Source organism: Sarcophilus harrisii, chromosome 1 (genome assembly GCF_902635505.1).
Source record: "Sarcophilus harrisii chromosome 1, mSarHar1.11, whole genome shotgun sequence".
NCBI classification, from domain to species: domain Eukaryota; kingdom Metazoa; phylum Chordata; class Mammalia; order Dasyuromorphia; family Dasyuridae; genus Sarcophilus; species Sarcophilus harrisii.
In genome coordinates this window covers 313,368,291-313,512,469 of record NC_045426.1, presented here as the reverse complement: position 1 = coordinate 313,512,469, position 144,179 = coordinate 313,368,291, and the positions used below count along the sequence as shown (strand labels likewise).

Genomic DNA, 144,179 nt, shown 5'->3' with positions numbered 1-144,179 from the left:
ATTGGTCAAGAGTAATGGGCACAAAATGTTTGTGGCAGCCCTGTTTGTAGTGGCTAGAAACTGGAAAGTGAATGGATGCCCATCAATTGAAGAATGGTTGGGTAAATTGTGGTATATAAATGTTATGGAATATTATTATTCTGTAAGAAATGACCAGCAGGATGAATACAGAGAGGCTTGGAGAGACTTACATGAACTAATTCTGAGTGAAATGAGCAGAACCAAGAGATCATTATATACGTCAACAACGATACTGTATGAAGATGTAATCTGATAGAAGTGGATTTCTTTGACAAAGAGACCTAATTCAGTTTCAATTGATCAATGATAGACAGAAGCAGCTACACCCAAAGAAAAAACACTGGGAAATTAATGTAAACTGTTTGCATTTTTGTTTTTCTTCCCGGGTTATTTTTACCTTCTGAATCCAACTCTCCCTGTGCAACAAGAGAACTGTTTGGTTCTGCACACATACATTGTATCTAGGATATACTGTGACATATTTAACATATATAGGACTGCTTGCCATCTAAGGGAGGGGGTAGAGGGTGGGAGGGAAAAATCGGAACAGAAGTGAGTGCAATGGATAATGTAAAAAAAATTACCCAGGCATGGGTTCTGTCAATAAAAAGGTATTAAAAAAAAGTAATGGGCACAATTATGATCCCAAGGGCATAAGTTTATAAGATCATAAATTTAGAGCTAAAGAGAAACTTAGAAGTTATCTAATCAATGAACTAGTATTTTTAAGTATCTATTTTATGCCAGGCACTGTGCTAAGTGCAGGGCATATAAAGAAAGGTGAAAAACAATCTCTGTTCTCAAGGAGCTCAGTCTAATGAGGGAAACAACTATATACAAACAAAATATTTACAGGATAAATGAAATAATTAACAGAGGGAAGGGATCATGAGGCTTCTGTAGAAGGGATTTTTGCCAGAATCTAAAGGAAGCCAGCAGGCAGATTTAAGGAGGGAGAGTGTTCCAGGCATGGGGAGGAACAGTCAATTAAAAAAAAAAAAAAAAAAAAAGACTGAGGGCATTGAATGTCAAATAGAGCAGTTTGTAAGTGCTGGAAGTAATAGGGAGCCATTGGAGTTAATTAATTGGGGTAAAGGTCAGAACATGGTCAGACATATGTTTTAGGAAGAATAATTTGACTCTTTAATATAGGATGAACTGGAGTGTGGAAAAGTTTGAAGCAGGGACTAGCAAACTATTGCATTAATCCAGAGAAACTGAGATGAGGTTAGTACCAGAGAGGTTTCAGTGCCAGAGGAAAGAGGGATCATATAAAGAATATTACAAGGATTTAAAAGACAGGATTTGACCACTGATTGAGTATGGACGTAAGAGATAGGGAAGAGTTGGGAAGGACACCTAGATTTCAAATTTGGGTGACTGGGAGGATGGGGGTCCCCTCCATAGCAAGAGAGAAGTTAGGAAGAGGGGAGATCATTCCTTTCACTTTATAGTTGAGGAAAGTAGACAACCAAAAAGGTGACTCGACTTTCCCAAAGTTAAAAACGAGGTAAGTAGCAGAACGAAGGTAGGTCCCAGTTTCTCTGATTCCAGCCAGGTTTCTATTGGTTAATGGGAGACAAGATAAGCACCAATGCACAGCAGCTTCCCTTTGGGGATGTCTATCATTTTTACCAGATCTACATAAGGAAAACATAGATAAATTTTGTCATATATTTGTGTTTGATCAAAAAATAGGTCTTTTAAGCAAAGATCTGAGGAACTAAAATTATTTAGATTGAGAGAAAGAAAGTTGAGGAGAGATATTTGTTTTCTCTCGGTATAGGAAGGTTTAAATAGTAGCACCTTCCTATAAAAGGAGAGCAGTACTATTCTTAAAAGTGCTTAGGCTGTTAACTAGTAGTATAATAGTGACCTGTGTGCTGAGATATGATCTTGCTAAGCTTTAGTAAGTATACTAAGGAGGTCATGTAATAGCACTGTCTCTGGGCCCATGGACCCAGAATGTCAGTGAATAGAGCTCTGAGCATAGAATCAGGAAGATTTAAATTCAAATCCTGCCTCAACCACTGATTAACTGTGTGACCCTTAGACACGGTCATTTAACTGCTCTCATTCTCAATTATTTCATCTGCAAAATTGGGATAATAATGTCATCTATCACACAGGTGAACATCAAGTGAGATTAACATTGTAAAACTCTTTGTAAATCTTAAAGCACTACATAAGTGCTGGCTATTATTATCATTATATTATCTACCCAGGGCCTATATCTCTGCCTGTTACAGTCATTCACAAATGGGCATCTCAATATAAGTCTGGCAAAGGCATGACCATCGTGGGCCCATGACTCCTGTCCATCTTGCAGAGGTGGGGATAATTCATCATTTTATAGGCCTCTAGACTTAAAGCTAACCAAGAGATGAATGTGTGACAAGAACAGAAGTGGGTCCCCCCAGAAAGCCCAGGAGGTGAGCTACCACTGGGAATGTTGACAATTGTTATGACCTTGAGTAAAGAGTAGGGGATAATTGCCCAAGTACTTTATCCTGTTTGCCTTACACCACATCAATGACTTTTGACAAGATTTTTTTTTCTTTAGAAACTCAGAGAAGAGTTACCCAAGCAAAGGAATTCTTGCTTGGGGAGTGAATTCTTCCTGCTGCTACCAGGCCAACTAGAATAACCAAGGAAATATAAGGAGCTGATTCTTTTTTTTAAATATATTTTTATTAATTTTTTATAAACCCCAATTTTTCCCCAACTTCCTTTCCTGCTCCTACCAAAAACCCATCTCATATAACAAATTAATTTGTTTTAAAATAAAAAAATCTGATCAATATATTGAAAAAGTCTGAAAATATGCAAATATACCGCTTTAAGGGACTTTCCACCTATGTAAAGAGGTAGGACTATCATCCACAGCTTCTCTTTGAACCCCTGATTTTTCTTTGTAATTTTGCAGTATTCACTTTTCATTGCTTTGTGATTATTCTTTCTTCTTACATCATTGCAGTCATTGTGAATATTGTTTTCTTACACTATTCACTTCGCTCTTTATTAGTTCATTAGTCTTTCCATGTATCTCTGTATTTACCATATTTGTTGATTTATACAGCTGATTAATATTCCTTCGTATTCATGTACCATATACATGAATATACATGAATACATGAATACACCACATTTTTTAGACATTTCCCAATTGGTGGGCATCTAACACAGGGATTTAAATTTATTTATTAAATACCTATTATGTGTAGAATATTATCTAGGTTCTAAGGTCAAAATGGGTTCATGACCTAGGCATAAAGAATGAAATTATTAATAAATTAGAGGAACACAGTATAGTTTACCTCTCAGACCTGTGGAAGGGGAAGGTCTTTATGACCAAAGCAGAACTAGAGATCATTACTGATCACAAAATAGAAAATTTCGATTATACCAAACTGAAAAGTTTTTGTACAAACAAAACTAATGCAGACAAGATTAGAAGGGAAGCAATAAACTGGGAAAATATTTTTACAGTCAAAGGTTCTGATAAAGGCCTCATTTCCAAAATATATAGAGAATTAACTCTAATTTATAAAAAATCAAGCCATTCTCCAATTGAAAAATGGTCAAAGGATATGAACAGACAATTCTCAGATGAAGAAATTGAAACTATTTCTAGTCATATGAAAAGATGCTCCAAGTCATTATTAATCAGAGAAATGCAAATTAAGACAGCTCTAAGATACCACTACACACCTGTCAGATTGGCTAAGATGACAGGAAAAAATAATGATGATTGTGGGAGGGGATGCGAGAAAACTGGGACATTGATGCATTGTTGGTGGAGTTGTGAACGAATCCAACCATTTTGGAGAGTAGTTTGGAACTATGCTCAAAAAGTTATCAAATTGTGCATACCCTTTGATCCAGCAGTGTTACTACTGGGCTTATATCCCAAAGAGATTATAAAGAAGGGAAAGGGACCTGTATGTGCACGAATGTTTGTGGCAGCCCTTTTTGTAGTGGCTAAAAACTGGAAACTGAATGGATGTCCATCAGTTGGAGAATGGCTGAATAAATTGTGGTATATGAATATTATGGAATATTGCTGTTCTGTGAGAAATGACCAACAGGATAATTTCAGAAAGGCCTGGAGAGACTTACACGAACTGATGCTGAGTGAAATGAGCAGGACCAGGAGATCATTATATACTTCACAACAATACTATATGATGACCAGTTCTGATGGACCAGGCCATCCTCAGCAACGAGATCAACCAAATCATTTCCAATGGAGCAGTAATGAACTGAACCAGCTATGCCCAGAAAAAGAACTCTGGGAGATGACTAAAACCATTACATTGAATTCCCAATCCCTATATTTATGCACACCTGCATTTTTATTTCCTTCACAAGCTAATTGTACAATATTTCAGAGTCTGATTCTTTTTGTACAGCAAAATAACGTTTTGGTCATTATACTTATTGTGTATCTAATTTATATTTTAATATATTTAACATCTACTGGTCATCCTGCCATCTAGGGAGGGGGGTAAGAGGTGAAAAATTGGAACAAGAGGTTTGGCAATTGTTAATGCTGTAAAGTTACCCATGCATATATCCTGTAAATAGAGGGCTATTAAATTTTTAAAAAATAATAAATAAATAAATTTAAAAAAAAAAGAATATTATCTAGGTTCTAAGGAAAATATATAATTAGATAAGACAGGAGCCTTACCCTTAAGAAACTAAAACATAAACACAAATATAATAATCTACTACTTCTTCCTAACCTGGTCAGTTAGACCTCATCAGTAATTTCAGGGCTCACAACAATTGAAATTGGGGTACTCTTGGGGTTCTTTGCCTACTTTCTTTATAAGACAGGAAGATGATACTTGGTTGAAATCAGCCAAGAGTTAACTTAGGATCCTACCCCAATGAAAGGAGCTATGTCCTGGAGACAGAGTTTTAATAACACAGGTGTTGGATAAAGTATGGTTAAAGAGGTCATTCACACAACCCAACTGGAGCTAATAGACAATCTTTATGGAATATTTCCTCAATGACTAGATGAAGTGAAAGAGCTGAAGTCAATTGGAAGAATTTTTAGGCATCAATGTTTTTCTATCACTTTTATCCAGTCATTTTTGTGACTTTTATCTCTCTCACCATCAATACCATCATTAATAACATAATCACTCATTCATTCACTTATTCAACAAGGTTTTTTAACTAAATTTACTTTTGTATTCTGTACTTTAAAGAACCAAATATAATGAACATTTCTATATACATGTTAGAACAGAAAAAAGGCTTGTACAAAAAATAGTGAATATTATATAAAGTTTGCTTTTCTTTTAAAATATATAACAAATTGAATATGTAACTTTTAAAATTGTCCTGATCATCTGTTATCCTTTTTTATCTTGTTCCTGTTCTTTAAGGTGTTTTTAAAAATTGTCTTAATGACTCTTGTTTCTTTTTTTTTAATTGAGAGTACCCTAGCCCTAGCCTTTACTTTTCTACCTGCCATCTCAAATTGAAAAGAAGGAAGAAAGGAAAGAAGGAAGGAAGGAAGGAAGGAAGGAAGGAAGGAAGGAAGGAAGGAAGGAAGGAAGGAAGGAAGGAAGGAAGGAAGGAGAGGAAGGAAGGAAGGAAGGAAGGAAGGAAGGAAGGAAGGAAGGAAGAGGAGAAAGGAAGGAAGGAAGGAAGGAAGGAAGGAAGGAAGGAAGGAAGGAAGGAAGGAAGGAAGGAAGGAAGAGGAGAAAGGAAGGAAGGAAGGAAGGAAGGAAGGAAGGAAGGAAGGAAGGAAGGATACCCAGATGTTTAATTTTCCTCTATATTGTATTAGAGTTTCATTGTTCTAATAAACAGTATCATTTGTGTAGAGAAAGTCTAATTGTATACTATAATCTCAGCTTGGTTACCCATGTCTGTGGGAAGCCTCTTGGTTCTGTTCTTAAGGTCAGAGATCAGGGGTCCATGACAAATTTCAAGGGAAGCATAAACTAGGATAGGAAAATAATTGCATCTCTTTATTTTCACTAATCTCTAAATATAATTTAGCATTTCCTTTACTTATTTTAAAAAACATTTTGAGAAGAAAATCATAAATTTTACCAGATGCCCAATGGAGTCCATGACAAAAAATTGCTAAGGAACCCTTCCACTGGCCAAGCATTGCTTTTTTTTGTAGTGGTAGCTTATCAGAAATGCAAACATTTATCTAAGAGGAAATAAACATCTTTATAAAAACTAGTGTCCAACCCCAAACATATAAAGCAACAGTAAATGCCACTCACTCACACATAATACTTAAGAATTAATCCAAAGTATAAGTACTATTATGTTTCACCAAGTGCAAAGCCAACATATCCTAGTGATTAGCACAAACTGAAAAGGAGTGATCCCTTTGGCGGGAAGAAGAGCAAAGTCCAAATCAGAATCTATAATAATGCAAACTGAAAGAGCAGGATTAAAAAAGAAACCAGTTTTAGAAGGACAGATTAGACAGGAATATCAGTCTTGGGTCAAGACAAAATATAGAGTGCATCAGACTTCTGATGTGACTACTTCTTTATCTAGTACAGTCTGACTCCTCAAAACTTTCATTCTTTATGGTGATCATCTTGCTTCCCCATCCTTATTCTCTGCCTTTTCCTGTATAAGCTGAGTAAAGTTGCGAACTCAAGCAAATAAAGAAAATAATGATATAGCCCAAGGTTTCTTAAAATTTGTCTACTTGCAACCTTTTTCACTAGAGAAATTTTTACATGACCCTAGGAATATAGATATTTAAAATAGGTATACAAACCAATCACTTACTGATGACAAATCATGAAGAAATTTATTTTAAAACAACTCTTTGGTAGCCATATAATGTTGCCATTTATAAAAGATAATATTTGCATACTAATGAAATAGAGGTTTTTATTTGTTTTTACATGTAGAATTAAATCTTAGTAGAATATTTGATACTGCAGGATGTAGAGCAATCAGAAATGTTTTACTATTGCCAAATTTTTGACAACCCCTACATTCAGTTACATGACTCTATATGGGAATCTAAACCCATAGTTTAAAAAGTTTTGATATAAAGAGTAAAGGCTACAGGAACTCAGAAAAGGAGAAAATCTGTGTAGGTTAAAAAAGCCAGGGAAAGTTTCATGGAGAAGGTGGGATTTGAATTGGTCCTGAAACTGGTAGGATTTAGACATGAGGAGAAGAAAAGTAATCCAGAAGTAATATTGTAATGACTTTGGTGGGGGGAAGACCTGTGATTTTATTGTTTTTTTAACTGGAAAGTCCCAATGTAAAAAGTCCCTCTACAGGGTCAGATAAAAAAACACTCTTCTGGAACCTTAGTCTTAGCTTTCTGTGGTACTGAGGTGATAAAGTGACAAGCTTCATGGCCACAGAACTAGCATCCCACATCTTTCTGACTCCAAGGCTGGCCTTCTTTGGACAATGCCAAATTATCTCTCATTGTCTTTTTCTGAGGACAAAGAATAATACTGACCATATTTTAAGAGGCACAAATTTCCCAGGTACCAATAAGCATTTATTGAGAATCTATCTTATGGTCAGGACTGCTGTAGGGGTTGAAGGAAAAACAAAAATAATTTAAGACACAATTCTTGCCTTTTAAGAGCATATAATCTAGTCAGGGGAATCAAGATGAACCTATAGAAATGGAAATAAAGGGGCCCTTATTTTTTTTAAAAGCTTCTAATTTTCAAAACATATGCATGGATAATTTTTCAACATTGAGCTTTGTATAGCCTTGTGTTTCAGATTTTCCCCTCCTTCCCAGCCCTTTCCCTAGATGGCAAACAATCCAATATATGTTATACATGTTAATATATATGTTAAATCCAATATGTGTAAAGAGATTTATACAATTCTCTTGTTATACAAGAAAAATCAAATCAAAAAGGAAAGAAAATGAGTAAGAAAACAAAATGCAAGTGAACAACATCAAAAAAGAGTGAGAATGTTATGTTGTGATTCACATTCAGTTCCCATAGTCCTTTCTCTGGGCGCAGATAGCTTTCTTCATCAGAAGATCCTTGCAACTGGCATCAATCATCGCATTGTTGAAAAAACTGATCATCATATAATCTTGTTGTGGCTGTATATAATGATCTCCTGGTTCTGCTCATTTCACTTTGCATCAGTTCCTGTAAGTCTCTCCAGGCTTCTCTAAAATCATCCTGCTGATCGTTTCTTATAGAACCATAATATTCTATTAGCATTCATATGCCATAACTTATTCAGCCACTCTCCAACTGATAAGCATCCACTCAGTTTCCAGTAAGCTCTTATTTTAAAATCATGTCATGTTCTTTTTCAAATATGTTTTAAGTTGTTCTGAAAAAAGAAGTCTCTTTAAAAAAAAAAAAATTGGTTATGTAAATTCTTTGACAGAGGCCAAATGTCAGATGACTGATTATATATGTGGAAGTCATTTCTATGTCAACTGTTTATAGACAGATCATCAACATATGATGAAAATAAAAAAATACCAAGTAATAAAAAAATTAAAAATATGAAGACATGACATAAAGTCAAAATAACAATAATCTGATTTATTTAAATAAACTATTAGCACAAAAAAAATTGACAAAAATAAATGACCACACAAAGCATCATGACTATAGAAAACAAGGTATCTCTTTAATTAATTGATTCACCAGGAAAGGGATCTTCTCTATATCAATTGGTAATCAACCTTTGTGGTCCAGGTTCTGAACTCTAAAATATGATATAGAATATGCTCCAAAATTACTAAAATAATCACTCATTTCTGCTCTATGATCTCTTTTCATTTACAATCCTCTATATTTATTATATTATATTATTATAATATAATATATATATAATATAAATATAATAATTTTATATTTATTATTGTTACATAGTCCATTTTATAATCCCATACCTTTTTATGATATAGGAAAGAATTAACAGAACTGTCTCTGACTATTTTCCAAAATTGCCTTTCTTGCTTTCCCCAGCTAGTGAAAGGATTAACAGAAGGAGTTACACATATCATGGCTATTTAGAGGTCAAAGCCATCAACTTGAAGCAAGGGAATATTTTTGAAGGAGACTTTATCTCACCAGATGATACAGATCTCAAAAGCTTCTGAGTCCAGGTGGCCCCAAATCCATCTCTAATCAGATATGTTTTGCCCTACTCTGATAGCGCTAATGGCTACAGTAAGCAGTTTACATCTCTGTTCTAGGTCTGGGTCACAGCTCTTATACATACTTCCTATTTCTCATCTCACCCTGATGACCAGATACTACAAATGCACAATAAACTGAATAAATAGAAAGAAAGATAATCAGGGTGTGCTCAGTGTTTTCAATAATCCCAACCTCATTTTTAACATTCCTATTCTTCTTGTAAGTTTATATGACCCAAAGATCTACATTCTCCAAAGAATACAGGATATAGACTTCCCAAAGGGCAATGGAGAGGTGCATGGTGAGTATAAATTGATTGAAGTATATTGTCAATAAAGAATTGCAAATAATGATAATAGAAAATATTTATATAGTGCTTCATGTGAGACACAGCAATCCTATGAAATAGGTGCTATAATTTACTCCCATTTTATAGGTGAGGAAATTAAAATTAAGAAATATTAGATGGGTAAGGTATTTATTAAGTGCTTAATAAGTTGTTCCAGGCAGTGGGGAAACAAATACAAGGAAATAAGACAGTCTTTACCCTCAAGGGGCTTCCATTTTAGGAAAAAATAACACAGAGAAGGGCACTGGAACATAAGGGAGAGGGGTTCATTCAAAGTCACACATCTATTAAGAGAGGCAAGAACTGAACTCAGAATTTAAGAGATATCAAGTCTATCACTTTCTCTACTATACCAGCTAACTGGTTAAAAATAAAGGATATTATGAAGATTTAAATCTTGAAAAGGAAGTCCCCTAGTCATTTAGTGAGAGGGATAGATAACTAATGGACATTCCACTTATTCCATTAGTATCTGCAAGATAGCGATCCAAAGATCAAGATAGAGAAAGACCCACAGCATGTAAATGGACTCTCTAAGGGGAGAATATGGACAAGAGTTTACACAGCAAGAAAAGAAAAGGATAGATTGCCATGTGCATCAGTGGGGGATGTATCTCCAAAAGTGAGAGCACAGTTCCATCAGAATAATATTGATTAAACATTCACTCTGTATTTTAACTCTTCATTTTACATCATCTGTTCTGCTTGGTTTTGACTTCACAAGCATTAGGCCTTGTACCTGAGGGCTTTCATTCTGTACCTTCAAGTATTCCGTTTTCCGTTTCCTTTTTGCGTATTGTTTTCCCCCACTAGATTGTAAGTTCTTTAAAGTCACAGAATGTTTTTTTTTTCCTTTTATTTGTATCCCTTGTGCTAAGCATAATTCCTGGTCCATTGTGGGTGCTTCAAAAATGGTAATTGATTGATTGACTATGCCAGTTAAAACTCAATGAATATAAGTGCTGCTGATTAAATCAAAACTCTGTGTTCATTCCCCAAATGAGACAATTACTTTAGCTCTGGTCCATAGATAGACAATCCATTAAGTCACACAATATAAACACAAGATCATAGAAGAGAATACACAATTCAGCATTACCATCCCCACTCCTGAGAAAACAATCCAGAGTCCATGAAAGTTCTGCTTAGAAGTAATCCATTATAACATTGAAGATTATAGCTAGAAGGGAGTTTAGAGATAATCTCATCCATATTCTTTGCATTATACATTCAGTAACTAATAGCCAGAGATGCCATGTGACTCCCTAAAGTCCTTCAATAGATCAATGCTATTTTTTTGGAGCTAGAACATGGGTCTCCTGATTCCACTCCAATTCTCTTTCTCCTATATAATTTCCAAAGGACAGCCCATCATCATTACACTGAACATGAAGATGAAGCACTGAACAGAACACAAATAAAATCCAGCCTCTATCTCCTTTTGCCATATTGGCAAACTCCCATATATAAATTAGACTCTAACCTGATGTCAATACCTTAAAGGTCCTTTTCAGTCTGAACCACTGGTTGTTAGGGTAAAGTTATTCCAAATCTATGTCATGTCTATTAGAAAGGAGGAAAGATCTGATAATTAAGTGGGGACCAATGAAAAAACAATCTTAAAAAGAAATCTAGTGGAGAAAGTACTGAGCTATGAGCCAGAACACTGGTGTTCTAAGCCCAGTTCTGGTAATGACTGTGTGACCTTGGACTCCTTAATCCTCACAAGCTCTATTTTATGTATGAAAGGTAGATAGAAGTCAGGAGGACCTGGGTTCATGTCCCAGATCTTTTACTTTCTGTATCATCTTGAGCAAATTACCATCTATGAGCCTCAGTTTCCTCATATGTAAAACAAAAAGATGGATTTTATCACTTCTAAGATCTTTTCTAGCTCAAAATCTATAATTCCATCAGCATTATTTCCATTTCTATCTGGGGGGAAAAAGAAAGCAGCTCAGGCCACATGGAGGGATACTTAGAAACTGGATATGGTAGTATTAACAGTTCTTTGAGCCAGATTCTTATCAATGGAACCCAGAAAATAAATGGATTTAGAGTGGGTAATATAACTAAGCTCTTCAAAGAGAGTCTTGGGACTGAGACTGAAACAAAATCTAGAAGCTTCTCAATTTTTGTTGCTCCTTTTCTTGGGAATTGCTTTTGGGTTTGTTTGTTTGTTGTTGCTATTTTTAATATTTTTCTATCCTTCAGTAACTCTATTCAGGATATTGCAAATTCAGAAAGGTCATGAGTTTTGGCAATTAGGAGAACAATTTTAGTTGGGTCATGAGTCAAGGATAACACAAAGGTCTAGACTTGGAAAACTAAAAGGATAGTAATATCCTCAAGAGAAATAGGAAATTTTAGAAGGATTTATGGGAAAAGATAATGAAATAATCATGCAGATTACAACCCATTCATGTCTGGTTATGTTGTGCAATTTACTCTGACTCATTGAAAACAGATCAGGCTCTATTTCACTAGCCATTGGTCCCAGTCACAAAGGATGGCCCACTGAAGGGCCCCTGTTGATCTGTAAGTAATCAATAAGAAAGTGTATGGGCAAATTGAATTAGAGGATATCAGGGGTTCCCCATGACACCTCTAAAGATGTTACAGGTGCCCAAGGGCTGATTTCCAGACTAGAAGAGGAAAAGTTTGGGACCTGCTTGAGGGGAAGAGTGAAACATGGTTGCACAATAATTGTGAAGGCACATTCCATAACTGTTGGAGGTGAATCACTGGGAGGGTAGGTGCACCCATTTTCATATCACAGGTCTCTAGGGGCACACAATCCAAGTTTTAGAGACCAATGTCCTAAGCAACTTTCTTAGACTAAAAGTTGCAGAGAAGATACATCTGCTTTGCTGTAGATGAAGATCTCTCTTTGGGAATTTTCTATACCAAAAAAATCACAGTTTTAAGCACATCTCCAAATGTTTAATATCAAAGATGGATAAGGAATGAATAAAAATATATAAGACTAAAAGCTTTAACAATGATTAACAACCGAATGAAATACAAAGAATTTCAAAATTCTTAGTGCCATTTTAAGCTTTAATAAAACTGTATGAAGGCCTTTGAAATACTCTACAAACTTTAAATCACTAATGAGTAATAATAAAAATACAAATTAAAACAAAATAAAAAAATACAAATTAAAAAAAGTAAAAACTAGTTTTTACTTTGCACTCAGCAAATTTGCAAAGATGACAAAAGACAGGAACAATCTATTTGGAAGGATAAAAATAGTGAATTAAGATAGAATTAGAGTTGGTCCAACTATTCTAGAAAGTAATTTGGAATTATGTGAAAAAAAAGTGACTAAAATCTCTCTATCTTTTGACACCGAGATTCTGTTGTTAGGTATATCCCCAAGGAAGTCAATGGCAAAAAAGAAAATCCCTATAAGCAAAATATTTATAGTAGCACTTTTTTTGTAGTGGAAAAAATCTAGAAATAATGTTGACATCTATCAACTGTGGAATGGCTAAAAAATGTGGTGCATGAATGAAATATCATTTCCCTATAAGAAATTATGAATTTAAAGAATATAGAGAAATATGGGAAAACACATGAATTGATGTAAAAATAAAACAATGTACATACACATCAATTATGTCAATATAAATAAAAAACAATAATTTAAAAAGTCAAAAGTAGATGCTGCATAATTATAGTGACCAAGCTTGAACCCCAAAGAAGACATATAGGAATGTGCTCCTTCCCTTTTTGTCAGGGACAGGGATCTATGCTTGTAGAAAAGTGTATCTAATGTCAAAATTGGTTGATATGATGATTGATTTTATTGACATCCCCCCCTTTTTTAATTCTTGTAAATAAATGATGGCTGTCTGGATGGGAAGAAAGAAATACATTGAAAAATAAAATGACATAAAATTCAGTTGTCTATCAACACTGGTACAAAATTTCCATTCTCTCATTGTCAATCAGTCAATAAATATTTATTATGTGTATATAAATGCAAAGAAAAGCAAAAAACAAATTTTCACATCCTTAAGGAGTTCACCTCATGGAAGAGAAGTGCAAAAACAGACAAAACAAAACAAAAAAATCCAATCCTCAATCATATGTATACACACACACACACACACACACATACACACTATATATATATATATACAGCAACACATAATCTCAGAGGGAAGTCACTAGCAAAACTCCTTAGTGTCTGGCACATAGTAAATTCTTAATAAATGTTTATTTTCTAAATGATTAACAAGAGGGGAAGGAGAACAAGAAATAGGGAAAAGCTTCTTGAAGTAGGTAGAATTTGTGCTGAATTTTAAAGATAGCCAAAGAAACTAGGAAGGATAAAAAAGAAAGAACAATCCAACTATGAGGAATACCCAGTGGGAAAAACTCATCTCTGGAGATGGATTGTAGCTAGAACAAAAAGTAGGTGGATCATGCAATTTGTAGACAGAAGTAAAGACACATGCAGATTTCTGAAGGCTGGAGCCAGAAGGCAAGAAGCAGGAGGAGACCATGGAGCAGTCAGACCAGGAAGTAGCGCTCTCAGCAATCAGTTTAAGATTATCTATCATGATTTAAAACCATCAGTAAGCATCATATGTAATGGAGACAAACTGCAACCATTCCCAATAAGATCTGGAGTGAAACAAGGTTGCCCACTATCACCGTTACTATTTAATATTGTATTAGAAATGCTAGCTATAGCAATAAGAGCTGAGAAAGAGATTAAAGGAATAAGAATAGGCAATGAGGAAGCCAAATTATCACTCTTTGCCGATGACATGATGGTATACTTAGAGAACCCCAGAGATTCTGCTAAAAAGTTATTAGAAATAATCCACAACTTTAGCAAAGTTGCTGGTTATAAAATAAACCCACATAAGTCATCAGCATTCTTATATATCACTAACAAAATCCAACAGTCAGAGTTACAAAGAGAAATTCCATTTAAAGTAACTACTGAATATAAAATATTTAGGAATCTATCTGCCAAGGGAAAATCAGAAACTTTATGAGCAAAATTACAGACCACTTTTCACACAAATTAAGTCTGATCTAACCAATTGGAAAAATATTAAATGCTCTTGGATAGGGCGAGCAAATATAATAAAGATGACAATATTACCTAAACTAATCTATTTATTTAGCGCTATACCAATCAGACTCCCAAAAAACTATTTTAATGACCTAGAAAAAATAACAACAAAGTTCATATGGAAAAACAAAAGGTCAAGAATTTCAAGGGAATTAATGAAAAAAAAATCAAATGATGGTGGCTTAGCTGTACCAGATCTAAAATTATATTATAGAGCAGCAGTTACCAAAACTATTTGGTATTGGCTAAGGAATAGATTAGTTGATCAGTGGAATAGATTAGGTTCAAGGGATAAAACAGTCAACAAATATAGCAACCTAGTCTTTGACAAACCCAAAGATCCCAGCTTTTGGGATAAGAACTTACTGTTTGATAAAAATTGCTGGGAAAATTGGAAACTAATATGGCAGAAACTAGGCATTGATCCATACTTAACGCCGTACACCAAGATAAGGTCAAAATGGGTTCATGACCTAGGCATAAAGAATGAAATTATTAATAAATTAGAGGAACATAGGATAGTTTACCTCTCAGACCTGTGGAAGGGGAAGGTCTTTATGACCAAAGCAGAACTAGAGATCATTACTGATCACAAAATAGAAAATTTCGATTATACCAAACTGAAAAGTTTTTGTACAAACAAAACTAATGCAGACAAGATTAGAAGGGAAGCAATAAACTGGGAAAATATTTTTACAGTCAAAGGTTCTGATAAAGGCCTCATTTCCAAAATATATAGAGAATTAACTCTAATTTATAAAAAATCAAGCCATTCTCCAATTGAAAAATGGTCAAAGGATATGAACAGACAATTCTCAGATGAAGAAATTGAAACTATTTCTAGTCATATGAAAAGATGCTCCAAGTCATTATTAATCAGAGAAATGCAAATTAAGACAACTCTAAGATACCACTACACACCTGTCAGATTGGCTAAGATGACAGGAAAAAATAATGATGATTGTTGGAGGGGATGCGGGAAAACTGGGACATTGATGCATTGTTGGTGGAGTTGTGAACGAATCCAACCATTTTGGAGAGTAGTTTGGAACTATGCTCAAAAAGTTATCAAACTGTGCATACCCTTTGATCCAGCAGTGTTACTACTGGGATTATATCCCAAAGAGATTATAAAGAAGGGAAAGGGACCTGTATGTGCACGAATGTTTGTGGCAGCCCTTTTTGTAGTGGCTAGAAACTGGAAACTGAATGGATGTCCATCAGTTGGAGAATGGCTGAATAAATTGTGGTATATGAAAATTATGGAATATTACTGTTCTGTAAGAAATGACCAACAGGATGATTTCAGAAAGGCCTGGAGAGACTTACACGAACTGATGCTGAGTGAAATGAGCAGGACCAGGAGATCATTATATACTTCAACAACAATACTAGATGATGACCAGTTCTGATGGATCAGGCCATCCTCAGCAACGAGATCAACCAAATCATTTCTAATGGAGCAGTAATGAACTGAACTAGCTATACCCAGAAAAAGAACTCTGGGAGATGACTAAAAACCATTACATTGAATTCCCAATCCCTATATTTATGCACACCTGCATTTTTGATTTCCTTCACAAGCTAATTGTACAATAATTCAGAGTCTGATTCTTTTTGTACAGCAAAATAATGTTTTGGTCATGTATACTTATTGTGTATCTAAGTTATATTTTAATATATTTAACATCTACTGGTCATCCTGCCATTTAGGGGAGGGGGTGGGGGTGGGGTAAGAGGTGAAAAATTGGAACAAGAGGTTTGGCAATTGTTAATGCTGTAAAGTTACCCATGTATATATCCTGTAAATAAAAGGCTATTAAATTAAAAAAAATATTATCTATCATGTTTTTTTCTATTAGAATGGGGATGAAAAATCCACATCCACATCCACATCCAGAGAGAGAGCTATGGAGACTGAATAAGGATCTATGGATCAAAGCATAATACTTTCACCTTTGTCTGTTTGCTTGTTTTCTTTCTCATGTTTTTTTTTTCTTTTTGTTCAATTTTTCTTGTACAAGCTGTCAAATATGGAAATATGTTTAAAAGAACTGCACATATTTAACCTATATCAGATTACTTGCTGCCTTGGGAAAGGGGGAGGTTAAAAAAAAGGGAGAGAGAAAAATTTAGAACACAAAAGTTTTGCAAAAATGAAGGTTGAAAACTATCATTACATATATTAGGAAAAATAAAATACTATTGAAAAAAATTTTTACAACAAGAATTGTCATGCCTCCTAAGCAGCCAAAACCCCTTAGAAGGAGAAGATTCTTCAAACTTCCATAACTCAAGTCCCTTTCCCACCAAACCCATGAATTCCTTGGGGTCAGGGACCATGTCTTCTTCTCCATTGCTGGCTCACTCAAGCATAGCCACAGGGCTGGGCACTCAATGCGTTGATTGATGAATGAACTTCTGGGTTCTCTGTCTTTCTGACCACAATCTTGGGCAGATAGCAACATGTTTGCAAGCAAACATAACAAAAGGCACGAGAAAGGCAAGTGCAAAGTTATTTGTACTATGAATCTAGAACCAAGGTTGTATAAGTGCCAACACCTGCATACTCAGTTCCTTTGGGGAACCAGCATGGATGGATCATAGGATTTAGTGGTAAAAAGGGACTTCAAAAATTTTCTTTCAGCCACATGAAGAAACTGAGTTCCAGAGAAATGAAAGGGCTGTCATCTAGGGATTTATCTAAACTTTTTTTTTAAACCTATTAAAATTTTCAATTCAATTTTCAATGATCAAATTGAGCAATTTAATACTGATAAATTCAATTTTCAATTTCAATTTCTTCTTTGGAGGAACAAGGGCATCTTTCTTACTATTCCTAATCTTTGGTTCCAGGAAGTAATTGGTGTAGGAGGAAGATAGGGGTCAGGAAGTGTATGTGGCACTAATTGAGACTTGTGACAGATAATTATGATGCTGACCTCATTAGGGCCCAATTCTTTTTGGAACTCATCATGAAAGTATCATCTAGCCAGGTTGCAGTTGCTTTGGAATAAGGGTAACCCCCTCATCAAAGTCTTCCAGGATGTATTTGAGGCCGAGTAGGGAATTATCAGTTCCCCAGATTTGAATCGGGTCCAATATTGTAAACTCAGAATTCAGAGCTTGGTGTTCTCACCATTGGGCCAGTGGGAGCCAATTCCAGACTGCTGTCTGTGGCAAGTTCTTGGAGTCAACCTCCCATGAAATTGTTCATTGGTAACTCAGTCAAATGGAGAGAAAAAAGATGGGGAACTTCAATTGAAATCCCACCTCTTCCATTCATGTCCTGCGTGACCTTAGTTCTTAATCACTTATTATTTCTGGTAGTGGGCTTGGTGACCCCTAAATTTGTTTCCAGCTCAGAATCTATAAAGATATGTACACAGATAAGTACATAGGAGATGATTTTGAGGAGGACACTAATAACAGGGGTAACTGTGAAAGACCTCTAAGAAGAGATGGGTTGAGCAAGCCTTGAAGGGAACCATGGCTTCCAAGTAGCAGGGACAGCCTTAGTCACAGGTACAGGAGACTGAGTTGCTGTTACTGTTTGTCCTTCATTTTCAAAGAGGATTAACAAGAGCATGGGATGATGTCTCTACATAATCATGGATTGGATTTAAGTGAGTCAAAGTTGCACAAAGTCACCAGCTTCACTCTGTCTTCCAGAGATATTGAATTCCAATGACAAGACAAAGGGCAGGATGACCCTCGATGGCTCTGACCAAGTCTCAGCACTCCACAGTGCCCATTTTAGTCACCTTCATAGCCATCTGAACAAACTATCTTCATCTGCCTATTCCACTTGAAGAAGTCTTTACATATTTGGGAAAGACACCTGCCTAACTCACAGATGGGTGTTAGGTCTGTAAGTTACCCTCAGCACCATTACAGTGAATTCCCAATCCCTATATTTATGCCCACCTGCATTTTTGATTTCTTTCACAAGCTAATTGTACAATATTTCAGAGTCTGATTCTTTTTGTACAGCAAAATAACGGTTTAGTCATGTATACTTATTTTGTATCTAATTTATATTTTAATATATTTAACATCTACTGGTCATCCTGCCATCTGGGGAGGGGGTGGGGGGGGGGAAGAGGTGGAAAATTTGAAAAAAGAGGTTTGGCAATTGTTAATGCTGTAAAGTTACCCATACATATAACCTGTAAATAAAAGGCTATTAAATTAAAAAAAAAAAAAAAAGAAGAAGAAAGAAAGAAACATTGGAAGTATTGGAAGTGACCCTGAATAAAGCTGATCAAAGGTCAATAAATAGGGAAATTACAACCCTGGAGAAGGCTTGTGTCCCACTTTCCATTCACATTTCATTCAGTAGCAATGTTTCTTGCCTAATTTACTTTCGACCTAATGTATATCCAGAGTGATGTGGGTGTTAGAGGAAATGTCAAACCCTCAAGAATTCCAACGTGCTAAACCTTGCTCTCTGCTATAGTAGCTTTCTCTTATAAAGTTGACTTTGAATTTATCTTTTTTGTAATGTTGCAATGGTTATGAGATCAAGCTTTCATAATCTTATGACAAAGATGGAAATTAGGAACAAATACAAAATTAATTTAGTGATATTAGTTTTTATCTCTTTGCAAAATCTCTTCTGGGAAATTTTAAAGTATTCTTGTAATCTCTGATTAAATTTGAGGACATCTATGATTAAAAAAAAAAAAGTAAGTTACCCTGAGTATAGTTTAGCCCCTTGGCTAAGATGGTAACTGGAATGTGGCCACTGTGCATGGTATAGCTTCATGGAATGATGGGTGAGAGTTGGGTGACTGGTTTGATACCAAAGATGAATAAGCAGCTCTGAAAAGGGTTTCACAAGCCTTCATACCAGACATGTGAGTCCTTTTGAACATGCCATTCACCCCCAGGAGATTGAAGATCAGGGCAAGATCCAACAAATAGGCTCATTTGATAGGAAATGTAGATATTAGAGGAATTAATATGTAATCTATCTGGAGAGCTAGGCTGGACCCAGTTTGTGAAAGATTTTAAACACTACAGATAAGTTTGTATTTTGTCATAGAAAAAATAGGGAGCCATTGAAATTTCTTGAGTGGGGCAATAATATGAATAGACTCATGCAAGAATACAATACAATATAGAAATAATAGGGAAAGCTCCAGAAATAGTTAAGATGATCTGTTCTTAAGGAGGAATCCATTTAGAAGAGCTGTTATTCCATTTGTAGCCAAGAAGGGATTCTCTATTTAACTTTAATGGATGATAAAAATGTTTTATTGTTTTTTTAATTGCCTTGAACTGCTATACTTTAATAGAAGACCCAACAAAAAAGTCCTGAGAAGATGGGAAAGAGATATTGTTGTCATCTTAAATAAGAAGTTTGGACTTGATGATCTCTAAGAGAGCTTCTACCTCCAAAATCTATGATCTTAATATTCATAAAAAATAGATCGTAAAAGGAAAAGATGGTCTTACGTGAAATGTGAAAGAAAACTTGGCATTGGATGAGGTCATTCTGTTTCCCGGTTAATGGAAGGAAATTCATTGTAGAAGATACTTTTTATCCTGAATATTAAATGAAGCATGGATTTCCCCACATGGCCAATATATATGTACATATATATTTGTTTCACGTTACTGCACTTAAATTATGAAGGAGAGTCCTATTGAAGTAATAGTGGTCTATAAAGATGTCACGATTTCTGTGAGAACAGACAATGAGGCATCATTATGCTGTAGAAAAGAAGAGTCAGCCTTCTGAGCTCTAAAGAGTGAAATTCTTTGTAGTGGCTAGAAACTGGAAACTGAATGGATGTGCATCAATTGGAGAATGGCTGAATAAATTGTGAATGTTATGGAATATTATTGTTCTGTAAGAAACGCCCAGCAGGATGATTTCAGAGAAGTCTGGAGAGATTTGTGTGAACTGATGCTGAGTGAAATGAGCAGACCCAGGAAATCATTATACACGTCAACAACAAAACTATATGATGATCAATTCTGATGGACGTGACTCTCTTCAATAATGAGATGATCCAAACCAGTTCCAGTTATTTAGTAATGAAGAGAATCAGCTACACCCAGAGAAAGAACTGTGGGAAATGAGTGTGGACCACAACATAGCATTTCCACTCTTTCTGTTATTGTTTGCTGGCATTTTTGTTTTCCTTCTCAGGTTATTTTCACCTTCTTTCTAATTTTTTCTTGTGCAGCAAGATAACTGTATAAATATGTGTATATATATATATATATATATCCCTTATATACATATATATATATATATATATTGTATTTCACATATGCTAAAGCATATAGCATAGCTAACATGTATTACACTACCTGCCATCTAGGGGACGAGGTGGGGGGAAGGAAGGGAAAAGTTGGAACAGAAGGTTTTGCAAGTGTCAGTGTTGAAAAACTACCCGTGCATATGTTTTGTAAATAAAAAGCTATAATAAATTTTTTTTAAAAGAAGAGTGAGACTGCCTTCCTGAAGCTCTGTGTTCCAAGAAGACTCCTAAAGACAAGGAAATTCACTTTAAGGTGAAAATGATGACATCTCAAGAAACCCAAGATTCATATAGTCAAACACAAGAGGCAACAAACTCACTCAGATTTATCTTAGAAAGCCAGAGAAATGGTGATAATTCTACTCCAGAAAAGTTGGGCATAAAAGAAGAAGATGGAATTGAAGTTTATCACAAACAGATAGGAGACCATTCAACAGTTTAACTTTTCTGTTTTTTTCTTTTCCATTAAGCCTTTTCTATTTTTAAACAACAGTTCTTTTGTAATGTGGTATTTGAAACTAATATTCTATCTCTGCAAGGCTCACTTTCAAAGTCTGGTATTTTGAATTCTGGTACTCATCTTAAACTATCATGTTTTCATTCTGGTGAACCCTTGTGAACCTTCAGCTCCCTTTTCTACATCCTTATCATCTTTGTTTTTAATATGCTTATGTGCCACATTCATTAGGTAGACTTGATGGTGTTAAAATCTGCTTGAGTGAGTGTTCTAAATGACTTGCATATTGACCTGGACTTTGGTTCTATCATTGATTGCTTCACTTCTGGATTATAAATTTCAGCAAGTGATGAAAGCTTTCCAGAGAACTGAACTATGGGGGGGAAAAGTACTTTTTATATAAATCTGGTAGTCTGGACCAGAAAGGAGTATCAGGCTGGAAATGACAATGATTCAAGAAGTTATTAAATGCCTACTCTGTGCCAGGCACTAAACATTAGGGATTTAAAGAAAAGCAAAAATTCCTGTCCTAAAAAGATCACAGCCTAGTATGGGAATCATTACAAAAACAACTAATTCAAACAAGATGTGCACAGGATAAATTGGAAATCATCTTCCAGAAGGAAAGCACTAAAATTAGAGAGGAAAGAGAGAGCTGGGACTTTAGCTGAGCCAGGAGATGGAGATGGGGAGGAAGGAAATTTCAGTCATGGGGAGCCAGTGAAAATGTAGAAATGCAGAGATGGAGTGTCCTATAGGAGGTATGTGGAACGGAGTAAGACATAAGAAGGCTAGACAGCTAGGAAGGGGCTGGGACATTAAAGGCTTTAAAAAACAAATAGAGGATTTTATATTTCATACTAGAATAGGAAGCCACTAGGAGGAATATGGTCAGATCTGAGCTTTAGGAAGATTCACTTTGAGATTTGAATGGTGGATGGAGCAGAGTAGTTACAGACTTGAGTCAAGAAAACCAATCATTAGGCAATTGCACTAGGACAGGGGTGAGGTGATGATCACCAGGGTGGTGGCAGTGTCCAAGGAGAGAAAAGAGCATCAAGGGATGTTTTTGAATATAGAATCCACTAGATGTGGCAACAAGTTACATATCAAGGATGAGAGAATGAGGAGTTAAGGAAGAAGTCCAGTTTGGGAGCCTGAGTGGCTGGAAGGATGATGGTACCCTGGATAGTAATAGAGAAAATAGGAAGAGGAGAGGGTTTGGGAGGAAAGATAATTCTATTTGGGACATGATGAGTTTAAGATATCTATAAAATATCTAGTTCTAGATATTCAATAGATGGAAATGTGAAACTGGAAGTCAAGGAGAATAGTTGGGCCTCGATAAATAGATCTGAGTTATTTGCACTGTGATGAAAATTGAATCCATAGGAGCTGATGAGATCAGTAAATGTGTCCAAGTGGGTAAGGTTCATATGGGAGTTGAGAAGAGGAGGTTCTATTATAGAATAGCACCATTTTGAGGGGAGCAGAGATTGGGCCATAATGGAAGCAGGTATTATGAACCCTAGACAATAATGAGTCAGGAGAATCAAGCAAGACTTGATTAAAATAGACTGAATGTTTAACTACTATACTGTGAAGGCAACTAGAATCTTTTAATGTATATTTCATCATCTTACACTAGCATATTACTTCTTTTTTTTCTTTTAAATAATATTTTATTTTTCCAATTACACATAAAACAGTTTCTAACATTCATTCTTTAAATAAAATTTAAATTCCAAATTTTCTTCTTCTTTTTCTCCTCTGCCTCTTTCCTTTTCTCCTTCCTCCCTAAGACAATAAAGCAATTTGATATAGGTTATATATGTGCAATTATGTAAAGCATATTTCCATATTAGATATACCGTGGAAGAAGAAACATAGGAAAAATAAAGAAAATGAAAATAGTATACTTCAATCCACATTCAGACTCCATCAGTTTTTTCTAGAGATATGGAAGAATTTTCCATCATGTGGAAATTTTCTTGGATCTCCAATTAGATCATCAATTGATGATTAATCATCATCAAATGTCTTTGAAGAGCTAAGACAAGAATAATTGATGATTGTCACAATCCTCCTCCTGCTGAGAGCAGGATCTCATCAGCTCCTATGGATTCAATTTTCATCGCAGTGCAGATAACTCAGATCTATTTATCGAGGCCCAACTTTTCTCCTTGACTTCCAATTTCACATTAACAATGTTGTGTTATTATGTACAATGTTCTCTTGATTCTGCTCACTTCATTCAACATCAGTTCATGTAAGGTTTTCCAGATTTTTCTAAAATTAGTGTGCTCATCATTTCTTATTACACAATAGTACTCTATTACATTCATCTTCCACAACTTTTTCAATTATTCTCTAATCAATGGGCAACACATTATTTCTGAATCAGATAATTGATTCTGGAATCAGAGGATATGGCATCAAATGTTGCCTTTGTTCTTTTTGAAAGGTCATATAGCACATTTTCCAAGGGGAGCATATGTCACTTAACCCACTTGGGCTTCAGTTTTTTCTGTGTAAAATGTGGAATTTGAATTAGATGATTTATAGCTCTAGATCTAAAATTCTATGAGCTGATAGTGGGTCTTTTTCCCCAATCTGAATAAACCCTAGAAAATATACCATTATGGTTTAGAATGGTTGGTGCCAGGAGTAAGAAAGGAAATGAGTGGATACTAGACTAAGCACCAAGGAAACAGTATCAGAAGAAGGGGGGAAAGTATCTAGAGAACTGAATGTGACATCTCCAATTCAATTGGCTCCAATTCAAAAGGCATTCATTGAGGCAGAGCTTTTACAAAGGTCTTCATAGGCAAGAGATGGAGTATCCAGCTCAAGAATCAACAAGAACACCAGTCTGGCTAAAACACAGAATTCATGAAAAAAGAAGGATATGAAATTAATTTGAGAAACTAGGCTGAAACCAGGCTGTCATTGACTTTAGTCCTCTTCTTGTATTTTATTTTAGAGGCAATAGAGAGACATTAAACTTTCTTTAAGCAGACAAAAAAAAAAACACAGGAAAAGAGAAAAATGATTAACTCTTTTTGCAGGTGATGATGATTTGCTCAGAGGACCCTAAAAAATAATCTTAAAATAGGCTCAAAACAAGTAACAATATCAGCAAAGTTGCACTATATAAAATAAATCCAATAAAATAAAATAAAATAAAAAGTGATGGAGTCTGAATGTACATCATCAGCATTTCTATATAATACTCAAAAAACTGCCTTAAGCAAAGGAGTAACTGGATCAGATTCATTCTTTATGAAGACTATTTTGGGAACTGGGTAAAGAGAAGGAAGATACTGGAAGCAAAGATACTAATCAGAAGACCTTTGCAATAGTCCCATCTTGGAATAAGAAGGGCCTGAATTAATGGTGATGTAGTGGCAGTAGAGAGAAGAAGGAAACCTATGAGACAAAAAATTTGGAGAAAGAATTGATGGCAACAAATGATTGAATATGGAGATTAAGGGAGGGGAGAAAGTTAAGGATGACTCAAAGATCGAAAATTCAATGACGTCCTCAACAGAAACAGGAATATTTTGAGAAGGACTGGATTTAGGATGAGAAGGTAATGACTTCTGCACCAAGGGAATCAGGAAAAATCCAAAGCTATAGTCATGAGACTTGCCCCATACCTGGAATTGAGAGTTCAGTGATTAATGAGATTTAGAAAGCTTCACTTGGGTCAAGGTCATGGTCCCTTATACCAGTTACAAAAAGGATTTGATGCCTCAAAAAGAAAAATCATGCTTCAGCTAAAACTGAGTCTGGATCCTTCCAGTTTGACAGTTCTGGTCTGATGTTTCTCCCATCTTATGCTGAGTCCTTTTACTGAACATGGTTAATGATGCTAATCCACTATTTCAGAGTCAACAAAATATAAAGAAAACAAAGCCTAAAGAAAACAGGTGGGTTTGGGAACACCTGGTGTTTGGGGCTAGGAGTCAGATTCAAGGTGAAGTGGTTTTGAAGACTGAGGTTTTTACTTTTTCCCACCATCAATTGTTACATGAATAGCATACTCATGGACCTATGAGCAAACTCAGAAACAGATGGCATTTTCTGAGACAAGGTTGAGGTGGAATTAAGAGAGTGGGGGAAGGGAAGGGGAAAACCACAGGTAGGCTTCTCTCTAATCCATATCCTTCAGCTGTATTTTTAGCAGGAGGCTTCTGCTTAGGCAATAAGCAATTCTAAATGGAAGGACAAGACAGGAGGATGCCATGTCAGCTTAAGGTCACTTTCAGGGTCCACTGACTCCAAATTACCTGCTAAGCTGCTTTATCCATCCTCTAGTCACCAGCAATTCAGAGAAAGGACTCTATAGAAGCCTAAAGAATTCTTATGAGAGGAATGTGGAGTTAACTGTTTCTCATAAATACTGTTCTCTTGGGTGATTACTGTTTAAAGGGAGGATCACAGAGAAATGTGCTGGTCTTTGCAGCATGTCACTAGAATATGCTTCACATTCCTAATGCTACCTACCATACCTGACCCTCAATACCAGTACAACAAAGGACTATCCTAGCCCTTCCCCCTCCCAATAGGAGTTTGCCAAGAGCCAGTCCAATATGTGTAGTGAGAGAAAAAGGAAGAGCAGAAGACTTCACTGGTCTGGGAAGGGCGATTCACAGTGACATGGGACATCAGTGAAGAAAGGGGTCCGTTCAGCTGTCCATCTCTCTTCCCATTCAAAAAGCATTTATTAAGTGTTTTATGTTAGGAATTAAAGAAAAATATGGGGAAAATGTCCTTACTTCAGGGCCCTTAAGGTGTTGTTATTATCCATCCTTTTTGAACAGAACTAGTAACATCAGAGGTGACATCTCTTCTTACAAGTGAGTTGGATTTAGGCAGAGTTGCTCAAAGTTGCCAGCCTCATTCTCTTGCACAAACAATGAAGTCCAGTGGCAGGACAAAAGTCAAATGACTGGCAATGCCCTGGGGTGCAGAGGGTGACTTCGGCATCTTTGAAAATGATCCAAGCTCTCAGAGCCTGCTTCGGCCACCTTTGTGCCATTGAAACAAATTGTTGTCACCAGCCCATTCTGCCTGGGCAAATCTCTATGTGCTTGGGGGAGACATCTGCCTAACTCACAGCTGGATTTGAGGTCAGTTGGCTACCCTCAACCAGTGTGGAGTCACTGCACATGCTACAACTTCTTGGAACCAAAGGGGAGAGCATTTGTATGTAGCCAGCCACAACCCTAGCATCTGGAAATATAAATATAAAGAATAAAAGGTTCTACTCCCTAGGTTGGGCAATAAAACACTGGGCCCAGCCTCAGATATTTCCTAGCTATGTGACCCTAGGCAGGTCACTTAATCCTGTTTGCCTTTACCACTTTCCTCATTTTCTGTCAAGAAAACCCCAAATTGGATCACAAAAAATCAGATACAGGTTTCAAGGAACGTAAGGGAGAGGCATCAAATACAAAAATAAATAAAAAGTTAATAAATATAAATGGGGGAGGCCATTAGTAACCAAGATTTTATTACATATGTATAACATATGATCACATATTATAAATACATGTACTACATATTACACATACATCTACACATATATTACATACCCATATAATACACATGCACATTACATGTACATGTATTACATGCACACATATTATATATTACATAAATGAAAATATGCAATGTATTCTAATATGTGTACATACACACATATACAAATACATATATACATACAGACATATGTTACTTGGTTCATTTCACAGGTGAGGAATTAAGGAACCTAAGATCAAAATTAGTGTGTGCCAAAGCTGGGACTCCCCAAATTCAGATGTTCTGACTCAAAGGTTAAATAGTTACTTACTGGTTCATTTATAAATTACTCCTAGGTTTACAAAGCACTTTAGAATATATTATCTCTTTTGTTCCTGGGTGAGCTGTTCAAGTGTTATTGTTATCCTAATTTTACAAAGGAGGTAACTAAGTCCCATGATGCTCAGTGACTTGATCAACATTCCACAGATAATAACTAAAGGAACCTGTATATGAACCTAGCTTCTCTGAGATTAAACCCTGCGTGACATAGGCCCTGGACGGCAGACCCCTTCCAAGGATTTTGAAAGGTGCCATTTAAGTCTCCAGAGAATAGAATTCTCAGTAATGTTTCTCCCTCCATGTCAACTGGGACTTGCTGTTAAACATGTAGTTTTGCTAGATACCTGTCAGTTTTGTTTCAAACCTGCTGAGACTTGTCTGCTAAGAAAATCACAAAGAGCTGGTTGGTTAGCACCAGAAGGAGTTTTGCCTAACAGAAGGTTATAATATTTTTTTTTCGGGGGGGGGGGGGGGGGGGGGGAGAGATCTTCCACTCTTGGAGATCAAGATTAACAAAAGATAATTATAAGTTATAACAAAGAATGCAAACAGGAAGTGTCACAAGATGCAAAGGGCTTCCTCCCACGTGGATTTAAGAGTCTGTGCTCTAAATAGAAAAAGGTGGAGAAACAATTCCATTAATAATACCACCTACAAAATGTAGTAGTAGTAGTATCAGGAAATCCCTGATTTGCTGAACAGGGGAACTTCCCATGAAACTGAATCTGTATTCTGGATCCTTGAGAGGTGTCTCAGTCTAGCCAGTCACAGGTTCCCCAAATTCATAATTTTTGATGCAGAATATTCCTTACTTCTTTCAAGAAGAGGAATAAAGGAGAAAGAGGGACTTGTTAGAGAGAATTCTAGAGGGTAAAGTTCTTAGAGGGAATGTAAGTTCTTCTTGCCAAGGAAAGATAACCCTCGAGGATGCTGAAAAGTGGATTCATACTCCAGGTATGACTTGGGATAGAATAATACTTGAAGGTCATGTTCTAGTCCTGATATTCCCCGATTTCATAAAAGTAGTTATTGTTGAGCATCCTTCATTTTTAAAGAGGATCGATGAGATATAGGGTGATGTTTTGACTTGCTTGTGAATTGGGTTTAAATTTAAACCCAATTCACAAGCAAGTCAAAAGACTCCAGAGCTAGGTCCAATAGCAGGATAAAAATCAAGATGACTAGCAATGGCCCCAGGATGCAGTGGACAGCCTTGAAATCTTTGATATCTGATACAGTGCCTGCTTCCTTCAGGAGCCTTCATCGCCCTTGGAACAAATTGTTCTCATCCTCCCATTCTGCCAGGGAAAGACTAAATAAATTAGCATTCACTCAGGGTCCCACAATGGCCTATCTCCATCTGTTCCTCAAATCTTTAGTAACCATCCACTAGAGACACAGTCGAGCCTTGGGCTCCCCTTCTTCATCAAACAATTCTCTTGATCTTTTCCAGTTCAATCTTGACCCAGGAAATCAAGGAACTGGGCTTCTGGGGCTCTAGGAAATCCCCATAGAACATTATGAAATTTTACTTTTAGAAGACTGCCGATAATTACAAAATCTCTATTGTATAGCATCTCCAAAGCATGCTCCACTCTTTTACAAATGTTCATAACCATATTCCTGTTGCATTAAAATGGCATTATTGTTATGCTAAATAACAAGGCATCCATCCAGTTGGCAAAAATGACAAATCAAGAAAGAATCATAAATAGGCACATATACACAGGGCTGGTAGAATTGCATAATGGTCAGGAGTTTGGGGGGTTTTTTGGGAGGAAGGTTAAAGAAGACCTGAGTTCAACTCTGGCCTCATATAATTACTAGTTATGTGACCTTGTACAAGTCACTTAACTAATTTTTGCTTCAATTTCCTCATGTGTAAAATGGGGCTAGAAATAGCACCTACCTCCCAAGACTGTTGTCAGAATCAAATGAGATAATAACTGTAAAGCCCATAGTACAATGCCTGGCACATAGTAGGCACCGTGTAAATATTAACTATTATTAAATGCCTCCCCCATGACCACACAGATAATAAAAACAAAACTGTGATGTAGAGCCAACTGATCTTACTCCCAATACAGACTTCTTTTCATCAAGCCACAAAAGCTCTGGGTTAACATTATAGGATTTAGACTTAATAGTAGAATAAGATCATAGGATTTAGAATTGAAAAAGAACTCAGAAATCACCTAAACCAAGGGTTCTTAACCCAGAAATTCACAAAGAGATTTCAGAGGGTCTGTGAATTTGAAGTATATTCTCCGGTTATTTAAAAGTATTATTCTTAGAAGAGAGTCATAAGTTTCACCAGTCTGTTAAAGGATCCATGACACAAAAGAAATTTTAAAACCTCTGATCTAGACCAGCTTTTTATTTTATAGATGACAAGAGTGATCTCCAGAGCATGGAAATGATTTTCCCAGGTGACAGTAGCAAAGCTGTACCAACCCTTATAATTCCGAATATAAAAAGATAAAAAATAATACAAAGCAAAGAAATAATACAAACAAGAATAACAGCAAACATACTGATTATGACTATATAAAAAGGTAAAATGCACACACAAATTTAGGAATAAATAGACAAAAAAGAATGGAAGGAGATCATATGTTCTACAGTAATTTACATATTAAATTCATTTTCAAAAAGTTGTTCAATCGTGTTCAACTTTCTGGACCCTATTTGAGGTTTTCTTGCCAGAGATCGTGTAATGATTTGCCATTTCCTTCTCCAGCTCATTTTACAGATGAGTAAACTGAGGCAAATAGGGTTCCGTGATTTCCTCACTGTTGTACTGCTAATAAGTATTTGAGAACAAATTTGAACTCAGGTCCTGGTGCTCCTAACTCTAGGTCTGGCACTCTGTCCATTGAGCTATTTAGCTGTTCTTCAAAAATATAGCTTAAAATATATGATTAACTGATTTTATGGTCATGTAAAGTTAAGTTCAGAAAAAATTAAAATTATTTTCATTCAAAGAACAAAAAAGAAGCCCAGATATCTTGAAGGCAGATTCTTCCCCACAAATCTACCCACTGCCTTGACAAGAAGGCCCACAACCACTGGCCTCTTGCAGACTTAATCATAGTTATGAGGTTTCAGGTCAGAAATCTGGCCAGATCTGGTTAGGTGAAAGATAATACAGTTCTAAAAAGAGGACTATGGGGAATGTGGATCACAACATGGTATTTTCACCTTTTTTTTTTTTTTTATTGTTGTTTGCTTGCTTTTGTTTTTCTTTCTCATTTTTCCTTTTTGATCTGATTTTTTCTTGTGCAGCATGATAAATGTGAAAATATATAGAGAAGAATTGTACATGTTTAACATATATTGGATTACTTGTTGTCTAGGGGAAGAAGAGAAGGGGGGAAGGGAGGAAGAAAAATTTGGAACACATGGTTGAATGTTTCCATGAATTTTGAAAATAAAAAGCTATTATTAAAAAGTATGAAAAAAAATTTAATTTCATTTAAAAAGAAAGATAATGCAGCTAAAAGAAAAAACTCAACTCCCCTCAGCATTCATCTATCTCAGAGAGACCTGGGCCTTGGGCCCTGGGCCCTGGGCCCTGGGTGAAAGTGAACCACACCTACATTCTTTAAGTCTCCACCACAGACAGCAAACTAAGAAGGAAACAGAAAATCACTCAGTAGAACTAGGGACCCAGATCCTGCCTCCCATTTTCACTGTAAGGAAACCTTAAGAATCACAAACCTGCCACATTCATTAATACTGCAGTAAAAAATAGCACTTCCTTTAAAGCTAGAAATGAGGATTGGAATCCTGGCTCTGTTACTTTACGTCTTCTTTAGTCATAGTTTAGTCAAACTTCTTTGTGCCTTAATTTTCTCAACTATAAAAAGGAAACATTAAATCAGTGGAGTCAAACCTTACAAAAAGATCACTGTGAGCTTTATATATTGACTTTGTTTTAAAATGTAGTATTATATATGTTTTATATACATATTTATATATACATATATTAAATATGTGTATATTAATAGTATAAATATGTATATCTTTTACTATTGTATAAATATGTATATATTATACTATACAATATATGTGTGTATATATAGTATATATTTATGCATATATAGTATATATATCTACATTTTATTGTATCTTAATTATATTATCTATTGTTTTATTTTGTTGACTTAATTAAATATGTCCCAATAATATTTTAATGTTGTTCAGTAGCATTTAGATATATTATGGGTCACCTTTCTAGCTTTAAATCTCACACTTCTCAAATTCTTCCATTTATGTAGCATTTATATAATTGCCCTAAGATTTACAGGATCTCATTTGATCCTCACAAAGACCCTGTGAGGTAAAGGTAGATGCTATTATTATCCTTATTATAGAGATGAGGAAACTGAGGCTAAAGCAGATTAAATGATTGTCCAGCGTCACAAAGCTAATAATTCATCTGAGGCTAGATTTTTAACTTGAGTCTTCCTGACCCCAAGTCCAACATTCTATCTACTGTACCACCTCAAGTCAAGAATTCAGGACAGTGGAAGTAGGATAATAGATCCAGATCTGGAAGGGACAGAGGGGGCCACCTCATCTCTCCCTCACATTTTTTCTTTAATGTCATATCTTACACATTAGCATCCTTTCATCTGTACTTTGAGGATATCTGTTGTAAACATTTTTCTTTAAAAAGTATTTTATTTCCCTAAATACATATAAAGATAGTTTTTAGCATTCATCTTTGCAAAATCTTGTTTTCCAAATTTTTCTCCCTCTCTCTCCCTTTCCTCTCCCCAAGACAGCAAGCAATCCAATATAAGTTAAACCTGTGCAATTCTTCTAAATGCATTTCCATATTTGTCATATTGCACAAGGAAATTAAGCTCAAAAGAAAAAAATTAAAATTAAAAAACACAAGAAAGGAAAAACAGGCAAACAAACAACAACCCAAAAAAGGGGAAAATACTATTCTTTGATCCCCATTCAGTCTCCATAGTTCTCTCTCTGGATACAGATGGCACTTACTATTGGAATTACTTTGAATCACCATGTTGTTGAGAAGAGCCAAGACCATCACAGTTGATCATCACATAATCTTGTTGTTATTACATATAACATTCTCTTGGTTCTGCTCACTTCACTTAGCATGAGTTTATATAAGTCTTTCCAGGCATTTCTGAAATTACTTTCATTTCTTTTCATCATTTCTTATAAAACAATGATATTCCATTACATTCATATACAACAATATTCAGTCATTCCCCAATTTATATGCATGTGCTCATTCTCCAGTTCCTTGCCACTACAAAATCTTTGCCACCTTTTACAGATGAGGTGGGAAAATGATGTCCACGATCATATAGGAAGCTTCCAAGGCCTTATTTTAACCTAAGACCTCTGACTCCAAAGTCAATGATCTTTGAAAGAAGTGGGAAAGTATAGCTGAGTTCTTGTCCTTTGAGCTAAAAGCGACAGTGGTTTGTTCTCTAGAGAGTCTGGACTCATATAGTTATCTTCCTGAGAATGAAAGTTAAATTTGGCCAGTGTTTGAGAGGAGTTTACAGTAACTCAGGCCAGACTCTCAGGGAAATAGAAAGTAGAAACCAGTTGAAAAGAGAAGAATAATGGGGAAGTAGAGAGGGAAATGTTTAATAAAGCAATTGGGTACTCCCAGAGGTTAAATAAAAACTAGAATATGAAACTTTGACCTTAATTCTAAGCTGGCAGTAGTTTCAGTAGAAGACCCATAAGGCTGAGCTGCTTGCATTAATCTCAGGGAAGACTTTGATATAGGGCAAGATGCCAGGAATTTGGTTGGGAAGACAGATGACAGTCCTTAGAACCAAGAGGAGACACTCAGACTGAGGGCTCTATGCCAGCAGTTCTGGCTATAGCTAGTACAAGGATTTACTTATTGTGTGTCCATGGGTTAGTAAATGAGGCAGAGATGATGGGGAAAAGGTAGAGGTGGAAAAGACTGTGACCAACATGATTATCTGAACCATAATCTTCCTGAAGATTTCTTTTTTTTTTTTTCTGGAAGAAGTAAATTCAGAAAGCTTCCAAAACCTACTCCAATCTTCTTTTTCTCCCCATTTGCTAATACCCGATCTAAATTCCATTGTTCCATTCACTTTGCTTACAACTCCCAACACAATTGGCTTCTTTTATGTAGCCAACAAGAAGGATGAACAACAACCTCCACCCAAAATTAGGAAATCCCAGCTAGTTTTCCATCTAGTCTGACATCTTCAGGAGGCTCACTCCCAGGGAAGGTATAGTCATATTGACTGAGCACACCACCTACTGAAAATGTGAGAACAGGAATTGCATTATGACTTAGCAACATGCAACATGACATATAGAGTATTAATCAATTGATCCCTCAATAAATAATTATGATACATGATGTGACAGATACTGTGCTAAAGTGCTAGGAATCCAAAGAAAGGCAAAATCAGTCCCCACCCTCAAAACACTTCCATTCTAATAAAGGAAATGACATAAAACTAGGTACACACAAAAATCATAGAGTACGTTCAGGGTCTATAGAGTATGTTCAGTATTTACAAAGAAGGAAGATGATCTTAAAGAGAAGGCTCTGGGAGTTGGGAACATTTGAGTTACTCTTGAAAGAAGCCAGGGATTCTAAAAGGAGAAGGAAGAAAAATATTTCAGAAGTGGAATACAGTCAATATAAAAGCATGGAAAACAACCTGTTATGAGAACAGCTAGTATATTGCATTGGGTAGAAATAATAGAATACAGGAAGACTGATAATGGTAGAATAGGGCTTGTGAAGGGCTTCAATGCCAATCAAAGTACTTAATATTTTGGGGGTAATAAGAAGCCACTGGAATTTACTTGGGTAACATGAGCAGAGTTCTGTTTCAGGAAAATCTCTTTGGAAAGTGTGTGGAGGATCATTTGGAGTTGGCAGAAAAGAAACAAGGAGACCAAACAGAAGCTATCAGGTAGTTCACAGAGGAAAAAAAGCCTTAACAAGAATGGTATCTGAATGAATGGAGAGAATCAGGATCTTAACAAAGAGATGTTTTGGAGTACAAACAAGATTTGGATGCTGATTATGTCAAGTGAATTGAAAGTGAGGAGTCAAAATTGACAACAAGGTGGCACAGAATATTACACTTAGAAATGAATGACCTTAAAAGTCTCTTAGTCCAATCCCTCAATTCACAGAGGAATACCTTCTAGAGAACGCCCTCCCATATCCTTGGATACGTCCAATGCCAGATTAAAACTTTACAAGGCATCGCCACTTTTGAACAGCTCTAAATATTAGCAGGTTCATATGTATGCACATATACATGCATACACACATGGGCATGCAACGCACACAAATACATGTGTGTACATACATGTATTCATCCACTTATATACACATCTTACACTTACATATTAGAGAGAGATACTGTTATATAAATAATACACATAGTGTATTAAAATCTGCCTCCTTGTAGCTCCATTGATGCTAGTGCCCTTTGGAATGACAGAATTCTAATCTAATTCAATTCTAATCTCTTTTCTACATGATAGCTCTTTAAATATTTGAAGTTCCCCATTACTTCTTATTTCCTCTAGGTTAAATATCTCCAGGTCCTGCATCTATTTGCTGTAATTCATAATTTTCAGATTTCTTTCCCATTCCAATCATGCTTCAATTTTTTCAAGCATGACTCTCAAAAATGAACACCATATTATAGATGAGGTCAACCCAGGGCAATAGTTCATTTTAAGATTGTTGAAAGAGAGGAAAATACCAAATGATTTTTATACTTATTTTTAAAAAACCTCACAGACATTATCATGACCACCCCCCAAAAAAAAATACAACAATTAATAGGATTGGTTAATTTCTTTTAGAAATTGGTGGTAAAGGTTGCCAAATTATTATTCCTAGAAGAAAATCCATCCACGTTACTCTCCTAGTTTAAAAAATCTTCAGTGGCAACCTATTTTCCCTAGGATAAAAAACAGAATCCTCAGATTGGCATTTTTAAAACTGTCACAGTTCTATTCCTGCCTTGCCAATATTTTATTCCTCTTCACACACTCCATTCTCATCAAACTGATTCACTATTTTCGTATATGACATCCAAATTCCTATTTCTTTGTCTTTACTGAGCTTTCCCCCATGGTTGGAATGTCCTCCCACTTCACCTCTGCTTATTAGAGTCCTTCAGGTGCCACCTATGGTCTTTGCTAATTACATCAAATGAATTGAAAGTAAGGAGTCAAGAATGACATCAAAGTGGCAGAGAATATTACAACTGGACTTAGAGATCAGTTAGTCCAATCTCTCAATTAGTAGGGGAATACTTTCCATAGAACCTACCACCACCCCAAATCTTTGACTACTTCCAATGTCAGGGAATTATTTTACAAGGCTAATTTTTTTACATTTGTTTTTAAAATTTAAGTTTCAGATTCTCTCCCTTCCTCCCCACAGGCACCCCCCCTTTAAGAAGATATATGTGAAGTTAGACAAAACCTTTCCATGAAAATCATATTGTGAAAGAAAACATAGATCTCCCCCCCCCCAAGAAAAAAATACCTCCAGAAAAAAAAAAAAAAAAAAGCATGCTTCAAACTGTATAACTGTATTCAGGCACAATTAGTTTTCTGTGGGTATGGATAACATTTTTCAACATAAGTCCTTCAGAACAGTCAGAATAACTATTGTTGAGAATAGCAAAGCCATTCACAGCTGCTCATTCTACAACATTGCTTTAACTTTGTTGTTGTTGTTAATTGCTTCACTTTGCTTGACTTCATGGAGGACTTTCCAGGTTTTTCTGAGAGCATCCTGCTCTTCATTTCCCATAGAACAAGAATATTCCATCATAATCACATACAATTTATTTATCCATTTCCCAAATGATGCATATCCCCCCAGTTTCTAATTCTTTTGCCTTTAGAAGAGAGCTACTATAGTTATTTCTCTTTTGGGATTCATGCCCAGTAGTAATTACCCCAATTGTTAATTCTTTCTCTAGGCTTCAATTTTCCTTGTATTCTATTTATTTATGTATATATTGTATCCCCTCAGTAAAATGTAAACGTGTTTGAGGACAGGAAGTGGTTTGCCTTGCCTTCGGTGCCCCATAAAATGCCTTGTGTGTAATAGTTGCCCAAAAAACGATTAATGAATTGAAAAACCCAAGTCCCATGTAGCCTGTGTTCTTTCTGGTAAAGACAGCCGCCTTTCAGTTCTTAACGATGCTTGTTCCACTCTTTCCAGATGAAAGATAAATTCTCCTTGATGAAGCCAACCAGAAATGGGTTTGTATTGCTTTTTGTCTCACTTTTTAATCCCACCTTCAAGCACCCACTCTTCCTATAGACCCAAGCTGCTAAAACAACCCCCCCAAACCTTGCCCGGGAAACAAGCACGGTAGCCCGAAGTGCTCCTTCACGGAATTGACGCACCCTGCAAAGGGACAGGTCTTCTGGGCATGGTAGAAATGGGAAAGTAGGTGAGGACAACAGCCAAGTCCAGAGAGCCCAGAAATAATGTAAAGGACACAGTACTTCGCAAGTTCTAGAGAACGGGCCAAAACAAAGTTATATAAAATGGCCAGTCCCGGGCCACTCCTCGCTCCCCACCCCAAGCTGGAACCCTGGTGTGAGCTATGGAGCCCAGGCTCCCACCCCACATCTCCTTTGGCTGAGATAGGACCATCAGAAAGTTAGGAACTCAAATTTTGCGATCAAGTTATATGCAAAACAGCCTCTGGCCATTCTAACCCGACCTGACTGGCCTACACCCCAAGTGCCGAGCCCCGGAGGTCCGATCCTGGGTTGCAAAGGCCACAGGGTGGATAGTTCTCGGGTTAGGGGAGCAGAGCCAAAACCTCAGTTTGCAGGCGGGCCGATCCCGGGCAGGGCCAGGGCGGAATGGGCTGAGCCGGGGAGGAAGAATGGCCCGCCAGCCGGGTCCAGAGCTCCCTTAGGCAATCTTCTGGGATCCCACGGCCAGATCAGGAATTCCCAGTCCCGGCCACAAGACAACACGCAGCTGACCCGCGGTGAGGTGCGTGGAGATCGCGAGCGCTAGCTACACAGCTCCCTAGCTCCCTCTCTCCCAGGATTTCCTCGCGTGGCCGCTTGCCGGGCGCACACGCGCCCACGCCCTCCTCGGGCTCCCCCGCCCCCGCGCTCCCCGCCTCCGCCTCCTTTTTGCCTTCCTCGGTCTTCCCCAGGACAGCGGTGGAGCCGGCTAAGGTTGCAGGTAGGGTGCCGAGCTAGCCCAGCCTGCCGCCTGCCGTCTGACACCCGCCCAGGCGCATCCTCTCCCGAGCTGCCGCCGCTGCCGCACAGGTAAGGTGGATCTCAGTCTGAAGGATACCCAACTAGACTCTGGCACCCTTGTAGCTTCCAGGGAACGTTGGGGACTGGGACATCTAAATCCCGACCGGGTGCGAAGAGAGGAGGTGAGGGACGAAGGGGGAACTCAAGCCTTCCCGAAGGGAATCTGTCCCTGGGAAAGCGCAGGCATCAGAGTGCAGTCAGGCGCAGGGAAGGGAGTATGGGTGCTCCGAAGGGAGAAAGTCAATGGAAAGGAAGTCAAAGCTGTGTTCCAATACCACTTCAGCCCTAATTACCTGGCTCAGCCCCTGCCCTATTCTATGCCTCAGTTTCCTTAGTTGTGAATAGCGTGTGACCACTTGCCTGACGGTTTGCCTCATTGATATCTTGTGAAGTTAACCAAACTTCATGGAGCAAAACGCAAGAGAGAAATGGGAGTGAAAAGAATTCTACCCATCCGAATAATCTGCCCTCTGGACTTCACTTAACCCAGTCAATTCAAGTGTCCACAATGACAGGGGTGGAGAGGCGGGGAAGGTGGGGAGAGTGGAAGAGTTCCATTCTGTTGAAATTCACCAATTCCTTTTTGGAAATTATAAATTCTTGCATTAAATTGTCAGTAGTAAAATTCAAAAGGTAGGAAACAGGAGACAGCTATGAACATATTTACGGAGATGCTTAGAAGAGCATACCCCACTCCACTCGAACGCGTGCGCACGCTCGCGCGCGCGCACACACACACACACACACACACACAACCTAGATTGTATGTGTGTGAGTCTGCTGTCCTAGCTTGGAAGAGGTAGAGAATTGCCTCAATATTCTGTTTGGGTTCCTGGAATTGGATATGTTTTTGTTATATAGATATTGTAGATTAAACCAAGGTCGTGGGGATAGTTTTGACCAAAAGGCATAGATAGCCTTGACTTGAAAAAATAACAGGATGTGTTGTACTTTTATAACTTCTTGGTAGTCACCTCAGAGACCACCTAGAACAGGTTTCTTATGCATTTTCTCACTCACGATTCCTTTTTGCCAAAGAAATTTTTATGTGGCCCCTAGGTATGTAAATATTTAAAATAGATATACGAATCAAACATTTATGGATAATAAATCATAATTTTTCAATCCCCACATTCAGTTACCAGACTTTTTATGGGATCAGGAATAACAACTTAAGAAGCTGGCAACTCTGATAAGTACCCCAATTCCAGTCTCTCACATTAATTCTTTTATTTGTCCACACATCATTTCTATATGGAGTATTCTCCTTTAAAAAAAAAAAAAAGATGGGGGGGGGCGTAAATTGAGACAGAAAATTTATCAAGTGAGCAGCAAAATAAGTTCTTCAGCCCAGAAATTAAAACATCAGAAATGCTATTTTGGTTCATCCATATGAGCCATCATACTGTCTAGAATTCTGCTTGACCTGAAAGTAGAACTCTCTGAGGAGAGCAGGATAGCACAGGAGAAAGCACAAGGAGTCAAAAGACTTAGGTTGTCAGCCCAGCTCTGCCTCTCATTATGTATTTTTAGGGTTTTTTTTGTTTGTTTGTTTGTTTGTTTTTTACTGATGTAATTGGGATTAAGTGACTTGCCCAAGTCACATAGCCAGGAAGTGTTAAGCATCTGAGATCAAATTTGAACTCAGGTCCTCCTGACTTCAGGGCTGATGCTCTATCTACTGCGCCACCTAGCTGCCCCCTATTTAATTTTTAAAATTAATTTTTAATTTGAATTCCAAATTCTCTCCCTTCTTTCACCCTCACCTCCAGTACTTGAGAAGCCTGACACTATGTGTAACTTTGGGCAAATAATTTCTATGGGCTTTAGTTTCTTCAACTGGAAAATGAGAGGATTAGTTTAGAATACTAGACTAATAATATAAATTTATAATAATATAAATAATATAAATTTTTGATTTATAAGGGCTCCTACGTGTCTGAAAAACTAGGATTTTGTGTGTGGTTTGTCCTTATCATTAAACTCTAATTGGAAGAATGGGGTATAGACATAGGGACCAAATCTGTTATTTCTTTAGTAAAAAGGACCCTGAAATTCAACAAGGCTTTACTAAACACTTATTGTGTATTAAGCACTGTACTAAGCCTTAAGAATACAAAGAAAACCTCCCTTCCCCTCCCCCCAAAAAAGGCCTCAAGAACTCATATTTCAATAGTGGGTAGAAAGCATAGAAAAAATTCTGTATGTGCAAGATATAGACAGTGTAAATCAGAGGTAATCTCAGTGAGAAGATGCTAGTATCAAGAAGAACTGAGGAAAGTGTCTTATTGCTGAAGGTGGGACTTCAGCTGAGATATGAAGGAAGCCAGGAGGTGGAGCTGAGGAAAGAGGATTCCACAACTGTCAGTGAAAATGTAAAATCAGGAGATAGAATACCTTGTGTAAGGAACAGCAGAGGAAGCCAGTGTCATTGTTTTGTGGAGTAAGTATGTAAAAAGGAGCAAAGTGTAAGAAGATTAGAGAAGAAAGGTAGCAAGTTATAAAAAGCTTTAAAAGCCAAACAGAGAGTTTTATCTTGGAGGTAATAGGGAACCACTGGAATTTACTGGGTAAGGAAATGACTTGTGTTTAAGGAAAAAATTACTTGTCAGCTGTGGAGAAGATGAATTGTTGGGGACGGACTTGAGGAAGAAGGCTATTACAATTGTCTAGGCAAGAAATGATTCGGCTCTGTGCCAGTATGATAGTAGTTGTCAAAGACAAGGAGACACAAGTAAAAAAAAATTCCATCCATCAATGTAGTTCAGCACCTTCTTGGGCAGCTTATAGTTAGAGTACTAATTGCCTAGAGCATTGAGAGGTTAAGTGATGATGATAGTCAGTATGTGCCAGTCTTCCTAGTTTCAAAGATTGCCTCTTTCCACTATTCTGGATCATTCATGACATTTAACTTTGCCAATTGACCCATTACAAACTTGCCATTCATTTTCAAAACTATTTCTGTTACTAGTTATCTTTCAGCCTATCAACATGTCATGGGATAACAAGTTCTACAAATTTACCATTTACTGGATGAACTAGGGCTATTTTTGGTCTTAAATTCATCTATCTCTCAAACTACTAGGGTTTCTTCCACCCTGGCTCTTCCCCTTCCCAGAGTGCTAGACAATGCATGTTCTTCATGCGTTTCTCTGCTTGTTTGTAAAATTCAAAGCAAATCCAGCTTTTCCTCTTCTTTAGACTCACACATCCTAAAAGTAAGGGAAGGTGTGGAAATTTAAGCATACCTAGAAACATAAATAATAACCAATGTTCTTTCCAAGGACCAGAACCACTGTTTCTGTTCTAAGGATTAATGTTTCCCCTGTGGGAACAAGCTTCTGAAAAAAAAAGTATCTGAGCAGGTCTTTTTGATGAAGGTTTTAGAGATATAAGAAGTTGGATTTGGGGAACTATGGAATAGAAAGTTTTAAATTCTTTTACTTTAATTGTGCAATCTGCTTTTAAAAGAAAAAAGTTTTATTTTATCATTTGTTTTTATACCATAGTCATCCCCCCACAATGTAGCAAAGAAAACCATTTAAGAAGTCTAGGAATTTGTCTTCCCCCATGTTAATTGCTAAAAACCCTTTTCTTTGCTAAAAAGCCTTTGTGGATTTAGCCCACTATTAGTAAAGTAATAAAATCTTTGCCCCTTATCTTAAGGAAAAGCATTTAAACAAAATAATCAATAAACTTTTACCAGAATGCCAAATACCATGCTAACTGCTGAAGATACAAAAAAGGAGAAAGTCAATATATGTCATATTCCACATCCAAAGTCCACTCCCTCTTTAATAAGGATAGAGAGATATTGTCTTCAATTCTCCCAACCAAGACTGATCTTGGTATAAATGCCTTTTATAATCCTTATGCATGTTATTCCCTTGATTCTGCCCAGCTCACTCTTTATCAATTTATATAAGTCTTGCTATACTCAATCTATCATTTCCTAATGATATTCTATTCATTTATCTACCACATTTGGTTTAACTGTTCTCCAATTCACTTACATTCACTTCAAGCATTTTTAAGTGTTAACTGCAGGCCAAATACTGTGCAACAAAATTGTAATAATCTCTGCTCTCAAAGATTCTTATGTTCTCTTGGACATCTGTCATCAATGGGTACCTAGTTAACAATTCTTTTTCTGCCACCATGAAAGAAAATGTGCAGCCAGACTAGCACAGTGATCTTTAGGCTCAGCCCAAGTCTAATTATCTGTGCCAGACCTTTAGAGAGTAAGTTTGTTTGCCCTCAGGTGGGATGAATGGAACAACCAAGGCTCATTTGAAAATCTTGGTCAGCTGAGAGCTGAGTTCATCTTTGTACTGGTACCATCTATAAAAAAATATTATCCTTTGGAGTGGTCCCTTTCCTGAAAACAGAAATCTTTAGACTCAAAGACTAGGGTGTTAGGTATTATCTTTAACAGAGAATGACACACCCCAGCATTTGCTAGCTGGAAAAACCTGTGCTCCTGGGTTGGAGAGAAGGGATAATACTATTTAGGGAAGAGATTCACACAAGTTGATTGTCATCTTCCCAAAATACATATACATATAGTCCTTCCCCCTTCTTTCCTTTTTCTGCACATGATGTCTTAATTTTTGTCTTGCCACTGAACTTCCATGACTGGAAGAGAGAGTGAGACTGAAAACGTTGTGCATGTCTGGGTCACTTAAACCTAGTTCACACACCCCTTTAGATATTACCCTGTGGCCTTTAAATGTCTTTGAACCACCACCTAGTGGGGACATGAGTGAATGTGTGTCTGCTTTGAAAAGAATAGGTTTTACACATCTCAAGCCTTTATTTACTTTCTGAACTCTTATAAGCATAACTCTGCTTAGTAATAGGCCTCCTCCCAAAAATATCCCCAGGCTTATTATCACTTTGACCTTATTATGCTAATAATTTACACCACAGAGATGTTCCAGTAGGGAAATATTTGGTTCTGACAAATTCCAACCTGCTGATCTTGAGAAGCTGGGGCAAAAGTTTCTCTCCTCTTCTCTTATAGTCGCTGAGATGCTCCCTTGAGTTTCTAAAGATACTTGTGGTTTCCAAATAGTTTTATTTTTTCTTTGTAGCCCCATCACTTTGTCCAATGCTTTGCATTAGGCACAGCAAGCAATCAACAAGCATTTATTTAACACTTAGCAAGTATTCAGTACTATTCTAGGCACAAAGAAAAAGAATTCTGATTAACTTTGCCTTCTCAACCTCTAAGATGCTTCATTCTCAGTGGTCCTACAATCTGATGAGTTATTTTTTTAAAGTTCCATTTTGAGTCAGCCCAGGTCAGCCTTCTGTTCACTCCTTTGCTCCTCTCCTAACATGCTCAATTCTGACTCTCCAGACTTCTCCTCCCCTTTACTGGTACACTCTGCTTTTCAGTTCCCTTTGTCTTCCCTCATTTGAGTATAAGCTTCTTGAAGGCAGGAACTTTATTTTTTGCTATCTCCAGGACTTAGCACAGTACCTGACACATAGCAAGCATTTAAAATATTGATTGATTGAAATAGTTCCTGCCTTTCAGAATCTAATATTCTCTCATACTTTAATAACCCTTAGTTCAATCTAAATAAATGGAATTATGGGTTTATTTAAATTTGTCATTTTAATGGATACAAGAGAGTCTAGAACCAGGAATGGTTTTAGTCAAAAATCTGATGATAAGCTGTATCACACAGCTTAGATGGATTTAAAACTAAGTTTCTTTTTTCCTTCACCTTCCTTCATCTTGACACTCCACACTTTCAGAGACAGCCAAACCAACAGCCCTCTGAGTAACAATTATCATTTTTAAATTTCCTATATGCAAAATTCTAGAAGGTTCACAAAGATAATTTTTTCAAAAATCCTAGCCTTCCATGAGTTTAGATTTTAATCCACTGGTATCAAACTCAATAGAAATGGAGGCCACTACATTATATACAAGGATCCCTGTGGGCCACATGATAACTTAGTTTTAAATGCAATATTATCTATGTTTATTGTATTTTTACTCATTTTGTCAATATTTCCCAATTCCATTTAATCTGGTTTGGTGGTACTCAATATAGTAGGCTGTGTGTTTCATATCTTTAGTCTATTAGCACATATAAGATACATATAAAATAGATAAAATTTCCAGTTTAGCCTCTATATAGCTTATTTGTACATAGTTATTTGAATGTTGTCTCCCCCATTAGATGGTGATATCCTCAAAAAGATTTTTACCTTTCTTTATATCTCCAGCACTTAATATAGTATCTGGTACATAGTAGATACAATATTGATTTAGTATTAAATGCATAAGAGTACAAAGTCCTGAGAGTTTCAGGAAGGAAAGCTAATTTGCAGTTATGAGGGCAGAGGAGGCTTCATAAAAGAAGTGGTAGTTTAGCTGGGATTTGAAGGATGGGTAAGATTTCAACAAATTTGGAAACATTCCAAGAGGAGTAGGAGCATGAACAAAAACATAAATGGAAATTTTAAGTCACTGATTCAGTTTAGCTAGAGCCTAGATATAAGAAGTAAGGCTAGAAAGATAAATTAGAGTCAAATTATGGAGAACCTTTAATGCTGGGCTAAGGATTTTGGACTTTACTACTTTTTTACTTTCTACTGAAGTAGACACTGGAAGCCACTAAAAGTTGGTTAGTTTTTTTCTATTTTTTAACATTTTTATTTGAAGTTTTAATTTCCAAATTCTATCTCTTCCTCTCTCCCTTTCCCCTCCCATTGTTGGTAGACAATCAAGTTATACATGTTCAATTATGTAAAATGTTTCCATATTAGTCATTTTGTACAAGAATACACACACACAAAAATGAAAAAATGAAAAATAACATGCATCAGTCTGTATGCAATCAACATCAGTTCTTTCTCTGGAGGCAGAGAGTATGATTTATCATTAGTCCTTTATGATTGTTTTGTATCATTGTATTGCTAAAAATAGCTAGGTCATTCACAATTCTTCATTAAAAATACTGTTGTTACTGCATACAATGTTTTCCTGGTTCTGTTCATCAGTTCATATAAATCTTTCAAAAATCATCCTGCTTGCCATTTCTTATAACAATAATATTCTGTTACAATCATAAACATACAACTTGTTTAGCTATTTTCCAATTGATGGGCATTCCTTCAATTTTCAGTTTTTAGCCACCACAAAAAGAGCTGCTATAAATAGTTTTGTATAAATTGGAATTTTTCCCTTTTTAGGGATGTCTTTGAGATATAGAATTAGTTCATTTTTAGCAACAGTATTTTTGTGTCCCAGTTTTCCCATATTTCCTCCAACACCCAACATTTTCCTTTTTTGTCATATTAGTCAATCTGATAGGTGTGATTTAATATCTCAGAGTTGTTTTAATTTGCATTTTTCTAATCAATAGTGATTCAAAGCATTTTTTCATGTGACTAATAGATATAGACTATAGTAGATATGTATGTATGTATATACATTAATATTTTTAATATTTTTATTTCCCCCAGTTACATATAAAACAATTTTACATTCGATTTTTAGAAGTTTGCATTCCAGATTCTCTCCCTTCCTTTCCTCTCCTACCTCCTATTAAAAAGGCACATATGAAGTTATGCAAAACATTTCTAGAAAAGTCATATTGTGAAAAAAAAAACATAAATTCCATCCCCTCAAAAAATAACCCTCCAGAAAAATAAATTAAAAAAAAATGTTTCAATCTTCATTCAGACACAATCATTTCTTTCTCTGGGTATGGATAGCATTTTTCATCAAAAGTCCTTCAGAGTAGTTTTAGATCATTGTGTTGCTGAGAATAGTAAAGTCATTTACAGCTGATCATCCCCCAACATTGCAATTACTTTGTGCACAGTACATTTTGCTTTGCTTGACTTCATGGAGGATTTTCCAGATTTTTCTGAGGGCATACCTCTCATTTTCAATTATTTGCTCTGAGAAGAGAGCTGCTATAAATATTTTTGTACATATAGGTTCTTTTCCTTTTTTTATTTCCTTTGAGATTCATGCCTAGTAGTGATAGTATTAGATCAAAGGATAGGTATTATTTTATAGTCCTTTGGGCATAGTTCATATCTTTTAATCATTTATCAATTGGGGAATGGCACATATATATATATATATATATATATATATATATATATATATGTTGAATTGTCTTCTGTTCTTCTTTTCATTCTTTTTATTTTGTTTTATTGTTTCTTGATTTCTCATAAAGTTATGAGTTTTCATTTGCTCAATTCTAATTTTCAAGGCATTATTTTCCTCAGTGAGTCTTTGTACCTCCTTTTCTACTTGGACAACTTTGCTTTTTAAGGCATTCTTCTCATTAACTTTTTATATTTCCTTTTGTGCTACTCTCAGTTCTTTTCCCAATTTTTCCTTTATCTTTCTTACTTGATTTTCAAAATCCCTTTTTAACTCTCTCATTCTTATTTTTTTTTGGGGGGGAGGGGAGCTTGTATGTAGGAACTTTGACTTTGTTATCTTCTTCTGAGTGTGTGTTTTGCTCTTCCTTGTCATCATAGTAACTTTCTATTGTCAGAGTCTTTTCCTATTTGCTCATTTTCCCTAGCCTATTACTTGGCTTGTTATATAATAGGGCTCCATTTCCGGGGCAGAGGGTGCAATGTCCCAAGCTTCAGGGGTTTGGTGCAACTGTTCTCAGAGATTCTTCTAGGGAAATGACCACAAATACTCTTTTCACCCTGGAACTGTGAGGAAGGTCCCCACTCCATTGTAACTGTAAGATGTAGTGTGCTAAAGGAACATAGTTTTTCCTCAGTGCTGGTAGAGAGACCTTCTGTGAGCTGAGGGCTCTGGAATCTGTAGTCACCACTACTGCTTGTACTCACTCCTAGTTTGTTGGTTTCCCAGTTTCCCAAGGCCCTCTCACCCTACTGACAAATACTTTCTAAGTAATCTTTTTTTTGTCTCTGAGTTAAGAGTTCTAGAAATTGCCAATAAGGCTGCTAATTCAGGAGCCCCGAGGCCCATTTTTGCTTTGCTGGTGTCCAGGTGGGGCTGGGGCTGAGCTAGCCTGCACTCAGACAACACACTAGTCTTCCACCCTAGTGCTATGCACCTTTTCTGCTGACATTCTCAGTTGTTTTCAGCTGGAAAATCATTCTACTCCATTTTTTTGTGTGTGTTCTGATGCTCTAAAAATAACTTAGAGTCATTATTTAAAAGCATTTGGAGGGGCTTGAAGAAGAGTTTGGTGAGTTCCTTTACTCCACCGTTTTGGCTCCTTGTGGAAACTACCCATTCAGATCCTTTGACCATTTATCAATTGGGAAATGATTTGTATTTTTATAAATTTGACTTAGCAGAAAACTGGAATAAAAAAAAATCTGCAACAAGTATCTCTAAAAAAGGTGTCAAACCCTCTAAATTTTTCCAGTTTTCTGCTTTCTTTATAATTTCAATTGCATTGGTTTTGTTTGTTTGAAACTTTGATTTTACATAAGCAAAATGATCAATTTTACATTTTGTGATGCTTTCTATATCTTCTTTGATCATAAATTCTTTTCTCACCCATAAATCTGACAGATAAGCTATTCCATACTCTCTTAATTGCTTATGGTATCATCTTTTAGATGTAAATTATGTACCTATTTTGATCTTATCTTGGTATGGAGTATAAGATGTTCATCCATACCTAGTTTCTGCCACAGTGAGTTTCCAATTTTCCCAGAAGTTTTTGTCAAATAATGAGTTTTTGTTCCAGAAGCTTGGATCTTTGTGTTTGTTATATACTAAATTACTATGGTTATTTACTATAAAGTAATTTGTACCTAATCTGTTCCTTTGATTCATCACTCTATTTTTTAGCCAGTTCTAGATTATTTTGATATTTATCACTTTATAATACAATTTGAGATCTGGTATGGCTAGACTACAGAGATTTAATCTCTTAATAATAATAGAGATGATAGGGGGCATCCTTGATTCACTCCTGATTTTATTGTAAAGGCTTCTAGCTTATCCTCATTACAGAGAATGATTAATGATGTTTTTAAATAAGTAGTATTTATCATTTTAAGCTAAGATCCATTTATTCCTATGTTTTCTAGCATTTTTTAATAAGAATGGATGTTATATTTTGTCAAAGACTTTTTAAAAAAAATATCCTTGAGCTTTTGTTCTTCCAGATCAATTTTGTTGTTATTTTTTCTATAAAATAATCTTTGATAGTTTGATTGGTATGGAACTGAATAAATAGATGCATTTAGGTAGAATTATCAATTTTATTGTACTGGCTTAGACTATCCATAAACAATATTTTTTCAATTGTTTATATTTGACTTTATTCATATTAAAAGTGTTTTATAGTTGTATTCATTTAGTTCCTGGGTTTGTTTTGACAGGTACACTTCCAAATACTTTACATTGTCTACCATTATTTTAAATGGACTTTATTTAACTCTTGCTGCTGGACTTTGTTGGCAATATGTAGAAATGCTGAATTATGTGAGTTTATTTTTTATCCTTCAACTTTGTTAAAGTTGTTAATAACTTCAAGTAGTTTTTTCAGTTGATTCTCTAGGATTTTCTAAGTATAACATCTATCATCTTCAAAGAGTGATAATTTTATTTCTTCATTGCTTGTTCTAGTTCTTTTAATTTCCTTTTCTTATTGCTGTAGCTAATATTTCTAGCACAATATTAAATAATACAGATGATAGTAGGCATTTTTGCTTCACTTCTGATTGAATTGTAAAGGCTTCTAGTTTATCCCCATTACAGATAATGTTTCCTGATGCTTTTAGATAAATAAAACTTACCATTTTAAAGTAAGCTCCATTTATTCCTATGTTTTCTAGCATTTTTAATAGGAATGAGTACTGCATTTTGTCAAAGACTTTTTCTGCATCTATTGATACAATCATATGAATTTTGTTGGTTTTATTATTGATATGTCCATTATATTGATGATTGTCCTAATATTGAACAAGCCCTACATTCCTGGTATGAATGCTACCTAGTCATACTATATGATCCTTGTGATATATTGTTGTGATCTCTTTGCTGGTATTTTATTTAAAATTTTTTCATCAATATGCATTAGAGAAATTGATCTATAATTTTCATTTTATATATTGACTCTTTCTGGGTTAGGTATCAGCACTATATTTGTGTTGTACAAGGAATTTTGTAAGACTCCTTTACTATTTTTCCAAATATTTTATATAGTATTGGGATTAATTGTTCTTTAAATATTTGATAGAATTTCTTTATGAAACCATCTGGTCCTGGGAATTTTTTTCTTAGAAAGTTCATTGATGACTTTCAGTTTCTTTTTTTTAAAGATTCTATTATTTAAATATTTTTGTTGATAATTTATATTTTATTTAGATTGTCAAATTTACTTCGCATATAATTGAGCAAAACACTTCCTAAGAAGTATCTTTATTTTTTCTTCATTGGTGGTGAATTCACCCTTTTCATTTTTGATGCTAGTAATTTGGTTTTCTTTTTTTCCTTTTTAATCAAATTAACCAATAATTTATATATATATTTTTTTCATAAAGCCAGTTTTTTTACTTTTATTAGTTCAATGGTTTTCTTTCAATTTTATAATCCTTTTATTTTCAGGATTTCTAATTTGGTGTTTAAATGGGTATTTTTTTCTAGGGTTTTTTTTTTTTTTTGTTACATGCCCATTTCATTGATATGCTTTTTCTCTGTTTTATTAATGAGCAATTAGAGGTATAAATTTTCCCCTAAGTACCACTTTGGTTGCACCCCATAAATTTTGATGTTTTGTCATTTTCTTTAATGAAATTATTGATTGTTTTTCCAATTTGTTCTTTGACCCACTTGGTTTTATAGGATTCGATTATTTAATTTCCACTTAATTTTAATCCCTCTTTCCATTGTCCATTTTGTGATTTTTATTGCAATAATTTTGCATTATATTCTGAAAAGACTTGGTAATATGTGTTTAATATTGATAGGATTTCATTGTCCATGGTATCTTTCAACAAGATATAGTTTCTTTATCTCTTTTTAGATCTATTTTTGCTTTGTTTTTACTGAGATCATTACTACCCTACTTTTATTGCTTTGGCAAAAGCATAATGGATTCTGTTTGAGCCCCTTACTTCTATCCTGTGTGCATCTGTTTCAAATGTGTTCCTTCTTAATAACATATTGTAGGTTTTGATTTTCAATCTATTCTGCCATCCACTTTTGTTTTATAAATGAGTTTATCCCATTCACATTTATAGTTATGACAAATTGTGTATTTCCCTCCACATTATTTTTCACTTATTTATCCCCCTCTCTTTTACTACTTCTGATTACTGCTTTCTCCAATATACCCTCCCTTTTATCAGTCCTCCCTCTCCCCCCTCTCCCCCTTCTATTATTCCTTTCCCCTTTTTAACTTCCTTATAGAGTAAGATGGGTTTTGATTTCCAACTAAATGTGTATATTATTCCTACCTATTTTGATGAGAGAAAGATTTAAATTTTGTTCACTCCTCCCCATCTTCCCTTTATTATAATAGCTCTTTCATACCAATTTTATATGGGATAATTTACTCCATCAATCTTTCTTCTCCTTTTTCTTTCTCAATCCTTATTTTGTTTTTTGGAGTATCATACTGTTGAAGTCACCTTATATCCACACCTTCTGGCTACATATACTCCTTCTAATTGCTCTTACAGTAATATAGTATAGTAATAAATATAAATATTACCATATAGAACTATAAACAGTTGAACCTAATTTAATTTCTTATCTTTTCTTTCTTGTTTCTTTTTATATTTCCCTTGAGACTTGTATTTAGAGATCAAAATTTTATCCATTATGGAATTTAATTAGAAATGCTTGAAAATCTTCTATTTTTTTAAATATCCATTTTTCCCCATGAAAGATTATATTCAGTTTTTCTTTGTAGGTGATTCTTGGTTGTAGTCCTAATTCCCTTGCCTTCCAGGATATTGCATTCCAAGCCCTCTGCTTCTTTAATGTAGAAGTTGCCAAACCTTTGTAGTCCTGCCTACTTCTACAGTTTTTGTATTGTATCTTTTTGGCTTCTTGCAATGCTTTCTCCTTGATCTGTAAACTCTGGAATTTGATTATGCTGTACCTAGGAGTTTTCATTTTAGGATCTCTTTCAAGCATTTACCAATAGATTCTTTCAATTTCTATTTTGTCCTCAGGTTCTAATATATCAGGGCAGTTTTCTTTAATAATTTCTTGAAAGATGTCCAGAATCTTTTTTTATCATGGCTTTCAATAGTCCAGTAATTTTTATATTATCTCTTTTATATTTGTTTTCTAGGTGAGTTGCTTTTTCAATGAAAAATTTTACATTTTTTCTTTTTTTTTTCTTTTGTTTTATTATATCTTGATGTCTCATAAAGTTATTAGTTGCTACTTGTTCGATTCTAATTTTTAAGGAATGATTTTCTCCAGTGAGTTTTTGTATTTTCTTTTTTCATTTGACCAATTCTATTTTTAGGAGTTATTTTCCATGATAAATTTTTATATATCTTTTCCCATGCTATTGACTTTTTGTTAATGATTCCCTTGCTTTACTCTCGTTTCTTTTCCCAGTTTTTCTTCTACTTTTCTAATTTACTTCTTAAAATTCTTTTTAAGCTCTTCCAAGAATTCTTTTTGAGCTTAAGAAAAAATTTCATATTTCTTTGAGATTTCACATGTAGCCATTTTGATATTGTTGTCCTCTTCTTAGGTTATGCCTTTATCCTCCCTATCACTTATAAGTAACTTTCTATAGAGAGGCTCTTTTTTCTTGTTGTTTTTTTATTGCTCATTTTTTTCTGTCTTTTTGCATGATTTGGTGTTTTTATGTGAGAACTGGACTCTGGTCCTGCATTGTCCCAAACTTTTTGTGCTGAGGCTCTGTATCTTACTGGAGGACTTAACTACTTGTTTTCTCTGGAGAATAGGCTTTTTCTGGCTTACAGTAGGAAGTGGGGTATCCTTATTATCCTCCCCTGGGTGTAGGATTTAGCTGCTGACTTGGTTCATGTATGGGGATTTGCTGCTAGATTGCTACAGTAAAAAAAATCTTTCCCTTGGAGGAAGGATCTTGTTGCTGGTCTTCACCAGGAGTGGGGCCCTGCTGCTGGATTGTTATAAAATAAGGTCTCTCTGCTAGAAGGTTCCAGGGATGCAGTCTTATTGGTGGCCATCCCTGAAGGTCAGCAATAGGGTCAAGCCCTCAATAGTGGGTTGTGCTGGAAGTGGAGTTGCTGGAGTACTTTGCTGTGCTTCACAGAGGTACTCACTTGTCAAGGTTTGAAGGAGGGCAGGGTTTTATTGATGGATTGTCCAAGGATTGGAGCCTTATTGCAGGCTCCTTCCCATCACAGTGCGACAGACCTCTTCTCCAGGGCTGGTAAATTATTTCCCTGTTTCTAGATTAATTCTGAGGAGGTTTTCTAGTTGTTTGGAGGGGAATTTGAGAGGATTTCAAAGGTTCCTTCCTCACTCCACCATCATGGTACTAGAACTCCCATTAAAGGTTTTTAAGTAAGGAAATGACATGATCAGACTTGGTCATTAGGAAAATTAATCTGTCAGCAATGTTTAAGATGGATTAGATGAAGGTAGTGAGACCAGTTAGCCCAGATGAATGATAATGAGGGCATGAACTAAGATGATGCCAGTGAAAATGTGAAGGAGGAAATGGATGGAATCAACAAGACTTAGGAGTCAAAAACAGCACTGGAATTGGAGTTTGGGTTCCTGGGAAGATGGTGATATCAGTAGCAGAAAGAAGGAAGTCAAGCAAGTTTCAGAGGAAAAAGGAGCACAAATTTAATAGTACATGTTGAGCTTGAGGTGCCAGTTAGACATTCAGGTGAATGCGGTGGAAGGATGGAAAGCATGATCAAGGCTGGGACTGGAGATTTTGGAGATTCATAGAGGTGAGGATTGAAGCTGTGGAAGTGATGAGATCACCAAGAGTGGGAATCTCAGACAGGAGGAAAGAACAACCTTAGGGAAAACTTGTGCTAAGGCATGGGGCACTGAACTGATGATGGGAATGGTCTAAAAGGCAAGAGAAAAACAAAAAAATTGGTATCTTGGAATCTAAAAGAAAAGGAGGTGTCAGTTGACAAAGAAATTGAGGACAATGAGGACTTTGAAAAGTCCACTAGACTTGATTGTTTAATCATTGGAATGATAGCAGCAGAAACTAGACTTATCTGGGCCAAGTGGATAGATGGTGAGGAAGTAGAGGTATAACCTACCCTTTCAAGAAACTGGCCTTGAAAGAAAGGCAGATGGAAAGAGAGCAATTTAAAGGATAAAAGGAACAAAAGATGGGGTTTTTGTTTTGTTTTGCTTTGCTTTGCTTTATTTGCTTTGTTTTAGTTTAGGAGAGATCTGAATATAGAGGTAGGAGAGAAAATACTGTACAGGGAAAAGAGGATGCAAATATAGGTGGATAATAGAATTGGGTCCCCAAGGATACAGGAGGATGGACATAGAATCTATGGCACCAGAAAAGGGGTTAACCCAAAAAAGAAGGTCACTTCTTCCTCTGAGAAAAGAGGGGGAAAGAAGCTTTGAGGAGAGGACAAGAGAAATTGAAGAAGCCATGATTTCACTAAAGTAAAAGGTAATCTTATCTATCTATTGTGAGGAATATTGGGATTGGGAGTGAAGGAAATTAAAAGCTGGGAACAGATACCATGGGAAATGTGATGAGTTCCTTACAAGAGTCAATCATTAAATAGTCATTAGAGATTTATTATGTACTTGTTATAGTCTAAGCACTATGCTGAGAGCTGGGGATGAATAAAAGGATTCCAAAACATTGGAGAAGGTTTGCTGAGAACAAACTGATCAAAGACAGTTGGGACCATTTAAAAGCACATCTGGGTCAGGATCTCTGGGCTCTACTTTGGAATTATGTATGTACTTGGCCTGTCCTAGCCCACACCTGCCCTCAAATGGAATTGTGCTAGTTTTTTAGTATGGGATGGTGGGAGAATCTTACATAGATTTCACCTTATTGTAGGACTTCTGGGGTAGAAAAAACATGAAGAGTACAGTTATCCCTTCCACATTGCAACTTTCCCCATGACAGTTTTGACATACCATAGGTCGGCATAAGAAATTAAATGGGAATTGGGGGGGCGGGAGGGAGGAAGGAGGAGTTTTGCTGAAATTACAGATTATGCATAAAGGCCAGCATACCACACAGAGCCTATGACCAAATTTTAAAATTGTAAATACCACATAAAAGAAAAAAGAAAAAATTCTTTGGTATGAAGGGAGGGCCAAAAAAAATTTATGCAGATTTTTCTTGATTGGAGGGGGTGCCATGCCCCTAACTTTTGAGATGTGGAAGGGATAATTGTCCAGTCAATCTTCAACAATTCTTTCATTTAACTTTTATGATTTTATTGTTAACCTTACTTTCACACACATTTGTGACTGTGCACAATAAAGGGGAAAATGAGAGGCAGGATACATTGGCAGTTTGTGGAAAGGTTGCTATCCTATTAGATGCTTCCCTGGTCTTCTGTAAAGAGCTCCCCTGTGAATTCATTACATATTTTTATTGCCTTAAAACCCAAATTTTGTATCATAGTGTGCAAGCAAAGCATACTACACTACATCATGCTATATTGTAGCATATATATACATACACATATGGTGCAAGTCCTTTAGGTTCTAAGTCCAAGTGTACAAAGTTACTGATGAAGCTTAGGGCGAAATAAAGGTGTTAGATAAACTTTATGCTGGAATGTCTGTTACTATTGTCAGTATTGAGTTTAGTGTTAACTAAATGACAATTTATTATATAGTACAATGTTCTGATATTACCATCTGATACAGTAGAAAGGTAAGGTTCAGAGTTAAAAATGTTTTAATTTTACATATTGTATTTGCTGTGTAGTATTTATGTTACTATAGTTTTCATGTGTTCTTGGACAGATTTCATGATAGAAGGATCTGTCAGACACAACCAAACGACTAAACAACAAAAGATTTTGTGTTATAAAAAGTGAATATTGTTTGAAATAGAGGTTTATTTTTATTGAGATGTTATTAAAATGTTACAAAAGTAACAATTCTAGGGGATTATTAATCAAAAAAATTTTCCATGTTAGCAATTTTATTTTATAAATTACATTTTATGGGTTATTTCATAGTTAACTGTTAGAATAAGTGCATATTATCAGAACTGATGTTTTATTATAAAGAACTGTATGTAGAAAAGGATATTTTCAGCAAGCTCTAGTGAAAGATGCCCAATTTTGATGGTTGCAGGAACCTAACCCACTATTTCTCATAAATTCAATGTCAACATTTGCTTTTTAAAATTTTGCGTCACTTTTTAGAAACATTACCCTCCAACCCTCAAAAATTGGGGATTGATTGTATCATCAGCAAACTTATCACCAAAATGTCAGGAGTAGGGAGAGAGAGAGAGAATCCTCCTAATGTTTTGGTGGACCTTCATAACAAATTTATAGTAGGAAGTGGATGAAAGAGAATAGGCTGGGCAGACATAAATTCCGTCCAATTCAACAAGTTCCTGCTGTTTGCCAGGTATTGTGCTAAATGTTGGGATTAAACACAAAGACAAAAAAGAAATAGGCTTTGCTCTCAAAAGAACTTGCATTCTTCTGGTGGCTGGGGAATAACAAATGCAAGGGTAAGGAAACCCAAAATATGTACAAAGTAAATACAAAGTAATTTGGTGCCTTCCCTTCCTCAATTATGAAAAGGTTTGTGTATAGGAGTCTATACACAAAGCATTAGAAGTAAATTTTAAAGGGAGCTAAAGATTCTTAAGTGAGGAGATAGAGCATTCCAGACATAGAGGACAGACTATGCAAAGAGTCAAAGAAAAAATATTAACACCATCCTCTGGGTTTCAGCCACAGATCTGCCCGAAACATTTTGAAATTAAACATTATTCTAAATGCAAGCATTTCTAGCTTGAGTTTTAGTCCCCCAAAGATCTCCACCCCAAGACAATTTGAGGTTACATAGGAATCTTGAAAGGGAAGAAACATAATATGTTAAAATACCATTGAGGGGTCAACATTTTAGATCAACAATCCCTTAATCTTCTGGTAAAACTTTTTGATTCCTTCCTTGACTACTCCCCTCAAGAACTAAAAGGGTTTCCTTCCTATGATCAAAATCCTAATCCTTTCTGAATGGAGAAGAGGGCAGTGCCCTTAGATGGATAGAAGTACTAACCCTTTTAGGGAATGAGGAAGGCCACCAGATGAACTAGATGAGCAGTACTTTTTTTTTCTCCTAAATTAGGTTATGAAGTCATTTTCACTATTAATAAATGCACAAATTAAAAATAAAGGACATATAAAGGAAGATACTATCTTTATCCAGAGAAAGAGCAGATAAATAGAAGAAAAGACACACACACATACACACGCACACACACATTTCTACATGTATCTAATGGTAGCCATCTCTAGGATGGAGAAAGGAAGGACAAAAGGGGAAAAAAAGAAATTTACATGTTAACTTTGTTATATATTTGGAGGGAATTGCAAGTTATACAGGGCAGATTTACAGTTAGACATGGACAATAATCTTTTTATTAAATTTCCTTGTGGAAATCTTGTTTTGTTCCATGAACTGAAAATAAATTAATTTTTTAAATTAGTTTTTGAAGTTAGTTTACCAACCTAAATCCATATGTGTGGTTCAAACAGCATTTAATAAAAAAAAAAAAAAGCTGGAGAGATCTCTAGAAGGACAGCAGTTTATTATACGTTCTCCAGAGAATCTGACGTCCCACACATCGAGCAGACAGGGAGGAGACACCGTAGGGGGCAGGGTCAACACTTTTTATCCCTAATGCAAATACCCCCTCCCACCACTGACCCTCATTCTTATTGGCTGAGGATCTTACATTCTAAATTCAAGAACTACCCAAGAAATTGAACTTGACCAATAAGTACATAGTTGCCCATATTTGACCTAAACAGAAAGACACTGATGTCACAGAAGGATAACAAGGGGACTTAAGTATACCCTTAGGGGATAGCAGGGAGGGGGCTTAAATATGCCCTTGACTTAATGCTTAAAATCCTTCAGGCCTACTCAAACTTTGAAATAGATGAAGCCTTACTCGATTTTCACAATTGTCTTGAAAGATCTCACTTCATCTCATTAACACATTATCTGGGACTTTTGATTTTGTTTTTGACCTCCTAAACAACCTTGACCTCCTTCCCTTTTCCTAAAGGGAAAAGTCTGAAAAAGGACTTTTATCCAGAGAAATATATATTTCTGGGACAAGTGGGTGGCATAGTAGACGGAACAACTGGCAATGGAATCAGAAGGATCTAAGTTCAAATATTCCCTCAGACTCTTGACACTTTACCAGCTGCATGATCCTGGGCAAGTCACTTAACCATAAGTGCCTTGCCAAAAAAAAAAAAAAAAATTAAATACTTAAAAAAGAAATTTATATTTCTTATCATTGATTGAACTAAAAAAGTAGTTTTTATTATGTTTCCACAAAAGGCACGGAGTCAGAAAATGGAATGTTGTATTTAATAGTTTCTAGGCCAGTTTGAATGAAGCATTTGAGCCAAACAAGTTCAGGAAGGGAAACAATGTGAAATGAATCTGGAAAGCTAGGTTTAGAGTAGGTTGTGAAGGACTTTAATAGCACACGGAAAAGTTGTGTCTTATTCTAGAACTCTTGAAATTTCATGAGCAGGCGATAGACAAAGTCAGGTCTACATTTTAAGAAAATCAATATGGCAACTTGTGGCAGGATGGCTAGGAGAAAGAAAAGATAAAAAGTAAAGAAACCAATTAAGAAGCTATTGTAATAGTCCTGTTGAGGGGTCCAGATGAAGACCTGAATTAGGGTGATCTTCTGGGAGAGTATGAAAAGGAATTAGATGTGACTGGTGAAAAGGGTTGAAGGAGAGTGTAGGATGTCTCTGATTGTTATAAATCAGGGAGCCTGGAAATAATGTGTTATCTTCAAAAGGGAGGGGGGAAAAGAAAGAAAGAAGGAAGGAAGGAAGGAAGGAAGGGAGAGAGGGAGGAAATAAGTTTTAGTTGGAAAACAGCCAATTCACTGAGAGGCTGATCTTGGCAGTTAACCTGGGGTATAGTCATTGTTGTCACAGCATCTAAGGCACAGGCCTTAGACAGTTAAGCTGTAACTGTCTAAAAGGAGTCCAGCAGTTAAAAGGGCAGAGGGAGGGTGGAGTGGTGAACAATACTAGATGAAGACAATAGTGTGGAGATAAGCTGATGATTTGGCTATCAAGGAGAAGATGGACTTCCTTCCTTCCTTCCTTCTTCACTCCCTTTTTTCCTTCTTTTCTTCCTTTCTTTTCCTTCCTTCTCTAGATCTTTGATCCTATGAATTCAGTATTAAAAAGAATTTTCTCCCTGGGCATCCTGTCTGGTCCATTGAATGTGGTTTAGATTTAACCCTGGCAGTAAGGCCTCCTTCTATTACCTAGGCTTCTTGGTGTGATCTATCCCATACCTATAATTCAAGGACTAAGCTAGAATTGTACCAGTTTTCTACTTTGGCATACTTGAGAAGTCACACATAGCATTTACCTTATATTTGGACTCCCAGGAAAGAAGAGGATTTGGGGAAGATTTGGGGGAAGCAAAGGAGTTGCCTATCTGTCATGGTCACATTCTGACCCTAGTATCTTTATGGCTCCTGCCTCTTCCTCCCATCCTCTTCACACAAAATTTCTCCTGTCTGCTAACTAAAGACCCAAGTTCCACTTCCAAACTTGCCTCTTTTACTAGGGGTGTTCTGTACATGACAGATAAGTTTGTTGATTTATTACTTTCTGGAGGCTTTGGTTCACCCTTAAAATGCAAATAACTTCCTCTACCTTCTCTACAGCTGAGACCTTGATAGAGAGTAAATGTTACTGTCCTCTCAACTTTTCTTCTGTCTTTTCCTGATTGCCTGATTTCCTGAGTTGACCTTTTGGAAAGAGATGTTGGCCAACATTTCCACAGGGGATATATCAGAACAAAAGTGTTACCTGGGCTCTGTATTGTTCTGGGCTTCTATTGTAAGTGGGTAAACACTCAACCTTACTGCTGGAGCAGATCTGAGGAAGATTAAGTTGATCTTACTCACGTCTAAAGATTTACAAGTTTCCAGTCCAAGGAATAAGGTTTATCTTCCATTGTATTTCCTTAAGTGCAATACCTTGACTCAGATGAGAAATTTTATGACTTTAGCCCTTCTTTTTTCATCCTGAATAAGATAGAACTAATAAATAGATGTGTGAAAGTAGCCCTATGGCAGAGCACTGGACCTGACGGTAGGAAAACCTGAGTTCAAATGTGACTTCAGATACTTATTAGCCATATGGCATTAATAAGTCACTTTCTGAATGCCTCACTTTCCTCAACTGTAAATTGGAGATGATAATAGGACAGAGTTGGTGTGAGGATAAAATGAGGTAATATTCATAAAATACTTTGCAAAATATTACATAAAAGCTAGTTATTACTATTATTAACCCATGAATTAGAATACAGAAAGAGAACTAGGATACATCTTAAGAGCAGTCTCTATGCTGCGTCATTCTCAAAGACTTAACAAACAACCATCAGTCCTCTCCAATGACTGGAGGAGAGAGTGAGACTGATGATTTTGCACAGCTCTGCCTCACTTAAATCCAATTCACTTGCAAGTCAAGACATCCCCCTCCTGATGTCATTGGTCTCTTCAAGAGCAAAGGACAAACAACAATAATCTGGAAATCCTAGATCCCTGGATTTCAAGGTTCTATTCTTCCTAAATTAGACTGTTTTCCCCTTTGGTTCAGTTGGTCAGGCTTATATAAACTCTTACACTGAGTTCTGACATAGTAGAATTTTTGCAGAGCTCAGAGGTTGTAGATAAGAGAGAGAATGTCTCTTGTTTGTTTGGTTTTTTTGTTTGTTTGTTTGTTTTTTTACTCATGGATCTCTGTGCCAGATACTTTTCAGGCACATCAAGAAATAGATTTTCCCTGGTGATCATCTGGGTGCCAAAGTACAAGATTGTAGGGACACAGAACTATCTCTTAACAGGAGTTATGACATAAGTATGGAACTTGAAACAGACTGTTCTGGAGAAATTTTCTTGTCCTTAGAAAAACTAAGATCAGGAATTCAACGTGGCATTCTGTTTTTGTTTTTGTTTTATTGACTACCTTCCCTTCATGAAAAGACCTTCTGATAACCACTGGAAATGTGGGTTAGTTAGGAGTAGGAGATGGGACAAAGGACAAAGTTGGAAAGACAAAACGTAAACCTTCAAGATTTTAGTTCAATTTGAAGACTTGGTGTTTGGGTGGGAGAGTTTTCTGAATGAAGGAATCCCCGAGTTAGATGAGATAAGAATTTATGTATAATGGTGCAATTCATATGTTAAGGTCCCCATACTCTGCCAATTGGCAGCCTCCCAAAAGAATGATTCAACCTGGTTTGTTTGTTTCTTGGTAAGAACTGGTGTCTCACCTCAGAGAGGGGTACCTAGATCATAACAACATAAAGTAAATGTAAGCAGGAGGTGAGCGTGGAGGGAAGAGAAAGAATACAGATACTCTCTTTAGGTTTAACAATAATTGTGATAAAAGCTAACATTTTAAAAATATCACACCTGTAAGACAGGCCATTATGATGGCCCTTTTACAGATGGGAAAATTGAGACTCAGAGAGTGAAGTGACTTAGCTGTGGTCACATAACTAGAAGTCATAAAATTTTAATAGCTCTATAGATGTAAATGACCCTAAAGGTCCTCAAGTCCAACTCCCTTGTTTTATGGATGAGAAAACTGATGCTCAGTGATATGAGGTAACATGCCTTTGGCCATACAACTAGTCATCTTTAAGTTTTGTAGCTAACCCTGGAAGGAACAGTAGATATCATCTGGTCTGAGCCCTTCCCTTTATAGGTACAAAAAAACAAGGGAATTTAAGGGACTTGCCCTTGGTGAAAAGTGGCAGGATCCAGATTTGAACCCTCCAAGTTCTATAGTCCTTCTTGTCCTATGTGTTTCTCTGTGTGTCTTTCTGTGTCTCTCTTTGTGTCTCTCTCCATGTCTCTCTCTCTCTCTGCCTCTGTCTCTGTCTGTCTCTGACTCTCTGTTCCCCTCTGTGTGTCTCTCTCTTTCAGTCTCTGTCTCTCTTTCTGCCTCTTTCCTTGTGTGTCTCTGTCTCTCTTTGTGTGTGGGACTCTCTCTGTTTCTCATCTCTCTGTCCCTCTCTTTTTATGTCTATCTCCGTCTCTGTTTTTCTGTCTGTCTTTCTCTCTGTGTGTGTCTTTCTCTGCCTCTGCCTCTGTTTCTGTGTCTGTCTCTGACTCTCTGTCCCTCTGTGTGTGTGTCTCTCTCTGTCTCTGTCTCTCTCTGTGTCTCTGTCTCTATCTCTCTCTCTGCCCTCTTTCTTTGTGTGTCTCTGTATCTTTCTGTTTCTCATCTCTGTCCCTTTTATATGTCTCTCTGTCTGTTTTTCTGTCTCTAACTCTCTGTGTCTCTGTCTCTCTCTGTCTCTCTGTCTGTCTCTCTCTCTCTCTCTCTGTCTCTCTCTCTCTCTCTCTCTCTCTCTCTCTCTCTCTCTCTCTCTCTCTCTGTGTGTGTGTGTGTGTGTGTGTCTTCATTCTTTTCTACTTTCCTCCCTTCTTTCCTTCCTCCCAGGAAATATTAGATGCAAGACTCGTCATATTTTCAAGTCTAGTGTCTATCCACTATAGCAAAGCTTTTTAAACTTTTTCCATTCAATCCTATTTCACCTGAGAAATTTTCATATGACCTCAGGTATATAGGCATATAAAATAGGTATACAAAGCAAACATTTACTGATAATCATAATTTGGCAACACCCCACATTCAGTTATGAGTTTCCATCTGGGGTCATGAACCACAGTTTAAAAAGCTGGGCACTGTACTGCATTTCCCTTTGTGGTCTCTAAAAGGAAAAATGCAAATACAATATTGATAGTCAACAGAATTTTTAAATTTGCAATCAAGAAGAATAAAGATTCAGTTTCATTTTCCTACATGTCTTCTTTTAGAAAAGCAACAAAATCAAAGAAAATTCATATTCTATTCTTATTGTTTATACATGGAAGTAAAGTAGTTCTCATTCTTAAGAATTATCTGCTTTTACAACATGTAAATGATATTAATAAACATTAAAAACAGGATATAAGTGATAAATGGTAGAGAAATTAGAACAGTATATGTATGTGTGTACAGACACACATATATTTATATATACATGTGTATGCAATTAAATATAAAAAGAATTATCTATTCAAACAGGATGTAAACAATTTTCTTTTTGTGCATTCCAGCAAATTACAAGAACCCTATTAAAACCAAGATGGAGTTACTTTGGTTCAAAATGAGTTGATTCTATTTTATTTTTAGGGTCAAAAAGAGACTCAAGGGCTTGGCACAAAGGAGAAAAGAATTAGTACCAAAAGCCTTTTGGGACAATGATAGGGAAAAACCCAATAAAAAGGCAGAATATAGGTCTATAACAGGCCTTAAACTTTTTCCACTCATAACCCCTTTTTGCCCAAGAAGTTTTTATGCAACCTTGAGGATATAGGTTTAAATAATAGGTATATAAATCAAACATTTACTTATGATAAATCATAAAGAAATTTATTTTAAAACAATTCTTTGGTGGACATATACTTTTACCATTTATTAAAGATAAAAATACATTTGCATACTAATAAGATGGATGTACTTATTTATTTTTATATATGGAATTAAATCTTGGTGAAACATTTGATATCTTTTACTATTGCCAAATTTTTCACAACCCTTACATTCACATGGGGTTACAACCCCCATTTTAAAAAGCTTTGGTCTCCAGTATGCTCCACTCTGCAGGCCCTATTGAGGACCTTCTTATGACAATTTCTGTCATAAGCCAACTAGATTTCAACCAGAAATACCTAAAGTGACCTCTGGCTTGAGGGATTCCCCTCAGGTGCTGCTCTTTGATTTTAAAAGTGCTCCTATTGAAATTACCTCTGCTCCCAGACTCAGAATTCATGCAAGCCAGGAATTCCCACCCAGGTTTGGGAAAGCTGCCAGACCCTGGGTTTTCTGAGGACTACTGCCTTCCAGATAGATTCAAGCCATTCTGAAATCCATTTCCCCAATCTGGACGGGAAAGCATGTATCAGTTTTGCATATGAACAATCAATCTTGTTTGCTCTACTAAAAAAACCAAAACGACTTGTGATATTCAGTTTCTCTTTCAACAAATGATGAGGTTATTCATTTCTAAGATCTCTGGTTTCCTATCATCCTCTCTCCACTTTTGGCAACAGAGAGGAAGAGAATGGAAAATTTTGGTCTCTGATTCTGCTTGTTTAACATTTGTTTTAGTACAACCCAGTGTGAGGCTCCTTATTTTTACTTGGTTAGTTAACCACTGTACTTTCCTTTTGTAAGAATAGATTTTAATCTCCCCAACAAAAGATGCAAAGCCAGATGACAGCTTTCCAAATACTTCAGTTATTTTGCCTTGTTCTGAACCCTGCATCCTTGTGCTATTACATACAAATTCCCATCACCAGATATTCTCTCACCAATATTTCTCTACAAGGGGAGATTTTGGACAGGGGCAGGAGGGCTAGTAGTGGGGGAAGGGGGAGAGTGACTTTCCTTCAAGAGAGTTCTCTTATAGTCCAAAATCTAAGAAAAAATTGGTAAGGGCAATTTTAGTCAAATCCAAATCCTTGCAATAGGTTTCCAAAATGCATTTCAGCTTAGCCACTTGATTCTCTCCCTAACCTTTAGCCCAGTCCAGGGAATGCAGTACCTTGAGCCAGGATCCAGGATCATATGATAGAATTGAAACACAAGGTACAAAGGAACAGAAAAGTAGGCACTTGAAGGTAAGACTTAGGAAGTAAAAAGGATTTTCATTTAAGAAAAAAATTAGAAAACTTTTACTTTTTTTCTTTTCCTCTCTTGACTTTTGCCTTTTAGTTCATCATTTGGGTATGAATGGACATGTGTGTGTATACATATACATACACATACATACTTATATGTACATATACATCTAAACATATCTACATACTCAAAATTAAATTGAGTTTTGCTGATGGTTCCTCAAAGCAAGATACATACATATACATATACAACATACATACATGTGCTCACACCTATAAACATGTTTACCTGTATATATATATTATATGTTAAAATATTAAAATTCCTATGATAGCTTTGTGTCCTTACAACCTTGTACTTTGGCATCCTGGTGGTCATTAGAGAATATTTCACTTCTTGTTGTGTCCATACAGTGTCTGGCACAGGGGTCCAGAGATGGGGAACATCACATTCTCTTTCCACAATATCTCATTTCTATGAGGTTTATTTATGTTGCAACCTGGTATAAGAATCCACCTAGCTAACAATTGGACTGAAAGGATAATTAAGGAGAATAGAGCTGGAAATTTAGGAATCCAGAGTTTTCTAATATCTCCTAGAAGCACTAATTGTGTGTATATGTGTGTATTATTAAGTATGTGTGTATATATCTTTAAGAAATCAGCAAAAAATCTCACCTAAAACTGGGGTAAACAAATTTTCCTAAAATACAAATTTAGTGCCCACCTGTATTCAGAGAAGGGAGGCTGCCCAAGGGGTTTCATCATCAGTCCCCTGTCATTCCGTACAAGTTTTACAGTTTGGGAGATGCTGCAAGGAAATAAGCTAGTCTTTCAGCTTTAATGGCCCTGCCAGTTACAAGTATATTTTACTTGTTTTTTTCAGGTAGATTAATGAAAACTCACTGGCTAGGCAGCTGAAAAACAGCAGGGACAGAGTGTTTCATTCCAAAGTGGTCAGACTAAAATAAAAGTATGTGGATTTATTATCCTTCTCGCTTTGGCTATAGCAATGAACCTGGTATAATGAGGGGAGTGTCTTCTTGGCTTTCTGGTTCCTCAAATGGGTACATTTCTAGCCCACTTCAGAGCTGCAATTTGCCAAGTGGGAGAGGGAGACCATTGGGCCTAGGATGTGCAGTAGACTAAGGGAATCACCTGAATACTAAGCTTCCAAACTAAATGATTTTTTCTCTCACTAATCCTCAATTTCTTAGTAAAAGTGAAGAGTTCGATTGGATAACTTCTAAGGTCCCTTCTAACTTGAAATTTTTGCTATGTGATGGATGAATTTTCAGAATGGGTTCTAGAATTGGCTTATCTAGAAGCAGGAAGGATCTAAGTCTGGATTTAAAGGTTGGGAAACTGTCCCTGTGTTACATCCCTCAAACCACACACACACACACACACACACACACACACACACACACACTGATCTTGATGGGAATGACTGGGAAATAAACACAAGACATACCTCTTTTGGCTATAAAATTCTGTAGCCATCCACCCTTTAACCCTCTCACAATGGCCTGGACATTCTGTATACATATCTAGAGTATAGCTAAGCTAACAGCTATGAAGAAAACCAGAGATCAAAGCTATGGTAACAAATTCAATTCTATTCTATTCTATTTAACAATAAATAGATATTATGTAGCTAGAATTGTGATAAACTGTAGGGATTTGATGATATATCCCTTGCCCCTAAGAAACTCTGAATCAAAAAAATAATTGTGATTTAGGAGAAAGTGAGATAAGTGTAAAGGAGTGGTCCAGGTAACATGCCATGAGAAATTTGAAGGAAAGACTGCTTTTACATGGACCCTAATTCCAGAAGTGCACCCCAAATTGCCATCATTAAGAATGACCTTCATACAGACAGCTCCACTCCAATGGATCTTCTTGAACTAAGCTAAAACATAGGAAGGAAGGAAGGAAGGAAGGAAGGAAGGAAGGAAGGAAGGAAGGAAGGAAGGAAGGAAGGAAGGAAAGAAGGAAGGAAGGAAGGAAGTCAGTCCATCTTCCCCATGGGAGCCAAATCATCAGCTTGCCTCCAGCATATAGCCACACTACCATCTTTATTCAGTATTGTTCACCACTCCACCTTCACTCTGCACTAAATTTTAAAGCTGGCCTCCTTCTAGACAGCTACAGCCTAAATGATGGATCATTCACATCAGTGACTACAACCCAGCTTAACTACTAAAATCAGCTCTTCGGTGTACTCTGTAATCCATTTAAAACAGGGGCTGGTAACTAATTTTTCTCTTTTTCTTCCTTTCTCTCTCCCCCACCATAGAAACAATAAGTAACACAGGATGGTTGCAGTGTGAACATTGTATATTTCATTACATTATCTTTCCCCAGAATCTGTCTTCTGAATATCCCTGCCTCTGTCAAAGGTACCACCATTCCTCCAGCTTTCCAGATTCTTAATTCTTAATGTCATCTATAAAAACTCATACCTGCACACAACTTGAAAAGGAGGATTTGCTGGCCTTTTTAATCTCCCCAACAAAAAATACAAAACCAGTTTCAGTAGGTTTTTAATCTATTGGTTAAAAATAAAAGTTCAACAGCTTTTGCTTTGTTTACAAAAACAATTGGTTGACATCAGGGAAGATTTAAGTTTATTAGCTTATTAGCTTTCAACAAAAAACCTTTGCATATTTGGTGAATGAGTCTGAAAATGAGAATCTTTATTTAATAAATACAGTCAATGATATGATCCTTCCATTTGTAGCTATGTATTTTTGCGAGATATCCTTTTCAATTAGGAATGATATTAAAACTAAGTTTGGAAATAAACTGAACTTACAAACAGACTTTCAAATGTGTTCAACATTTTCAAAAATAATGGAGCATATTCAATCACATTGTCACTAAAGATAGTGATTTTAAGTATAATAATATCAGTAATGTTAATTGTTGATGTGAATATTAATCTGTATCAAATAATATATAATTGTATAAATGTAATAAATATTATTTTTAAAATTTTTATTTATTTTGACAGACAGTTAGGGTAAGTTGACTTGCCCAGGGTCATACAGCTAGTATTTTTGAGTGTTTGAAGTTGGATTTGAACTTGGGTCCTCCTCATCCCAGGGCCGGTGCTCTACCACTATGCCATCTAGCTGCCCCAAAAAATATCATGCATTAAAAAGGGGTATTTTTGCCCCTTTACAAAATCTTTGAAATATTGTTTCATCTTTCTCTCTTCCTCTTAAATTTTTGTTTTATAATATGTATTATTATTTCAATAGAATGGATATATAGTTTATAAATATATTACATGTTTATATTTTGGGGTACATGTTCATATATTTTTTAACTAACAAAAGTTACATAATCCAAAATGTTTGTAGACTAGTGTTCTAGGCAAGAGGTAATAAGAACCTGAACTAGGTGATATTATGAGTGGAGAGAAATGATGTAAGTAAGATATGTTGTAGACTTGAAATGTCTTGGCAATTAATTGGATATGCAGAGGGAAGGGAGAAGGAATCATAACTCTGTGGTATAACCTCAGGATGACTAAAAGCATGGTGCCCTCAGTCAGATTCCACAGGGAATCCGGGAGGCAAGGTGGGCAAGAAGGGGAAGCTGGTGAGTTCTGTTTGACACAAATTATGGGGAAAACATAGGAAAGAAAGTTGCTTTTTCTTGTCTTTCTCTTTTGGAAGACTGTCTATGCTTGTGGATCAGTGCTCTCTATCCAATGTTTGTCCTCACCCCCAGCACCAAAGACTCTTGACTTCAGGCAGTTCAATCCAGATATCTCCAAGGAGGGGGAGAAATAGGAATATATGAAATTAGAGGATATCTCAGGGACCTCTAGAAGGAGTGGGAAAAGATCAAGAAAGAGGCTTATGTAGCATACTCCACTGTTAAGTCAAATGAGCCAACAGTGGAGGAGACAGATAAGGTGAGATTAGAATAAGGGCTCTAGATGGGCCAGGAGGAGGTGGGGAGTCTTATTAGCAGATAGAGAGTTAGGAGTCCTAGGGGAGGAGTCAAAGTTAGGAATGAGGAAAGAAAGAGAGAGGGCTGGTACCTGGGGAAAATTCAGGGTCAAGTGCCTCCTTGTTCCCCGCTCTTGGAGAGGGAAGGGAAAGGAAGGAGATTGTGTATGCATCAGTGGAGTGGGGCAAAGAGATGTAAATTAAAGAGGGAAAAAATATTCAAGGGGTGATATAACTATATTCAACCATATAACAGTATAGCTGTGGATCCAGCATTAAGAAGGGAAGCAGCATCTTGTATTGAAAAGCACAGAAATGATATTTTGCTGGACTAAGGTAGTCAGGGGCCACAGTAGATAGAGCACCAGGCTTAGGGTTAGGGAGACCTGAGTTCAAATCCAGCCTCAGATATTTACTAGCTGTGACCCTGGGCAAGTCACTTAACTTCTGCCTGCCTCAGTTTACCCAACTGTGAAATGGTGGTCATAATACTACCTACTTCATATGGGGGTTATAAAGATCAAATAAGATAATATCCAGAAAGTACTTAGCGTGGTGCCTGGCACTTAATAGGTCTTTAATAAATGCTTGTTTCCTTTGCCAAGAGCCAAGAGAATTAATTGAATTCTAGTCTGAATTCTGCTATTGACTAGCTAGATGGCAAAGGCAAGACCCATATCCTCCTTAAGCTTCTCTTTCATCATCTGTAAAATGAGGGCATTTGAAAACATAATTACTGGAAAAAATAACTACAACACAAACAAAATGGCAGTCATTCCAAACTTTATGGAATAAGCCAATTTCCCTCAAGCCAAGCACTCTCCCACTTGCCTCACCAGGAACACTCTCCATTTGTTTGTTAGCTTAATAGCAGAATTTTTTCATAACAAAACTCATGCTTAGAGTTCTATGATTACTTATAGTGGAGAGCGAATGGACAAGGCTAATTAAATTCAAAACCCATGTATGCACAATCCTATCTTTCCCCAACAGACATGTAGGGTCTGACTATATAAGGAATCCCTGGCAAAAGCACTATCTGAAGGAAATTTTTTGGTTTGTCCTTGTTTGAGGCACTAAGGTCCGCTGATAGCAACCAATATGTTCCAGTCATATATGAGTCATGGATGACACAAAGACAAAAGCAAACAGTTCTGACCCTCAAGTAGGTCACTTTTTACTGAAATCATGCTTATGTTCCACTTTTTTTTTTATTTTAAATTAAACTTTAAACTTTACAGTTTAAAGTTAAATGTTTAAAATTTTTTTCAATTAATAAGCACTTATTTTTCTTCTGCCTCCAAAACTGAACTTAATATCTTTTTCCCCAAAACCCCCTCTTCTTCCTACCTTCCACATGACTATGGAGGATACTTCTATCCTCCCACTCACTCAGGCTCAAAATATAGGTGTCATCTTTGACTTCCCACTGTCCTCTGCCCCCATATTCAATCTGTTGCCAAATCCTATCATCTTCACCTTGATAACACCTCTCCTATCTGCCCTCCTTTTTCCTCTGAGGTCTTTATCACCTCAAACCTGGACTACAACAGTAGCTTCTGGGTCTCACATCTGGACTGCAACAAAAGCTTCTGGGTCTCAAACCTGGACTACAACAGTAGCTTCTGGGTCTCATCCTACTCTTATTTAGTCTCTACTCAGCCATAGAAATATCTTTTTAAAGTATGTGTGACTATCAATACAACTGTGTGGTTCAGACTGAGCAGACAATCCAAGGGAGGAGACACCGTAGGGGGCAGAGTCAACACTTTTTATCCCTAACTCAAATACCCCCTCCCACCACTGACCCTCATCCTTATTGGCTGAGGATCTTACATTCTAAACTCAAGAACTACCCAAGAAATTGAACTTGACCAATAAGTACATAGTTGCCCATATTTGACCTAAACAGAAAGACACTGATGTCACAGGAGGATAACAAGGGGACTTAAGTATGCCCTCAGGAGGATAGCAGGGAGGGGGCTTAAGTATACCCTTGACTTAATATTTAAAGTCCTTCAGGCCTACTCAAACTTTGAAATAGATGAAGCCTTACTCGATTTTCACAACTGTCTTGAAAGATCTCACCTCATCTCGTTCACTTCCTTCCCCTCCTTTAGTAATCTCCAGTGGCTCCCTGTTACTTCCAATAATATACAAATTCTTCTATTCATTTAAAGCCCTTCCCAACTTGAATCCTCCCTATCTTTCCAGCCTTTTTACACTTTTAATCCTCTTTGAGTATTGTGATCTAGTGACATTTTCTAGTATTATTTCTTGTGCCTAGAACTTACTACCTCCTAGCTTTCCAGACTTCCTTCAGATCTCTGCTACATGAAGCCTTTTCTAGTTTCCCTTAATTTTAGTGCCTTCTCTCTGAGATGATTTCCAATTTATTTTTAGAGTTTGAATATATTTCTTTATATGTTGTCTCTCCCATTTGATTTCTGAGATTCTTGAGGGCTGGGGCTGATTTTGCTTTTCTTTGTATCTCCAGTGATTGATCCCATGTCTGCGATTAACTTGACTCTTACTGGAAAAAGAAAAACAAAACCTTTACATTTTACTTTAAATCCACATCACACATTTTTTCCATAGTTTTTTTTCATAGTGCTTTTACATGTATTATCACATTTGATTCTCCTCACAACTTTGTAAAAAAACCAAGGTAGTTATTATTATACCCATCTTACAGATGAGGAAGGTAAGTCTCAAGGAGTCTAAGTGACCAGCCAAGAACGCAGAGCTGAGAATCAGCTGAAATGGAACTACAGCCTTAATCTGTCTTCTGCCTTGCTCCCTGGCTCTGATTTAGGTATTCTGCCTACTAATTTTCACACTAAAAGAGTAATTTAGATTGCTTTTTTCTCTTCCTAAATAAGCTGCTACAAATAAAAGTAAGACAATTACCAAGTCAAATTTCAGGACAAATTCCTCACAGTCCTTACATACATTTTGTCTGGTTATCCTCCATGTCTGGAATGCTCTCCCTCATCTGCACCCAACCTCTGGCTTCCTTTAAGTAGCAACTAAAATCCCACCTTCTCCAATCTCTCTTAATTCCAGTGTTTTCTTTCTTTGAACCATTTTCTATTTTTCCTGTACATAACTTGTTTTGTATATATTTCTTTCCATGCTGTCTTTCTCATTAGATTGTAAATTCCTAAGTTTAGGAATTTTGCCTCTTTCTGATTTGGGTGTTTGGTTTTTTTTTTTTTTTTTTAAAGATTTGCATTTCTTTTATTAATTTTTTGGAGCACTCTCTTTTTTCAGGTTATTAATGATATGTTATATTACAAATATATATATAAAGATGATTTTCAGCATTCATTTTTGTAAGACTCGGTGTTCCAGGTTTTTCTCTCTTACATTCCCCCTCTTCAAGACAAGTAATCTGCTATCAGTTAAATATATTTTTGTCTCTTTTTGTATGCACTGAGCTTACCACTGTGCCTGGGAGTAGGAGGTGATTAAGAAAAGTTTATTGATTGATTGGATTGAATCCAGCTTTATTGGGACAAGAAAAGCAGAGTGATGCTCTTTTTACGTCTAAGGCTGAGAAAGGAGCTAAACTCTGGAGGAATTTGCTGAAGGTCACCCTCCAAGTCAGCCAAGGCCAGCTAGGACCGCTCTGCACTGGAATGATCCCTTGGTGCTCTCCCTTCGTCATTGCCCTGGTCCAAAGTGCGCTCCATAGGCTAGGCTAGACCCAGACTGGGAGGCATCAAGGACAAGACGGCTTTACCTGAGTGCTTGTTCCAAGACATTTAGTGAGAACCACAGGACCTGAGCCCGCATGTTTAACCAGGTTTCAGATTAAGCGTTATTTGATTCTCTCCTTTTTTAGGTCTAAGTATGATTTATAGCATTTGAAAGTCCAGGATTGGTCAAATCTCAGCTGCTAAGTCATTTCTGCAGAGGCAGCCTTCTCCTTTGTTCTTTGTCAGCTCATAAAATTTTTTCCAGTTTGCTTGTGGATTAAGGAAGTGGACTGAAGGGGACACTTCTGGGAAGAACAAAGGCGATTAGTCTAGTCTAATCCAGCCCAGGAAATGCATCTGCTCCCAAACAACAACAATATCTAACATTTATAGAGTGCCTTAAAGTTTGGAACATAGTTTACAAATATTATCTCACTTGTTCCTCATAATAACCCTGTGTGGCAACTACTCTATTACTCTCATTTTTACAGATGGTGAAACTGAGGCAAACGGGGTGAGTTGCTCAGGATCACTAGATTAATGTCTGAGGGAAAATTTGAATTCAGAGCTTCCTGACTTTCTTGGAGTTCCCCAGGAACAGACAGACCACCAGAATCATGATCCCAACCAAATTGTCTTATTCTTAGAATTTTACTTTAACCAAGATGAATATTTGGACATCCAGCATCTAGGGTAGTACCTGGCACTTATTAATTTGACTTGACTCGTTTTCTAGCATGTTTATCTATTTGTTTTTTTAAAAAAATCCCAAATATCAGCTTTCCCCCCTACTCACTCTGCCCTTTCCCTCACCCCCAACCCCAACAATCTGGTTGAAAGACCATAAATTGCTCAATTCAGAAAATTGAAAAAAAAAAAAAAAACTTCCAGACTTGGATCCAAGAGACTTGGGTTAAAATCTAAACTTCAAGTCTTACTAGATATGTGACCTTGGACTAAATTATTCAATGCCCGTGGGCCTCAGTTCCCTCATGAAAATGAGGCTAATATATATGCTGCTTACCTTATGGGATTGTTGTTCAAATAAGGGGAAAATTGGTGATATGGTCCATTTTCAAAGGAAACTTTATTACAGGGAGGGTGACAAATAGTTGGTCTCCAACTCTATTATAGACAAAAGGATGCAGCCTGAATTTAGCTTAGATGTAAAGAGCGATTTTCTGACAGTGATGAAAGGGCTATGTTTTCGATGGTGGCCACAGAATTTTATTCTCAGGTCAGCTCTGGAAGTAGAGTAGGTTCTTTTTTGTGGAAGTTGTCCTGTGTGAAGGGAGGTAGCCTGGTATAATGAAAGAGATTTTTCAAATCCCAATCTTTTCCACTTATTCCCCAAGTGCCAGCAATCTCTCTGCCTGGGTTTCTACATTTGTAAATTGAGGATGAATTAGAGAGTCCCTTTGGTCTCTATATCTATGATCCTAAGGAGGGAAAGATAAGGACCAGATGATCTGTGGTTGAAGTGACAATTCAGAATGTTTCTATTTGAATATATTTGGAATCCTGTACAGTGTTTTGTACCTGCTTCCCTTTTTACCTTTGTCTTCTCTTTCTGACACTCCCAATCTTATTTAATTTAGCAAATATATTAAGCTTTCTGTGTGAAAGGTACTTTGTTGCTACACAAAGGCAAAAAAAAAAAAAAAAAAAAAAAAAAAAAAAAAAAAAAAAAAAAAAAAAAAAAAACAACCTAAACAGAACCTGGCCTCAAAAACTTATATTCTAATGGCAATGTAAGCTCTCTCTTTTCCACTTGTCTCTTTCTTATCCAAAGCCCAGTGTGGCAGATGATAGAAAATAATTGGATGAGAATAGTATTGGGGGGGGGGGTTCCCTTTTTTTCTCAGTGTCTGCTCCCACCTCTGCTGTGTTCTGCTAAGACAGTTTTGCAAATACACTTATAAAATGACCAACTTGTTCATCTCTCTCTCTCTCTCTCTGTCCTTCTTTCACCCCTTCTCCCAAAAGTCAGGCTTGGATCACCTAAAGGACAACTAATATAGGTTTGAGGGGGGTCCTAGTTTCACTTTCAACAGCATCAAGTAACTATTCCAACCTCCCAATAACTTTAGCTTTATCATCCTTTTTTGAGTTTTATTTTGTCAAGAAAAGCAACATTTTTGTTTGTAAGGTATGTTGTATTATTACCCACACCTCTCCATAGTCTGGCAGAAGAGACATTTCTCAGGACCCTCTGGAAAGGAAATCGGGCCCCAGCAGGATGAGCAAAGGAAGGAAGGTATAAGCAACATTTGCTCATTTGCTGTCACTACTTTCCACCCATTCTTAACAGATGAGTAGCCACTTGAAAGGTTGTGTTAAAGCAGTATACACCAGTGTTAGGTTGATTCTAGAGTTCCAGGTTCAGCCATAAAGTTGTCTCTCCAGTGGGATGAAATGAATTGGCTTCTGTGGGAGAGATTTGTTCCTAGGTAATTGTGATTACACTGGATAAGGACTAGTATAAGCATTAAGGAGAACAAACAAGGCTTTAAAATTATGTCAACACATGGCTCTTTTCCCTCACAGAGGTGATTCAGGCCAGTTCCAATGGTCTTGTGATGGAGAAAGCCATCTGTACCCAGAGAGGGTACTGGGGGGACTGAGTGTGGATCACAACATAGCATTCTCACTTTTTTGTTGTTATTTGTTTCCATTTTGTTTTCTTTTTCATTTTTTCTTTTTGATCTGATTTTTCTTGTGCAGCATGATAATTGTGGAAATATGTACAGAAGAATTGCACATGTTTAGCATTGGATTACTTGCTGTCTTAGGGGAAGAGGTGGGTGGAAGGGAGGGAGAAAAAAGTTTGGAACACAAGGTTTTTCAGGACTGAATGTTGAAAACTATTTATGCATATGTTTTGAAAATAAAAAGCTTTAAAAAATAAAATAATATCAACAACAGGGGAAAAAGAGAAAGGAAAAAGATGGAAATCAGTTAGAGAACAATAGTAAGGATTGGTGTAGCCTCTAGTGAAATCCCGGGGCAAGTTAGGTACTTACTATAAATGATGCAAACATTCTCTCTTCAAGTCAATATCTAGAAAATATGGAAATATTTTACAGATGAGGAACCTGAGGCAGATAGAGGTTAAATGGCTTTCCCAGGACTATATGGCTAGTATCTAGAATTTGATTTGATTTGAGTTGAATTTGAATCTAAATCTTCACAATTCCAGGTCCAGCTTTTCTCCTGACTTCATTACCTTCTTTACTTTTTTGATTCTCTTTCCTCATCTATGCAATTAAGAAGTTTAGATGAGCTTGAAAGGCCTCTTATGCCTCTAAATCAATGATCAATCAACAAGTATTAATTGAGTACCTACTATCTTTTTTTTTTTAAGTGCAATTTTTCTATACATATTTCCACAATCATGGTAAATAAGAAAAAAAAGATCAAAAAGGAAACCTGCTGTGGCTGTGTACAGTATTCTTTTGGTTCTACTCCATCAGTTCATGTCTCTCCAGGCCTCTCTGAAATCATCTGCTGATCATTTCTTAGAGAAAAATAATATTCCATAACATTCATATACCTTAACTTATTCAGCCATTCCCCAACTGATAGATAGCCACTCAGTTTCAAGTTTCTTGTCACCACAAAAAGGGCTGCTACAAACATTTTTGAGTACCTACCATCTACCAGATTCTGTGTTGGGCACTGGAGACACAAAGATCAAAAAAGAAGAAGAAAAGAAGTAGTCTTATGACTCTATGATCTTGTCTGATCCTTTTATTTTGCCCCTGAGCAAACTAGAACCTCAGAAGTAAGGTCACTTGCTTATTGTCACACCATGAATACCCACTTCAGAACCCAGGACCCCTTATGGCCAGACCAGTGTTCTTTCTACTTAATATATGAAACAAGCTTGTAGCTAGCTATCTAGCCTCTTGACTTACCTTTTTTGGGACTGAGTAATAAAAAGTGAAACAAAGGGAGGGAAAGAAAATAGTGAAATGAAGAATAGGGATGATGGGAGGAACACTGCAATTGAGGACGTCATTTGGCTTCTATATTCAGGAATTCATCTGTAAAAGGGACGGATGGGGCACCAGCATGTACCTTTTTTATGTCATAGCTCTATTATGAGGATCAAATGAGATAATGGATGTGAAAGGGTTTTGTGACTATTAATCACTATATAAATATGAGCTGTTATTGTTTACATAAGGTGAGTATTGAGAACCCTAACTTGTATGGTTTCCTTCCCTTTGGTATCTCCATTTCACAAAGGAGTTTTGCAGGTTTGGTAGGTTAGTTGATTTTTTGGATGGGACCCGTGATTTCTTTGGTAGAGATAACTTCTGGGAAATGAATTCTTTCTGCCACTATAAATCTATATTTGTTTTATAAGGAACAGTCCTAGAAAGCTGCTCGGGAACAATGAGAAAATAAGGGATTTGCCCTGTGGACTCAGTCAGCATGTATCAAGGGATTTTAACCTAGCGTTTCCTAGCTCTCTTTCTCCTAAACCTCACTCCCTCTCTTTCACAAGAGTATGCAGCCCATTAAAAGCAACCCTAAAAAGGGATGAGTCCGTTTTTTCTGTTTCTTACATTTGTGGCTATCTCTGTCTTCTACCCTAGTCAGGCCCTCATCACCTTTTACCTGGACTATTGCAGTAGCTTTATAATCAGGCTCTCTGCCTCCAGTTTTCCCCCTCTCCAATCTATACTTCACATAGCTGCCAAACTGATTTTGTTAAGACAGGTCTGATTACGGCACTTTTCTGCTCAAGAAACTTCAGTGACTCCCTATCACTTTTAGGATCAAATGCCATTTCTTCCATTTGACATTTAAATCCTTTTACCCTGTTCACATGCTCTCCAGTCTAGCCAGACCATGCTGTTTGCTGCCCCAACCATGTGCTATTCCATCCACCCATAGCCATCCTTTGCATATGTCTCCTGGACATTGTCTGGAATATAATCCCTGCTCACATGAGCCTCAGAATCCCTTGTCTTTCCCAGCTCAGCTTCAGTACCATTGCTTATTTGAGAACAAGCTGTTACTGCCTTCCCTGCCCCCCACCCAAAAAATACATTGAAATTACTTTACAAATATTTGTATTCACTTTTATGCTTATATATTATTTCCTCAATATCTTTAAGTGTAGACATTCTCCCCTTTTTTCCTTAGTATCTTCAGCACTTACACAATGCCTAGTTGATACTTACATGGTTGTTCACAGAGCGGAAGAAATTTTTCACACTTAAACTGACTCAGTCATTAAGGAATAGGCCATTCAGTTTATGAAGTATGTAAAGCCTTTTGCTTTCCCATATTGCTTCTGACTTTCTGGATCAGGTGTCCCCATCAGAAAAGTGGAGATAGCAATCTTCAGGAAACATGGTTAAATAGATCATATATTAACTATAAGATATCTACAGATATCTTCCAAATTATTTCACCCCCAGGTGCCTGGGGGACATGAGATAGGGAGAGTGTCTCACAATTCAGCACTGGGCTTTGCTCACATCTGAACAGTAACTGTACTGCAAAGAAAGACAGATTTGCCTCCCCAAATGAACATTTCATGTTGATAACATAGAAGCAAACTCCTGATCCTCAAACCTTGACTCATTGTGCTGGAACACAAGTCAAATATGTAGAGAACCAGGTCATCTACTCAGTCTTGCACAATCATCTGAGGCCTCAGACCAAAGAAGACGAAGGCCAAGAGGGTCCCTGTTTGAGACAATACATACAGCTTATGAAGTTTGTGACTATACCACAACCTACAGATCTTATTTGGCCAACAGGGAAACAAGAAAGCAAAAGCAGTTTGGTACTCTGCGCCACATATCCAGGTCCAAGATTTTGGCCAAATGAATTGAGTGTGCATTTTTGGTTTTTTTCTCAATAGTCTTTTTTTCCAAATACATGTAAGGATAAGTTTTCAACATCCATTTTTGTAAGACTTTGTGTTCCAGATTTTTCTCCCTCATTTCCCTTACCTCCCATCTCCCCAAGACAGCAAACAATCTTATATAGGCTCAACACATATAATCCCTTTAAACATATTTCCATATTTGTCATGTTGTGCAAGAAAAATCAGACCAAAAGGAAAAAACCTGAGCAAGAAAAAGCAAACAAGCAAAACAAAAGGTGAAAATAATGTTTCAATCCACATTCATTCTCCATAAGTCTTTCTGGATACAGATGACATTTTTAACTTGGTGAAATTTTCCTTAGTTGGGATGGACGTAGAAGGTAGAAAAGGAGTTTTAAACCTTCTTTACTTTCAAAGCCTGCTGGCATCTAGCCATATAGAAAATCAAGCGGTAGAGTCATTAGGTATGTCCATACTATGCAAGATAGTGTGCATTTAAAGTGAGAAAAGAAGACAAGGTGTCTCTGAGTCATCAATAACAAGTTTTTTCCTGACACAAATTTTTTTTTCCTCTTTTCCTGACACAAATAAAATTAAGAGGTAAGAAGTAAACCTGTCTAAGCATTTGTGCATATCTACCAGTTCCCAGGAAGTAAGCTGACTCTATTGGTCTCTTTTTACCATTCATTCAGCATTCTTAGAAATCTTAGGTCCCCTGTAATATTCAATGATGCTACAAAATATATCCAGTGGTATTCCAGGATAGTGTTTCCTAATAGTTTCCAGTTTATGATAGATTTTTGTGAACCTTTACACAGAGAAGCCGTCTGGCATCATTAAGTTTCTGGTGATGAGATTGTATCTGCTCATGGAACCTAAGACTAATTCCGTCTTGCTTAAATGACTTAATACTAGCCTGTCACATGTCAAGAAGCCTTTCTAAGACCGGAGTCACTTACTAGTATGTTCAGCCAGTCAACAGGCATTTATTAATCACTTACTTTATGCTGGGCACTGTGCTGAAAATAGAAAAGAGAAGAACAAACTCTCCTCAAAGGTGTGCATTCCAGTGGGAATAATAGCATGCAAATCACTATGTACGTAAGATATCTGCAGATAGAAGGAACAGACTCTGAGAAGGTGAGGCACTGGGAATTGGAAAGATTAGGAAAGATTTTTTTGGAGAAAGTGGGATTTGAGTTGAATTTTGAAGGAAACAGGCAGAAATTAAAGGGTAGAGCTTTGGAAGGCAGTCAATGAAAAAGCACTGATGGAATATGAATTATAGTGTTCAATGAACTGCAAATAGACTATTGTAGTTGTATTAAGAATCATGTGAAGGGGAACAAAGTATTTACAAAATATCAAAATGAAGGGTTCATAAAAATTTATGTTTGATTTATTTGACTATGTTTTCTCTGTTTTTCTTTTAAGTTGGGAGGAAAGGAAAGTAAGTGCTTGTTAGTTGAAAAGTTTGAAATTTTGAATTTTTTAAAAGACAAGATTCATAGCATAGAAACGATGGACATCATTTAATCCAACTCCCTCACTTACAGATTGAGGAAACTGAGGTCCAGAGAGATTAAATGAGTTAGCAATTAATAGAGCCAGGGTTTTAGAAAGAGCAAATTTTCAAAACTCAATCTTTTTTCTGAACTGGTTTTATTTTCTGTGTTTGGGAAACTTAATGACCTGAGTGGTTTTTCTTCTTCTCATATCTGAAGACCATTTCTGTGATCTTCTGATAAAATCTCCATTATAGGTTTCCTTCTGGAAATCTATGGCAATAATTGTGATGTGATTGGATGACCTCTTCTGGATACAGGGGTACTCCAGATATCAAGGTACCTTCACCTCAGCCAAACACATAATGATCCCTTAATTGCAGTGATTAAGTACTCTGGGCTTTCCAAAATACACATGATTATATTGGAGTATGAAGACCTGGGTTCTAGGACTGATTGCCATAAGTGATTTTAGTTCTTTTATCTATAAAATGGCTAGATTGGGCTGGATGATTTCTGAGTCTTTTCTTGGTCATGAAATTCTATGAGTTTGTCTTTTCTTGTGAGTTTAAGAAAACAGTGCTCAGAGAGTCTCACTCTGGACTTTTGCTGTTGGTCTATGCTGTGTTCTAGGTGATATGTTCTAACATTATTAAGGAAAAAATGGATGAGAAATCAGGATATCTGAGTTCAAGTCCTAGGTTTGGTGCTTACTTAATGATCTTGTATAAGTCATATACCCTCTCTGAGTCTCGGAGTCCCATTGTAAAATGAGGGGTTTGGATGGCATGGACTTCTAAATTCACTTAGAGGAATATTGGAGTATATTGCACATATTATCAGACACAGTTGTGGTTTTGCCAGACTGCTTTTTCTTTACCTTTCTTTTTCATTCTTTGTTATAAGGGATGACTCATTGAATAGAGAAAGGAACAGAAGCATATTCAGAAATGAAGCAATGTTAAAGACTAAAGATATTAATAACAGCAAAATTTTGCAAATAAATATGAAGCCTGAGCAATGAATTTCACCATCAACATCTGTAGCTAAAGCAAAAAATCTCCCAGCCTCTCTTCAAAAGATCCTTTCTACTGTCAAATAGGAAATGGCACCCATGTTAATGGTCATGACTTCTTACACACACTGCATCTTCAAAACTGGATCAACACACAAACCCAGGTGGCTACTCAAGGGAAAGCAAACTTTATCCAGCCCTTGAGGCAAGACAGGTTCCTACTTTGTTACAATGACAGTGGATAAAGTATACATTATTGTTGACAAAACCTTCGAACTTCCACCAGGTTGGATAAATTTCAGCACCCTTGGGGAATAAGGGAACTTGCTAGAGAAGAGAGCATCCACCTTAAAATTTGATTAATCCTTTCTCCTTCAGATCACATCATTATGTTTTATCTTGTTAAATTAGTGAAGGATGCCACATGTTGTAAATAATTAGGACATTCCATATCATTATCATCAAGAATAATTGCAATATCATTGTTATCAGAGTTCCAACCTGTGGACTGGAGTCCTGTGATAGAAATGGGGAGTTTTCTGTTAAAAAGAAAAATAGCACTATTAAAAAATGCTGCTGTTCAGGCTGTGACGAACTAACTCTAAAAATTGTTACATCTAATACCTCATGAAGAAAGCCTTCCATTTAATCTGGCACCCACTATCCATGTTAGTTGAGTTGATGGAAAAGAGTCCCAAATTAGTCATCCTAAGAACTGAATTGAAATCTCAACTCTGCTAGTTATAGCTGTGTGATCTTATGCTGATCATTTTACTTCTCGTTTTCAGCTTTCTCAACTACAAAATAATGTCATAGAATCATAAAATTGAGAATTCAAATGCATCTCAGTGACTATCTAATCTAATCCCTATTCAAAAGGATTCCCCACTATCATATACCCAACAAATTATCAACTAAAGAAAATAGCTAGATGGTAGAGTAGATAGAAAGCTATACTGATAGTCAGAAAAGACTGAGTTTAAATCCTGAGTTTAAACCAACTTATTAGTTGATCCTGGGGAAAAATTGCTAGCGTTTTATTCATTAGATTCAGATTCCTCAGCTGTAAAATGAAAATAGTATTAGCACCTCCCCCAGAATGTTATTGTGAGAATCCAATGAGATAACATATGGAAGGAGTTTTTCAAACCTTAAAGAACATTGTAGTGCTGCTGTTGTTATTATTGTCCATTCCAGTTTTAAATCCTGTGTTCTTCAGATGACCATATTTTAATCATTTTATGGATCTTGTCATTCTCTGCCTTTCTTCCCTCAGCTGCCCCATGGCCCCACATGTTTCCGAAGCCATAACTTTTTCTGAATGGAAATAGAACATAACCATCACTTCTCTGTAAAATAGGCCAGATCTGAGAAAGTAGTGAATAATTCTGCCAAAGGAGGGCAGACCAGGAGGTGGCAGCATCAAGGGAATACAAATGTGTATATCTTGGCAATATGAAACAGTGGAAAGAACACTGAGTTTGTATTAAAAAGTCCTGGGCTTAAGTCCCACTTTTGTCACTTTCTTGCTGTTTGACATCAGGTAGGTTACTTAACCTATCATGATGAAGATGAGGATGAGGATGAGGATGATGGTGATTTATATTATACTCTGAGATTTGCAAAGTGCTTGGCAAATATTACCTCATTTTATCCTCACAGCAACACTGAGAGCTAGATACTATTATAATCTCTATTTATATTAAATATATACATATCTAATATAAATTATAAACTGAGGCAAAGATTAAATGACTTGTCTGGCATCACATAGCTAGAAATATCTGAGTTCAGATTTTTAATTCTGCTCTTCCTGACTCCAGGTCCAGCTCTATCTCTGCTGTTCCACCTAATTAGTTGTTTATGAACCTCAGTTACTTCTTCTATAAAATGGGGATGATTATATTTGTCATACTTATTGCACGGGATTCCAAAATGCAGGATATCCCAAAAGTCTTACTTACTTTAAACTAGGCACCATGCTAAGCACTTTACAAATATCTCATTGCAATCTGAAACACAAGGCTATGCAAGGGTCAATGTTGTCAAATTATCTGGCATATGTTTCGAAAATAAAAAGCTTTATTTAAAAAAAAAAGAATCATAGGATCAGGGCCTTAGAGATACAGGGCTTTAGAGATAATAAAGTACAAATCTTTCATTTTACAAAGGAGGAAACTGGGCTCAGAAAGATCAAATGATTTTCCCTAGGCCACAAAAATAATAGGAAATAGGACTAGGATTTGAAACTAGATTTGTGGAGTTCATTTTTTACACAATGCAATAAGTATGGTTATGGGGATTTTAGCAGTATTCATTCATTCAAGATATATCTGTATCTATATAAATATAGATATAGATATCCTTTGCTTATTTGCTTTGATGAGGAAAACTGCTAACTAGGTGCTCCTTATATTGATGAAATCAGAGGTCTAATTAAAAAAGGAAAATCAATTTAAAGTATTTCATTTCATCCTCACTATAACCCTACAGGGTAGGTAGTGTTATTATTCCCACTTTATGTATGAGGAAACTGAGGCAGTCAAGGTTAAATGATTTTCCCAATAGCATACATCTAGGCAGTGTCTGAGAAGGGATTTGAACTCAATTCTTCCTAAGTCTTTCTAACTGTACAATATTACATCCACTCTACACCTTACTGCCTGCCTTAGGAAGACTGTGCAAAAGAAACAAAACTATCCTTCTTTCCCTTTACTCCAAATTTTACAACACCCATTTTGAAGAAGTCCTAAAGCACTAATTAGTGTCTTGTCATGTAGTCTGTTCACCTAGCAGTCTTTCAACTCAAATATGATCTGGCGGGTTTTGTTGGCCAACAGGGAGTGAGGGAGTCAGTCTCTTTCCATGTTTGCCTCTGACTCATTGTGTGACTCTGGGCAAGTCACTTTAGATTCTAACTTCCCTATCTGTGAAATGGGGATAATTATACCTTTACCTACCTGCTTTAAAAGAATGTCATGAGAATGAGTGAGATCATGTCTATAAAGTGATCTCATATCTTGGAGAAAGGTTGAAACCCTGATTGATAGAAACCTTCAATTAAACAGAATTTTTCCTGAGCTCTGCTTTTAGGGGAAAGGTGTTTGGCTTATTTATTTATTTACATGGGGTGGGAGAGGATAGGACTGATGAGTGGAGAAAAGATTATTATCATCATTATTACTAATAATGATGATAACGGCCATTGATTAAAAAGGTTTATTGAGGTCAATTCCCTAATTTTTCAGATGAAAGGCCTAAGAGACATTATGGGATTTCCCCAAGGCCACCCAGGTGGGGTCAGTTTCTGACTCCATATCCCAGGTTCTTTCCCTAGTTAGTCAACAAGCTTTTTTTTAGAGCACATTTCCACATTAGTTGTGTTGTGAAAGAAAAACAAAACCTTTTGTTTTAAAAAAAAAAAAAAAAAAAAAACCCTTACCTTTTATAAACACACTCACCCTTTTGTAGAAAACACACAAAAAACCCACAAAATTGAAAATACTATACTTTGAAATCTTCATTCAGACACCATCAGTTCTTTATCTAGGTGTGGATGGCATTTTCCATCAAGAGTCTTTTGGGATCATCTTAGATTACTGTATTGCTGAGAAGAGCTAAGTCAGTAACAGGTGATCATCACACAGTGATACTATTACTGTGTACAGAGTTCTTCTGGTTCTGCTCACTTTTACTCAGCATCAGTGCATATAAATATTTCCAGGTTTTATTGAAATCTGTCTGCCCATCATTTCTTATAGCACAAGAGTACTCTATTACATTCATACACCACAACTTGACCAGCCATTCCCCAACTGATGGGCACTCCTTCAATTTTCAATTCTTTGCCTCCACAAAAAGCACTGCTATAAATATTGTTATATGTGTAGGTCCTTTTCTCTTTTTATGATTTGTTTAGGATACAGATCTAATAGTAGTAGTATTGCTGGATCAAAAGATAGCTTTATAGTCCTTTGGGTATAATTCCAACTTGCTCTCCAGAATGGTTGGATCAGTTCACAACTCCACCAACAATGCATTAGTGTCCCAATTTGTTCACATCTTCCCCAACACTTATCATTTTCCTGAGGTGTTACCCCAGTTATATCAATTTGCATCTATAGTGATTTAAAGCATTTTTCATAAGACTATAGATAGCTTTGCTTTCTTCATCTGAAAAAAAATGCATCAAAGCATTTATTTTTTTCTCAATTGTATTTTATTTTTCTGAACATTTGTAAAGATAGTTTTCAACATTCAATTTTATAATACCTTGTGTTCCAAAATTTTCTCCCTTTCTCTCTTATCTCCCTTCTATCCAAGACAGCAAACAATCCGATATAGGTTAAATATATGCAATCCTTTTAAACACTTTTCCAAATATGCTATGCAAGAAAAATTAGAGTAAAAGGAAAAAAACCATAAGAAAGATAAAACAAATGAACAAACAACAAAAAAGGTGAAAATTCTATGTTTTGATCCATATTCAGTCTCCATAGGTCTCTCACTGGATGCAGATGGCATCTTCCATCCCAAGTCTATTGGAATTGTCTTGAATCACCATATTGTTGAGAAGAACCAAGTCCATCACAATTGATTATCATACAATCCCAACAAGCATTTATTAAGCAACTACTGTGTGCTAAATGGGGATACAAGAAAGACAAAAGCATAGTTCATGCTATCCAAAGAGTTTACTGTATCACATTTCTTAAAGAAAAACTGAAATAAAAAAGATTTTCAGGTGGACCCCCAGTTAACTACAAAATTCAGTTCTCCAAAAGTCCTCTTCCCTGATAATCTTGGTTATGGTTTAATATCAACACAGCAGACTTGAATGAAAATTTACATGACCCATGTCTAGAGATAGCTATATGATTCAGTGGTTTAGAATAGTAGTCTGGAGTCAAGAAGTTGAAATTTCATCTCAGATATTTATAAGTGTATGACCATGGGCAAGTCACTTAACCTGTTTCTCCAACTCTAAAATGGGGATAATAATAATAACATCTACCTCACAGTATTGTTATAGGGATATTTGTAAAGTGCTTAGCACAATACCTGGCATGTATTTGACCATATAAATGCTTATTCCCATCCCCTTCTCTAATGTGATGCATTTTTTTTTAGAAGTCAGAGTTTATTAAAGAATTTGATAATCTTAGATGAGATTTACAGAATTTTTCTTTTGTTCTTACTGTGGCCTGGAGACTTTGAGCTTTCAAGTAACATGTAACAACGTATCCCAAAAGAAATACCAGGGTTCAAAGAAGAGTAAAGTTAGGGGCAACTGGGCAGCACAGTGGATAGAGCACCAGCCCTGAAGTCAGGAGGACCCTAGTTCAAATCTGGTCTCAGACACTTAACACTTCCTAGCTCTGTGACCCTGGGCAAGTCACTTAACCTCAATTGCCTCAGCAAACACAAACAAAAAAACTATATTGAAGGAATCTATTATCCAATGTCCTTTTCACTAAAGGACATTGTTTGTTTAGTACTAGGAAAATATCTGTCTGTCTTTGGTCAATGCTTTCTTAGATTTTAAAATGAAAACTACATTATACTATATTTTTTTCTTTTTTACCCAAGGATCTTAAAGTGAAATTCATCATTTAGTTATAATAATCTCATCTTAATAACCTAGAAGCTTCTATCCTCTTTGCTTCCTTAAGTGGTATTGATTCTGTTCATATTCCTCTTACTTTATTATATTTAATCTGTTTATATTCTCATTTTTTTATTGTCATCAGTATACATTCCTAAAAATACTTATATATATATATATATATAAATTTATATTAAAAATAAATAAATTATATATATATATAAAATTAAAATATAAAAATAAATTAACATACCAAAAAAGTGACCTGGTACCATTTTGTAACCATTGTTTAGTCATTATATATTGAATGATGCTTCAGTTTCTCAATTTGATACTCCTATAATCTAGTCCTAACCTGCCTTTCCAGCCGTATAATATCCCTTAAGATAATTGACATTCTGTACCCCTTACCATTTCCCATAATCATCCAGTCCTTTCCTACCTTCAAGTCTTTGTTCATACCTAAGAAATATCCTTTCCACTCTTCTCTTTATCTTTCTTATCTCTGCCTGTTGAAATCCTTTCTCTCCATCAAGACCCTGTTCAGAGTAACTCTGGAGTTCTCCGGCCTTCCTAGACCATTTTATTAATCTGAATGGGTTCTGGGGAGTGAATAAGCTCCCTTTCTTAAATTTCTCATAGCATCCAGTAATCTTAAATTATAATTATTTGGTTTGTCTCCCCAGTAAATTTCTTGAAAGTTAATGTTTTTTTTTTTGTTTTTTTTTTCTAGAACCTAGCACAGTGCTTGCACAGAATAGATCCTCGGTATAGGTTTATTTACCGAAATTCATCTGAATTGAATGTGTCCACTTAATAGAAAAACAAGAAATTTAATAATGATGACATATTCTCCTTTCCAATTCCTTGTGTTTCTCTCTCCATAAAGTCTAGATGTTTTGAAATATAATTTTAAAATAAAAAAATATTTTAGATATACTATGGATGGTTTTCTCCAAGTCAGGAAAAGAGCACAGTACTTCCATCACTAAGACTCCTAGACTAGACCAGTGAACTTGACTCAGACATGTTTCTGATGTTTAAAGTATGAGTCCTAAAAAAGGCAGCAGGGTAGCAAAGAACTGGACAAATTAAGTTGGTGTCCATTGATCGGGCAATGAGGAGTTGAACAAAGTGTGATATATGAATGTAAAGAAATATCATCATTCAACAATAAATTATAAATATGAATAATTTAATGAAATATGGTAAAATTCATAAAAAACCAGTGTGCCAAATAAATGAAAAGAACCTTAAAAGGAATGTAGACCTTGAATAATTGAAAAACTAACAACAATTCCAAAGGACAAACAATGAAATAGATCTGCTTCCTCTTTAAAAAGAGGTGGGAAACAACCATGGCAAAATGTTGTATATATGGTCAGATATGGTCATTATATTGGTTTTTTTTTCCCATTTATAAAATAAATAAAGCTCATGGAATAAATTCTTAGTTACAAGAGAGGATTCCATGGTTATGGTGGGAAGTATATGCAGAAATAACTGTGATGTAAAACAAAAAAGTGGTGGTGGTAGTGATAATCGTAAAATAATAGGATTTATGGAGCATTTTCCTTCCTGTGCATATGGCAATGCAAAGATTATCATCCTCATTTTACAGATAAATTAACTAAGAAAGAAAATTACTTGTTCATATTCATACAACTAGTAGTAAACATTATACCTGGGACTCAAAGTCAGCTCCCTCCTAAATACAAATCTCATACAATTCTGTCACTCTGAGTGCCTTTGTGGTCACATGAGTTAGGGATAATAGCATGCAAAGTATTCAATCAATCATCAATATTCATTAGACACCTGTTGTGTACTAGGCACTGTCAACTGAGAAACAAAAATGAAACAGTCCTTTCTCTCTGGGAGCTGACATTCTATGGGAAGAGATCACCTAAGGATACTTGAAAATACATTCAGTCTTGAAGGGCATTCATTGTCAAAGATGGTTAAAGACCAAAAAACTATTGACAGAAATGCTGAAATTAATTTTGTGCTTTTCTTTTCCTCTCTTCCCCATCCCTCAGATCCCAGGGGATTCTATGAGGAAGCATCCAACATGCATCTGAAAAAATACCTGGTGAAATGCTTGCACCGCCTTCAGAAAGGGCCAGGCTATACCTACAAGGAACTTCTGGTCTGGTACTGTGACAACACCAACACTCATGGACCCAAACGCATCATCTGTGAGGGGCCTAAGAAGCAGGTGATGTGGTTTATCCTCACCTTGCTATTTGCCTCCCTTGTCTTGTGGCAGTGGAGCATCTTCATTCAGACTTACCTCAGCTGGGAGGTCAGCGTGACCCTCGCCATTGGCTTCAAAACCATGGAATTCCCAGCAGTTACAATCTGCAATGCCAGCCCTTTCCGGTGGGTTTTATGTAGACAACCCAGCATAGAGTTTTGATGGCAAAGGGATGAAAAAGAAATCAAGGGGTGGGAGAATGTCAGGGTGGGGTACTCCAGGAATACTCAGTATTCACAATGGAACCCTAGAGGCAGATGCTGAAGTGGAAAGATGATACAGTAGACAAACAGTAGGTAATTCTGGGGATTTTCCCCAAACACATGGGAAAAAATTTTGGTTTTGCCCCAGGAAAGTGAGATTTAAAGAATCATTTCATAGCTTTAAAGGAATCTTGCCAAAATCTGGTCATCCTCCTCTTCCTGCTCAAGATGGTTGCCAAATGAATAAGGAGGATATCTCAAAAGTGCATAGTTTAATAGCTTATAAGATTTAATAAATGAAAACTACCTAAAGCTTTTGGAACATCTGGTATAAGGCTCTTTTCTGAGGGAAAGGATACTCTGAATCTCTAATATTAACCAATTTCTAAAATCAAGTTCAGTCTTATACCTAACTTAGGTTTTTCCTCCTCTTGGAACTGTTTGTCCTCAGAGGAGATAGTTACAGAAAGGTGGATGGCTTAGTAAAATTGAATTTGGAGTCTAAACCCAAGTTCAAATCTCACCTCTGGTTCTTAATCCCTGTATAGCATAGGCAAACCCAGAATTCAGGTTTTCTCATAAGTAAATCAATTACTGGACATGGTCAATAGGAGAATTTGTTTTGCTTGGCTATGCATATTTATTACAAGAGTTCTGTTTTAGTTTTCCACTATTGTGGGAAAGGAGAGATGGAGAGAGGAAAAAGAGATAAATACTTGATAAGTAAAAATGAAATAAAATCAGAATCTTGGACTAGGTGATCTCTAGGTTCCTTATAACTCTAAATTTATGTTTCTCTGATCTTTTCTATATAATCTGTATAGACTTATAGATCATATAAACAGTAATGACTTAGATTTACAAAGCACTTTGTGAACATCTCATCTGCCCCATTACATAGGATAAAACTGAGGCCTCGGGGAGTCATTCCCTTTTCCATTTGTCTTCATCTTCTCTTCATCTGTATTCACTTTTAGCAGGGTTCACATTTATGGAACAAATTATGTGTGTAATTTTAGATTTGAATTTCATAAACTTCTTAAAAACCTTGGCTGCTCACCAGGGTGCTAGTCTCATCCCCTGCAAAAAGTACCCAGAACAGAGCCATATGACCCTGTGTTGAGGAGAACACGGATCTAGTATTGGTTGTGTCCCCTCTGACAAAGTTTCCCTCCTTTCCTTTGTCTTGTCTTCATTTAAGATCTATATGGGTGGGGCTGGGGCAGGTGTAGATAACACCTGGGAGGAGTTCCTCAAATTTCTCCTCCCTCAACATGCACACCAAAGGGCGGTGTCTGGTTTGTACAAACAAAATCTTGAGCTGTAAGATTTTTATAACCTGTCTGCCAGGCTGGCTTGTTTGCCCTGATCATCACCCCAGGACCCCAGCAGTCAAACAGAACAGTCAACTGCAGATCTTTCTGGTTCCAACCTGTGATGGATGGCACAGCCACCAGTTTGTGCCTCTGTCTCCATGCCCACCTGAAGGATCAGGGAGGTGAGGAGGGAGGTTCCCTCTCTTTGGCGATTTTAATGTCAGCAATTTAAACCTCCTTAGTGCTTCCCCCTCCCCCTCCCAGCCTCTTGTGTTCTATTAAGTCATCAATCAGGACAGTAGCCCCATCACTCTGGTTTTCTTGCCATCCTCCAGGAGGTCAGGATGATGTAGCTACAAGCTATTTAATTAAGTCATCGCAGGTACACCAGGCAACTGCTCCCTTCACCCTCATGACATACCTTATTCCTTTAGGTATTCTAAGGTAAAGCATCTTCTGAAGGATCTGGATGACCTGATGGAAGCTGCTCTAAAGACTATTCTAACACTCGAGTCTGGTCCTGGCCATGCTAATTACACAGAAAATCTGAACTTGACCATCTGGAACCACACGCCCCTGGTGGTAATTGATAAACGAGACCCCGACCACCCTGTCATCTTGGACCTTTTTGCCTTTGGTCATAATAATTCTAAGGCAATCTCCCCATCTCCACATGGGAACTGTGATGCCCAGAAGTGCAGAGTCGCCATGAGGCTGGTAAGTGACCACCAGGAAGCATAGCCAAAAGCTTCCTCCAGGACGACTGCCCAGTGAATGAGAACTTAGGCTGAAGGAATTGGGGACATTTGCCCTGGACAAGAGGATAACTGGGGGAGGGATTGAACAAAATAGTCATCTTCCATATCTGAGGAGTGGTCTTGAGGAAAAAGGATCAACTTAATTCTGCTCAGACCCCAGAGGGAAGAAATGGGAGCAGTGGGTTAAAATGACAGTGGCAGATTTCAGCTCAACATAAGGAAATATTTCCTATCAGAAAGCAATTTAAAATAGTGGAGATAATAAAAAGAGCTGATACTTCAAGATAATAATTATAATAACTAATATTTGCATAGGGCCTACTTACTATGTGCTAAGCATTGTGCTAAGTGTTTTACAATTCTTATCTCATTTGATCCTCAAACAACCCAGAGAGATAGGTGCTATTATTAACCCCCATTTTATAGAAGAAGAAACTGAGGCAAATAGAGATGAAGTGACTAGCCCACGTTTTCATAACTAATGAGCAACTGAGGCTGGATTTTAACTCAGATCTTCCTGACTCAGGTCCAGCACTCTAATCATTGTGCCACCTGCCTGCCAATAGTGCATTATGTCATTCTGAAAAAAGTTTCACCAGCTGCCTCAAGAGTCAGCTTTCACTGAAGGCCGGATTTGTTTAGTCATGTTGTGGCAGGAATTCTTGGTTAGGCATGAGTTGGACTCGAGGACAAGAACATCTGAGATTATATGACTTTGTTTCTTTCAAACCCTATTCAAAGGTCCTCAAACTACAGCCTGCGGGCCAGTTGCAGCAGCTGAGGACATTTATCCCCCTCACCCAGGGCTATGAAGTTTCTTTATTTAAAGGCCCACAAAACGAAATTTTTGTTTTTACTATAATCCGGCCCTCCAACAGTCTGAGGGACAGTGAACTGGCCCCCTATTTAAAAAGTTTGATGACCTCTGCAAGTTACTGAGGGAAGAAAAGGCATATGCCAACAATCAGGTGTGACCATTTATTGAGGCACTAGTTGGCACAATGGATAGAGAGAGGCAGGCCTGGAGTTAGGAAAACCTGAATTTACATCCAGCCTCAGATTCTTATCTGCCAGGGTTGTTGTGAGGATCAGATGAGATCATATTTATTTTTAAAAGCTCTTAATACAGTACTTGGCATATAGTAAATATTAATAAATGTTAAGTTTATCTTTTTATTGTTGATATTTTAACAATATCAGTATCAAAACAAAATCCGCAAAATCAGAGTTTGATAGTCAGAAGGGACTTCAGCAGCCTCCAATGAAAGTGATTCCACCAGAATATATCCAATCTCTGTCCTATTAAGGACATTAGGCCCAATGTCACATATTGAAAGTGAATGTGCAGGATAGACCAGACCCTATTATTTGGTGGAGAGGGAGGATGGAATACCCTTTCTGGGTAAAAATCAGTCATTCTGGGAACAAAAGGCAGTAATCATTTTCCCCAGCTAACTCAGGATCCTCCACACTAGAGTTTCTGTTTGGTGAAGGACAATTTGTTCCCAGTATCATTCCACAAGCTTGTAAGCCCATGATCAACATAAAGGGAGAATGTCAAACCCAGGACTTTGGAATTCACTGAGCTCTTTGTCTCCCTTTATTTTAGGTCTGAGAAATGGGAGGGAAGATGGCCTCTAACTAACACCTTCCTATCTCAGACAAGTGAGAATTTGGCTTCTAAAGATTTTTGTTTCCTGTAGCCAATTCTCCTAATCTCTCTCCCATTCTGCTACTTGAATTATATGTACTTACTGAGCTCCTGCTACCTGCCAGGCATTGTGTGCAGAAGCCCCTGGAAATGCAAAGATACAAGTGAAAGTTCTTACATCTCAAGGAGCTTACTTTGTAACCCACATGAATTGTTGGCCCCCATTAGGCATAGCCAAGATCTTAGTGCCAGTTTTAGTCTTGATACTTTGTGTAACCTTGGAACAGTCATAAATAATAGCTAATATTTGTATAGCACTTTAAAGGGTTGCAAAATGCTTTACAAATATTAACTCATTTTATCCTCTCAACAATCCTCTGAAATTGGTGCTATTATTGTCCTCATTTTACAGATCAAGAAACTGAGGTAGGCAGAGGTAAAGTGAGTATTCTAGGGTTACACAGCTAGTAAGTATATGATGCTGGCTTTTATCCTGTCTCCAAATCCAGTACTCTGTCCAATGCACCCCATAGCTTTTCTTGGTGCCGGTTTCCTGATCTAAGAATGGAAGGGAAGACTTCTCTCCCACTCCATAACAGAGAGAATCTGATCCTATGGACTGTGATCTGCTGATCATGTTTTTCAAAGCTTAGGAGAAAGAACAGTCCGTTGCACCACTACATATCCACCGTAGGAATGGCTTCCCTGAGACCGATCCATCTGAAAATAATGTTGCAATCTTGGTCAAATGCCCAAGGGTTACAAAGGCATACGAAAATTTTTCCTGCAAATTCTGGCAAGTGGATCTAAGATTATATGGATGATAATTTACTTGCACATACTTTGCCTTTGGGGGGAGGGGAGAGGAAGTCCTGGGTTATCTCATACCTTAAGGGAATTCCCACAATTAATACAAGCAGACCCATTTTTCCCACCTCATAGAGATTGCACAAAAGTGACTAGGATCAAAGGATCATGGATTTAGACGTCAGAGAGACCTTAAAGGTTAACTAGTCCAAGCCCTTTATTTTACAGATAAGAAAATTGAGGCTCAAAAACGGTCTGTCAAGAGTCTTGCCCAAAGTTCCTAGTACTTAGATTTAAACGCTAGTCTTCTGACTGCGTTTCAATGTCCGCTATATCATTCTGGCATGAAAGGTCTGTGTGTAACACTGAGAAGCTCAGCCTTCTGCCATCAGTAGAACACACATCTCTAGCTCTGGAACAACAAGACTGTGTTGATTAAGCCCCTCAGTGGACACAGCTGTTCAGGTGCACATTGTTCAATGATTGACAATGTTATGAGTCACAACAACAAGAAGAAAAGGTGGAAAGCAAGCTGATAATTTTGGATACCCCAGGACATTCGCAAAATCCTCTAAGACCTTGAATGAGTCATTTTAAACTTAAATGCTAAAGCAGCTTTTCAAGAAAAAGGAAAGGATCTTGGTTCTTGCTGCCTACTTGGGACTGGAGCTAAGTTAGATGTCAGTCATCCTTCAGAAGATGAAATCACCCTGGCAAGTGACAAGGGTTAACCAGAGGTTGACACAGGAGCAAAAGCTCTTGGACCTGCCACAGAGTCAGCAGCAATACTCCTGATCCCTAGGGGACCACATCTCTTAGTCAGTAAACATTGACTAAGCACCTACTATGTGCCAGGCACTATGCTAAGCACTGGGGATACAAAGAAAATCAAAAGATAGCCCTCATCCCTAAGGAACTTACATTCTAATGGTTTCAAATCATGTAAAAACATCTGTAGGCTCTCATACTTCTTGGAATCTCCCACCCATCTGTCAAAAACAGACCTAATTCTGCTATAGATTAAGACTGTGATAGACCAGGAAAACTAGGAAAGGCAGGCATGGAGATGGGGAAAGTGATCTGTACATTAAAGATGAGATGAAAACAGACTTCTAACAATAGCAAGGGTCTGCTTGGTGGGGAAGTACAGTCAGAGTGCTTAACTGGAACTTGAGCAGACTGATAGTGAAAAATGCTTTCTTTAAGCATGAAGATAGAGAACTATAGGTAAAGAATGAGGTAGGTCTTTTCAGACATAGCCAATGTGTTTGTTTGTTTCTTTGATCTAATTTATTATAAGCAAGGTTCTTAGTAGCAGTAGGAATCATTGAGAAGAAATACTTTTTTAAAAAATAAGCAAAATTTTGAAAAAGAAATTAGGTAAATAGGACAAATATCAGGGAAAAGGACCATTCTTTTTTTCTGATTCATGAAGAAAAATAACAGTCCCCAGGCATGGAGGAGAAGGAAGGAAAGAAGGAAGGAAGGAAGGGAGAGAGAGAGAAGGAAGGAAGGAAGGGAGAAAGCAATGGAGAGAAGGAAAGAGAAAGGAAGAAAGTGAAGGAGGAAGTAAGGAGGGAGGGAGGGATGAAAGGAAGGAAAGGAAAGCATTTATGAAATACTCTGTGTGAAATATTATACTAAGCAAGGAAGCCCCTTCTCTCATTAACATAGATTGTATATGTTCATATATACATATAAATGTGTGTGTGTGTGTCTGTATAAGAAACAACACATACAGGAGGTTTGGCAGCCAACCAAATAGAAATGTCTTTAAAATGTAGTGGCAAGACAGAAAGTAATATATCTTCTTTCATATCATTTCCATTAATAAAACCTTATCCATTTCCAATATTGAATCATTTGTCCCAAGGGAATAGCCAAAGTTGCTGCTTGGTCCTGTGGAAGAAGGGGAGGCAGGATTAAGGTGGAGACATTAGAGACAGACAGACTAATATTGAAGTGGAGAGAGTCTTATTTTCAGGAGGCAATGCGGGGACAGAAGTATTCATACTGCCTTAGCATTTATCTTGAAGGAGTCCTAAAACAAAGTCCATAAGATGATATAGCTGGAAGAATTCTTAGAGAGTAAACCGTCTTATCCAGAAGGATGGAGATTTCATTATCTCCTAAATTAGACCATTGTCCCTAGCACTCTTACATAGTGACCTGAATGATGGGGGTTGGGAGAGGAAGATCTCAATTTGGAGGGTGACACCCTAAAATGTCAGTTCTGGCTCAGCACTGCCTGGATTTTTCCCCCATCCATAGTGCAGTCAAAATGGCACCATGTGCACCTATCGGAACTTCACCAGTGCTGCCCAGGCAATGAAAGAATGGTACGTCCTGCAGTCCACCAGCATCCTCTCTGAGGTGCCTCTGAAAGAGAGGATCCAGATGGGCTACCCAGCAAAGCAGATGATCCTGGCCTGCCTATTTGGGGCAGAACCTTGCAATCACAGGTATGAACACTTCTCTTTTTCTTCAGTCATCAACTCTTCTTTCTCTCTTTCTTCTCTTCCTTTTCCTCCTCCTCTTCTGTTTTCTCTTTCCTCTCTTCTTCTTCCTCCTCCTTTTCCTCTTCTTCCTTTCTCTTCTTCTTCTCCCTCCTCCGCCTCCTCCTCCTCCCCTCCTGTGACCCAAACAAGCTAAGTGACTTGCCCCTAATCATACTACAATAAATGTCAGAGCCAGGATTTGAACGAGGAGAGCAAAGTCTCTCCTGACCCCAGACCTAATAGGACTCTCTGCTACACAAATGCACAATGTGCAAGGCATTAATGACATGAAGATGAAATATGGCACTATCCCTGCCTTCCAGAAGTCCATATTCTACTGGGGGAGATACACATACCCAGGTATCAGGCAGACTATGAGAGGGGCAAAAGAGAGAGCTCGACAGTATGCTCAAGGACAAGTTGAACAGGTTCAGATCATCCTTTTCCTGGGACCATTGAAGAAACCTAAATATTGCCAGTTTCTTCAACTGATACCTCTTTGGCATTATTTCAAATTCCATCACCATGATACTCGACCCCACATTTTTACATATGAGAAAACTGACACCTAGAGAAACTAAATGATTTATCTAAAGTCACCCAAGTCATGGGTGGTAGAAATAGGATCTGAACCCTATTCTTCTAGTTCCAGCATTCTTTCCACTATTCCACATGACAGGACTCTGGCTAAATCCTCTAATCTACTCAGCCTAGGGTGTGCCTCAAGCCCTTATCTATTAAGTAATAGGTTGTGAGATCTATTGATGGAGGGAGTTCCTCACAGTTCCCTGTGGTTGCAGTAATAGATGATAAAATCCCAAGATCCACCTCTGTTAGGACTTATAAAGTATTTTGTATACATTTTCTTATTTGGTCCTCACTTGTAAGGTAAGTCAAATATTATTACCCTCATTTTCCAGAAGATAAAACTGAGGATCAAACAGATTAAGTGACTTGTTCATGATCATCTGGCTAGGAAATACCAGAAACAGGACTTAAGACCACTTAAGGTCTCTCCAGACTACACATCCAACACACTTTTCACTGTACTAAAATACATCCCTAAAGAAGTCTTGATACCATCTTAATGAGGTTTTCTCTAAAAGCAACTTTTGTTGCTAGATCTATCAGAAATCAAATAGACTAATCATTCTGTCATTATTAATGTCTTTTGTGAGTAATCCAGTATGTGTCAATCAGCATCCCCCAGTCAGCTGAAAGTCAAGCAGTGTATTCAAGTTATATCAATATTCCCTCTTTTTAGTGTCTTTTTGCTTTCTCCTTGATTTGGAAATGAACTCAAGAACATCAAATCTCTTTTTTCTTTTTCCTCAGTTTAATCTTATGTTGACTTACATGTTTATTTATTGTATATGCCAGTTGAATGTAAGCTCCTTGAGGGCAGAGTCATTGTCATTTCTGTGTATCCTCAGAACCTCAATGCAATGTGCATTGTGGGATTAATGAAAGTGGGATTAAATTGGATGAAGTATGTTTCAATCTTGTTAAAGGCAGAACAAGGAGAAGAATGGAGAAGAGTATGGTATAGTGTATAAAATTCTGGTCCTGAAGTCTCAAAGACCTAGATGTAAATCTACTCACTAACTATGGAACACTGAGCAAGTCACTTAGCCTATTCTTGCCTCAATTATCTCATCTGCAAAATAGGGATAATAATAACTGTCCTATCTATTAACAGGATGAAATGAAATAATATATATCAAGGTTTCACCCACACTAAAGATCTGAATTCAGATCCTGCCTAAACCACATATTAGCTGTGAGCTTGGACAAATTACTTAACTTATGTATGCCCCAGTTTATATGTATAAATGGAGATAATAATTGCATCTATCTCACTGGGTTTTATGAAGATCAAATGAGGTAATATATAAGCATGAAAACTTCACTAAGACTTTTCTTAAAACTTTCACTAAGATCCAAGCATTAATAGCTTAAAACTGCATTACATTTTGAGACCCCAAAGCTTTAATAACTTTTTAAGTTTTAATAGCTTAAAACTGCACTAAGTTTTGGGACACCTACTATGTAAAATGTTTTGTAAAATGTAAAATGCAAATCTTAATGGGCCATATAAAATGCTAGATATTTTTATTGAATGTTAGTCATTACAATTGTTTATCTAAAGAAACACCTGAAAGCTATGGAATATCCACACCTTTACCATTTGGGGGAATTCTGTTTTCCTTTTTTCAACTATTTTGCAGTTTCTTCTCAAACCTTTCCCACCTGCTAATTGTCAAGGCAATTCCAAAGGTATGATACTGTGGAATGAGGATGGGCTTTAGTCATAGGATCATACATTTATTACTGGAAGGGATAATAGACATAATCTCTTCTTACCAACGAAAAAAGGCCAGACAAGTTAAATTACTTTCTCAGGGTCACATAGCTAATAAGAACTTGAAATGAGATTTGAACCCAGGATTTCAGGCTTCCGAGTCCAGTGCCCTATTCATTGTATTACTTACTGCTTCTCAGGTCATAGACCTAGATTTAAGTTTCATACTTATTAATTGTGGGATCTTGGCCATATCACTGAACTTCTCAGTTTCCTCCTTAGGAGAGTGTTGGACTAGAGAGTCCTTCCAGCTCTGTAGTTAGAGCCTAAGTGACACCAAAAATAACAACCAGAAGACAGATCCCAGAGAGACATTTTTTTTCTTGATTCATCTTATTGTTCCCTCCCCTTTTTGTCTTTGGCACCTTGAATTGTTCCATGGGTGTCCCGGAAGCTGTCTTTGCTGTCAATAAACTGCATTATCAATGAACAAATAGTATGTATTTGACCAAAGTGGGGAGCAAAGCAGAGATTGCAGACTTAAACTGGGGTGGTGATGTAGGCCCGCCCTGCCTCTCTTTCCACAATATTGTTTCCCCAGGACTTCATTTCAGCATTGGGAACAGTGTGTCCCTGGGAAGGGAGAACACCCAGGAGGTGTGTCTTCTCCATCAAGGAAGAGCCTGGCTCCAATTCATTTTGCCAGCTCTAGTCCCTCTAGTACTTCCTCTCTGCATTGGGATCCTTGTCTGTGTTAAGATACCGAGTCAACAGCACTCTTGGTTTGCAGGTTGGAGGCCAATCCAGGGCCTATATTGAACCTGGAGATTGTCTACCCCCAAGTTAGTGACCTCTTGAGAACTCCCCAACATCCTGCCTTCTTTTCAGGTCCTACCTGAGTAGCCCCAGCAAACACCTCCTTCCTGTCATCTGGAAGTCATAAGAACCTTCATCGTCATTCACATGTCCCCAATGCTATGACAAACATAGACATAAGGAAGAGGGGAAGCTTTGTTTGACCAGGACAGATATTGTATTTCAATTTCCTCTATTTGTATTTCAATTTCCTTTATTTGCCTGGGTTCCCAAAGTCTTCTTTCCCAGCCCCTTTTTCTTAAATCTGTTCCCTTTGACAAAATGTGTTAGTGATATTTCAGCTTTTACCAAGACCACAGTCACCCGGGATTGCCACCTTCCAGAAAAGTGCCTCAAGGAAGGGAAACTAAAACTGACCATCCATGTAGCTCTCAAGGTGGTTGCTGCCTGTGATAATGAAAAGTCAATTGTTTTTAGAAATCAGTATAATGATCAAGGAATATGCTCAGCATATAGTGGTCACAGCAGAAGTCCCTGCTCTACACTGGATATTTTCCTGAGCATGTCCTCCCCTTCTACTAAACACAGATTAGGAAGGCTGAGCTTAAACTGTAGTTGGATTGGATTCAATTAGGTATTAGGAACAACTACATAACTATGCAGGTTTGAGGCCATGAAATTCTGCTTGGTAATGAGGGCAAATGAATTGGACATAGAATTGGGAGACCTGGTTTCCAATTGTAGCTCTGTTATTCAATAGATTATCTGGAGCAATCTATTGCCCCTTAATTTTCTCATTTTTCAAAGAAATTTGGAGTAGATGGTCATATGTTTCCTTCCAGTTTTATGATTGTTACCAAAAGAGATGGTAGACAATCTTCATTCCTGAGGAACAGGTAATAAAATGTGTTCTTCCTTCTCAGTAGAAGGGTTGAGACCCCCAGGATCAGAATGGTACATATTTTGTCTAATATATTATCTCTTAGTTGTCTTTGCATAAGTTTATTCTTTGTGGCAAGGGTAGGGTTCAGGCAATCTCTGTCTGATTTATGGCTGGGATGGAAGGAGGAATACCCCAAAAGGACTATGATGCATTCAAAAATCTTATTTAAAAACAAACCCAAAGGACAAGGAGGAGAGTGGAGAAGTTATATAATCTCTTCTGGAGATTTTAAAGAACTCTGTATGAGTTAGTGGGGCAACTAAGTGGAATCAGGAAGAGTCATCTTTATGAAGTCAAATCAGTTTTCAGACACTTACTAGCTGTGTTATCCCAGGCAAATCACTTAACCCGGTTTGCCTCAGTTCCTCACCTGTCAAATGAGTTAGAGAAGGAAATGGCAAACCACCCTTGTTATCTTTGCCAAGAAAACCCCAAAAAGGGTCATGAAGAGTTGGACGTGACTAAACAACATCTAAGTTAATGTAGTAATGAATACACTAAGGTCTTCTAAACCAAAGCTTCCTAAACTGTAGGTCACAACTCCATATGGAGTCATGTAACTCAATGTGGAGGTCACAAAATTGTGACTTATTATCAACAAATGTTTGATTTGTATAACTTTTATGTACTTGATTACATGGGATTGTATAGAAATTTCTTGGGCAAAAAGGAGTTGCAAGCAGAAAAAGTTTAAGAAATCCTGTTCTAATCCATCACCCTGGTCTGTGACTTTAGATTTGGCAATGAAGAAGAGGAATTAATTCTAGGTTCATTTCTATTCTATTCCAATTGAATTAGATGGGGTGGTCCAGGATTGAAGAGTAAGCAAATTTAGATGCCAGCGGTGATGCTGGAGCTGATACCAAAACCTATCCTGGGTATTTTAGTGTCTATGGTACATACCAATAAAATGTATTTTTAAAAACATTTTAAAATATATCTATCATGTAGCCATTATCACTAATAAACACTTCTTTTAGGAACTTCACTCCAGTATTTCACCCAGACTACGGCAACTGCTATGTCTTCAACTGGGGCATGAAGGAAAAAGCCCTGCTCTCCTCCAACCCTGGAACTGAGTTTGGTAAGTTATACAAAAAAGCAAATGCAGGACAGTCATGTATCAGAATCTTGGCTTTTCAAATCTGATATAATCCAACAGCCATTTGTTAAGTGCCTGATTTGTATTAGACATTCAAAAGCATTCCCAAAACAGTGCAAGGAACCACAGTACAATTATTCTTAGAGAATTCCCAGATTTTTTCATGACATAGCTTCTGGTATCACCTACATAGAGTCCTTCTCATCTCCAGTCTACCCCCATATTGTTAGCATTCTCTCAATGCTGAAATTGTATTGTATTAATTTTTTTCAATAGTATTTTATTTTTCATTTATTTACATGCAAAGGTAGTTTTCAGCATTCTTTTTGGAGACACTGGGTTGCAAATTTTTCTTCCTCCTTTCCCTTACCTCCCCCTTTCCCAAGACAAAAAGCAATCTGATATAGGTTAAATGTGTGCAATTCTTCTAAACATATTTCCATTTTTGTCACGTTGTACAAGAAAAATCAGACCAAAAGGGGAAAAATCATGAGAAACAGACAAAAAAAATGAAAATACTATGCTTCATGTATCAGTTTTTTTAAACTTCATATTTACTTGTGTAAATGTTAGATATCCTGCCATCCTGGCACAGTGTAATAGGTTTATGAGGAAGGGACCACTTAGTTTTTGTCTCAGTGTTACTAACAGTCAATCACAGTGCTTTGAACATAGTAGGTTTTTAATAAATGTTGAATTGAATTGAATCATACTTCTATCATGTAGGGCAGAAACTTCAAATACCCTTCTAAGACTTAGAAAAAAATTTTTTTAATTAAGCAGACAAAAATACAATTTCCTTTTCAAAAAAATCTGATTTTTCTTACTGTGAAAATTCCTTTTAAAATAATCTAAGTACCAGTTCCAATGATCTTGTGATGAAGAAAGCCATCTATATCCAGAGAAAGGACTATAGGAACTGAGTGTGGTTCACAACATAGCATTTTCACTCTTTTTGTTGTTATTTGTTTGCACTTTGTTTTCTTATTTTTTTTTCTGTTTAATTTTATTTTTCTTGTGCAGCAAGATAATTGTATAAATATGTATGCATATTTTGGATTTAGCATCTAGGGGAAGGATGGAGAAAGAGGGAAAATTGGAACACAAGGCTTTGCAAGGGTTAATGTTGAAGAATTATCCATGCATATGTTTTGAGAATAAAAATCTTTAATAAAAAAATTCTTTTAAATCATCTAAGTAAGGTTTGCTTTAAGGTATCAATTGGGAATCAGGAGACCTGAGTCCCTTTTTTTTTTAAAACTCTATCCCAAGAATCAGCCATTGTAGTGTGTGAAAGAAAGTTATAGGGATTGACCCCAGGGAGACAAGAGGATCAAGAGGTAGGAAAATGGAGGACGTCTGGACTGAGAGATTACCAAGGTGATTTATTGGGTGCTTCTTGTATGTCAGAGACTGTGCTAGGTACTAAAGTGGATCAAAAAATTTAAAAAGTAAAACCATTCTGGTCTTCAAATGGGAAATTTGCCCATTTCCTAAAAGAAGCACTCTAGAATACTGTAATATTACATGCAGAGTCAGGAAAGACTTGAGTTCAAATAGGCACGCAGACAATTTACTAGCTGTGTCACCTTTGGACAATTCTTGAAGCCTCATTTTACTGACCTGTAAATAATAATAATAGTAGCTGACTCAGAGTTTTTGTGAGGGACAAACAAGAAAAAGTACATAGAGTTCCTTGTAAATCTTAAAGTGCTATACAACTGGCATCTATTTATTATTATTATTATCATCATTATTCCAAGCTTAGGGATCCATCCAAATTTAGTGCCCTGGTCTCCTAGCATCTTTGAAAGGATGCCAACTTGGAGCAAAAGAAGAATCTTGTTTTTTACACAATTGGGGTCCTGGGGCTTCAGAGGGTATGGCAGAAGGGACTGTCAAAGTAGAACAAATGGATTGACATATTGAGAAATCTTTTCAGGAGCCACTTCTGAAATGAGATAAGGTTAGAGCAGAAACTCAAAGCCAGGTCCCTAGGTAGTATATTTTTCACTTAAAGGAATCTTTTGTTCCTAAAAGATTTGTGTATTAGAGTCTTGTGATATTAGTCATTTAAAACATACCTGCATATGTTTGCCATTTAATGCAACCTTCCAATATGACAAAAGGGTTATTAGACAAGGGACCTGAGTTTGAGTTTCTATTCTGTCATTGTGACATTGCAAGATTGTAGCAAGTCCTTTCACTTTTCTGGACCTTGATTTCCATTTCAGTAAAACTGAACATTGAATACAATGGTTCTTTTTTTCTAAATGTATTTTTTTTTTTAAACTTAAATGCAAAACTAAGAAAAAAACAAAATAGAAAAAGAAAGACAGAAAAAAAAAAAAAAACCATTGTCATGTGGCCAGCAGAACATCTGGGAGAATTCAAAATATGTAACAATAAATTTTCATTTCATGAAAGCATATAAAATTATAGAAAATACTGTATTTATAACTGTTCATCTTTTCTTTGCTTCCTTGTAGGTTTTCTTTTCTTCTTTCTTCTTTTTTCCCTTTCTTCTCTCTCAACTTCCCTAAGAAGAGTACAGTTAAACATGGACATAGTCATATATACATCCATACACACACATATACAATACACATATACACACATACATATATGTGCATATATATACACTAAAATAACATTAATATAGCAGACATGTAATGTGGCAATTTCTCTCTTTCTTGAATCTTTTTAAAAATTTGACTTTGCCTGAGATTAATTTTTATTACCCCTTTTTTCTAATAAATTCTACTCTTAATCAACATTATTGTGTGTGATATATATCTCTAATTTTCTATCCCTGCTAACTCTTCTACTATATTTCTATAAATATGATGATTCTTCACATTTCTTCCAGCTCTAAAATTCCAAATTTCTATAATTCCAATAATTCCATGTAAAGAAAAGCGTGACCTGCTAACTTATTTGTGTTAAATCTGTTGTTTTTTTTCCCCCAGGGGAACCTAACCTGCCTTAGCTTCTTGATTGGGCCTCTCTAGTCCATCTTTCCAGGATGGGTAAAGTAAAAGGGAAGAGAGGAAGGAGGGAAGATAAGCAGTTTTCATTCTATAGTCATCCATCCATGGACTCATGAACTGCCTCTGATGCTGAAATGTTCATCCTAGACCAGCCTCAAACCTTGACCCTCATTCTTCACAATTTACCCCTGCAGGCCTGAAATTAATCCTGGACATCGACCAACAGGATTATGTCCACTATCTCACCTCCACGGCTGGTGTCAGACTGATGCTCCATGAGCAAAAGGCCTACCCTTTTCTCAAAGATGGGGGAATCTACGCCATGCCAGGAACAGAAACCTCCATTGGTGTGCTGGTAGTACGTATGTAGATCTTTTTGCCCCATTAGCCTGGTGACAAAAGCACTGATTTCAGGTACGCAGCCACAGACTGAACCTGAAACGGATGAGCCAGGAGCCTGCTCAGAAAGCAAGAGAGCTTTGTAGAATGGGAGTGAGTAAATACGCCTTCTGATCACAGTCAGCACTGTTCTCAGAAGGGCATTGTATACATGGGGCTTTTTAAAGTCCTTTTCCCTATTCTGTCTCCCCCCAGAGCTTCACTATTTTGCTGAGTCCTAGGAGAGCTCTTACTCCATTACAGCCCCAGCCCCATCTGGTCCTTGTCTTCCTGCAGTGCTGGCCCTTCATCACCCACAAAGAGAGCAAATGTGGCTTCAGTCAATACATATATTTAGTTTGGGCTAACTTGGCTCTCCAAAGACAGAGGCTCCCCATGGCTTCTCTCCTGAGCTTTGAATCTTGGATGAACCATGTTCCCCTTCTCTGCCCCAAAACTACTCTTCAATATTAGAATGTGAGCACCCTCAGAACAGGGTGCATGTTTTTACCTTTCTTTGTATCCCTGGAGCTTACCCCAGTGCAAAATGATATTGTTTGACCTTCATTTTTGACAAGGACAAATGACATCACAAGCAATGTCTTCGCTTGTGTGTGAATTGGACTTAAGTGAGGCAATTACACAAAATCATCACAATTACTCTCTCTCTTCCTGAGTCATCAAAGTCCAGTGGAAGGACAAAAGTCAAGACAACTAGCAATGGCCTGAATGACCCTGGTGTCTTCAATACTTGACCACCTTATCTATTTCCACTAGGAACATTTCTGTGGCTCCCCAATGAACATCTTTTAAACACTTAATCCATGCCGGGGAATAAGTATATTTTTTTTAAAAATTAATTAAATTGACAATATATGAGAGATAAATTAGAGAAGAGATTGTTTCACCTTTTTTATGATTTGAGCCTTTTTGGCAGTTTAGTGAAGCCTATGAATTCAAGCTCAGAAAAAATGTTTTTAAATGTAGAAGATATAAGAATTTAAACTTATGCATCTAATTTTTTTAAAAAACTAATTTTATTGAAATGCAGTTATCAAAATATAAATTACCTTTGGTTGTATCTGTGTGTGTGTCTGTGTATGAGAGAGAGACAGAGATGAGAGATGCAGAGAAAAGAAAATGAAAAGAGAGAGGAGAGAAAAGAGACAGAGAAATAGAGGAGAGATAGAGACAAAGATAGATAGAGAAAAAGAGGGAGAAGCAGAGAAACACACACACAGACAGAGACAGAGATACTGAAGTTAGAAGATAAGTAGCTCAAATATTGACTCTTTTGTTATGACCTCAGACAAGTCACTTCCACTCTATGAACAACAAATTTTCCTTTCTGTAAAATAGGTTTTGGACTAAGTAATCTCTGAAATTCCTCCCAAATGTCTGGGATTCTGATTCTATGGACTTCTAAGACAAAAACAAATAGCCCCAGAGAGGGGGCTTCTTGGAGTTCTGGAAAATTGGGGAGCGGAGAATGGCCTAACATTTTCAACTTTCTGACTTTTATCGGTATGCTGGTGAATTTGGAGTTACTGCTTAAAAGGTTCTTAAAGTAATTTGAATAGCTAGGTACTCTCTAAAGTTGTAAGATCCTTTGATCATTCATTCATTCATTCAACATTCATTTATTAAGTGGCTATTGCCTCAGTCAAACTGAAACCTGTTAAAGACCTTAGCTTAAAAGGGCCAAGATCTCCCATTTCATCCAGGGCTATCTCCAGGCATCCTGCTCTACATCTGGCCACTGGACCTACATGGCTCTGGAAGAAAAAATGAGGCAGGTGACCTTGTGCAGCCTTCCCTCACGTAAATCCAATTCACTTAAGTGTCAGGGCATCACCTTCTTGATGTCATGGTCCTTTTCAAAGAACAACAACATTAAGCACTTACTGTACACTGGGCAGTGTGTTAGGTGCTGTATTACAAAGACAAAAAAAAAAGTCTCCATCCTCAAGGAGTTTATATTTTCCTTAAATGTTACCCTATTTGGGTTTCAGGATAAACTGGAGCGGATAGGCGAGCCCTATAGCCACTGCACCATCAATGGATCCGATGTTCAGGTCCCCAACCTCTACAATGAATTTAATACCTCCTACTCCATACAGGTAAGGAATTTTAATAATCAAGTCTGTTCATTTTGGGATCTAGTATACTGTCTTTATTGCACAGAGAACAGTTATTAGTGATAAGGTATCTAAGTAAAATGAAATGCTGATTATACTTTAATTATTAACTATTTACTGATAAGTATTTCAATCTGAAGATAGAACTTTGGGTTATAAAGAGCAATTAATGAGCTAGAAAGAGAAATGCTGCTACTGATTGTCCAATAGAGTATGGTATCACTAACACTAAAATGTTGCTTTCCAATAGACTCTCTAGATATCCTCCTTAAATCTTCAACTATCAATACCATGCTTTTAGGGGATACACGTAGAATCCCAGCAAGCTGGATGTGGAATAAATGTTGGGGAAATGGTTATAAACTGATACACCATAGATTCAGATGTAAAAAGGATTGTAGAGGCCATTCAGTTCAACCTTCTCATTTTATAGATGAGGAAACTGAGACCTAGAGAGGTGGGGTAATTTGCCTAGAGCCACAAAGACAGCAAGTGGCAGAGTCCATCTTCAAACAACTTACACTAATTCCACATTCAACACTCTCTACTAGGCCATACTTTCTCTCTATCGTAATTTCTCCTTGAAAATGAATCCCCTCTATATAATCCCCAAATAGTCATTCAACCATCACTTGAAGATCTTTTTTAGTAGCATGAAACTCACTACCCAATGAGGCAATCCCTACCATCTCCAGGTAACTTTTGTCAGGAAGATTTTTCTTTTGTTGGGCCAAATTATTCCATCCCCCACTTCTAATTTTGTCTCCCAGAATCAAGAAGAGCAAATCCAATCCCTCTTGTACAAGACAACCCTTTAGTCAACATACTGAGAGTTTGTTTTCCAGAGTTTTGTTTTTCCTTTTCTTTTTCCAATGGTGAAGGGGAGGAATGTGTAGAAGAATGAATTATTGATCTTAAATTTTTAACTTAATTTTTAAAAATTAGAAAGAAAGGGCAATGAATTTAAATAAGAAAATCTGGGTTTGAATTTTATCTCTGCTACTTACTGTGTGATCTCAGGAAAGTTTTTTTTTTCTTTTTCTTTTTTTTTAAATGGTCTGGACCTGTGATTTCATTGATGTAGGGAACTCCCTGATGAGGAAACTTCCTCTTGCCATATAGATCAGTGGTAACTCTACACCTAAGTAGATCAGGGTACTGAGAGCAAGGTGGCTTGCTCAAGATCACAAAACCAATATGGGACTTGAATTTAGGTTTTCCCAACTCCAAGGCTAGCTCCCTGTTCACTACACCAGAGCTTTTTAAACTTCACTTGCAATCCCTTTTGCCTGAAAAAAATTTATACAACTCTGGGTATATATATTTATAAAACAAATTTGATTTATACAAATCACTTATTGATAATAAATCATAATTTCATGATCCCCACTTTCACTTATGTGAATCCATATGGACTCATAAGCCACAGATTAAGAATCTTTGCACTAATTTTCTTTCGTTGTTGATGATGTTTTGCTTTAGAGTTTGTTTTGTTTTGTTGGTGATGTTGGGGATGATGGTGGTGGGGTTTTTTTGAGGTAATAAGGAGTAAGTGACTTTCTCAGAGCTATGCAGCTACATCCGAGACCAGATTTAAAATCAGGTCCTCCTGACTCCATTGTATGGGACATCCCTGAGTTTCAATTTCCTCATTTTATTAAATGAGGGAAGAAGACTGGATTATTTCTCAAATTCCTTCCAATTCTAAAACTATCTTATTGTCCTTCTCCAGGCTAATCATCTCTAGTTATTTCTACTTATCTTGGTATGATTTGCATGGTTCCCTCCCATTCTAGAAACACTCAACTTTTCAGTGTCCTTCCTAAAAGGAGGTGTCAAAAACCAAACACAGTACTCCTTGTGGTTTGCCTAGAGCTAAGGACAGTGGGACTATCACCTCCCTCATTCTGACACTGGACTTTACCCAAATGCAGCCTGAGATTGTGTTAGCTTTTCTTGATAGAGGAATATCATTTTGAAAGTAAGAACTTTCCAAGGAAATGAACTGCATTTCAGGGGAGTGAGTTCTGTCTTACCTATAGTTCTACCTACCAAGAGCCTGAATGATCTCATTTATCATGGATATAATAAACAAGATCCATGATTTGGGTATGGGTTAGACTAAGTGACTCCAGAGATTCCTCACAATTCTAAGTCTATGATTCTATCCCACCCACTCTTCTGTCATCTACAGATTTATTAAGAATGTCATCTATGTCTTCATCAAAGTCTTTAATAAAATTGTTCAATAGAAAAGAACCAAGAATAGAACCCAATGATACTCATTTTAAAAAGTCCCCCCAGGTAGATATAAATTTTATTTGTTACTACTCTCTGGGGCCTGTTATTTAACAAGTTCCAAATTACCTACTCCCCACAACTCCATTTTAATTTATATTTATTTTAATTTTCCAGTTACATATACATTTTTATATTTGTTTTTAGAACATTGAGTTCCAAATCCTCTCCTTTCTTTCCCCTCATCCCACCATGTGAAGTTATATAAAACATTTTCATAAGTCATGTTGCAAAAGAAAATATAATTTCTCCCCCCCAAAAAAAAATCTTTAAAAAATAAAGTTTAAAAAATATGCTTCATTCTGTATTCAGAAAAATCAATTCTTTCTCTGGGTATGAATTGTATTTTTCATTATAAATCCTTCAGAATAATTTCGGATTGTTGTAATACTGAGAATAGCAAAGTCATTCACAGCTGATCATTCCGCAACATTGTACATAGTACATTTCATTTTGAAGGAGCTCATGGAGGACTTTCCAGATTTTTCTGAGAACATCCTGCCCATTATTTCCCAAAGAACAATAATACTCTATTATAATAACATACCACAAATTATTCAGTCATTCCCCAATTGATGGGCATCCCCTCAACTTCCAATTCTTTGTATTGATAAAAGAACTGCTATAAATACTTTTTGTACACATAGGTCCTTTTCTTTCTAATCTTTTTGGGGATTCATGCCTAGTAGTGGTGGTGTTGTTTCAAAGGATATACATGATTTTATAACCCTTGGATATAGTTCATATCTTTTGATCACTTATCAATTGGGGAATAGTTCTTACTTTTTATAAATATGACTCAATTCCCCATACATTTGAGAAGAGACCTTCATCAGAGAAATTTGCCTCAAAATTCTTTTCACAATTACTATTGCTAACTGTATTCTCCTTCTCCTGTTCATTATGTTCTCTCTCTCTCCTTTCATCCTGACCCTCCTCAAAAGTTTTTTGTTTCTGACTACCCCCTCCTCCAGTAGGTCTTCTCTTCCCTATTCCCTTCCCTTTCTATTTTTCTGCAGTTATAGATATCATCTAATATTTGAATTAAGTCATTTATTCTTTTTGTAATGTCACTTTAGCATATTCTATATTATTTTGTTATGTTATGTGTTACCTACTGTTTTCCTAACCTATACAAATACTATACCAAGTTTTACAGATTATTTTGCATTGTGCATTTTATTGTTTTTCTAAAAACTTCCTAAATGAATTTTTAGAGAAACCAATCATTTTCCTGTTGGATTTTCCTTTGTATGATCATATCTACTAAGGCCAATATAAGCATACTCAAATACAAGATTCTTTAATAAGTCACAGCCAAATAAATTTCCTACTTAGTGAATTAGCCTGTGTGCTTTCTGTAAAGCATCCATGTATGCAGTTCCTTCAAAACTCCAGAAGTCCCCACTAATATCCCTAAACTTTTGGAAATATTGAATCTTGGGATTTTTTTTAACCAACTTCACAATCACATTAATAGATATATAAATAAAATTTACTTTGAAGACTTAAAAAAAAAAACAACCTATCTCCTGGTGAGTTGAACATTCTCTTAATTAAGGAGTTACTAAGCAGGAGTGTCCTACTTCTTATTCTTCCCTTCACTCAAGGCCAGTATTGCTATGAGAGTAGAAGATGGAAGTAATAGGGGTCTCAGCTGTAAGCTCTGAGTCCCATCCTCCTTGGTTGGTCCAAGTAACAAAATATGAATTCAAACCCTTACAACAAAATTCTTTTGTCCAAGAACCCAGACTGGTCTGAGTTCATCCTGAGGAATCCTCATTCTCCCTAAGGAACTGAAAGAGTGTTTTCTTTGAGCACATTGTTCCCTGAAAAGCAGAACCACTCGCCATCTATGAATTCAATCTGGTTTTGTCATGTGTCCCATTGTTGTTTTCATGACCTGTCCAGGATGGTAAGAATTTGGGACAGGTAGGGGTTTGCTCCCAACAGGTTTGAGAATATGGGACAGGGGGCACAATCATTAAATGGTAAAGTATTTTGTAATTAATTCCTAATTATTTGTTACAAAGGACTCCGAAATTGAAAGGCAAGTTGACTTTTTAGAATGACATTCAAGAATCCAAGACCGCCACAAACTCCTGTTTCAAAAAAATTATTCTTCTTATCTAATTTAAATCCTTCTTTCCATATTTAATTTGATTCCTCTTGTTTGCTTCTCCTAAATTAAAAGTATGCTCGATAATAAATCTATTTTGGGGAACCATTCTTATGAATGAAAAAACATTCATTAAGTAATTACTATTTTCAAGGTATTGGGATTCAAATAGAAAATCAAGAAAACCCTTGCTCTCAAAGAACACATTCTAATTGGGGAAGATAATATATAAAGAAGAATATAACCATAGGCCACATGTCAAGGACATCCTTAGGGCATGTTCAGGTGACAATGCCCATGGGTCTAAAGGGTATATCAGTAGAACAGATGGTGAGGATCAGTGGTCTTCCATCTTCCTAGAAGAACTGTTATGGCACAGCCATACTCCTGAGACTTCTTTATGGGATCCTGCCTCCAAAATGAAAAACAAGAATTGTCTCTTGACAGTCATATATGTATACAATCATACAATACCAACGTTTCACTTGGACAAGTTGAAGAGCATCTAGAAGAAGGCAATTTGAATAGCTATGGACCTTAAGATTTTGCTGTGTGATTAGTTAAAGGAATTGGGGACATTAGCCTGGAGAAGAGAAGAGTTGAGGGAATGGACATGATAACTATCTTCATGTTGAAAGAATGTTGAAGTATTAGTCCTGTTTTTCTAGATCTCAGAAAATATGAATGGAAGTTGTAGAGAGAAAGATTTAGAGTGGATTTAAAAAAACAAAATAACAACACTTCCTAACAACTGGAACCATGTGAAAATGGAATGGACTGCCTAGGAGAGTAGAATGTTCCCCCTGACTAAAAAGCTTCAAAAGAAGATTGTTTAGTAACTTCTAGGAAATGTTAGAGAGAGGTTAAATATTTTTAGTCAGATATGGGTTGGGCTGCCTAGCTGCTGAGGTTCTTTAATTGTGTGAGTTGCATCATGGTGGGAGTTTCTCCATTCTTCCTTTCTCTTATGAAACTGGAAACTGGCACCCCATCCCTTCTGAATGGAGAAACTATTGTTTTCCTTAGGCAAAACAGCATACAGGGAGGGGGTCAGCATTGGAATTCAGCACCCTTTTCTTAGTCCATAGAACTTCCTGCCTCCCCATCCCTCTCCAACAAAGTTCTTCTGAGGAGCATTTTTGGAACTCAGTGTGGATATTTCCCCTCCTTTGCCTTAGTCACAGGAAATAATCCTTTTATAATCAGCATGGGATCTTTCCTTGACACCTGCCAGACAGATTCATCAACTAAGGGAATTTCCCCACCCCTGTACATTGGCTCAGCATGTTTTTTGTTGGATTTTTGTTTTTGGTTTTTTTTGGCTCTTAATCATATTCATTCTTGGTCCTAGAGGGACTAAAGAGCTAACCAGCTTGTTAGATGTCTGTGGGCTACTGAGGCCGATCTGTTGGTCCTACCTGTCTCCCCACAGAACAACCATGTGGGGTACCAAAGATGCTTAAGAAGCAAAAGTGCCTAAGAGACATGCATTCTGGGAAATGTGGAGTGAGCTACTAAAGGACAGAATAGAAGGGGAACAAGAGTTAAACTAGTTAACTTCTCACATTCCTTCTCACTCTAAGATTCTGTGAGAAATCAGTAAGAGGAAGTCCCTGAACAATCAGATTGGACATTCAGTGGTCACATTGGTGATAGATTTTATCTAATTCTCTCAATTCTCTCTACTGACCCAGCCCTGGACCTGAGTTAGAAATTCAAGTATGAGAACTTTGTTGCAGTGTGTGGAAATACATTCAGGGCATTGAATGAAAGGCTAAGGAATCTGTACTTTATTCAATAGGAGGAAGAGCATCATTTAAGATTTTTGAATAGAATGGTTACATCATCAGTTGTATTGATTAGGATATTTCAAAGACCCATGATTTTGTTGGTATGGGAAACCAATCAGCATAGACAACATACCACCTATTGGATGATTTTCATTTATTGCTATGACCAAATAATTTGTCATACAGTGGTTATATTCCCCACAATATTGAAAATCTCTGAACTTAGGCTAATCCTCAGATAATAGAAACATGCCAGTGGAGCTCTTGCTAGGAACAGTAATCCACATTTATAAAGCACCTTACAGTCTGTAAAGCTCTTTCCTCATAAATATCTGGGAGATAAGTACAAGTATTCTTATCTTTATTTTCCAGATGAGTAAACTAAGGTTTAGATAAGTGAGATATATATGTATGTGTGTATGTTTTTGTATGTACACACATACATATTATACATACACATGTGTATACATATATATGTGTATGTACATACACATACATATATTTTATATATATATATAAACTCCTGTCAGTTTACACAACTATTAAATGATGAAGAGAGAATTCAAACCCAGGCCTTCTGGCTCCCAGTCCAATGTTCTTTCCATCATGCTATCCAAGAAAAATTATCTTGCCTTTTGTTTATATGATGGATTGGGAAGGAAATGCAATTTGAAGACTAGTTGGGAAACTATTATAATACTTCAGGTGAGCATTGTTCATTAAAGATTTATTGTTGAAGGTAAAAAAGTGAAATGCCTAGTTCAAGACAGACTCCTCTAGAATTCTTTGATGGGTTAGTTTTAAAGCATAGGCTAAGATTCAACCATTCCAGGCTACATTTTTAATTTTTAATTGCTAAGGATGTCTAGAGAATTCTTAGATTAGTCCAGTTCTTCTCTACCCTTCACTTTGTCTAGGTTGTTTGAGATTTTTTCCCTAGGATTAGCAGGCTCATTTCCAAATGTCCAAAACCCCAGGGAACCTTCCCTAGATCCAGAGTTATACAAGGCTCTGAGTTCAAAAATGGGTTTTAGTTGCTCATTAGTCACCACGTTCAGATTCTAGGGAGAAATATGGCCTCATTGGGAAAGGGGGATATGATTGACTCTCCCCTGGGCTTTGCAGTAGAAATATTCTTCAGCTCCTTACATGTTAAGTAACCTATAAAGGACATTTTGTTACATTAGAAAGAACAGTAATTCTGGAGCTAGAAAAACTGGGTTCAAATTATGTCCACTACCATTATCTCCCAGATCTGCTCATGTTCTGATAAGGGTGTTGGACAAGGAGGCAGAAGGACTGAACATTAGTTATTCTGCTGACTCAAATTGTTCCATGACCTCAGACAAGTTCCTTTATTTTTCTGTGTCATGTCTTCAACCCTTTGCCTTTCCCTTGTCCCCTCCCTCCCATCTTCTCTACTTGTCTGGTGGGCAGGGACTGTTTCGTTGTTTTTATTGTCAAGGCCACAGGTCAGATTCAGATTAGTAACTGTACTCTGTCTCTGTGAAGAAAGGTGCTGTATCCTAATGGCAATGACATTGGGATCATTTGAAGATTACTTTTGAGAAAAGAGTCATAGAAACCCAAAACAAAACCTAAAGGATAGTTCCACCTAAACAGAGCAGTTCAACCAGCTGAACAGGCCCAGCCAGAAGGCCACATACTGACCCAATGACCAAGGTTTAAAAAAAAAGCTAAGTTAGCTTCTCAACTCAATTTTACAAATATGTATTAAACACCTATTTGGTAGGCTGGCGTCAGAAACAAAGAAACCCTGGATCAGAGTCCACGTCCAACACTGTGATTCTGGGGAAATCCATTCTGGGGATTTCTAGGCAACTCTCCAAGACTATAAGTTGAAAGCAAATGTCCAATTGATAAATGGAATTCTTCAATAAAACCACCAGTCTGTTGCCCCAAAAGACATAGGGTACTGTACTATAAAAACTAGTAATACAAAAATGTCCAAAAAAAGTCAAAAGTCCTCAAAGTACTTGTGATCTGCAATCTAATTGGGAGAACTATGGAATAAAATAAATGTAGAAGTAATAAGGACATAAGAGTAACACAAAAGATTTGAAAGAGAAAAAAATCGCTTCTACCTGAGGTCATCAGAGAAGGCTTCATGAAGAAGGTGGCGCCTCAGCTGGGCTTTGAAAGAAAAAATTTCTAAAGGCAGAATTGTAGGAGATTATTCCACGCAAGAGGGACAATGTGTACAAAGGCATGGAGGTGGTGAACAAAGGCAGATTGATAAGAATGGTTTTCTCACGTGTTTTATTATTGCTTTTCTGTCTGTGTGCCTATCTTTCTGGTCCATAAGAATCTGGGTCACCTATGTACTTTTGAAACACCCAATAGGCTATCCCATTTGGTAGAATACTAAGTAACCAGAGGGATTAAGTCTAGAAACTAGAGTCATATTATAAAGGGCCAAAGAATACTAAACTGAAAGTTTTTGTTCTTTCCTAAAGAGACAAAGGCTGCTGAAGTTTTTAAAATAAGGGTTCTTAAACTTTTTGTGTGTCATAGACACCTCTGCAAGCATGGTAAAAATGAATCCATTCTCAAAATATTTTTCAATTATTTTCAATTAACTAGTATTTATTTTATTTCCCTTTAATGTTTCTTCTCACTCATTAGAGAAAAAAAAAATAAGAAAAAAAAAAACACCTTGTAAAAATATTCATAGTCGAGCAAAAACAAACAAATCCAATTGGCTATGTCCAAAAATATATGCCTTATTTTGAATCCTGAGTCTATCACCTCTCTGTTACGAGGTAAATAGTACTCTGTATCATTAGTCCTATGGAATAATGTTTGATCATTGAAAAAAAAAAACCTTGTTTGTTTTTATAGTGTTGTTACAGTTGTAGTATAAATTGTTCTCTCTATACTCTGTGTTAGTTCATATAAATCTTCTTAGGCTTCTCAGAAACCATCTTCTTCACCATTTCTTACAGAGTAAAAGTATTCCATTATATCCATCTGCCATAATTTGTTTAGCCACTGCCCAACTGATGGGCAGGAATATTTTTAAATACATAAAATAAAGCACATAGTATTACCAAGGAAATCTATTATATTGAAATTCAGTCATCAAAATATTTTGAGAAACAGAGATATTCACAGACTCCAGATTAAGTCTTTATTTCATCTAATAAAGTCCTTATGTTGACTTAAAATGATCAAACTGGAGCCCTAGCCTAATTCTGTTTCAAATCAATTCAAAATTACATGTACTATGCATTGTCTCACAGGCTTAGACAAAAGGGTGATGTGGTCCGGCTTATGCATAATATAATTAACCTGACAGCAATATAAAATATAGAAAGAAAGCTGTGGAGATGAGATGCAGGGAAACAGGTTAGGAGGATATGGCAGGAAATGATGATGACCCAAAGGTAGTGGGAATAGATGTAGAAAGTTAAATGGATGAGTTAAAAGGAACCTCCAGGAAGGGTTAGCTCTGAAATCAGAGTGCAGGAAGCCTTTCTCCTGGCCAGTGCTCCCTTCAGGAAGGAATGGGTTGACTTTCACCTCCATCCTTGTAACTTTCCCAGGCCTGCCTTCGATCCTGCTTCCAAGAACACATGATTCGCAACTGCTCCTGCGGTCATTACCTGTATCCTCTTCCTAAGGGGAAAAAATATTGCAACAACCAAGACTTTCCTGACTGGGGTAAGTGTTTGAACTCCAGATGATACCTCTAGAGCAGGTGTTGAAAAATCCCTTCTTAAGTAGCAGCTTGGGTCTCAGAGACTTCTATATTCTTAATTGGAGAAAGAGGTCCTTATGTTGACTCAAATGGATCCAGCTGGAAATCTAATTTGATTCAGTTTTAAGTTAATTCAAAATCCGCGTACTGTTTGTACTGTGCTAGACACAAGAATACACAAACGAATAATAATACATTTGAGCCCAGCCTTCTTGCCGAAGAAGTTACAAAATGGATAAAGTGAAGTAAAAAAGACTTGGATTCAGTTTCCATCTCTGATATTTTTTACCTTTTATGCCTTTTTTTTTTTTTTTATTGCCAAGGCCATAGGCAAGATTCAGAAGATTAGTTCTCACAAGGTTGTGATAATCAGATTTTACCTGTATTTCTAGAACAGAATCCAGCAAATAAGCCTCCAAAGGAAAAGAAGGAAGGCATCTGTATGTGGCTGTGTTATTAGGGGGCTATATGCTAAAATATAGATAATATTCCATTGTACTTATGAACCCATCGAAATAGTTATTACCTTTAGTGATGTAAATTTCAGGCTGTCCATCCCTGCCCAAACAAATTGTCAAAGCTATCAAGATAAACAGTAATTCAACTCAGTTCTAAAGCCAGTTTGACCTGGCTCAGGGCAGCCCTAGGCCCTCCTTGGGAAAAGCAACTGCTTGCAAGGACATTCTGTATGGGAATCAGCAAACTAGACTAAGCTGGATCCCACCTCTCAGGACTCAGCCTAGACTTCTTATATCTTAAATAACTGCCCTCTTCTTATTCTTAAAACTATTGTTACATATATTGGATACTTTCCATCTAGGGGAGGAGGTGGGGGAAGTGTGGGAAAAAAGAATTATCCATACATATATGTTTTGAAAAATAAAAAACTTTAATAAAGAAAACCCTATCAAAAAAAACTTGTTGCTGGGAATAATCTAAGAGACATAGATAATAAAGTCAAGTCAGGGACCTGGGTTCAAATATAGTAATAAACTGTGTGACCTTGACAAAATGGGGATAATGGGGATAATGATTGTAAACTTTAAACATAAATGTCACTTGCTATTATCAGTTTTTCAGTTTAGTGTTAACTGCCTCTCAGCCCCTCTGCAAAATCATTCCCATCAGTCCATCCATCATCACAAATTTATTAAGTGCCTACAATGTGCCAGGCATGATACAGCAAAGAAACTGAAGCTACAAAGACAAAAATGAAAGAAATCCTGCATATAAATGTGTGTACATACAGAATTAAATCAAAACAAACACAAAGAATTTTGATAGAAAAGGAGCTAAAAGTTGAGAACCTGCTCCCTGCCCCCTAGGAAGTCTTCCCTGTTTCTCCCTAATTACTCAATGATGCATTTGGTTTGTATTATACAGCATACTGCTACTCAGCCCTTCGAATGAGTGTGGAACATAGAGAAAACTGCATCAGCCTCTGTAAGGAGTCCTGCAAGTGAGTACCTGTTAGGGGTATGAGAGGAGGGGTCAAGATTTGAAAATTACTCCATTCCTATATGAAGGAAAAGACAAGCATTTTACTTGAAAATTCTATTCAACAAACATTTATTTTGTATCTGCTGTGTACCAAGGATGGTATGAGATGCTGGGAGAGATATAAAATTTAGTTAATAGTCCCTGCCCCCATGGAGCTTATGGTCTAGTAAGGGGAATAATTACAATTCTGAGTAATACATTTATGCCTAAGAGAGGCATAAACAATGTGTTGTCCACGGACTGATTTGGGGGAGAGGGGAGGGAACATGGAGACATTAATGATTAGGGGGGATTGGAGAATGTTTCTTGAATCCACCAGTGTCCTTTTTCTCTTGCAGTGATACACAGTACAAGATGACTATCTCCATGGCTGACTGGCCATCTGAGGCCTCTGAGGTAAAGGAATTAGATTTGTTAAGCTCTGGTTTGAGTCTGTGTATCCCTCTCCCTGGCCCCTGGAACATCATTTAACCTTCTTGTATTTATTGATTTATACATTATAATGATGCTCTTTGGAGGGGAATTTTTTTAAAATAATAGCTTTTTATTTTTCTAAATACATGCAAAAATAGTCTTCAACATTCACTTTTGCAAAACTTTGTGTTCCAAATTTTTATCCTTTCCCCCCTAGATAGCAAGCAATCCAATATAGGTTAAAAGTGCAATTCTTCTATACATATTTCTAAATTCAAGATGATGCACAAGAAAAATCAAATCAAAAGTGAAAAATGAGAAAGAAAACAAACAAACAACAAAAAAAGAGATGAAAATACTATACTTTGATCCACATTCGGTCTTCATAGTTCTCTCTGGATGCAGATGACTCTTTCCATCACATCTATTGAAATTGCCTTGAATCACTTCATTGTTGAAAAGAGCCAAGTCCACAGTTGATCATCATATGATCTTGTTGTTGCTATATAATGTTCTCCTAGTTCTGCTCACTTAACTTAACATTAGTTCATCTAAGGTTTTCCAGGCTTTTCTGAAATCATCCCGTTGAACAGTTCTCATAAATAAAATTAAACAATTAATATTCTAATTATTTTCATACACCATAACTTATTTAGCTGTTCCCCATCTGATGGGCATCCATTCAGTTTCCAATTCCTTGCCGCCACAAAAAGGGTTGCTACAAACATTTTTTGCACATGTGGGTCCTATTACCTTTAAAATGATCTCTTTGGATTACAGACTCAGTAGAGATCAAAAGGTATGCACAGTTTAATAACCCTTTGGACATAGTGATAGTGACACTCTTTAAGAAAGGTTTGAATAAAGAAAGATAATCCTCTAGGGAATTAGAAATTCATGTGGGGTTTTTTGTTTGTTTATTTTGTTCTTGTTTTTTATAAGGGAAAGAAATGGGGAAATCCAAAGATGGGAAAAGGCTTGAGGGGGTTGATCAGTTAGTGATGTTTCTCCTCTCTCTTTTATTCATTCTCTCTGTTTTTCTCTTTATCTTTCTTTCCTATTCTTACTAGCTGTGTGACCCTGGACACTTGACTTGTCTATCTTAATCCACCGGAAAAGGAAATAGCAAACTATTCCAGTATCTTTGCCAAAAAACCCATGGGCAGTACTAAAGTGATATGGTCTATGGAGGTCATAAAAATTTGGAAGTGAATAATAACAAACAGCAATACCTGTAATTTTCCTGGCTTCCTTCAAGTTTCCATTTCCCAGTGCTTCCCAGCTACTAATGCCTTTCCCTCCCATATTATCTTCCATCTATTCGGTATATATCTTTTATCTACCTTATTGTTGACAGGCTTTTCCCTCATTAAAATGTAAACTCCAAGGAGTTTGAATATGCATCAAAGTATACTATTTTCGTCTTTTCTGCTTATTTACTTTCTTGCTTTTTCTTTCTCATGGCTTTCCCCTTTTGTTCTAATTTTTCTTTTACAACATAACTAATACATAAAAATGTTTAAAAGTGTTGTGCATGTATAACCTATGCCAGATTGTTTGCAGTTTTGGGGAGAGGAAAAGGAAGGGAGGGATGAAGTAAAAAAATTGGAACTCAAAAATCTTACAAAAATGAATGCTGAAAACTCTCTTTACATGTCATCAGAAAAATAAAATACTATTGAATTTTTTTAAAATGCAAGCTCTTTGAGGGCAGGAACTTTGTTTTTACCTCTTTCTATATTTCCATTGCTTAGCATAGTGCTTGGCACTTAGTAAGCACTTATTTAAATGCTTGTCAGCTCAATATTAAAAGGCCTGTGTCAGTGACCCTGCATGTCCCAGCCACTGTAAATATTCTTGGAAACACTTTAAGTTTGAGGAATCATGCTCTCTTTGGTTTCAGGACTGGATTTTCCATGTTTTGTCTTATGAACGTGATCAAACAAACAACCTGACTATAGACAGGTAAGTACTATTACTTTCAAAGAAGAATCCTAAGGATCCTAGACTCTTGAACAGAGGAGCTCCTAGCAAAATGTTATTTTAGGATCTACAAGGTATCTTCCTGGAAATATCTCCCCTCCTGACCTTTCTTCATTGCCTAAAATTCCTTATTGGAATGATTCTTTTGCATTAAAGTGGTATCTCCAGAAAACTCTCTTTACAATGCACATATGTGAAGTGGAGAGATAAGATTAGGAAATCACAGTAGGGAGGATATTACCTTGGATGGAGCATTGAGAGTGGAGACCATGGAACAGCTACAGATCACACATAGGTGGGTGGGCTTGAGTGGAAGACCATACCCTTCCAGGAGGCAACCTGAGAATACTGAATGTCCAGAAGAGGATTCAGCACAATAAATAATTAAAGAAGGAACAACCAAGATTAATTTGATCAGAGAATAAGTGTCAGCTTTTAAGGGAGCTTTAGAGACCAGCCTCCTTTTTACACTGATCATTGCTAGAACTGGACCATCTACAGAACCTCAGCATAGTCAAGAAATCAAGAACTGAGTCTGATCCCAATAAAAAAAAAAAAAAAAAAAAAAAAAAAAAGCCACCACGGGCCTCAGCCTTCTGTGCTAGAAGCCCGAAAGAAGGGTTTTTTTACCTTAAGTCACCTTCAAGTATCTATTGATATTTCTGCCATTGCAACTGTTGTACATCTATGGAGGGAATGTGGTAGGACCATCCCCCTCTATTCCAAGGCTATGAAGAGGCTGTTCCTTATCCCTATCCCAGAATTAGGATCAGGCCATAATCACTGCTTCCAGTTCCACCTAAGAGATAGCATGAAAGATGCAACCAAATCTGGAATCCATAGCTGACTTGATGAAGCTAGTTCAAGCTTGATTTCTTTTCCAACACAGCTTCATGAATTCCCAAGGAAAAAAACCAACAACTTTGGGTTCTGGGGAGGTCCAAAAAGAGGCTGGGCTTGTGTATGTCATCCAGGAAGTGGTACCAGTGAGAGAAGATTTATGTTTCATGCAATCGGGGCAAGGAAGAAGGGTGTATGATGCCTAAGGCTCCAGGGATGGGCAGGGGCAACATGCTTGTTATCCTCAGTGAGCACAGCATGACGCCTCCCTCTTGGCAATGGAGCACACTGGGAGGAGCACACCATGGCTGTTAAGGATGGTCTCACATCTTTCCTCCTTCTCTGGCCCCTTCTCCAATCAATACCACCCTCGCCTCTCTTTCTATGTGGAACTTGACTATCTCCAGGGGTCCTCAAACTATGGCCCATGGGCCAGATGGGGCAGCTGAGGACGAGTATCCCCCCCACCCAGGGCTATGAAGTTTCTTTATTTAAAGGCCCACAAAACAAAGTTTTTGTTTTTACTATAGTCTGGCCCTCCAACAGTCTGAGGGACAGTGAACTGGCCCCCTATTTAAAAAGTTTGAGGACCCCGAATTCTAAACCTTATCTAAAGGGAAAGCTCTTTCTTCCCAACCTGGTCTCTCACCAAACACATGGTTTGAGACTTTCTTGTAGCCATGATCACTGTCTTATCCACAGGAAAGGAATTGTCAAGCTCAACATTTACTTCCAAGAATTCAACTTTCGGACATTTGCCGAGTCAGCAGCAAACAATGTGAGTTGTAAACCCTGAGACCCCTCGCCCCATCCCCACCCCAACCAAAGATTCTAGGGGAGTCAGAGACCCTGGTGCCCCTGAGGGATTATGGTCACAGCCACCCCCACTACTTGCCTCAGACTATTGAAATCGGGATTACATGGTCCCGTTTCTTTATATTATAGAGGGGGAAACTGAGTCTTAAGTTAAGTGACTTGAGTAAGGTCACACAGGCAAATGAACCATAGTTTGAACCATAGTTCAAACATAGGTCCTTTGACTCCAAAGCCAAAACCCTCCCAACTGCATCACAGTGCTAACCAGATAGTGAGTTTGTAAGGAGAAAAAAGGTGTATATTAGACCTGGGCCTAGTGGAGACAAGGAAATCACTTGTAGAACATTCCCTGAGCCATTTCAAAAGATCTTGCTCTAAGCCTCTTCCAGGCCCTGGCCAGCGGGAGTTGTGGGATGGAGAGATACTGTAAAAGTCTGGTGAGGTTTCAGGGGGAGCCTTTATCCTCAGGACCCATCTTTTCCTTCAGGTGGTATGGTTACTCTCCAGCCTGGGTGGCCAGTTCGGGTTCTGGATGGGCGGCTCCGTACTGTGCATCATCGAGTTTGGGGAGATCATCATCGACTGTGTCTGGATCACCATCATCAAACTGGTGGCCTGGGTCAAGGGCCTGAAGCAGCGGCGGGCCCAGGCTCGCTACGAGGGTCCCCCACCCACAGTGGCAGAGCTGGTGGAGGCCCACACCAACTTTGGCTTCCAACATGATATCGAACATGACACTAATCCCCCTCCGGTCCCTGAGGACTACCCAGATGAGCAAGCCCTGCCCATCCCAGGCACTCCACCTCCCAACTATGATTCCTTGCGCCTACAGCCCCTCGATGTCATTGAATCAGATAATGAGGGGGAGGCCATTTAGGCTCTGGACTTTATCTTACAATATCCTGTGGATGGTGGGTAAGGCCATTGTGATGTAAAAAGAAGAAAACAACTTCAAATGCTCCATTGGGGATTTTTCACTGCCTACAACCCTCATGCTGGACAGAACAGGCTCATGGGTCTTTTCCTGAATATCTTTACCCTGCTGTTGAGCCTAGAATTCACCAGCTCCCTATTCATTTACAAAGAACCTTCATTTGTTCCTTTGTTTCACTTCCTTCATACACACTAGGCTGAAATCCATACCCATCTAGAGAAATCTGAGAATGTGATAATTTATGGGAGCCTTCAGACCTCTAGAAAAATAGCACATGGCTCTGAAGATTCAAATAATTGATGGGATTGTAGATTTAGCACTAGGAGGGTCCTTAAAGACCATTTAGCCCAATTATCTCATTTTATGGATGAGGAAACTGAGACCTAGGGAGGTTAAGTAAATGGCATAGCTGGAATTTACCCATTGTTCTTTCTATGGCATCAAGATAATCAGACTTCTGACCCTGACATTGCAAGTGAGCTCAGCTCAGAAAGAGCAAGGTAATCTGGACCCTAATCCTATGCTTTAGTATAACCTTAATGTTCAGCCCTGTCAAACAGCCCTGGCCAGTAAGCCATCCTGTCATAAGAGTCATCCCTGGATTAGAAGTACCAGGCCAGGACCTAGAGGGCCCTGGAGGAGGAAGCCAGTTCATTCCTTATTCTTTGAAGCCTTTTTTTTTTTACCTGTCAGGGTGTTGTGTGCCCCCCAGCAAGAGGCAGGATCTCTATTTTTATTCAGCAAGTGAAAAAAATAGAAGCTAGTAGTGATCCCATCAAATTCTGGCTGCTCTACCTCATCAGAACACCTCTACCCAAGTTCCCAGAATCAGTTTTCTCATCCACATCCAATGACTTGTCAGCCTGGAGTCTGGATAAAGAGAGATCAGTGAGCTGTATGTGTGACAACTTGTTTATTCAGAATTTTAAAAGTGATGATTTTGTGTTTCTAAAGTGACTGGCAGCTTTGCATTGGCTTAGTGAGTATGTACATGAGGTGTCCAAGGCCCTGATTTGGAGAACTTGGAGTGGTTGAAAACACACAGGATTTACAATAATAATTGAGTTTGTGTTTAGCAGAGTGAGGACATCTCTCGGTCTCTTTATCTCCTTTTCTCTCTCATTCTACCAATGCAGCTCAGCACCTGTTCTGCAATTTTCAATTTAAAAATCTTAAGAGTTTCCTGGAACAATGGGAGATTTGGATGACAGCACGAGTAGGAGGGTCACCAGCAGAACTTGAACTCAAGTCTGTCAAAAATTAAAATTAACTTTTTTTAGATTAAGTGACTTCCTCAGGGTTACATAGTTAGCAAGCATCTCGAGTCAGGTTTGAACTCAGGTTCCCCTAATTCTAGAGCCATTGTTCCATCCACAGTGACACAGAGCCTCCTGTTCCCTTTGAGCTAATTTTCAATCTAAAATACTATATTGCCTTTCTTTCTTCTCTAATGAGTAAGAGGGGAAAAAAACAACAGTAACTCAAACTTTGTCCTGTGCCATTGCGGTGCCAATAGGATTTGCCAGAGCAATATCTAATACTGAAAAGGCTAAATTCTTTCCTGGACTGCTTCATTCATATGGCTTCCTGCAGGCCAAAATTATGTTCAGCAAGGACACAGGGGCTTTTAAATATCATAAAGTTCCATTCATGGGGCTTATAATTCTATGATTCAGGGATTGCCCCTGAGGTAAAAAAAAAAAAAAATTAATTGTCCCAAGTTTTTTAGGAACAATAACTTGACCCTATATTTCCCTAATAGCTCCCAGGGCAAGAAGAAAAGTGACAGTTTTCCTGGATGGGCTCCACTTTATACATTTATACCAGCACATACCAGTTAATCTCTCCTGGAAACAAATACACATCTCCCATACAGTGCCCTAGTAGAGGGGTGCACCTGTTCACCTTGTCCCCTCCATCATCACTGATACAAACACCAGCTGGCATGACCCAAATGGATTGGCTGAAAATGAGTAATAAAGGACAGCTCCAGGTGGAAAGAGCCAACTGAAAGCTATTCTTCCCCATTGGGCAGTGTGGTCCCAAAAATGCCACCTGGACCCAGAGCTTCTCCCAATATCACAGGCTAGTTGATCTCCAACTAAAACTACCTTGCCCTTTCCCCAGAGCCTAACTAGGGGAAGGAGCATATCAGAACTTCATCCTAGGCCAGAGAATTTAAGGATGTGGCAGCACTGCCTCCTGGTGTACTCATCCCTCTTTCCTCAAACAGCAGAGAACTTATCCTAGTGTCTTTCTCCTAGTTCAAGGAGCACATATGTCCCCAGCAATTTCATACCTGGCCCTTTTTTTTACCAGGAGTAACTTTGGCCATTTCTTCTCTCCTAAGAGAAACCAGTTCTTAAATAATATAAGAACCTCTGATATCTCTAGTACAGGCTTCTCTCTCCAAACCCCCGATTGAAATCCAAGTGAGCCTTCCCATGCCCTTGCCCCAGACACAAAAATTGCTAGTTAGAACTCTGCTTTTCTCCTTTTCCCTCTTACTCTCAGAGTTGAGGGGGTTCTAGTGAGGGAATCTTATAATATAAAAGACTTTGTACACACACACACACAAACACACACAATTACCTGCCTCAGCCAAAGACCTCTAACAAACTGACCCCTAATCTAGCAGACATTTCTCAAAGATGTGTCATTTATCATCACTATCACCATCACCACCATCTTCTATTGGTATGGAGTACTCTACTTTTCCTAGCATTGTTGTCTCTATCACCTCACTTTGTCTTCAACAACTTTGTTAGGCAGGGATGGGATCATTATCCCAACTATGAAAATGTGGATAGACTCATCTCCACTGTTGAGACCCTGCCAGTGGTAAGTCAATGCCATCACTGAATATGTAGAAGAGGACATTGTCTTAATTACTACCTAAAGCTCATTAAACAGAAGAGACTTGCCTCATTCACACTGGGGATGAGATTGGCTCCCACTTTTTGCTTGAATGACAGTGTCAAAAGCAGAGCTAACCTGAGAATGAGAAGGATGAGGGATTTCATTTTGGGTAAAGTTTTAATTTTAACCCACCTTCTTTTCTACAACTCTTTTTGATTCTTTCTCTCATTGGGGTCATCATCCAGAGCCTCAACACCCCTAGACCCTTCTCTTTAGACTTGATTGTTTCTTCTTAGTCTAACATCATTGTAATAGTGATCATTTCTTTACTGAATCCAAACTCAATTGTTTCTGTAACCAACAAGCCTGAGAGCATCTCTTTATATCCACAGTGAACCTCAGGAAGTGATTTTCCTGAAGTCCCCTATCCTTCTCATTCTCAGGGCCACAAAGAAAACATTAAAAGCAGCAATAGGAGAAAGAAATAGAGAAGAGAGAAATCTTGGAGTGAATGAGCCTAAAATGTGCTACTCAAGAAGGAAAATGTAGCTCACGAAGTGAGAAAAGAATATTCTGAGTAATGGAAGGCCAAGGATGACAGGGATGAAACCCAGCCTTCTCCTTTTACAGAGGAGGAAACGAACCTCAAGTTAAATTTCTCAGAATCACATAGAGTCAGGATCTGAACCCAGTTAAAGCATTCCTTCAGGGTACCACCCTGACTGTAGAGCAAAGGGATTCTTAATTTTTGATCTTTGAACTTTTTTCATATTTTTATAACTATATTTCAATGTAATTGGTTTCCTTGGTGTCCTATGTAATTTATTTTAAGTACTTAGTTATAGTATTTTGAGAGGGGGGGTCCATAGACCCCCTTATACTGCCAAAGGCATTTATGACACACAAAAAGTTAAGAACTTTTGGGAATTTCTGCCAGGAAAACACAAAAGTCAAATGGTTGAGCCCAATGGGTCCATAGAATTTTTATCTTGAGATCACAGGATGATTTGAGGCTTGTCCAGAAAAAAAAAAAAGGACCAGACTTCTCTGAGAATCAAAGTTACTATGGGTAAGAAAGTAGAAGGATAAACCAACAGGGATGAACAGTAAGTCCCAAGTATCAGACTAATCCAGTAGCCTGTGGATAAAAGGAGAATGAAAACTGAGAACCTGAGAGAGATAAATTAATGCTTTAAATCTCCTTAAAGCCAAGTGAGAGGCATACTTCAAATTCACTAAAGCTGCATATATAATCTGTTCCTTGAGATTCTCTCTCACTGTAATAAAGAAATTTGCACATTACTGTAGTTGACTTTTCTGTTCTTAAGGGGTGCTGGGGACACTGTGTGGTGTTGAGGAAGACATTACCCTAGAAAAGAGACCATAATACCAAGCCACAGACCTTGAGGGAAAAAAATGCCCTTTTCTCATTGATTCCCAGATGGTAGCAGTAGTAAATTAACTAGGAAAAACATCACTCGGTTTCTGTTTAAAGCTGTTCCAGGGACATTATATTTTTTCCATCAAAAATCTAAGAATCCAAACAATTAAATCAGCATTTATTAACTACCTGCTATCTGCAAGTCATTGTATTAAATTCTGGAAACAAATAAAAAACAAAAACAAAAAAAAAAAATGAGAGGTAGAAGGGGTCTTCCAAGATCAAGCCCATCTGTTTACACTGCAGATAAGAAGTGGGGATATTTCCAAAAGAGGGAGAGGGAGAAAAGTCCTCTCACCCCATACGTAAGGAATATCAGGCTGCCTTCAAACACCTGAACCCTTACATGAATGCTAGTGGAAAAAATCACCATGATTTGCTGTTAAATGGACAAGGCCTAGAGTTGGTCAATGATTTCAATTTGCATAAGAGTGTTCCTGTACAAAACTGGGAGTTCATATATAAAACCCCCTCATTTTATATACAAGGAAACTGAGTCCCTAAAAACCTAAAACACATGACTGACTGTTAAAACTTCATGTTCCAAGAGGACCAAAATGACATCACTGTCAGGGGCAGCTACAGCAGCTCAGAAGACTACCACAGGTCCAGGGAGTTTTTAATAAGTCATATGAACATTTAGAGTGGAGATGACTCTAAATTTGTACTTCCATTTTTTTTTCTTTTTTTTTTTTTTTTTTTGAGCTATTGCAATTCTATTTTGCTCATGAAGCACAGCACCTTCTCTGCTAAGGGTGCACCATGCCAGGTGGTCCTGTGCTTATCTCCCATGTCATACAATCAATTCTAAATTTTTTCAGAGAGACTTTGAGAGTGTCCTTTTATCACTTCTCCTGACCTCCCACATGAGCATTTGCCTTGTGTGAGTTCCATGTAAAATAAGTTTAGAAAAATGTATAATTGGCATTTGAACAAATATGGCCAGCCCATCAGAACTGAGCTCTCGGCTGTAGTCTGAATATCCGGCAGTAATTGTTATGAAGTCTTTTTTTTTTTTTTTTTTGCATCTGACCTAAATCTGCTTTTCAGCAGCCTCCAAACATTTCTCTCGGAGGCTAAGCGGAGTCTCTTCCACATGATCACCTATCGAATATCTGATTGGAAAGCTTGGCTCTGACACTTACTACCTGGGTGACCATGGACAAATCACTTACCCTCTCAGCTTCCATTTCTTTGTATGTTTGTGATAATATTTAGCTTATTTGCCATATGAAAGACATGTCTACTCTGCAGTAACCATTCAGGTCCTTAAAATTCTTCCCAGGTCCCTAAATGCCATAGAGTCCAGGGGTCCTCAAACTACGGCCGGGCCAGATTCGCCAGCTGAGGATGTTTATCCCCCTCACCCAGAGCTATGAAGTTTCTTTATTTAAAGACTCACAAAACAAAGTTTTTGTTTTTACTATAGTCCGGCCCTCCAACAGTCTGAGGGACAGTGAACTGGCCCCCTATTTAAAAAGTTTGAGGAACCCTGCCGGCGTAGACACTTCCTTTCACCCCAAAGATTATTCCTCCCTTGAACTTTGGCCTGTTCTTGCACAGAGATTGTAAGTAATCAGAAGGCGCTATAGTTATAATCTCTGTAAACCATGATGATATAGCTGGCTCTTTTTTCCCACACACAGGACAAACCAAGTGCATAAAGTAATACCTCTTATTCAAACTATGATTTGCATTGGATGAATGGCCCCTAGAGCTATCTGGTCCATAATTTCTGCTTGAAGATTGTTCTCGTTGAGTTAAATTTCATACCCTTGATGAGAGTTTGTCCTGTATTTTCAGTTTGTTTTGAATGGAAGGTATAGAGAAAGAGGCGTCCAGATCCATGATTAGATAAGCAGCTAGATGGTGCAGTAAGAAAGAGTACCAAAGCTAGAGCCAGGAAGACCTAAGTTCAAATCCGGCCTCAGACACTTCCTAGTTGTGTGAACCTGTACAAGCCACTTAACCCCAACTGCCTCACACACATGCAAAAAAAAATCCTAGGTTAGCAACTCATCTGTAAATTATAATCTGAGAGAGTTACTAGAGTACACAGAGAAGTTATGATGAATTGCCCATAGTCATTTAGCCAGCATATGTCAGACACATGGCTTGGATCCAGCTCTGTCTGACTCCAGAGCCACACCAGTCTACCTCAGTTTATATAGTGTTTTAAAGTCTGCAAAAACATTTTCAGTGATCTCCTTTGGACAATACAAACCAGTCTGGTAGGTAGGTATTCCAGGGATTATTATCCCCATTTTATCAAGGAGGAAACTGCAGCTGAATGAAATTAAATGATTTACCTAATGTCACCTAGCTAGTGTCATGGGTAGGATTTGAACTCAGTTCTTCCCTACTCCAAGTCCAGTATTATTATCCGCTAACTCTATTGCCTCTTTTTTTTTTTTAATAAAATATATATAATATATATGTGTATATATGTAAAACATAACAATGGAAAATATAAAACATGCTCTTATATGTTATATATGTTATATGTTATATATATCATAGAAAATTATTTCTCTATCTCCAAACAAAACTTCTACATGCAGCTTTTTTCAACAATAAAAGTTTTCAAATGATGTAATTCGTAAGCATAAAATATGCTTCCCTCTTAATGGTGCTTTTGGGAAGAAGCCAAGATAGGCAAGGAGTAAATACCATGAGCAGCAGTAGGGAGATTAAAGAGGGAAAAAAGGAGAGAGTAGAGGTGAGACTAGTCACAAACAAAACAAATTTCCACTTCAAATGGGGGTCACATAAAGAAAGAAAAAGGTAAGAATTAGTGATCCGATTCTGGGTCCGGGGAAGCATGAAATAGAAGCAAATTATTTATGTCACTAGTGTCGATCATATTTCTTCTCTTTTACTTCCTCCTTTGTAAAGAGAAAAGTAGGTAGCAAAGATGGTGAAAAGTATAAAATGTGATGAAAGGAAATACATATTCATCAAAACACTTGAATATGAAAGGGCTGACCACATATAAAATGAAAAGAGTAGCAAAATGGATTAAAAAGCAGAATCCAATTTGTTAACAAGATAGACACTTTAAATATAAAGATCCACACAGAATTAAAATTAAAGGCTGGAAAGGAATTTGTTATGCTTCAAGGGAATTTTAAAAATGCAGGGATAGCAATCATGATCTCAATCAAGGTAACAGCAAAAACAGATATCATTAAATGAGGAAAAAATGAGAAAATTACATAATATTTAAAGGTACCATAGAAAAGGAAATAAAATCAATACTTATAATATGTGCCTTACCTGGAGAGACTTACATGAACTGATGCTGAGTAAAATGAGCAGAATCAGAAGATCATCATATACTTCAACAATAATACTATATGATGATCAATTCTGATGGACGTGGCCACCTCCAACAATGAGATGAACCAAATCAGTTCCAATAGAGCAGTAATGAACAGAACCAGCTACACCCAGTGAAAGAACTCTGGGAGATGACTATGAACCACTACAGAGAATTCCCAATCCCTCTATTTTTGTCTGCCTGCATTTTTTATTTCCTTCACAGGCTAATTGTACACTATTTCAAAGTCCGACTCTTTACACAACAAAATAACTGTTTGGATATGTATACATATATTGTATTTAACTTATACTTTAACATATATAACATGTATTGGTCAACCTGCCATCTCGGGGAAGGCGTGGGGGGAAAGAGGGAAAAAGTTGGAACAAAAGGATTTGTAACTGTCAATGCTGAAAAATTACCCATGCATATATCTTGTAAATAAAAAGCTATAATAAAAAAATTAATATGTGCCTTAACTGACATAACATCTATATTCTTAAAGGAAAAGTTAACATAATTACAAAGAAAAACAAGACACCGAAATTAAAATAGTTGTAGGGATCTTAAGAGACTGCTTTCAGATATAAACAAATATAAGGAAAAAAGTTCTCAATAGAACTTTAAAACAATTAGATGTGTTAAATCTCTGCTGATAGTGAATGGGAATAGAAAGGTGTATACATATTTCCTAAGTGTACATGACACTTTTATAAAAGTTGACTATAAACCTCAAAAACAATTGTAGAAAAGCAGAAAAATAAACATCCTTTATTGAAAATACAATAAAAATTATGACCAATAAAGGACCTTTGAATAAAGAATTCAAACTCAAATGGAAATTAAATAATTTAATCCTAAAGAATTAATGAGTCATAGAGAAGTTATAGAAACAATAGATAATATTGTCAAAGAAAATAACGAGACAACATACACAAACTTTTGGGATTGCAGCCAAAGTAATTAAAATCTCTCAACACCTTCATCAACAAATGAAGGAACAAAAATCTAAACAGTAAATTGGACCTGCAATTAAAATAAAACTAGGGAAAAAACAAATAAAAAGGTAAACACAAAAATGAAAATTCTGAAAAATATAAGAAGATGAATAAATTGGAAGTTTAAAAAACTTCATTGATAAATAAAAATAGCTTTTTAGGAGAAAACACTTTCTAAAATAAATAGCTAATTTGCTTTTAAAAAATAATTTACTAATGGGAAAAAGGAGAATTAACAAATAATGTAAAAAGGAAATCATTAAGAAACATTTTTGGTCAAAAAAATAACAAAATTGATCATTTAAATTAAATGGATGAATATTTGCAAAAGTGCAAAATGCCCAGGTTAAAAGAACAACAAAAAAAATTGTTCTTATTTTGAGAATTTAATTTAATTGAGAATTTAAATAACTTCAAGAAAAAGAAATCAGAATGAGCCAGAAACTCTGAAAATATATCTAGTACCACATAGATATCAAAATGAATTCCATCAAACATGGAAAAAACAATTGATTCTAATATAACATAAACTATTTATAAAAACAAAAAAAGAAAAAATCATCCCCCTATATACAAATACAGTCCTGATGGCCTAGACCAGGGAGAAACAAAGCAGAGAAGGAAAACTGTCAAATAATGTCCTCAATAAATAACAATGCAAAAATATTTAGTAAAATGTTAGCAAAAAGGCACCATATTTAAAAAGACTATATACTATGATTAGGCTGGCTATAGATTAGGAATTCAAGATTGATTCAACATTAGGAAAACCATAAACATAACGAACTATAACAAAACTAATAAAATTGCATGATTGTACCATTAGATACTACTAAAAAGCTTAGGAACAAGTAAACCTGTTCTTATTTTGATCCATAGTATCTCTCTAAACCAAACAGCTAACATTATGGAGAAAAATGTAATAGAAAAACTAGCTATCTTTCCAGTAAGAGGCAAAGCAAAGACATCTTTATCACTACTATTATTTAACTTAGAAAATGCTATAATTAGAAATGTTGGCTATAGAAATTAAACAAGAAAAATATAGGGAATATGCACAAACAAAGAGGAAATAAAACTATAGTTTTGGGGTTTTTGCAGATGACATATCAGTCTACTTGAGTTCCCTAAACATTTGACTAAAAAAGTAACTGAATTAATTAAAAACTTCACAAAATAACATACTATAAAATAAATGCACACACATTGTTAAAAAGCAGCTGAAAGATGTAGAAACAAATTCAATTCAAATTAATTGCGGTATACATAAAATTTTGAGGAATTAATCAAAATATATATAGTAATTATGCAAAAAACCTCATAAAACTACAGCCCTAAGTAATTAGAGTAATATTACTTATAATTGGGCATGCCAATATTGTGAAAATTATAATACAGCTTAAATTAATTTACTTATCTATATCATCCCACTTAAGTTACCCATCAGTTACTTTGCAAAATAATAACAAATTCATCTGGCAAGTAGCAAACCCTTGATAAATGCTGGTAAAATGATTGAAAATTGATAGGGCTAGAAGGAAACCAAAAGTTTTAGAATTTAGAATAGGTCTGTAAGATTACAGTGTTGAAAGACATTTATTGAGATACATAATATGAACAACTTGGAAAAGTTGTTAGGAAAAGTGGGTTAGTAGAACTAACAGGAATCATGTTCAAGAAATAGGAGATTGTGCAGTGTAAAGTATAAGATTCATTCTCTTTTACTCATGCTTTAGTAACAATTGTTCAAAGATCCAGACATGGAAAAGACATTAGAATCCACCTAATCCAACTTCTAGTTTTATAGATGAGAAAAGTGAGGGACAGCACGATTAAATAACTTGTCCAAGGTAATAGCAGCTGCAAGAATGACAGGGAGAATCGGAAGCCAGGCTCTCTGACTCCAGAATCAGTACCCTTGCCCTTGTACCAAAAAGCTAAGAAAGTTGAAGAAGTAAAGGGGAGATGAGCAAACTATTAGAACAGAAAGAAATTTAAAATATATTCCATCAATTCACATATTATTTATTAAGCATTTACTATGTGTAAAATTCTGTGTTACATGCTAAGAATTTGAGGACGAGCAAAACCTTCCTAGTCCTTGTCTTGTAACTTGCATTGGAAAATGAGGAGTTTAGGAAGATAGTATATATCCAGATCAATTCATACTCTGATTTAAGTAAAGACAAAGTAATTTCAGAGAAATGAGCAAAGAAATTATGAAGGAGGGAGATGCCCTGCTCCCAATCTCAAGATGTTAACATAGTGGATATTGTAGGAATTTTTATGACCTAAACATAACTCTCAAGATAGCATGCAAATCCAAAAGCTTTAAAATATATTCCCAGCTGCAAAAGCACTTAGTGAACAATTAGCCCTGATGTTTGGCATTTAATGCTATGACCCTGGACAAATCATTTTATCTCTGTTTGCCTCAGTTTCTATAATTGTATAATGGAGATAACAGCACCTACTTTGCAGGTGATGACGATCAAGCGAGATATTTGTAAGGTACAAAGGTACTTAGCACAGTATCTCACATGAAGTAGGCACTATATAAATATTTATTCTTGGAGTAACTAGTTGGTGCAGTGAATAGAGCACCAGCCTTGAAGTCAGGAGGACCTGAGTTCATATCTGATCTCACTTAACATTTCCTGACTGTGTGACCCTGGCAAGTCACTTAACCCCACTTGCCTCAGCAAAATAAAACAAAATGAATTTTTATTCTCTTCTCCCTCTCCCCTTATGCAATTCATAATCTGGCACCAGCCTATCCTTCTAAAATGATTTCACATTTTCCTTCCTCCACTATTCCCCAGCCAGCTGACCTATTGGCTACTCCCCAGAAGCACTCAATATTCATCTTCCTTCTTTTGCCTTTTCAATATGTCTATTCCTCATGCCTAGAATGATTCCTCTTTATCTCTGTGTCTTAGAATACAATCCTTCTGTGTTTTGGACTGCCATCTCCTTCAAATGGCCTTTTTTCCCTGATTCACTTGATATCCAATATAAATAAAAATATAAACCAAAATAAACTCCAGAAGAGTACACCAGAAATCGATGACTGTTTTGCTGCTCTTTTTGATATTCAGATCAGCGATTTTTTTTAATTGGAGGCAGTATGGTAGTGTAGAAAAAGCACTGGCTTCAGAGCCAGAAAGACTTGAGCTCACATCCCACTGACCTACTGGTTAGGTGACCCTGGGCAAGTCATTTAGTAATTCAATATTTTAGGTTTATGTAGCAGAGAAGGTAAAAACTATCATTGGTAGAGGGAGTTCCTCATTGAGACAGATAGTAAGAGAGCTCTTATTGTATTATACTTGATGAATTTAAATCACCTGGCCAGATGACCTTGATTTTTGGATGCTAAAAACAAGTAACAGAGATGATTGCCGAGAAACTGTGAGATCAGAAATAAGATAGAGAATGGAATAGATACCCCAGGACCAAAGAGGGATGTGTATTGTCCTGATTACCAAAAAAACTATAGGCCATTGAGCTTGACACTGATTCCTGAAAAATTCTAGAGCTGATCATTAGCAGTGTCTTGTTAATATCATGAAAGGAAAATGAGAATTAATGACAAAGAGCTAGTCAAACTTTATCCTGCCAGGATAATATAGTTTCCTTTTTAAAAAAAAAACTAGAGCAGCTAAACTAGATTAGGAGAACACTGTAGCTATAGATTACCTGTGGAGAAATGTAGATTAGACAAAAATATAATTAGATGGATTGGGAACTGGTTGACTACTAGACTCAAAAAGCAGTCATTTGTGGTTCCATGTCAGCTTGGAAGAAGGGCTCCAGGAGAGCACACCAGCGATCTGTGACTGACTTGCTGCTCTTTTTGGTATTCTCATCAGCAATACTTTTTTTTAATTGGAGGTGGTATAGTAGGGTGGAAAGAGAGCTGGTTTCAGAGCCAGAAAGACTTGAGCTCACATCTCACTTCTGACCTCCTGGCAAAGTGACCCTGGCCAAGTCATTTAATAATTCAATGTTTTAGGTCTAAGTAGCAGAGAAGGTGAAAACCTACATTGGTACATCACTGAGGCACTAATGAAATCACAAATCCAATCCCTTCTGTATCTGATATATTCATCAAACTTGCAGATAACACAAACCTAAAATGTATAAATACTGAATGATAGAGTAAAGCTCCAAAAAGATTTTGAGTGGCTAAAACATTAGGCTGAATCTAAGGAGATACATTCAATAGGAATAAGTGTAAAATCCTACATTTGGTTCAAAAAATCAACTTCACAAGTATAAAATGAGGACAATATGGTTAGATAAAAATATGTCTGAAAAAGATCTGGAGATTTTAACAGAGCACAAACTCAATATGAGTCAACATTATAATATGGCACCTAAAAAAGCTAGCATGAATTTGATACTCATTAACAGAAGCAGAGATGGTTGAATCCCTTTTAGGTTAAACGGGTCCATCATTCTGCTTTGTGGCAGATTTCTTCTCACTCTCCCCCCATGCCTCATGGTGTCTTTCTCCTTGTTATAGCTAACTAACTCTTTTAGGGTGTCAAACTCCTCTACAGATTTAGCCTCCCAGTCAATGCTGTTATTCCCACCTCATGGTGTATTATTTCTCCTGGTTAATTGGGGGTTCCACTAGGGAACTTGTATTTTCTCTTGTTAATTGTTTAAAAAAAAAACCTTTCCTTGCTAACTATATGCTCTCCCAAATCTATCTCATATGTACCGCTCCTTATGCCTATTTTAGCTCTTCCTTTTGTCTGTAATTTCTTCTTGTAAATAAACCTATCTTTTGGCAAGAAAAAAGTCTTTGTGAATACTTCACATGTGTTTTGTGCCTTGCACTTTGTATTTGAACTAGAGATTGCATCTCCAAGTCCAAATGGCTTAATGCTGAACCTCATCACTAATGAAAATTTGGTGCAGTGGAAAAAAACAAGAGTGCTATGGAAAAGAAGCTGGCAGAATACAAGTGTAATATTGATGAAGCAATCCAACTTAAATTAGACGCAAGGAAGCCAAGGGCAATTCTAGTTTAGAGTACAAGCTTATTTGTGAAATACTCAGGAAATAATGGGAAACTATGAACAGTATTATCTCAAAAACTGAAAAGAAGAACCTGCTGAGAGAAATTGGTATGAGATCCCTATGTTTTGGAGAAATGACAATGACATTTAAGATGATGTTGAAAAAAAATGTCTGAACTTGAACAAATATATAGATAAGAACTTATAGATAAGTGCTAGAGGTATTATAATTTTGAAGGTATTCTGGAATTGGCCTTTCAGGATATCTCAAAAGGAATAAGATTTCCAAAGGGATAGAAAAGATCATGGAGAGTTTTATTGAAAAAAATTTAAAGGAAGACATAAGCAATTACTTAAACATAATTCTGTTTTATCTCTAAAATTTTTCTGGGAGTGTTCTCTACATTAATCAAGTGTATCTTAGATGAATATATAAAGACATAAACAGGCTATTCTTACTAGAAGGATTATGAATCCATTGAAGCATATATGAGTAGAAAAGTACTGCCTCTGAGGAAAGAATCACGTACACATACAGATAATCTGACTTATGTTATTACTTATGAGACAAGAAAACAAATTTTAGTACAGAGCACTATATCTTCTATAGGGGATTTTTGAGAAAATATGATTAAAATTACATAAGATAAAAAGCCATAAAGGGAATGTCCATACTTAGGAAATTACAGATTCATCAGAATAACATTCAAAAAATACCTGAGTCCTTGCAAGCAAAGACATTGTAGGATATAAGTCAATTGAGGACCAGAATTCATTCACTTATTGTCTTTATATTCTCAATTCCTAGCAAAGAACTGGAGACAACATTTAACAAATATTCACCATTGACAAATGAAGTAAATATGAAATTATGTGATTTCTGCCTTTAGGTTCCCAGTGCAGATTTTATATGGAAGAAGATATATAAATATCAATTTATAAGGACAGTATAGTGAATATAATGAAATCCTTAAATATATATAATATAATATTTCTCGAATATTCTCTGAACAATAATCTAAACTTATGATTACGGTATAGATAGCTAGACTAAATATATGCCAACCTTGAGACATTAAAAGAGAGAAAGAGAAGCGGAGCTTCCAGAAATAAAGAAGTGATAGTCCCTCTTAGACTCTGCTCTCATGTAGAGTTTTATATTTAATTCTGGTTGTTGGAGAATTGTTCAGAGGAGAGCACTCAAGATGGTGAAGGACCTTGAATCCATTTCATGGCACTGGTTGAAATAACTGATATTTTGCCTGAGGAAGAAAAGACCAGAGGAAATAATGATTGTCTTCCAAATATTTGTAAGTTTATCATATAGAAAGGGAATTAGATTTGTTCTATTTGGCCCCAAAGGAAAGAACTAAGAGTAATCCCTAGAAGTTGAAAAGTGGCCAATTTGGAAAATGAATAGATGCCCATCAATTTGGGAATGGTTGAACAAGTTCTGCTATATAAAAATAATGAAATATTATTGCTCTTTTAGAAATGATGAACAAGCTGATTTTAGAAAAGCCTGGAAATATTTACATGAACTGATGCTGAGCAAAACAAGCAGAACCAGGAATACATTGTACACAATAACACCAAGAATATGCAATGATCAATTCTGAAAGGCTTGGTTCTTCTCAGTGGTTCAGTGATCCAAAACAGTCCCAATAGACTTTGGACAGAAAATGTCATCTGCATACAGAAAAAGAACTAAGGAGACTGAATGTAAATCAACACATGCTATGTTCACTTCTTTTTCTGTTGTTTTTTATCTCTCCCATGGTTTTCCCTTTTGCTTTTATTTTTCTCTCCCAACATGATTCATAAAGTAATATGTATTAAAAATAAATAAATTTACTAGAAAAAAAGTGGCCAATTTAAGCTTGACAACAGACAAAACTTCCTAACAATTAGAGGTGTGTATAAGCATAATGGGCTCCCCATAAATAAAGAGGGCTGGCATGGGAAGTAGTTGATTGCCTTTTATTAAAGGTCTTCAAATAAAGGCTTGTTGACTTATTTATTAGATAGGTTACAGTAGAGATGGTCTTCACTGTAGTCTTGATCTATTGTCACCTGACAGAATCTCCAAAACAATTCTAATTTCTCTCTGTAGTTGAAGCTATTGCCAAATTCCTCACCTCCAAGAATTTGAATTACCAGAAAAGCCTTTCACCCAGTTCTATTGGGATGATTTTTATTAGAAAAATCATGACCTTCTCTGAAACATGTAAGAATAATTTATTCCAATGTTACATTGGATGGGCAGGGTAAAAAATTTAAAATAACCAAAGAGAATGGGATGATGAGACTGTCCCTGTGTTCCTGTCATATCTGAACCTCTCACAAGAAATATACACTCAGTTTAAGAAAGATGAGATTGAATGATGGGAAAGGGATGGTGTCATCCAGGCAAAACACAGGGTATAGCTTTACGCAGGTTGCATAACAATGAAAATAACAGAAGAAAGGGTGTATACGTGTGTGTGTGTGTGTGTGTGTGTGTTTACAACACAAGAAAAGCTGAAACAAGAATCATCCCAATAAACCCAAGAGTCAAACCCAATAAACTGGGATAAAAAAAAAAAAAGGAATAATAGAATCTGGGTTATTTTCAGCATGTGCATTATTTGTAAATTTAAAATTGTTATTTGTTCCAAGTACACATAAAAACAATTTTTATATTCAGTTTTTAAAGTTCTGAATTCTATATTTTTTTCCTCTCTCCTCTTTACCTCTCATTGATAAGGTAAACAATTAGATATAGGTTAAACAAACATATGTTGTCATAAGAAATATATTTCCATATCAGTCATATTATGAAAGAAAACAGACCAAAAAAAAGAAAAATTTTAAAAATACGATGTGTTCTGCATTCAGACTCAAACAGTACTTTCTCTTGTTCTAGATTTAATATGTACTTTAGAGAAGGAAAAGATGGCAGGGGGAGGGGGGAAGAATAGAGTTGGAAGAAGTAGAAAAGAAAGTAAATGTGCTACAATAATTAGAAACCAACATAAATCTGATGAAGTAATTTTCCTATTTACTCTGTAAGAATTGCTAAGAGTTGGATAGATTTTTGATCTCATTAATCTGAGAATTCCTTCTTCTGATGAAAATCAAACTTTATCCATTCTAGGTGATTCTTGTCCATGTTCTCCCATAACTTTAACATAAGGGAATAATCCAATGTACTAGGAGTTTTCTTGGAATTTTCCTCAAATCCTGAGGATATCAGTGTAACATAGTGTTTTTCCTTTGAGGTATGAGAAGATTGGCATCTGCTTAAGTAGTAGGTAGACAGGCAATTTTCAGATGAAATCATCAAAGTTATCTAGAGTCATATTAAAAAAGGTTGTAAGTCATTACTGATTAGGGAAATACAAATTAAAACAACTCTGGGGAGCTACTATGAACTATCAGATTGGCTAATGTGACAAAAAAAGGAAAATGGCAAATGGTGGAAGGGATGTGGGGAAATTGTGACACCAATGCACTGAATTTGTGGAATTGTGAACTGAATCAACCATTATAGAGAACAATTTGGAACTATGCCCAGAGGATTATAAAACTTTGCATACTCTGACCCAGCTATACCACTACCAGGTTTATATACCAAAGAGATTTTTTTAAAAAGGAAAATGATATATATGTACAAAAATAGTTGTAGCATCTCTTTTAGTGGTGTCAAAGAACTGGAAATAAAGCAGATGCCTATCAACTGGGGAAAATAACTGAACAAGTTGTGATATATGATTGTGACAGAATACCATTGTGCTATTAGAAATGACAAGCCCAATGCTCGCAGAAAAACCTGAAAAGACTTACATGACCTAATGCAAAATGAAATGTGCAAAATCCAGAAAACATTGTACACAGCAATCATAATACTGTACAATGATCAACTGTGAAAGACTTAGCTATTCTCAGTAATACCATAATCTAAGACAATTACAAAGGACAGATGATGAAAAATGCTATGCATTTCCACAAAAAGTAATGATGGAGTCTGAATATTGATTAAAACTTTTTTTTAAAACTTTAGTTTTATCATTTGTGGTTTTTTTCATAAGACGATTAATTTGAAAATATGTTTTTGTATTATTATTTTATCTTCATTGTCCACATATAAGAAGAGAACTGTTTTTGGACACAAAAAAAGATGGGGACTGAGACCTAAGAAGCCATATTGTATCTAGTTACCTGCAAGGAAGCCTAGACACTCATTAGATCCCTTCAGGGAAACTCGACATGCTCCAAGGAACTCATGCAAATGAAAATGCTGAAATGGAGTAAATCCTGAGAACTTGACCTTGCTAGCACTGGAAATATCAGAACATCAAGGAATTCCCTGAACTGAAAAGCAAACCCAAGACTACAGTGAGAAGGAACTAAGCCTATATCTTGTATCATGTGGAGAATTGAATGACTTGCATAGGGCCCATGGGAAAGTGGATCCAATAGAAGAAAGGATTACTTGACACCTTCCAGAAATGGGAAAAGTTTTCCTAAAAGTTTAGAAGCTCAGATACTTAGAAACCCCCTTCTATGTGTTTTGTCAAATTAAAACAAAAACCTGTCCTGTAGCCAATAGTTTTTTATTCTATGAGTCCCCTTTGGAAGAACAAATAAACCACATTTTCAGAGGGACATGAACTAAAGAGATTTTTATGAAAAATTTGTAAAATATTTTATATATACCATTATGTTAACAGCAAGGGCCTAATGTATGCTCTGTGTGTGTGTATGTGTGTGTATGTGTGTGATGTGGCCAATGGGACCTGTTTAGATCTGGATGAATAGCTATCTCTGAAGTCTCCTCCACCCAACTCTTTTCCAAATAGAACTTTGATTCCTGCTAGGAAGAAAAGTAGGAAATTGGAGCCAGGAGGTCATCATCCTATTCTCCTCAGAAAAAGGAATAGTTAAGAGTTCTATCTATCACCACTTCACCTCTTCAAAATAACATTAATTTAGGAGATAATTTTTTAGTTTCAAGCTGTATTCCTGATCACTATCCCTTAAAAGGGAAAGAATAATCCAAGCTGGTTGTTGTGGTTCATTTGCTTCAGTCACGTCTGACCCTTTGTGACCGCTTTTTAGTGTTTTCTTGGCAAAGATTTCCTTCTCCAGCTCATTTCACAGATGAAAAAACTGAGTCAAACAGGGTGAAGTGACTTGCCCAGGGTCACACAGCTAGAATGTGACTGAGACCAGATTTGGACTCAGGAAGATGAGTCCTGGTAACTCTGTGCACTCCACCAACTAGCTCTGCCTGCCCCTTCTTTTCCCTCCTCCTGGCCCCCCAAGCTATATACCTAAGGTATGAATCTCTTCTTAACAAAAACTAATTATAAAAGGACCACAAATAGCAAATAAACCCATTTAGCTACGTTGACAGAAAAGAGAAATCAGAAGGTTGCTGATGTGAATATACTAGACAATACAGAGTGAATGAACTTTCTCACTGAGAGTGAGGTAGCTTAAGTCAATCAAGAATCTCAGATGTCACCCAAAGGGTAATTCTGCAAAATTTCCAACAAAGATGGAAATAGGGACATAAAATACCAGCTCCCTTACATGTAGTTTCTTCCCAGAGTCTTCCTCTTCCTTCCTCTCCCTAAAGAGCATCTGAAATAACATGTCTTTTCTCCCAAAGTTGGAAGCCAGAAGACCAGAACCTCTCTTCTTCCAAGTTTTCACCAACTCCACCCCTCACAGAGACTGTAGCACAGAGTAATACATCTCCAACTAAAAGGAGAGTTTTATGCAAATGGACCCCTAGTTATTTATGTACATACAGAAACACCTTTTTAATAAGAAAATCCTCTCTTAAGACCCAAGTAAAATAAGGTAAGAATTGTGAAGGAAAATCCATATCTTACTTGTCCCCCAGTCTTTGGAACCTACATTATTTATTATCCATATTGGTAGGGTATTTCAATTTACTCAACTCTCTTACATGTAGAGATGGCTATACCTTTGATCTTGTTTTCACTCACAAGTGTTCCACTTTCATGTCTGTGAACTCTGAATTTCCTCTACCTCTACCTCATAATGTTTTATTTTTTCATCTTTCCATATGCTTCATTCCTTTTAAATCTACTATTTGTCCTCATTGTCCTCCAACTCCTCCATCCTTCAGCACCATCCCCAGGACCTCAATCCTGTTCTTTCTTCACTTTCCTTTCCCAGTCTTAACCTCTTGGTGAATCAGTTCAATTCCACACTATTTTCTACTGTTGAATTGAACTATTATCTTGAACCTATTACCAATCATGTTTTTTTCAAACTAAAGACATACATAAAACTTTTATAAGTTTTTGTTTGTTTTTAGTATAGTGAAAAGAAGTAAAGAATCATGATCCTAGAAATAAGGATTCTTTTCTTCTTTTTTGTGTTAGACACATGATTTCATCCATATGAGAAACTTCCTGGATTATTCCCACTATCTGCTTCCTATGTTCTTACTCATCTGATGCTGGAGTAAATCAAAACACTGTACTGAACAGACCTGCTATAGACTATGTCAAGCTAATCTTAATGGGGCCCTCACTACATAAAACAAGGTAATGTTACTACTACTTTCTAACTGATTTCTCATCAAAAGTTATTATAAAACTTTTCCTAACTCTAATCAACAAAATAACCAATCATGATTTCATGATTGAAAGCCAGTGATGAAGCATGCTACCTACCTCCACTCAAGGTGCAAAATTAGACATACTTTTTTTAAGCATGACCAATGTGAGAATGTGTTTCACTTGACTATACATATTTGTTTTCCTACTTTCTTCTCCATAGGAAAAAGACAGGAGGGAAAAAAATGGATTTTTAATTTTAAAAAATCATTAAACTAGCAAACCATGTATCTTTTTGAGCATCCTACATAACTTCCTTCCCATATTCTTTCTGCAGAGCACTTTGACTCATTTGATAGAAAAAAAAAAGTCCATCACCAAGAGTTCCCTCTTCTTTCTTCCTTATTTGCCACCCCATGACTTTACTCCCTACTATTTCCGCCTTTGTGCCAGTTTCTGATAATAAATGACTTTTCTATTTATCAAAGCCAGCCCTATTATGTATACCTGATACTATCCTTTAATGTTCTCCTGCAGATAGCCCCAATAATCATTCCCACTCTCAAATCTTCAATCTCTCCCCCTTTTTTACTACCTGTTGCTTACAAACAAGCCCCCCTGCCCCATCTTCTATAAACTATTACCTGATCTGAGCATCCCCCCAAAGCTATCTGTATCTCTTATTTCTATCAACTAAACTTCTTGGGACAAAAAATTGACAGTGAGTGCCTCAGTTTCTCTTCTAAACTTTCTACAATCTATCTTCTGACCTTATCTTTCAACCAAAACTTTTCTCTACAAAGATAATGATTTTTTATTTGTCAAATGTACTGGTCTCTTCTCTTTCTTCATGCTTCTTAACCTCTTTATAGCATTTGACCATGCTACCATCTTGCCTTCCTTGCTCCTTTCTGGATTTTCATCAGTGTTCTTTCTTGGTTCTACCACTTGCCTGACTGCTTCTTTTCTTCTCCCAGATTTTCACCATCCAGTGTAGTTCTCTCTCCTGGGCCCTCCTTTCTTTTCTCTAATAACATATAAGGGTGTAGTTATCAGCTTTAGAAAGGTGACTAGCCAGTCCTACTCTCTGTCCTTTGTTCCACATCATTAGCTACCTATTGGACATTTTAAACTTCACATCCTAAAGACATATCTAGTATGTCCAAAATTGAACTTATTCCCCAAAATCCTACTTGCTGCTGAAACTCTCTATTATTGTTGAAGATTCAACCATCCTTCCAGTTTCTGAGCATCAAAGCCTTAATGTCATCAACTCCTTTCTCTTGCTTGCTTCTCATGTCCAGTCAGTAGCCAAACTACATAATTTTTTTCTCTAGTACATCTCTCACATACCTCCCCTTTTTTCTATTCTCATAGCCACCACCCATATTTTCATCACCTTTTAAACTACATAATGACTTTGTAACACCTTGGTGTTCCTGCCTCATCTATCCCCATTCCAATCCATCCTACATAAAGCTGCCAAAGTGATTTTCTTGATGTAAAGATCTGACCATGTTACTCTATCCTGCTTACTAAACTCCAGGAGCTCCTTATTGCCAGCAGGATTAAATATAAAGTCCTGTGTTTGGCATCTAAAGTTCTGGAAAACAAAACCCCTTTCTACATTCCTAGACTTTTTACTTTCTACTTTCCTCAATGAACTCTAAATCTAAGCATACTTGCTAATTCTGACAGGATACGTCACCACTCATCCTTGTACTACTGGCTATTCCCCATACTTGGTAAACTCTCCCTTCCAGCTCCTGGAATCCCTGATTTCTTTTTAGAGTTAGTTAAGCCATACCTTTCCAAGATAGCTTTCTTGTCTGTGTTTTAAAAAAAATTTTTAATAGTATTTTATTTTTGCAAATGCATACAAAGACAGTTTCCAACATTCATGTTTGCAAAACTTTGTACTCTAAATTTTCCTCCCTCTCCTCCCTCCTCCTCTCTCAAGACAGCAAGCTATCCGATATACATTAAACATGTGTAATTCTTCTAAACATATTTCCATATTCGTCATGCTGCACAAGAAAAAGCATATCAAAAGGAAAAAAACACAGAAAGGGAAAAAACAAACAACAAAAAAGGTGAAAATATGCTTTAATCCACATTCAGTCTCCATAGTTCTCTCTCTGGAAGTGGATGGTACTTTCCATCACAATTGTATTAGAATTCCCTTGATTGATTGATTGATTGAGGTGAATGATTCACCTCATTGTTGCAAAGAATCAAGTCCATCACAGTTGTGATCACATAATCTTGTTACTGTGCACAATGTCTTGGTTCTGTTCAATTTACTTAGCATAAGTTTA

At 36.8% G+C, this 144,179-nt stretch overlaps 1 protein-coding gene across 1 annotated transcript; it reads left to right on the top strand.

The window, feature by feature from the left end:
- The first annotated feature begins 37,013 nt into the window (after positions 1 to 37,013).
- On the top strand, positions 37,014 to 125,795 carry SCNN1B (sodium channel epithelial 1 subunit beta). The gene is made up of 13 exons (XM_003761746.2): positions 37,014 to 37,543; positions 87,099 to 87,441; positions 89,270 to 89,552; positions 94,323 to 94,513; positions 99,591 to 99,694; positions 102,897 to 103,060; positions 105,093 to 105,200; positions 114,992 to 115,109; positions 116,530 to 116,605; positions 116,985 to 117,042; positions 118,964 to 119,025; positions 120,586 to 120,661; positions 121,187 to 125,795. Exons 2-13 carry the CDS (start codon positions 87,131 to 87,133, stop codon positions 121,574 to 121,576), a joined length of 1,941 nt encoding a protein of 646 aa, XP_003761794.1. The 5' UTR covers positions 37,014 to 37,543; positions 87,099 to 87,130; the 3' UTR covers positions 121,577 to 125,795.
- Positions 125,796 to 144,179: the final 18,384 nt, after the last annotated feature.

What these genes read in the sequence shown, in the direction of transcription:
- SCNN1B (XM_003761746.2), top strand. Translation starts at nt 87,131, where the DNA reads ATGCATCTGAAAAAATACCTGGTGAAATGCTTGCACCGCCTTCAGAAA. An exon ending in CCTCCATTGGTGTGCTGGTA is followed by an intron (nt 103,061 to 105,092) that starts GTACGTATGTAG and finishes TTTGGGTTTCAG; the next exon opens with GATAAACTGGAGCGGATAGG. An exon ending in CCAAGACTTTCCTGACTGGG is followed by an intron (nt 115,110 to 116,529) that starts GTAAGTGTTTGA and finishes TGTATTATACAG; the next exon opens with CATACTGCTACTCAGCCCTT.